This window comes from Bos mutus, chromosome 18, assembly GCF_027580195.1.
Source record: "Bos mutus isolate GX-2022 chromosome 18, NWIPB_WYAK_1.1, whole genome shotgun sequence".
Taxonomy (NCBI): Eukaryota; Metazoa; Chordata; class Mammalia; order Artiodactyla; family Bovidae; genus Bos; species Bos mutus.
In genome coordinates this window covers 58,008,597-58,152,775 of record NC_091634.1, presented here as the reverse complement: position 1 = coordinate 58,152,775, position 144,179 = coordinate 58,008,597, and the positions used below count along the sequence as shown (strand labels likewise).

The window sequence follows — 144,179 nt, the reverse complement described above, 5'->3', positions numbered from 1 at the left end:
ACAATTGCACTCATCTCACATGCTAGTAAAGTAATGCTCAAAATTCTCCAAGCCAGGCTTCAGCAATATGTGAACCGTGAACTTCCTGATATTCAAGCTGGTTTTAGAAAAGGCAGAGGAACCAGAGATCAAATTGCCAACATCTGCTGGATCATAGAAAAAGCAAGAGAGTTCCAGAAAAGCATCCATTGCCAAAGCCTTTGACTGTGTGGATCACAATAAACTGTGGAGAATTCTGAAAGAGATGGGAATACTAGACCACCTGACCTGCCTCTTAAGAAACCTGTATGCAGGTCAGGAAGCAACAGCTAGAACTGGACATGGAACAACAGACTGGTTCCAAATAGGAAAAGGAGTACATCAAGGCTGTATATTGTCACTCTGCTTATTTAACTTATATGCAGAGTACATCATGAGAAATGCTGGGCTGGATGAAGCACAAGCTGGAATCAAGAGTGCCAGGAGAAATATCAGTAACCTCAGATATGCAGATGACACCACCCTTACGGCAGAAAGTGAAGAGGAACTAAAGAGCCTCTTGGTGAAAGTGAAAGAGAAGAGTGAAAAAGTTGGCTTAAAGCCCAACATTCAGAAAACTAAGATCATGGCATCCGGTCCATCACTTCATAGGCTCCAAAATCACTGCATATGGTGACTGCAGCCATGAAATTAAAAGATGCTTGCTCCTTGGAAAGTTATGACCAACCTAGACAGCATGATAAAAAGCAGAGACATTACTTTGCCAACAAAGGTCCATCTAGTCAAGGCTGTGTTTTTCCAGTAATCGCGTATGGATGTGAGAGTTGGACTGTGAAGAAAGCTGAGTGCCGAAGAATTGATGCTTTTGAACTGTGGTGTTGGAGAAGACTCTCAAGAGTCCCTTGGACTGCAAGGAGATCCAACCATTAATTGTTCATTGGAAGGACTGATGTTGAAGCTGAAACTCCAATACTTTGTCTACCTGATGTGAAAAACTGACTCACTGGGAAAGACCCTGATGCTGGGAAAGATTGAAGGCAAGAGGAGAAGGGACGACAGGATGAGATGGTTGGATGGCATCACTGACTCAATTGATATGAGTTTGAGTAAACTCTGAGAGTTGCTGATGGACCGGGAGGCCTGGTGTGCTGCAGTCCATGGGGTCATAAAGAGTCAGACATGACTGAGAGATTGAACTGAACTAGGGTAAATAATAAAGCTTTTCAAGTTATCTCTATCCAAGTGATGTTATACTTCTTTGCATAACAGATGGTTATACTGGAGTTCTACCATTTTAGAGATAAAGCTGAAATTCCAGAGAAGTGATGTGATTTGACTGTGGCTAGAAACCTCAGTTAGGGGCTAAAATAGGAATTCTAGTTTACTGACTTCAGACTCGGTGCAACACTAGGGTGAGTGTTAGTGCATTTTCTTTGGAGAATACCAAGTCACCACAGTTACAAATTATACTCATAAGTACCAATGTGGAAAATGTGGGAATTATTCTTTATTAGGAAAATACATATTTTAAACATCCAATAGAAAAGCCCTAACATTTCCCTTCAGACCACTTGGATAGGTGTCACACAGAACCACTAGGTAAATACTTAGAGATAAAACAAGCCAGCTTTTAGTTGAGACCCTGGAGCAGAATTTCGTTCCCTTTGGCTCTTCACATTAGTCACTCTGGGAGAGTGATTCACATCCCATAAATCACGTTCTGACTGTGACTGGGAGGGTTGTCTGAAATTGTATTTACTCATCTTATTCTCTGTGCCAGGACTGAGGAACATCTGAGACTGTCATCATGATAGGTACCTCTCTCTAGGCCTGGTTATGTAAAAACTGAATTTCTTACATTTATAACATTAGAATTACACAGTTCATCTGTTAATATATTTGATTTGGGAAGATCAGATTTTACGTTCCATTGAGCCTCAAAGGAGCAAAGAAAGAGTCTATTAATAATACAAATGAGGCTTCCCTTGTGGTTCAGATGGTTAAGGATCCACCTACAATGAGGGAGACCTGGGTTCGATCCCTGGGTTGGGAAGATCCCCTGGAGGGGGGCATGGCAACCCACTCCAGTATTCTTGCCAGGAGAATCCTCATGAACAGAGGAGCCAGGCAGGCTATGGTCACAAAGAGTTGGTCATGGCTAAGCAACTAAACAGCACAACAATAATATGAATATGTCAATGTTACTTTTAAACACAAATGTGACATAAACAAGAACCAATATTTACTAAAATTCAAAATAAATTTTTGGATTCCCACAATTATGTCAGCTATGTTTTCCTTAGTATAATTGGATTTATGGGCAGCTTTATTCCAAGTGTTATATACTTAGACAAGATTCAAATGAATTCCTCTTTTGGTATTTATACACCATTATTTTTTGTTACTATTCATGAGCTCTAAATAGCAGATACTTACTTTTTGAAACTAGAAGACAGGTCATAAATATAATCAGTTGTTATAACTAGTTTGACTTCTGCTTTTTCTCTGGTTGAAGAAATAAAGAGTAGAATTCTTAGGCTGAAACAAAGTTTATCAGACTAGGAATTTATGTAGGGGTGTGTGTGTGTGTACATGCATTCATTCATTTTCCAGAACTTGTTTTTTTAAAGAATATCAGTGATGCCAAATGCCTGGATCTCACACATATAAGAATTTATCTATATATTTCTTATATACATATGTCTATATATTTCTTAAAATAAAACTTTTAGACTAAATTTACATAACCAGAAGAATTCTTAGGCTTAGTAAGGCATTTGACAGTCTCCATTCAGCTTCTGCAGAGGTTCACACTGTACTGGGGGGAAGAAAGAGGAATAACCGGGGTCCAGTGGTTTCCCAAGCCCACAACAACAGCTGTGCATGCACAGGCAGATGATCATCACGAACACAGGCCTCTGAGGACAACGTAAAGAAGGGTTTCTGTGCTGGGGGTGTGAGAGCAGAGAGTGGAGAGGTGAACAGTGACAATGCGAGGACTGAAAACCAGAAGGCACTTAGCCTGTTCCAGTCCCTCTTGTACAGCTGTGCCACTTCCAGACCAAATGCAGCTCTTTTCAGGCTTTCCCATATGATTTAATAAAAACAAGTTTCTCAGCATTCTGCAGTGCAGTCATCTATTGGAAGAGATGTTTAGCTGGCAGTTTCACTCTCTCATTTCTTTAAAAGAGACATGTTCTTAGTGCTCCTTTCATCTCAGTTACAGGAAATCACTTTATTTCCTACTCTCTACCACCCTCGACTTGGCGATGGCAGGTTTTTGCCCTGCACATCCACCGCACGTGACCATGATGAGTCCCATCCTGGACACGGCTTGACTTCATTTCCTAAAATGTGCTTGAGACAGGCTGATCACTGGGGTGAATAATAACACAAAAATTCTGTAAAGCTGAATTAAATGGTTTACTCAGGAGAATCAAGATTGTAGGATGAAGTTTTGTAAAGGATTAGTATAAAAAGATTGGGTTTGATTAATGAGATGTTCATTTATTTATTTGGAAATATTTCTGAATGCCCTCCTAGTCCCAGGCACTGTATTATGCTTGGTAAATTGAAAAACAAAAATGACACTGCCCTTGGAATTCAAAATTTTATCTGGGAGGGAATCAGTAAACAAATGGACAAATAAAAATTAAAATTCTGTATCATAATACAATTATATTTGGTATGTGCTATGACAGAGAATAATTTAGTTTGGCTCCTATTTGGAAGTCCCTCAAGACTTAGTATTTAAACCAAGACTCAGTGATGGATATCCCTGGTGGTTCAGTGGTAAAGAATCCACCTGCCCACGCAGGAGGACCAGCTTTGCCCTCTGGGTTGGAAAGATATCCTGGAGAAGGAATTGGCAGCCCACTCCAGTATTCTCACCTGGAAAATCCCATGGATAGAGGAGCCTGGCAGGCTACAGCCGATGGGGTCTCATAGATACGCCCAGTCCACCCTGTGAAAATTTGGTGACGTCATTTTGGAGAAATGAAGTAACATGAGCAGAAGTCTGAAGACGGATAAAATGGAGCATATTTGAGAAAGGGCAAAGGGAGCCAATGTGCTGGGGAGAAGGCAGAACTGAAGTCAGGGAAAATGTACTGAGTTGACCAAACAGTTCACCTGCCTATTGGCTTTTCCATAATGTCTATGGAAAACCCAAATGAACTTTTTGGCCAGTCCAGTAGTTCGGGTTACTTAGGACCTTGTAAATCATATTAAGGTGTTCAGAGTTTAGATAAAAATAGTTCAATATTTTAGTTCCATTTCTTCTGTTAATTAGTATAAATTCTTGAAGAAACATAAATTACTTAAAAATATATGAACTACTTTATACCTACTTTAACCCTGAAAACAAATGATCTGAGATCATCCAATAGAAAAGTATGGGTATTGGGATAGGCTGATGTGCTAAAAGAAATGATAATGACTTTAAAATGACATAGACTAAGGTTAGCTGGTAGAAGCAGATTTAGAACCGAATTCATGTCCAATCTTTAACACGATTCTGTCAAGCATCAATGGACTGAAAAATGAATCCTGGATGTACAGATGTATCATGATAAAATGTGACAAAATGTACCGTATGACAAAGAGGATTCAGGAATGGATAATGTAATGGAGATGGAACAGTTTTCTAGTTTGGATGTCTATACTTCCTAAAGAAGATAGAAATGAGTGGAAACTTAAAATATCGTAAATGCTGTAACCTACTTATGTGTCAATAATGTTAAAATTAAGAGCTGGACCAAAACTCTCTGCCATTATGTGGAGCATCTTCCTTACAACCGTAGTTGGGAAAAGCAGGAAGGGCAGGTCGGTCTTGTGCACAGAGCTGTCATCTAAAGCATTTTTTCTGTAATATTTTGTCTGCCCTACTAACTCAAAATGTATTTTTTCTCTTTTTGAGCTGCCTTTTCATGTCTTCCAGTCCCTCGGTCCCTTCCGGCTTTTGAGTTCTTTCAGTAGGGTGCTGTCTAATAAATCCTTCACACAGTAATTCACCATTTAAAAAATAATTGCTAGAATACCTGCCATGCAAGACATATAGTAAGATACTGCCTTTTCTCTACAAATGATGAAACTGGATCAGTAGAAAGAAGTATTTACATTAGTAACCAAATGCAGGAAAAGAGCTGTAGTTGGTGCTAGAGAAATTAAAAACATCTGAGGAGGGAATTCAGAAGAGAAAGTGACAACATTTAGCTGGGAGGGAGGATGAATACAACTACGAGGGCGGCAGAAGCTGAAATGATACTTTGAAGAGTGGGCGTTACCGCGCAGGTCCGGAAACGGGTCCTGGTGAAGGAGAGGCGCGCATGCGCACTTCCTGAAACCCGTGTGATGCCGCCAACTGATGTTTTGGTCAAAGGCCTGTGTTTCCCAGCTTGATCACTTACTTTGGTTCATCCTATTGGCTTGGCCAAAAGGTTCATTTGAGTTATCCCATAACATCTTATGGAAACTTACTGGCCAATCCAAAACTTAGTACCAAATGACCATTGGTTATTATCGGAAATAAACCCACCTAGTAAGATAAAAGTATATATTCAGATAAGGCTCATTCGTGTTTGTTTTACTGTGGGAGCCAGGTTCCCTGTGATACCCTTGTGTAGTTCACTCCACGTTGCACCAAGGTTGGTCTCCAGGACAAACATGATGCAGAAGAGAGGATGGAAAGCAGCTTCTGAGATGAGGTTATGAGATACTGCTGCTTCTGGTCTGGTTGTTTTCTTGCTCCTCCTTGGGTCGCTCACTCAAGGTAAAGTCAGCTGCTATGTGATGAGTAGCCCTGTGGAGGGGCCTCCTAGTGAGGATCTGAGGCCTCCAGCCAGCAAGAGATGCTGAAACCCCAGGGAAGCTGAGCAGGGAGGGCCTGGTCGCCATCTTGATGGTGACCCCAAGGGAGTTAATACATCTGGTGGCTCAGATGGTAAAGAATCCACCTGCAGTGCAGGAGACCTGGGTTCAATCCCTGGGTTGGGAAGATTCCCCTGGAGAAGGGAATGGGAACCCACACCAGTATTCTTGCCTGGAGAATTCCATGGACAGGAGCCTGGCTGGCTACAGTCCAGGAGGTCCCAAAGAGTTGGAAACGACTGAGCGACTCACACTTTTACTTTGTTTCTTTCCATGGGAGACCCTGAGCCAGAGCCAGCTAAAGTGCTTCTGGATTCTCAACTTCAGGAAATGTTAGTGAATGGTGTTAAGCTATTAGTGAATGGTTTTAATGGCTTCCCTCCTGGCTCAGTCCTTAAAGAATGTGCCTGCAATGCAGAAGACCTGGGTTCCATCCCTGGGTCAGGAAGATCCTCTCAAGAAGTAATCGGGCTTCCCTGGTGACTCAAGTGGTAAAGAATCTTCCTGCAATGCAGGAGACCTGGGTTTGATCCTTGGATTGGGAAGATGCCCTGGAGAAGGGAATGGCTACATATTCCAGCATTCTTGCTGGAGAATTCCATGGACAGAGGAGCCTGGCGGGCTACAGTCCTTGGGGTTGCAAGAGTCGGACACTACTGAGCCAGTTCCACTTTACACTTTAAACTGCTGAGTTTGAAGGTAATTTGGCTAAGCATGACTAGGCAGCTAATACAATTCCCACCACATAGAATAATACCTGATATATATGAAAGATTTTCAATAAAGGAGACTTAATATATTTAATATATAAATAAATGGAGTGTTACTTTTTATACTAGGGACTTTAAAACTTAAACAAATATATAAGCCTTTATTTAGAACTCAAATTAGGGTTTTTTTATGTTTCAGCTAATTTTTAAAATTAATTTTTATTGGTATATGGCTGCATTACAATGTGTATTAGTTTCTACTGTTCAGCAAATTGAATCAGCTATGTGTATTCATATATCTGCTCTTTTTTGGATTTATTTCCCATTTCGGTCACTACAGAGACCTGAGTAGTGTTCTCTGTGCTATAAAGTATGGTCTCCTTTGTTGTCAATTTTATACATATTTTCAATAGTGTATGCATGGCAATCCTGATCTCCCAATTCTTGTCCCCTGTCTGCCTTGATATCCATGTTTATTTTCCATGTCTGTGTCTGTCTTTGCAGATAAGTTCATTTATACCATGTTTTTAGAGTCCGCATTTATATGATCTTTGTTTTTTCTGACTCACATCGCTCTGTATGACAGTCTCTAGGTCCATCCACAGCTCTGCAGATGACCCAATTTCTTTTTATGGCTGAATAATAATCCGTTATATGCATGTACCACATCTTGTTTAGCCATTCCTCTGTTGAGAAATGGTTGCTTCCATGTCTGTGTCCTGGCTAGTGTTAAGTAATGCTGCAGTGAACATTGGGGTGCATGTGTCTTTTTGATTATGGTTTTCTCTGGGTCTATGTCCATTAGTGGGGTTGCTAGGTTATATGGTAGTTCTATTTTTAGTTTTTTAAGGTACCTCTATACTGTTCTTCAAAGTGATTGTGTCAATTTACATTCCTACCAACAGTGTGGAAGGGTTCCCTTTTCTCCAAACCCTGTCTGGCATTCTCTACAAACCCTACTTGTTTGTAGATTTTTTGATGACAGCCATTCTGGCTGGTGTGAGGTGATGCCTTATTATAGTTTTGATCTGAATTTGTCTAATAGTAATGTTGAGCATCTTTTCACGTGTTTGGCCATTGTATGTCTTCTTTGAGAAATGTCTATTAATCTTCCACCCATTTTTTGATTGAATTGTTTTGTTTTGTTTTTTTATTGAACTGCATGAGCTGTTTGTTTATTTGGAGTTTTGTCTGTTGCTTCATTTGCAAATATTTTCTCCATTTCCAAGGGTTGTCTTTTCATCTCGTTTATGGTTTCTTTTGCTGTGCAGAAGCTTTGAAGTTTAATTAGGTCCCATTTGCTTATTTTTGTTTTTATTTTCATTACCTGGGTCAGGAAGATCCCCTGAAGTAGGAAATATTGGCAACCCACTTCAGTATTCTTGCCTGGAAAATTCCATGGAAGAGGAACCTGGCAGGCTACAGTCCATGGGGTTGCAAAGAGTAAGACAAGGCTGAACATGCATGCACAGGCAAAAAGTTCTTGCTGTGATTTATGTCAGAGTGTCTTTTCCTATATTTTTCTCTTAAGTTTTATAGTGTCTGATCTTACATTTAGGTCTTTAATCCATTTTGAGTTTATTTTTGTGTATGGTGTTAGAGCGGAGAAGGCAATGGCACCCCACTCCAGTACTCTTGCCTGGAAAATCCCATGGATGAAGGAGCCTGGAAGGCTGCAGTCCATGGGGTCGCTGAGAGTCGGACATGACTGAGCGACTTCCCTTTCACTTTTCACTTTCATGCATTGGAGGAGGAAATGGCAACCACTCCAGTGTTCTTGTCTGGAGAATCCCAGGGACGGGGGAGCCTGGTGGGCTGCTGTCTCTGGGGTTGCACAGAGTCGGACACGACTGAAATAACTTAGTAGTAGTAGTATGGTGTTAGAGAGTATGTTTTAATTTTATTCTTTTACTTGTATTTGTCCAGTTTTCACAGCACCAATTATTGAAGAGACTGTCTTTTCTCCATTGTTTGTTCTTGCCTCCTTTGTCATAGATGAGGTGACCATAGGTGCTTTGGTTTATCTCTAGGTTTTCTATCCTGTTTCATTGATCTGTATTTCTGTTTTTATGCCAATACTATACTGTCTTGTTTACTGTAGTTTTGTAGTTTAGCCCGAAGTCAAGGAGCCTGATTCCTCCATCCAGCTCCATTTTTCTTTCTGAAGATGGCTTTGACTATTCTGGGTCTTTTGTGTTTCCATACAAATGGTAGAATGTTTTGTTCTAATTCTGTGAAAAGTGCCATTGGTAATTTGATAGGGATTGCATTGACTCTGTAGATTGCCATGGGTAATGTAGTCATTTTCACAATATTGATTCTTCCCATCCAATAATATGATATATCTCTCTGCTTGATTTCTTTCATCAATAGCTTATAGTTTTCTGAGTACAAGTTTTTTCCCTCCTTAGGTACCTTTATTCGTAGGTATTTTATTCTTTTTGTTGCTATGGTAAATGGGATATTTGTGTATCAATTTTGTATCCTGCAGCTTTACTAAATCCATTGATTAGCTACAGTAATTTTCTGGTGGCATCTTTAGGATTTTCTATATATCAAAGGAGGTTTAAATAATTTTAAAATATGAATTTGGCATTATCAGTACACTAGTTACTTACTCAGAAGTAAGTCCCTGACATATCAATGTTGGCTGCAGGTTAAGATTTAATTTTGGCAGTTGGTCCATTTTATATAAAGGCTATGATTTTTGTTTGTTCTATTCTCCAGAAACAAAATTAGGAAAAAAGTACAGGAATGTAGATTTTTTAAAGCAAAATTCCTACATAAACATGTAAAAATAATCAGGAAACTTAATTTTTAAAAAGCTCTCTCTAAAGTTTTATTCATATGCAAAAGCTGCTTGTTATGAGGATATATAGGATTACAGTGGATAAGTATTGATGAACCCTTTAATTTTTTACAAGGTATTATTTTCTTAGACCAGTTCAAGGCTCACAGTGAAGCTGAGGAGAAAATATAGAAATGTTCCCTATAACTCCCACCCTCCCCCTGCAGAGCATCCCCCATAGTCAACATCCCCCACTAGGATGGTCCACTTGATGGTTCATATGATGGTTCATCATATTCATGATGAAATCTATTGACATCATCATTGTTTAAAGCATATAGTTTACATTAGGGTTCATTCTTGGTATTGTACGTTCTATGGATTTGGTCAAATGTATGAAGACATGTGTCCATCATTATGGTAACGTGTAGAGTATTTTCACTGCCTGAGAATCTTCCGTGCTCTGCCTGTTCATTCCTCTCTGGTGCTCAACCCCTGCCCATCATTGATTTTTATACCATCTCCATAAGTTGTGCCTTTTCCAGAATGCCATCTAGTGGGAAACACATAGTAACTAAGTCTTTTCATACCAGCTTCTTTCACTTAGAAATATGCATTTAAGATTCCCCCATGTCAGATAGATATAAAGAATATCACGTTCATTGAACACATCAAATAAAGATGAATATATGTGGGATCTAAAAATAATACAAATGAATCTATATATGAAACAGAAACAGACTCACAGACATGGGAAACAAATTTAAGGTTACCAAAGGGTAGAGGGAGATGAGGAGGGACAAATAAGGACTGTGGGAGTAACAGGTACAAACTACTATACATAAAATAAACAATAAGGATCTACTATATAGCACAGCAGTGCTACAGGACTCAGCAGTGGCTACAGGACTGGAAAAGGTCAGTTTTCATTCCAGTCCCAAAGAAAGGCAATGCCAAAGAATGCTCAAACTACTGCACAATTGCACTCATCTCACACACTAGCAAAGTAATGCTCAAAATTCTGCAAGCCAGGCTTCAGCAATACATGAACCGTGAACTTCCAGATGTTCAAGCTGGTTTTAGAAAAGACAGAGGAACCAGAGATCAAATTGCCAACATCTGCTGGGATCATGGAAAAAGCAAGAGAGTTCCAGAAAAACATCTATTTCTGCTTTATTGACTATGCCAAAGCCTTTGACTGTGTGGATCACAATAAACTGTGGAAAATTCTTCAAGAGATGGGAATACTAGACCACCTGACCTGCCTCTTGAGAAACCTATATGCAGGTCAGGAAGCAACAGTTAGAACTGGACATGGAAAAACAGACTGGTTCCAAATAGGAAATAGAGTACATCAAGGCTGCATATTGTCACCCTGTTTATTTAACTTATATGCAGAGTACATCATGAGAAACCCTGAACTGGAAGAACCACAAGCTGGAATCAAGATTGCCAGGAGAAATATCAATAACCTCAGATATGCAGATGACACCACCCTTATGGCAGAAAGTGAAGAGGAACTAAAGACCCTCTTGATGAAAGTGAAAGAGGAGAGTGAAAAAACTGGCTTAAAGCTCAACATTCAGAAAACGAAGATCATGGTATCTGGTCCCATCACTTCATGTCAAATAGATGGGGAAACAGTGGAAACCGTGTCAGACTATTTTTTTGGGCTCCAAAATCACTGCAGATGGTGACTGCAGCCATGAAATTAAAAGACTCTTACTCCTTGGGAGAAAAGTTGTGACCAACCTAGATGGTATATTCAAAAGCAGAGACATTATAGGTCCGTCTAGTCAAGGCTATGGTTTTTCCTGTGGTCATGTATGGATGTGATTTGGACTGTGAAGAAGGCTGAGTGCCGAAGAATTGATGCTTTTGAACTGTGGTGTTGGAGAAGACTCTTGAGAGTCCCTTGGACTGCAAGGAGATCCAACCAGTCCATCCTAAAGGAGACCAGTCCTGGGTGTTCTTCGGAAGGACTGATGCTGAAGCTGAAACTCCAATACTTTGGCTACCTCATGTGAAGAGTTGACTCACTAGAAAAGACCCTGATGCTGGGAGGGATTGGGGGCAGGAGGAGAAGGGGACGACAGAGGATGAGATGGCTGGATGGCATCACCGACTCAATGAACATGACTTTGGGTAAACTCTGGGAGTTGGTGATGGACAGGGAGGCCTGGCGTGCTGTGATTCATGGGGTCGCAAAGAGTCGGACACGACTGAGTGACTGAACTGAATTTGCATAGCTTGATAGCTCATTTCTTTTTAGTGCTGAATAGTAGTTCATTGCTTATTTATCCACTATTAAAGGATGTCTTAGTTACTTCCAAGTTGATGTGGTTATGGATGAAGTTGTTGTAAACATCCATGTGAAAAGTTTTGAGTGAACATATGTTTTTACTTCCTTCAGGAAAATATCAAGAAGTGTGATTGCTGGATCATGTTTTAAGAGTATGTTTAGTTTTTTATTTAATTTTTATTTTATATTGGAATATAGATGGTTTACAATACTGTATTAATTTTAGGTGTACAGCAAGGTAATTTAGTTATGCATATGCATATATCCATTCTTTCAGTTTCTTTTTTCCCACATAGGTTATTATTGAATACTGAGTAGAATTCTCTATGCTATACAGTAGGTCCTTGTTGGTTATTTACTTTATATATAATAATGTATATATGTAAATTCCAAGCTCCTAATTTGTCCCTCCTTTCCCCTTTGGTAACCTAGTTTGGTTTCTAAGTCTGTGAGTCTATTTCTGTTTTTATAAATAAGTTCATTTGTATCAGGTTTTTTTAGATTCCATATATAAGTGGTGTCATATATGTCTTTCTCTGTATGACTTACTTCACTCAGTATGCCAGTCTTGAGGTTCGTCCATGTTGCTGCAAATGGCATTCTTTCACTCTTATATGGCTGAGTAATATTCTATTGTATATATCTACCACATCTTCTTTATCCATCCCTCTGTAGGTGGATATTTAGGTTGCTTCCACGTCTTGGCTACTGTAAATAGTGCTGCAATGAACACTGGAGTGCCTGTATCTTTTTGAAGTATGGTTTTCTCCAGATAAATGCCCAGGAGTGGGATTAATGGATCATTTGGTAGTTCTGTGCTTTTTGAAGGAGGCTCCATACTGTCCACAGTGGTTGTACCAATTTATATTCCCACCAACAGTATAGGAGGGTTCCCTTTTCTCCGCATCCTCTCCCTCATTTATTGTTAGTAAATTTTTTTTTGTTATCTTTTCCTTTTTTTTTGTTAGTAGACTTTTTGATGTTGACATTCTGACTGGTGTGAAGTGGTATCTCACTGTAGTTTTGATTTGCATTTCTCTAATATTTGGTGATGTTGAGCATCTTTCCACGTGCTTCTTGGCCATCTGTATGTCTTCTCTGGAGAAACGCCTAGGTCTTCCCAGTTTTTGACTGTCTTTTTAGTGTTTTTTTTTTTTTTTTTATTGAGCTGCTTGAGCTCTTTGTATAGTTTGGAGATTAATTCTTTGTCCACTGCTTTGTTTGAAAATATTTTCTTCCATTCTGAGGGTTGTCTTTTCATCGTGTTTATGGTTTCCTTTGCTATGCAAAAGCTTTCAAGTTTAATTAGGTCCCATTTATTTTTGTATTTATTTTCATTACTCTAGGAGGTGTGTTAAAAATGATCTTGCTGTCAAAGAATGTTTTTTTGATTTATGTCAAAGAATGTTTTTCCTGTGTTTTCTTCTTAAGAATTTTATAGTGTCTTTCATCTTACATTTAGGGCTTTAATCCATTTTGAGTTTATTTTCATGTATGGTGTTAGAGAGTGTGTTGTAATTTCATAGGTGCATTGGTTTCTGTCTGGGTTTTTCACCCTGTTCCATTGATCTATATTTCTGCTTTTGTGCCAATATTATACTGTCTTGTTTATGTAGCTTTGTAGTATAGCCTGAAGTTGGTGAGCCTGATTCGCCATTTCCATTTTTCTTTCCCAAGATTGCTTTGGCTATTTGAGATCTTTTGTATTTCTATATGAATTGTAAATTTTTTTGTTCTAATCCTGTGAAAAATGCCATTGGTAAATTGATAAGGATTGCATTGAATCTGTGGGAGAAGGCAGTGGCACCCCACTCCAGTACTCTTGCCTGGAAAATCCCATGGACGGAGAAGCCTGGTGGGCTGCAGTCCATGGGGTCGCTAAGAGTCGGACACGACTGAGCGACTTACACTTTCACTTTTCACTTTCATGCATTGGAGGAGGAAATGGCAACCCACTCCAGTGTTCTTGCCTGGAGAATCCCAGGGACGGGGGAGCCTGGTGGGCTGCCATCTATGGGGTCACACAGAGTCAGACACGACTGAAGCAACTTAGCAGCAGCAGCAGCATTGAATCTGTAGATTGCTTTGGGTTGTATAAGTCATTTTTAGGATACTGATTCCTCCCATCCAAGAACATGGTATATCTTCATCTGTTTGTATCACCTTCGATTTCTTTTGTTAATATTTTATAGTTTTCTGAGTTTAGTTTTTTGCCTCCTTAGATAGGTTTATTTGTAGTATTTTTTTTTTTTTTTTTGCAACGGTAAATGGTCTTTTTTCCTTAATTTCTCTTTGTGATCTTTTGTTTTTCGTGTATAGGAATGTAAGAGATTCTGTGTGTTGACTTTGTATCCTGCAAATTTACCAAATTCTGATTACTTTCTGATGAAAGTAATAAGATTCTAATAGTTTCCTGGTGACATCTTTAGGATTTTCTGTGTATAGTATCATGTCATCTGCAAATAGTGACAGTTTCACTTCTTTTCCAATTAGTATTCCTTTTATTTCTTTTTCTTCCCTGATTGCCATGGCTAGGACTTCCAAAAACTTTGTTGATTAATAGTGATGAGAGTGAATATCCTTATCTTGCTCCTTATATTAGAGAAAATGCTTTCAGTTTTTTTGCCATTGAGAGTGATGTTTGCTCTGGGTTTTTCATATATGGGCTTTATTATATTCAAGTAGGTTCCTCTATGCCCACTTTCTGGAGAGTTCTTTTTTGAAATTGTAAATGGATGTTGAATTTTGTCAAGAGCTTTTTTTGCATTATTGAGATGCTATGGTTTTTATTCTTTAATTAGCTAAAATGATACGTGACATTGACTTTGTAGATATTGAAGAATCCTGGTATCCCTGGGATAAATCCCTCTTGATTATGGTATAATCCTTTTAATGTGTTGTTGGATTCTAGTTGCTAGTATTTTGCTGAGAATTTTTGTGTCTATGTTTATCAGTGATATTAGCCTGTAATTTTTTTTTTTTTTATATCTTTGTCTGGTTTTGGTATCAGGATGATGGTGGCCTCATAGAATGAGTGTGGGGTGTTTCTCCCTATGCAATTTTTTTGGAAGAGTTTGAGAAGGATGGGTGTTAGCTCTTCTTTAAATGTTTGATAGAATTCTCATGTGAAGCCATCTGTTCTTGGATCTTTGTTTGTTGGAAGACTTTTAATTACAGCTTCAATTTGATTAATTGTGATTGGCTTGTTTATATTTTCTAATTCTTCCTGATTCAGTCTTGAAAAGTATCTTTCTGAGAATTTGGCTGTTTCTTTCAGGCTGTCTATTGTCATATATTTGTTTGGAGTAGTCTCTTGTGATCCTTTGTATTTCTGCATTGTCAGCTGTAAATTCTCCTTTTTCATTTCTAATTTTACTTATTTCAGTCATCTCCCTTTTTTTCTTGATTATTCTGTCTAAAGGTTTATCAATTTTATCTTCTCAAAGAACCCACTTTTATTGATCTTTGCTATTTGCTTCATTTCAGTTCCAATGATTTCTGCTCTGATTTTTATGATTTCTTCCCTTCAACTAACTTTGTTTGTTCCTTTATTTAGTAGCTTTAGGTGTGAGGTTAGATTTTTAAAAATCTGTTTTAAATTATTTACCTGGCTGCACTGGGTCTTAGTTTGGCACACAGAGTCTTTGGTCTTCAGTTGTGGCACGCAGGGTCTTTAGTTGCGGTGTGCAGGGTCTTTGTGTGTGTGTGTGTGTTTACAGTTTTTTCCTTTTCAATTTTCTAATCTCATAGCATTGTGGTTGGCAAAGATGCTTGATACGATTTGAATTGTCTTGAATTTTCCAAGGCTCGATTTGTGACCCAAGATGTGATCTATCCTGGAGAATGTTCTGTGTGCACTTGAAGAAAGTGTATTGTGCTGCTTCCAGGTGGCATGTCCTCTAAACACCAATTAAACCTAACTGGCCTATTGTGTCATTTAAAGCTTGTGTTCTCTTCTTTATTTTCTTTCCAGATGGTTTGTCCATTGGTAGAAGTGGGGCGTTAAATTCCCTATTATTGCGTTACTGTTGATTTCCCCTTTCATGGGTAGTGATTACCTTATGCATCAGGTGCATAAATATTTATAATTGTTACATCTTCTTCTTGGACTGATCCCTTGATCATTATATAGTGTCCATCCTTATCTCTTAATAACAGTTTTTTAAGTCTATTTCATCGGATATGAGTATTTGCTGTGCCTGTTTATGTCTATTTCATCTGATATGAGTATTTGCTGTGCCTGTTTATGTTGGCATCTATTTATTTCCTTATTTGGTTGTGCCAAGCCTCAGTTGTGGCATGCAGGGTCTTTAGTTGCAACATGTGGGATCTAGTTCCCTTACCAGAGGTTGAACCCAAGCCCCATATATTGGAGTGTGGAGTCTTAGCCACCAGACCAGCAGGAAAGTCCTGGAAAATATTTTTGAAAACAGATAAACAAAAAGAAAATGAAATAGAAATTGTTTTTTAAGAGGAAGAGTAAAGACAGAAATACGATGACAGGAGAATTTTGAGGTGAAAATAATCAATGAACAAAACATGTTTAGGTCCCTGACTTATGCTCTGATGAGATTACAAAGTGTGATGTGTTGATTAAAGAAGCACATTGCTTCCCCACATACCCCGTAATGACAGAATTGTGGACTGTGGGCAACAGTGCGAACTGCTGGACTCATAGAAAGAACAGCCTTTAACAGTGACAAGGTCACATGTTGGGCTTTGATAGGTTAGTATAATGTGTTAGCCACTCTGTCGTGTCTCTTTGCAACCCCATGGACTGTAGCCCACCAGGATCCTCTGTTCATGGGATTTTCCAGGCAAGGATACTGGAGTGGGTTGCCATTTCTTCTCCAGGGGATCTTCCCAACCCAGGGATTGAACCTGGATCTCCTGCATTGCAGGCAGATTCTTCACCATCTGAGCCACCAGAGAAGCCCAGGCTAGTATAATAATATCATATGTTTTTGACTAGGAGGAAAGTGAGAAAAAAATTCTTCTAGACAGGAAAACTGGATGACCAAGAGTGGGAAAATGAGAACATATATTGGGGCATATTTCAGAAATGTGAAACATTAAAATAAATGCAGTGGTGAAGGCAGAACAGAGGAGGCACTCCCTGTGCCCGCCTGTCTCTCCTCTTGAAAGTCAACAACATGACTCTAGTCTCCTGAAACCGCTGTCACACCAAGCAGGTTCATTTGCTTTAATTGTAGAGACAACTAAATAGCTGAGGTAAGTACACACTTCCTAACTGAGTGAGACCAAATCTGTAAAGTTCTTCTCATCCTTCCAGGACATTGTATTTTAGTGAGCTATATGGTTCATCTGGCTGCTAAATATCCAGGGAGGGTTTATATTTGCACTTATCAAAGTGCTCAGCACAGACCACTTAGCACAGCAAAATCTTAGTAAGTCATGTTAAGAGTCCTGGGGCTGAGGTTGTGGGAGGGGATTTAGGTGGAAATGGCTGAATTGGTGGCTTGTTCTTAGAGGGAGCAGGATGGGCATTTGGAACACGATTGGGAAAGCACAGCACAGGAGTCCCGGTTGTGTGTCTTTTATCGCTTTGTCTCGAGCAGCCGCTGGAAGTGCTCTTGAGCAGTGCTGTGGTCATGAGTGGAACCACTCTTTGAAAAATTCAGCTGAATAGCTCAATAGGAGATTGAAGGAGGAAAAATGTATTGGAATCTAATCTAATAGTTCAGGAGGAATCAGAGGCCTAACCCAGGCAGCAGGAATAGCAAGAAAGAGATGTCAATGAAACATTAGGATGTTTTTCCAGGGGCTCTGAAGAGCTCCTGGGCCATAGTCCTTTATGCCTCAGTGCAGAAAGAACTCAGTGAGAGGCAAAGTGGTAGATAAGAAGTGACTCATTAGAATAGGACACTTGCGAGGCTTACGAGCAAGCCGATAAGAAATGCCACACCCTGAGATCTTACTGGGGCTACACTTTTATAATCAAAGGAAAAGTAGAGAGTCGGGGGAGAACATCTTTGTCTTTCTTGAGTAGATGTCAAGCTTCCATCATGAGCTCCTCCTACAGGTTGAGCAGGGGAGTTTTCTTGTCCCGACATGGTCCAGCGAGGTCCACAGATTATTGTTTTTTTTAATGTGTGCAGTGAGTGTGTCCTAGGGATAAGGAACTTACTGAGCTCACTGGGCAGGATGTGGGTCTTATGCCACCATTGTCTGGGGACATGTCTTGCGCCTCTGTGGCATGGTTTTGTTGCTAAGCAAGCTTGCTTGGTTTTGTGATTAAGCCAACCTACTCTCTTGACTAATCATTAACTTAGAGGGGTTTCCCACATTTTTTCTACTTACAGTTTCCTAGTGGGATTAGCTATTTAATCATCTGCTTTGTCCCTTTCGTCTGTCTCTGTCATGATACTGAGATCTAAAGAACAAGGGGCAGAAGTTCAATTCTAATTCCTTAATGCTCTGAAGTGTGAAAACCCAGTCCTTCCGTTCCTGTGATGGATTAATTTATCTGGCTGTGTCCGGTCTTAGTCGTGGCACAGGGGATCCTTCGTTGTGCACAGACTCTCTAGTTGTGGCACAGGCTCACTAGTTGTACTGAGTTGCTCCTAGGCATGTGGGATCTTAGTTCCCTGGCCAGGGGTCATACCCACGTCCCCTGCATTGCAAAGCAGATTCTTAACCACTGGACCACAAGGAGATCTCGGTTGTTGTGTTCTTTGCTTGGTGACTTCCCAAAGTAATGTCCTATTACTCTCTCTGGATGGAAGCCATGTTGAGTTGGCTGTTGGTGTCCTGCCATTGGCCTGGTGGAGCTTTCCCATCACCTGATCCCTGCCCATCTTAGGGAGAGGGTGGCACACACAGAGGGACATGCTGAAGTTCTGCTTGGACCGCCTGGGCTCAGATCCTTGCCTTCCCACCTGTACCTGCGAGTTCATTGCTGACCCTCCCTGCTCCCCACTGATTCGGATGTTAGCAGGACTGTTGAGTGCAGTGTGGCCTCTGTGGGGATTAAGGGATTTCCATGATGCACAGTATCTGACCCACAGGAAGTATTAATGCTCACTCACTAGTGTGCAAATTTCTCAAGGCACATGATTCCTAAATGGATCATCGCATTTTGTAAACAAACCAAGGGTGTGTGTCCCGCTTGATAGGGTCTGCCCATGTATATCACATTCTTAAATATTAGGCTCACAGTTATTTTTACAAAGGCACCTATTTAAACTTATTTTCTTAAGAACAAAATTGGTATGCATTGCCCCTTTTCAGTGAACAAAATAGAAGATTCATTTTTGAACTGTCTTTTGAATAAAAGGAAAATCGCCACACAAAGGAACTATAAATTTAAGTGATAGAATACACTCTGGAATTTACAATAGACAGCAGGCATGTTCTTGCTCTTTCTGAATGTGTGAAATTTGTATTTAATTGCTTTGTTCTCAATTTTAAAGAGCAAAGAGTTCATAAGTAATGTGCTCAAGTGGCAGTTTGCAAAGGCTCTAAATCCTCCCAACATAGTTCGCATTGCCAAAGATGTAATTCTTCTGAATGTTGATTATTCCCATGAATTTTAAAATGTTTTAAAATACCTTACAGACACTAAACAGATGAAAATGATCTCTGAAATTCCCTTTTTCAGTGAGAAGTCTCCTATCTTTGGCTTCCTATGACACGTGCATCCTTTATCTAGATACATTTCTTTAAAATGTAGGGTTTTATAAAGAAATGTAAAATGTGAAATTACTACATCTTAACTGTAAGTAATCAGTACATTTTCAAAATTTGGGGGTTACACACTATATGTGTGTGTGTATGTTATTATGTATGCATGTGTATACACACTTAAGAGAGTATTTTCTTCCTATCTGGCAGCTATTTCTTCATTGGAAATATCGAGCATTATGTGACAACATGATCTACTTAGCATCTGAAATACTTCTGGATTACAAATTTCACCGACCATTAAAAAATGCTTACATGTGTGTTTAGTACTCTGTTGTCATTCAGGTAAAGATCCAATAAACATACATCACTTTGGGCCCCTTCCTATAACTGAGATCTAGCCTCTGTACCAAACTGAATCTTGGAGATGGTTTTTGGTGAAGTAGAAAAGAAGAGCATTGCTTCTTTGCCTGACACAAGGGGCCATATTGGGGTCAGTCAGTCAGTTCAGTCACTCAGTCGTTTCTGATCCCATTAGACTGCAGCTTGCCAGGCTGCCTGTCCATCACCAGTTCCTGGAGCTTGCTCAAACTCATGTCCATCGAGTTGGTGATGCCATACAACCAGCTCATCCTCTATCGTCCCCTTCTCCTCCTGCCCTCAATCTTTCCCAGCGTCAGGGTCTTTTCAAATGAGTCAGCTCTTCGCATCAGGTGGCCAAAGTATTGGAGTTTCAGCTTCAACATCAGTCCTTCCAATGATATTCAGGACTAATTTCCTTTAGGAAACAGGACTGATTTCCTTTGACTGGTTGGATCTCCTTGCAGTCCAAGGGACTCTCAAGAGTCTTCTCCAACACCATAGTTCAAAAGCATCAATTCTTCAGCTCTCAGCTTTCTTTATAGTCCAACTCTCACATCCATACATGACTACTGGAAAAACCATAGCTTTGACTAGATAGACCTTTGTTGGTAAAGTAATGTCTCTGCTTTTTAACATACTGTCTAGGTTGGTCATAGCTTTTCTTCCAAGGAGCAAGCATCTTTTAATTTCATGGCTGCAGTCACCATCTGCAGTGATTTTGGAGCCCAAGAAAATAAAATCTGTCACTATTTCCATTGTTTCCCCATCTATTTGCCATGAAGTGATGGCACCAGATGTCATGATCTTAGTTTTATAAATGTTGAGCTTTAAGCCAACTTTTTCACTCTTCTCTTTCACTTTCGTCAAGAGGCTCTTTAGTTCTTCTTCACTTTCTGCCATAAGGGTGGTGTCATCTGCATTTCTGAAGTTATTGATATTTTTCCCAGCAATCTTGATTCCAGCTTGTGCTTCATTCAGCCTGGCATTTCTCATGATGTACTCTGCATATAAATTAAATAAGCAGGGTGACAATATACACCCTTGAAGTACTCCTTTCCCAATTTGGAACCAGTCTGTTGTTCCATGTCTGGTTCTAACTGTTTCTTCTTGACCTGCATACAGATTTCTCAGGAAACAGGTCAGATGGTCTGGTATTCCCGTCTCTTTAAGAATTTTCCACAGTTTGTTGTGGTCCACACAGTCAAAGGCTTTGGCATAGTCAACAAAGCAGAAGTAGATGTTTTTGTGGAACTCTCTTGCTTTTTCGATCATCCAGCAGATGTTGGCAATTTGATCTCTGGTTCCTCTGCCTTTCCTAAAACCAGCTTGAGCATCTGGAAGTTCACCAATCACATACTGTTGAAGCCTGGCTTGGAGGATTTTGAGCATTGCTTTGTTAGGATGTGAGATGAGTGCAATTGTGCAGTAGCTTGAACACTCTTTGGCATTGGACTTTCTTTGGGATTGGAATGAAAACTGACCTTTTCCAGTCCTGTGGCCACTGCTGAGTTTTCCAAATTTGCTGGCATATTGAGTGAAGCACTTTCACAGCATCATCTTTTAGGATTTGAAATAGCTTAATTGGAATTCCATCACCTCCACTAGCTTTGTCTGTAGTGATGCTTCTTAAGGCCCACTTGATTTCACATTCCAGGATGTCTGGCTCTAGGTGAGTGATCACACGATCGTGGTCATCTGGGTCATGATCTTTTTTCTATAGTTCTTCTGTGTATTCTTGCCACCTCTTCTTAATATCTTTTGCTTCTGTTAGGTCCATACCATTTCTGTCCTTTATCGAGCCCATCTTCACATGAAATGTTCCCTTGGTATCTCCAATTTTCTTGAAGAGATCTCTAGTCTTTCCCCTTCTTTTGTTTTCCTCTATTTCTTTGCATTGATCGCTGAGGAAGGCTTTCTTATCTCTCCTTGCTATTCTTTGGAACTTTGCTTTCAAATGGGTATATCTTTCCTTTTCTCCTTTGCCTTTTTCTTCTCCTTTTTTCACAGGTATTTGTAAGGCCTCCTCAGACAGCCATCTTGCCTTTTTGCATTTCTTTTTCTTGGGGATGGTCTTGATCACTGCCTCCTGTACAATGTCACAAACCTCCATCCATAGTTCTTCAGGCAGTCTGAGTATCAGATCTAAACCCTTGAATCTATTTGTCACTTCCACTGTAAGGGATTTGATTTAGGTCATACCTGAATGGTCTAGTGTTTTTCCCTACTTTCTTATTGGGGTAACGTCCTCACAACAGTGTGTCCTGCCCTAGAGAGGCTAGTGAGGAGTTTGATAGTAATGCCTGAAGGAGGAGCATGTGATCAGCTCATGGACATTCTTCTGAGTGGTTGGTGGTGAGGCACTGGGAATCAGCATCATCAAACTTCTGGTTCCAACTGGTCTGCTGTGGGCAGCATATAGTTAACTTGTCCCACCTGGTGCGAGTTTTAATATCTGCAAAACAGCTCAAAGATACTGTGATGTCCCTTGAGGGGTAGCCAGTACCCCGCCCAAGGCTGCACTCTTGTTTCTTGACTCTCCTCCTTTGTTTCTGTATTCCCTCTCTTCCTTGATTAGCAACTGTTTGAATCTGACCTTTGGAACTCAGGGAAGGTCAAGGAGGCTGAATCCTTTATCTGCAAATTAGAACCAGGGGACATAGAAAGGATTTGTACCAGGGAGGGCCCTACAGGGCCTGGCTCCATTTCAGTTCCCTTTATTTAACTTCTAGTAAACCTTGGTAGAATGAAAGTATCATATTTAATGCTGATAATTCTAAAGACATGCATGTTTTAATTAAATCAACATACTTAAACTAGCTTTTATTTACTGAATATCATCCTGGATCATGTGAACTTCTGAAACATTTGGGTTAGTTTTATATTTCTGAGCATATACTTGACTTACACAAATACTTTTTTGTCTTTCAGGCAATTAAATTGAGCTACTTACAAATTAATTTTAGTAATACCATCCAGAGGTACAAAAAAAAAATCACACATTTTATAACATACATATAGAAACCAACAGATGAAAACAGATATTTTATAGATTTTGTCTTAAAATTTTAGCCATGAGACAGGTACAGTAATGCAAAATCCACTTGTTTATTTTTTAAAAAGTTGATTCTAAATGGATTCTGGCAAAGAGAATGAGTTAAGGTTATCTGCTCAGGTGGCTAAATCTTTTTACTAGTATGTGTGGGACAGAAACTTTATTTTTCACTTTCTTAATTTCCAAATAGCCTCCTCCCACTTTTTCCTCTTAGAATTACCTTCCTGAAGTTTGCATTTCAGAGATGGCCTAGATCAGAGTGCTTGGAGAAAATTGGTAGAACATTTCTAACTCTAAGGGGCATGGAGTAGTAATACAATTCTTCAAAGAAGGACTTTTCCTCCCTAAGGCCAGAATTTTTACAATATCTACAAGACTTTAGGGAGGACAGAGGAGCCTGGGGTGCTGCTGTCCATGGGTTCACAAAGAGTTGGGCATGACTTAGGGACTGAACAAGCCTTTGAGATGAATAGGGGAGATTGGCAGATTGTGGTGCTAGTGTTAAAGAACCCTCCTGCCAAGGCAGGAGACATAAGAGATGCTGGTTTGATCCCTGAGTCAGGAAGATCCCCCAGAGAAGGGCATGGCAACCCACTCCAGTATTCTTGGTTGGAGAATCCCATGGACAGAGGAGTCTGAAGGGCTACAGTCCATGGGGTCACTAAGAGTTGTTAATGGCTGAAGCAACTTAGCACACATGCACAGACAACCGGACAGATGGGCACTGAATTGCTTTCAGGGCTGCATTTCTTTTACTTTAAAGACTCAGTCTTTAAGACAAGGACAGTTGTTTTTAATTCCTCAAAGAACATGGAGGACTTCAAAAGCTCCCTCTCCTTCCCATTCTAACTACTTCAGGTTGCTTCTTTATATCAAGCAGAAGATCTTCAACTAAAATGGAAATCAAAAGATTGCCATGTTCTAGATTTAAAGTTTTGTCTTTGAAATGCTTTCCCTCCCCCTTCATACAGTTAGCTTAGGAGAGAAAACTTAAAAAATTTTCCTATCAGGCTCTCCTGCCGATTTCCCCAGGATCATGTCTGCAGGCTCCAGAGTGAGTAGAGTTTAAAGTAGAAGATAGCTCTGATATCTTCTAGAATTTGGCAAGGTTTTCCATTAATTTTAATTTTAGTTTCCCCTCTGCCAGCAGTTTACCGGAGGATCCCTTGGTGTTCCATCATCTCTGAGCAGCCCTTTGGAGCTCTCCCATAAGGGTAGATAGGGGCTTGTCTGTAAGGCCGCTAGCTTGGTGGATCTTTTTTAATGGTCTTGTAGTTTCTTCAAAGTGTAAAAGCAATTCAGGGAGAGGATTCATGGACTCTGAATATTCAGGTAAAGGAGACTAGAGGAGTATAATAGGAGTCCTGTAAATCTGAGTCTTTTAAATACCTCTTCTGTCTTCAGTTTTTTATTAGCATTTGCAATGAATCTTTCAATGAAGCTACTTTGGAATATTGAAGGCTTTTGCCTGCCAATTAAAATAGGTATCTTATGCTATTTGTTTGATTTGGGAGCCCTTACCTTTCAAGAGCACTTTTAAAATTGTCAACTTAAAAATATTCACAACCTAAAAGAAAGTTACGACCAACCTAGACAGCATATTGAAAAGCAGAGATATTACTTTGTCAACAAAGGTCCGTCTAGTCAGGGCTATGGTTTTTCCAGTGGTCACGTGTGGATGTGAGAGTTGGACTATAAAGAAAGCTGAGAGCTGAAGAATTGATGCTTTTGAACTCTGGTGTTGGAGAAGACTCTTGAGAGTCCCTTGGACTGCAAGGAGATCCAACCAGTCCATCCTAAAGGAAATCAGTCCTGAATATTCACTGGAAGGACTGATGTTGAAGCTGAAACTCCAATACTTTGGCCACCTGATGTGAAGAGCTGACTCACTTGAAAAGACCCTGACACTGGGAAAGATTGAAGGCAGGAGGAGAAGGGGACTACAGAGGATGAGATAGTTGGATGGCATCACAGATTCAATGGACATGAATTTAGGTGGACTCCAGAAGTTGGTGATGGACAGGGAGGCCTGGCGAGCTGCAGTCCTTGGAATCACAAAGAGTCAGATGTGACTGAGTGACTGAACTGAACTGAACTGAAAGGTTGAGAGTTATGTTTTATATGGTGGGGATTTTTAGAACTTTTTAGGATTTTTAGGACTTTTTAGGATTTTTAGCCTGAAAGTAGCAGGAGTAACCCTGAGAGAATTGCTCTGAGGAGGTGTAGTGGAGGGGAGACAGGTTATATAGAAGTTTACAACAAAGGGCAGGTAGTCTGAACATCAAAAGATTATTGCTAATTAATGGAAACCAGATATCTCAAGTTATGGAATTTAGCACTTTTCTCTATATGGAAAGATGCAAGAGTCTGGGCTCACTGAAGTCATCCCTTTGATAGGCACCTCACCAGCATCCTGTGTTTTCACATCCTGAGTTCCCTCAGGGCTCATCATAGGGAGTGGCTGCAATTTGGTGGCTGCTAGACAGCAGGAACTCTTTCCTCCCTGAGTTCCCTCAGGACTCACTGTAGGAGTGGCTGCAGTCTGGTGGCTGCTAGAGGACAGGAACTCTTTCCTCCCTGAGTTCCCCCAGGGCTCACCAGCTCACCATCTGTGGTGGCTGCAGTCTCTGATGACTCTGACGTCCTCTATTTACTGATAACTCACTGTAGTTCTAGGTTGTTTCAGTAAGATTTTGTCATTGTTATAGATATCTAAGCTTCTAGGGCCACAGTTCTTAGACATAAAAGAAGCAATTGTGCCAGATGAGGCCCTGCTCAATTCTTTGAAACTTGAGGATTCTGTTTCTGTAGGTAAGTTTTAAGTCTCTCCTAAGACAAACTGTTACCCAAGAGGATGTGCCACTGAGCTGGGGATTGTTTTGGTGTTTTACACTGTAGCTCATGGCATGGATGTTTTCATGAGGCAGTAACCAAGTGTCAACCCAACCTATCCCATGACTGACTTACTCTAGCATGGGAGTAAGAGTCTGGTGGCAGGTGCTACAACAGCTTTTACCTGTTCAATCCACACCCACCAATTTTGTGGCTTTGGCTTCCGAGACTTCTACTAACAATCAATGTGTTATTCATGCACCTCTTGTGCCCATGAACAGAAATCAAGAGTAACCAAGGAAATGGAACTGTGGACCCCAGAAGTAGCTGAGGAGATGGCACTGTGGACTGGTCAAGAGAAGCCCTTACGTGCTCACCACCAATAGTTCCCAAAGTGGGACTATGGACTGAACCAGCAGAACCCAACAAATGGGAGCTGTGGACCAGCCAAAGGTGGGGGACTCAGGTTCTGGGCGGAACAGTCTGCTAGCTCAAGATGCCCCACTGAGCCCTGGACTAGGATGGTGACCTAACTCAGCACTAAAGACTGGTGCTGGATTGGAGCCGCCTGTCAGTCTAGACTGACCGGTTAATCCTGGACTGGAAAGCCAGGCCAGCCAGGAGCTCAATACACAGACAGCTGAGCTCAGCTCTAAGAGGAATTTACCCTCAGCCCTTAGAGACAGCAAAAATACAGGAAGCTCAGAAGGCCCACTGATACCAGTGCCTGCATTTCTTGTTGTCCTCAAAGCTATCACAAGTGTCCAGATCCCATCACTGCCACTGAACTGTTAAAAAAAAAAAAAAAAAAATCAGCCGATTACATTTGAAGATTAGCTTTATTCAATGATTCTTGAGTCAGGTAGCATCTGATCTAGCAGACAGAAAGGAACTTCAAGGAGCTATAAAAAATGAAAGACTTTCATGGGCAGAAGGGAGTGGGAACAAGAAAGTTCCACAAGATAAAAATGCTGGTTATCGGAGGGTCACTTTCCTTTGGTTACCTAACTAGTGCCTATCTATCAGGGTGCCCCCTGACAGACTGCTTTAGGAGTCCAATTCTGGGAGAGCCAAAACTGTGGTTAAGTCTCAGTTTGGTGCTGTGGGGCTTAGCACAAACAGCTGTGTTTGAGCTCGTCTTGTTGTCACAATCTTGTGAGTAAAGATCACAATCCAGTTGACTTAATTCTTCCAAGTTCAGTGGTTCAGCTTGTACTTGTTGAGTCTCTGCCACATCCCTGGCCCATTGTGAGTCATTGGGAAAACAACAGAACATGTATTAGTCACAAGTTCTGCTCTCAAGGAACTTACAGACTCACTGGAGGGAGCAAAGACTTATACAGTCAACAGTAGCAAACCCCTGTGGGGCAGAAAGGATTATTTTTCCTCTTCCCTTCTAGGTTCTTGGCTGAGACACCCCTTGAAAAAAAGATCAACAGGAGAGAAAGAAGAAGTTTAATAACACGTATGCCTCCTGTATACATGGGAGATAAACTGAGTAACTCCTGTAAATGGCCCACACCACCATAGCATCTCCAACTAAAGACAAAGAAAGGAGACAAAGATTTTGTCTCTTATGAAAGGATAAGATCTACTCAGTTTTCAGAGCATCTCCTATTGATGATGAAGCTGGGTCTCTGGGTGCTGAATCAAATCTTAGAGTTTTGGGTGAAAGTAGAAAATAATAGCTTTATTGCTTTGCCAAGCAAAGGGCAACACAGCGGGCTTGTGCCCTCAAAAACTGTGTCCCAACCTGCAGGGGGCGATTTGGTGAGGAGTTTTATAGTAATGGTTCAAGGGTGGGGTTGCTGATAAACACCAGGGTGTGTGCAGGGCCTGTACTCCTTTAATCTGGCCTCAAGTGGTTTCCGATGAGCTTCTGTGGTTCTTGAGGTTATCAAACTGTGACTTTCTCTGGAATGAGGAGCAGACAGAAAGCAGATAAACAGTAACTCGTCCTCAAATGGCAGGCTTGGCAGCATCATTTGTCCCACGTTCAGATAGGTTCAGTCGCTCAGTCGTGTCCGACTCTTTGCGGCCCCATGAATCGCAGCACGCCAGGCCTCCCTGTCCATCACCAACTCCCGGAGTTCACCCAGACTCACGTCCATCGAGTCAGTGATGCCATCCAGCCATCTCATCCTCTGTTGTCCCCTTCTCCTCCCACCCCCAATCCCTCCCACCATCAGAGTCTTTTCCAATGGGTCAACTCTTTGCATGAGGTGGCCAAAGTACTGGAGTTTCAGCTTTAGCATCAGTCCTTCCAAAGAAATCCCAGGGCTGATCTCCTTCAGAATGGACTGGTTGGATCTCCTTGCAGTCCAAGGGACTCAAGAGTCTTCTCCAACACCACAGTTCAAAAGCATCAATTCTTCAGTGCTCAGCCTTCTTCACAGTCCAACTCTCACATCCATACATGACCACAGGAAAAACCATAGCCCTGACTAGACAAACCTTTGTTGGCAAGTAATGTCTCTGCTTTTGAATATGCTATCTAGGTTGGTCATAACTTTCCTTCCAAGGAGCAAGCGTCTTTTAATTTCATGGCTGCAGTCACCATCTGCAGTGATTTTGGAGCCCAAAAAAATAAAGCCTGACACTGTTTCCACTGTTTCCCCATCTATTTGCCATGAAGTGATGGGACCAGATGCCATGATCTTCGTTTTCTGAATGTTGAGCTTTAAGCCAACTTTTTCACTCTCCACTTTCACTTTCATCAAGAGGCTTTTTAGTTCCTCTTCACTTTGTGCCATAAGGGTGGTGTCATCTGCATATCTGAGGTTATTGATATTTCTCCCGGCAATCTTGATTCCAGCTTGTGTTTCTCCCAGTCCAGCGTTTCTCATGATGTACTCTGCATAGAAGTTAAATAAGCAGGGTGACAATATACAGCCTTGACGTACTCCTTTTCCTATTTGGAACCAGTCTGTTTTTCCATGTCCAGTTCTAACTGTTGCTTCCTGACCTGCATATAGGTTTCTCAAGAGGCAGGCCACATGTAGGTTGACCTAAATTCATTTGGTGGTTGGAGTGACCCTCTGTGTTAGCTAACAGGATTTATCCAAAGGGAAATCAAGTGACCGTAGGTTGTTTTGGAACAAGGCGCCTGCTGAAGTCAGGCTTTAACCTTCTCACAGAAAACGGGAGCTAGAGGTGCTCTCTTCCTTAATGGTGACATTTCAAAGAGATGGTTCCTAGGTTCTTGAGAAAGACATTCCTGGGTCATAAAGGTGGTAAGAGTCTAATTTAGCTTTCAGTCAGATATATATGCATTGCAAAGAAACAGAGTTAGAATGGACAAGTTTTCTAAAGTAGATGCTGAAAGAAGAGGCAAGTGAAGTCTCTTTTATTCTCAACAGGAAGAACTGAGCCTCTTATTTATTTTTTTATAATGACTTTCATGTTTATTGTCTAGAAGGATTAAGAAATAAAAGCAAATATTAAAAATAGGCTTCTGGAGGCTGGTGCAGCCCAGAGAAAGTGGCTTGTTCCAACACCGCAGGAAGGCCATGTTCTCTTCGAGAAGCCCTTGTGTGTTATTGTCTGAAGCGTTTACCGTGAAAATTTACAGTCCAAACTGAACTACGACGATGACTGGAATTCTGCAAATACGTTTGCTCTGAAATGGTTGGAGCTATGCATTTACTCATATGCTGATGGTATCAACTTAAATTTTTTAAAATTGTCGTCCTTCCTGAGTCATGTGTCTTCTCCAAGGCAGGAAAGGCCTAGGGGAATAATAACTGAATCTATCTCCGCCTTCGAGCTTCATACATTATTGACAGTGCCTCCTGATAGGGAACATCTGGATGAAAGTGGACAATTAGGCATCGAGCTAGATTTGCAGTTACTTCCCTGTAGGTCTGACTTTCCTTTAACGGAGCCCTCCATTGGCAGACATGTGATTGGCTGTTGGCTTGAGCGACACACCCAGCTTCAGGCTCCCAGGTGTGGAGCTGCCGGGTCTCCTTCTATCTGCGCTGTGGGCCACCACGGGCTTAGCTATCTGGGTGACGAGCAAATACCCATCTCTTCTGTTAGAGCCTCTGGTTTTTAATGCATATTTTCCCTTACAACCTTTCATCAATCACTTCATTTTTGTCCACTTTTTCCCCATGTAGGAAAAAGGGAGGGATACATATCAGCATCTATAAACCACTTGCCCACCAAGTTTGAGAACTAGTGTATTACCACAGAAAGAACTTCTGAATCCTTGTTCTTCATGTATGTTTTGTGGTAGAATTAATCATGATAATAATGATAGTGATATTAATAATGATGGCAGCCTTTGAAGGCAGACCATTTCAAGTCCCAACCTGGAATCCTCAAAACTAAAAATGTGACCCAGGAAAAAGTATTTTCCTAATTTCTGATGGCCTCACCTATAAGTTGAGATAGTGGTTTGAATAAAGTTCTTGCAAGGATGAAGTAGTGTCAGTTAACCTCCCTTCCTTATGAAGCAGATCACTATTTCATGCAGGTAGATACGTAGTCTGTGTATTAATGGGAATGATAAGCATTTCTGCATTGCAGCTGTGAATGCTAAACACATTGGTTAGAATGTAATACATTTATTTTTTATGTTTTGGATAGCTCTTTTATTTTTGATTTTTAATTGAAGTATAGTTGATATACAATATTGTGTAAGTTTCAGGTGTACAGCACCTGAATATATATATATATATATTTTTTTTTTTTCAGTTATATTTATATATATTTCGAGTTGTTTTTCCTTATAGGTCAGAGTATAATACTCTTTATTCATGGCTGAGGTCGTGCTTCATCGACACGTGGGACTTATATTACCTGTGATCTGTATGGCCCAGGTGCCCCATTTAATAACATTGAGTCACAGGGTGGGGATGCTGTTCCTTGCTTAGAAGTGTTCAGAAGAGTTAAATACATTAAAAAAAAAAAAAACCTCTTACTTTGGTTTAAAATGCCTAAAATACATCTCTAAAGTGTCTAATGCTCCCTTCTTCTTCAATCAGGCCTTTGAAAGCAACTATACGTTTTTCTAGAACTTAGTATTTGTTTAGTTTCCCCTATTTATTTCTGTACTTTGTTTCTAAGGACCAATAGTGCTAGGTTTTCATTCATGATAGTAATAAAAAAGGTTCTTTTAAAGAACATTTGGGCTTCAAATTATATTTTGAAGTATATTTAAGATGTATATATCAAGGTATATTTAAGTTAAAAAAATGAATTAAAAGAAATATTTAGAATAATTTGAGTGGGTTCTACACTCATTTTTATGAGTTATGACCAATGAAGCCATGCCTGAAAGTCGATATTTTCCATACTTCAGGGATGAGAAACAGAAACCACAGCCTTTAACTTACAATCACAGAAGAAGATGAGTAGATGGGAACTCTGAAAACAGAAGCCAGAATCAACCCCATTGTGGCATAATTGTGAATAATTTATATTCTGGCTGAAAGACCAGGGTCAGAATATAGAAAATTTAGTAGAAGTTCCTATGAAAGAGATCTAGATTGCATAATAATGTTTATTAACCCTTTCAAGCCACACTTTTGCTTCTTGAAATACATTGATACAACTCTGGTGTACAGAAAAAGGAGATCGTGCTTATGCAGGTTTAGCCCTGCTCAGGGCAGTTTCTAAAATTCTGATAAACTCAGCCGGAGATGTTATTAACAAATAACAAAATTAAGCACATCCAAATAAGGAGAAGTATGATAAAGATTTGAAATCTATATCATGAGAGTTGAGACTGGAGATCTTAAGAAAATTTACTCTGATGAACATGGAAATGGAAATCCTCTTTATACTTCTCAACACGTGATACATGAAAAAGGAGCCAGCTAGGCAAATGAGGACTTGATAACAAATCATGTCCAACGGTGATAAAGAACCCACTTGTCAATGCAGGAACTGTAAGAGATGCGGCTTTGATCCCTGGGTTGGGAAGATCCCCTGGAGGAGGGCATGACAAACCACTCCTGGAGTATCCTGGTATTCTTGCCTGGAGAATCCCCATGGACAGAGGAGCCTGGCAGCCTACAATCCATAGGGTTGCACAGAGTCGGACACAACTGAAGTGACTTACCACCACCACACCAATGTCCAGCAGAAGAATCAACATACACCTTGGGTGTGAGAGCTCCATCGCAGAGGTAATGAAACAGGTTAGGCAGCAGCTGATGAGTTTGCAGTCACAGATGTGTGCAGTTGGGGGATGTTAAGGTAAAATGCCTGTTTGGGATATGTTGTGTTGAGGGTGGGGGCTAGAAAGGGAGTTTTTAAGTGAAAAAGAACAGCTATGTTACAAGTTACCAACCAGTATTTTGGATCATCTGTTTTAGTGTATGAAGAAGGTTTCAAATTTACTTTTACACATGTAGAACCCCTTAATTCCCACCCCCAACAGCAACAACAAAATATTCATGTAACATCAAAGCTTCAGAATCATGCCTCTTATACTGGGTCTTCAAAGATCAGTAGAAAAGCTAGGAGCCCCAGCCAGTTTGCAAAGTGAAAGGGCAGAGGTTTGGGAAGGGGTAGGTCAACAAAGATCCATCTAGTCAAGGCTATGGTTTTTCCAGTGGTCATGTATGAATGTGAGAGTTGGACTATAAAGAAAGCTGAGTGCCGAAGAATTGATGCTTTTGAACTGTGGTGTTGGAGAAGACTCTTGAGAGTCCCTTGGACTGCAAGGAGATCCAACCAGTCCATCCTAAAAGAGATCAGTCCTGAATATTCACTGGAAGGACTAATGCTGAAGCTGAAATGGCAATACTTTGGCCACCTGACGTGAAGAACTGACTCATTTGAAAAGACCCTGATGCAGGGAAAGATTGAGGGCAGGAGGAGAAGGGGACGACAGAGGATGAGACGGTTGGATGGCATCACCAATTCAATGGACATGAGTTTGGGTGAACTCTGGGAGTTGGTGATGGACAGGGAGGCCTGGCGAGCTGCGATTCATGGGGTCGCAAAGAGTCGGACACGACTGAGTGACGGAACTGAACTGAGATGGGCCCGGAGTATATTTGGAGGTAGTCCTGGGCCCTCTCAACAGCCAGCTTGCTTTTCCTTTGTGTTTTCACGCCTTCCAAAAGCCGACTTAGAGGCTTGAGATGAAACAGGCCCAGCCCTTGTCCTGATGGCCTCCAGCCTGACTTGAAACATTTGAGAGTTGCAAATTGTGATTTTAACCAGCAGATGGCAGCATCTGCCTAGAGATGCATCATCCCGCGGGGCCCGCCTCACTACACCATGCAAGGCGTTTACGGAACACTAGAGGGCGCTGCGCCCCCACCTCTGGTCAGAGACTGGGCTGGTTCAGAGCATCTCCTGTAGGGAACAGTCTATACCCAAGTCTCTACCTTCCTGTCCTTTCCCCCACTTACACCTGTTCACAAAGAGGGCTCTGTGGCTGTCTGCTCAGGAGTGATTATTACACACACACACACACACACACACACACACACTCACAATTTCCAACAGGACCAGAAAAGAAAAGAAAGAAAGAATGTGAAGTCACTCAGTCGTGTCCGACTCTGCTACTCCATGGACTGTAGCCTAGCACGCTCCTCCGTCCATGGGATTTTCCGGGCAAGAGTACTGTGGTGGGGTGCCATTGCCTTCTCCAGGGGATCTTCCTGACCCAGGGATCAAACCTGGGTCTCCCGCATTGTAAGCTTTACCATCTGAGCCACCAGGGAAGTCCCAATAGGACCAGTGAGCCACCAAATCTGATCGTTCAGAGGAAGCTGGCTTATCTTCTTTTACATTCTGGCAATCACAGGAAGTTCTACATTAAATACCTGTTTCAGTGATAGGATTTATTAGAGTCCAAGGTCAATCAGGGCACCAGATGGGCAGAACTTGCACCCCAGTAGGAAATAACAGCAAATGAGCTCGACTCACAGGTGCTTCCGTGTTGTGAAGGTATATACATCTAAAGCGTCATTTAATACCTACAGTTTAATTCTGTGAGAGAGGTAACTCTATCCCCACTTTAAACCCTGGGCAGCTGGTTCTCAGTTACCTCTTAGTCCTCAGTTGTCTCTTAGTCACTTCTGCATTGTCATAAGCTCCCTAGTGGTGGAAAAGGGATTAAACCCCACATTTATCTGCCGGCAAACACTCCGTTCTTTCTGCAGCCTCTTTCTACAGTTTCCCCCTGCAACACAGGGACGGCAAGAAATATTCAGTTCCCTGAAAGGAATTTAGTATCACTTCATTTGTTTTCCCTTTTCCAAATAGAATGCAGGTGAATTAAACAAAGCCTTCTGCCAAGTGCTAAATAGAAACTTTTCTACCAGAGGCGTGTTCTCGTTCAATGGAATGTAATATAGGATTCTGCTTCGTTTGAATTCACAGGAACGTTGCATAATATGCAATTTTCTGTGATCACAGTAGCATCTGAAAAACCCAGTTACCAAACAAATGTTAAAACGGGGCTAAATGAAAATTGCTCTACTTGTGTCAAATGTTAATCAGTGAAATCAACTGTTTGCTCTCAAGTCAAGGTGAGATGTGAATGAGCCCTCCTCCAACCGTCTTTTTCACACAGGCTGCTGAACGTGGCAGAGCTGCCATGATCTCCACAGTGCATCCACCCAGTAAGTCAGTAGGGCCTAACCTGGCATTAACAACAGAATAAGGGTCTGAGGGACTTCCTGGTGGTCCAGTGATTACGACACCGCACCTCCACTGCAGGGGGCACAGGTTGGATCCTTGGTGGGGGAATTAACATCCTGCACGCCTTGGAGTGGCATAAGGTTCTAAATAATAGATGTGGTAATTCTCTTCTATTCTGCCTTGGTCAGACCACTCCTGGTGGTGCTAAGTTCTTGTTGCAATATTTTGGCAAGAGGGAAAATGTCAAGGGAGGAGAGATGGAGTGGTCAGGTGCTACCCTGGCCGAGACCTTTGCAGGGCTCTCAGCTGTTTCTTAGTCTGTGGGCTGGAGAAAAGATGGTTAAAGAGAGCAGAGAACTCATATTCAAATATGCACACATGCAGGAGAAGGCAATGGTACCCCACTCCAGTACTCTTGCCTGGAAAATCCCATGGATGGAGGACCCTGGTGGGCCGCAGTCCATGGGGTCGCCCAGAGTCGGACACGACTGAAGCGACTTAGCAGCAGCAGCAGCAGGGGATGTTGGGGGCTCGAGCTCTCAGTGATCACAGGTAAGCCTGTAAACAGAAGACAGGCATAGAGGCAGAGCGTGTCCCATTTAAAGAAAAACCTTATCACACAGACCGCTGTCCTGAGTGGAATGTGTGGCCGGGTGAGGGCCTCGGTAAACACTGGTGAGCTGACGAGACACACAAGCAGAAAATCCCACGCTTGGCACGCGCTAAACCGAAGCTGGTGGTGCAGTAGTGGCTGAGACAGGCTCTGTGCTTGCCTCGTTGAGCCTTTAGCTGGGTGGGCAAACAGGCACTGCCACCTTAGGGTGTGAAAGGTACTCAGCAGGATGCCAAGGAGCCCAGCAGAGAAGCACCTGGCCCCATCTCAAGGAAGCTGGAAAGAATCCCCACAGAAGTGTTGTCTAATTTGAGACCTGAATAGTGAATAGGAGTTAGTTGGATAAAGAGAGTGGGAGAGAGAGAAACTTCCTATGGAAATAACCCACCTTCCCCAAAACAAAGTTGCCTATGACTTCCTGTAGGTATGTGAACCTTTCCGAAAAAATATTTTATCTGTTATCTACTGCTGCCTAATAAACTACTGTAAAATGTTGTGTCTTGAAACCATGACTATTTTTTTTTTCTTAACCTTTTAATTTTGTTTTGGGTTTTTGTTGATTAGCAAACAATGTTGTGATAGTTTCGGGTGAACAGCAAAGGGACTCAGCCATATGTACACGTGTGTTCATTCTCCCCCAAAGCCCCCTCCCATCCAGGCTGCCACATAACTGAGCAGAGTCCCCTGGGCTGCACAGTAGGACCTTGTTGGTTCCCCGTTTTAAATATAGCACTGTGTACATGCCCACCCCAAACTCCCTAACTATCCCTTCCCCCATTCTTCCCACCAGCAACCATAAGCTGGTTCTCAAAGTCTCTTTCTGTTTTGTAAGTTCATTGGTATCATTTCTTTTCAGATTCCACATATAAGGCATGTCATACAATGTCTCTCCTTCTCTGTCTGACTTCCTTCCTTCAGTATGGCACTCTCTAGGTCCATCGTGTTGCTGCAAATGACATTATTTCACTCTTTCTAATGTCTAAGTAATATTCCATTGTATGTAGGCACCATATCTTCTTCATCCACTTCTCTGTCGAGGGACACTTAGATTTCTTCCATGTCCTGGCTATTGTAAACAGTGCTGCAACGAATAAAAAAATGCATCTGTTGGGACTGTGTTTTTCTCTGGCTATATGTCCAGGAGTGGGCTTACAGGGTCATATGGTAGCTCTATTTCTAGATTTTAAAGGAACCTCGATACCGTTCTCCATAGTGGCTGTACCAATCTGCATTCCCACCAACAGTGCAGGAGGGTCCCCTTCTCTCTACACCCTTTCCAGCACTTGTTGTTCATGGATTTTTTGGTGATAGCCTTACGTGAGGTGATATCTCACTGTCATTTTGATTTGCACTTCCCTAATAATTAGCAGTGTCTAACATCTTTTCATGTGCCTGCTGGTCACTGGTATGTCTTCTGCCCAGTTTTCAAGTGGGAAGCCTTGAGTGTTTACTCGCTCGTGTTTCTGCAGCCTAGGCTGGGCTCAGCTGGGTGGTTCTTCTCTCGTCTTCTCTGGGGTGCCTCGTGGGGCTTCTGTCGCTTGGTTCAGGTGGGGTGGGGGGGCCAGATGGCAGTTGATGTTAGCATTCTCTGGGCATACTTTGGATCTCCTCAACATCGATTTACAACCTCCAGTAGGAAAGACTGATTTTTTTTTTTTTTTTTTTTTGCTATGGTGAGCTCAGGCCAGTATTTCCAGAGACCAAGAGAGGACATTTCAAGGCATCTTGAGAACTGGGTGGCAGAATTCACATAGCGTCACTTCCACCACATCCTATTGTACAAAGCAAATTTGAGGCTAAAGCATGAGGAACTAGAATCCTACTTTTGATGCGAAGCATTGCAAGATACTGTGGCCATGCTTTCCCACTCACCGCTAACATGCTGGGCAGACCCAAAGTAGAGTGAGTTAAAAGTGAGTCCAGAAAGGTGAAGTTTGAGCTCAGTCTTTAAGGATAAGATTTTATTAAGCAGAGCAGAGGTGAGCAGTGCATGGCAGGGAGAGGCTGGAGCACATGCCTGGACTGTCTGGAGGAATTCACAGGATGGGGTGCCAGAGTCAGGGGGGCCACTGTGGGGAAGGCACCTCAGGAGGGGAGCATCCTCAGGTCTCAGCAATGCCCCACAATGCACTGGGACGCCTGTGGAGTGATCCATCAATATCCATCCTATTTGGAGAAGCATCAGACCGTGAAGGACCTTGCATGATTCAGGTAGGAGCTCAGCAAGGTAACATTTTCACCAGGAGACTTAGACCACAAGTCTTGTTTGGGCTTCGCTAGTGACTCAGTTGGTAAAGAATCTGCCTGCCATGCAGGAGACCCCAGTTCAATTTTCTGGGTCGGGAACATCTCCTGGAGAAGGGATAGGATACCCACTCCAGTATTCATGGGCTTCCCTGGTGGTTCAGAAGGTAAAGGATCTGCCTGCCATGTGGGAGACCTGGGTTCGATCCCTGGGTTGGGAAGATCCCCTGGAGGAGGGCATGGCAACCCACTCCAGTATTCTTGCCTGGAGAATCCCCATGGACAGAGGAACCTGGCGGGCTACAGTCTACGGGGTCGGATGCAAAGTGTTGGACACAGCTGAGCGACTAAGTGTGAAGCAGCCTCAGAATCGTTTCATTCCTATCCATTTGGTCAGAACTGTAATTACTGGTACTAGCTGTGTCTCCTAGTTCAACTGTGTCTTTGACTTCTGTTTCCTTGTCTTGGTCGTGTTATCTCACCTGAAGTAGAGGACAGATGCTGTTTTCTTAGCTGGCTGTAAAAGCTCCATTTGGCTTTCTCGTGGACACTGACTCCGAGGGCCATTGCAAGAGCACAGGGACTTTAGCACGTGAAGAGAGAAGCCATCTACAGCAACACATACCTACTTGCAGTTGTTTCTCCACAGGATCTGCCCCACCCCTCACCATTTTCTTTAATCGGTGGGGAGAAAGCATTGCTGAACCGGCAGTGAGACAGGGAGAACGGAACAGCAATCAACTTTTTTAGCAAAGCCGAGAGAGGTGACTCAGATCACCGAAGGTCATATGATAGCCAGATGATCTAAACCACTGGGGGTGGATTGCAAACAATTCCCTCACATTTTTGGTTGCGCTGTGAGCAGGAACGAAAGCATGGTTTAAAATTAAAGCGCAAGCTCTTTGTTTTGAGTGAATCCTTCCGTCATTTGGAGATGCGCTGGCAGTCAGCTAGCCTTTATGCTCAGAAAGCCTTGTGAAAATCAAGCAGAGACAAGTTCTAGAAGCAATGGCAGGCACAACAAATGTCTTCCGGTTCCTACACATCTGCCTTTGTTCTTTCCAACCCGAAAGGTGCATCTTTTGAAACAGAAACCAAGACTCCAGCCTAAACCAGGACTCCAGACTTTCTTAACAGTTATCAGTTGGAATTTATGTTGTTCGGTCAACCTGCAGGCTGGCAAAAAACTTTTCCTTTGTTTTGCTTTGGGGAGAAACAGAGGCTCTTAGAGGTGGCAGGAATAAAAACTTGATGATTCAAGGCATTTTGTGTTGGATTAGCTAGACTCTATAAAGTGACGTGCCCTGAGCCTCGGGTTGCCTATGTTTTGCTAAGATAGGAAGGATTCCCTCAGGGACAGACAGGCCTGGGGTTAATTATGCTGCAGGGTGAATTCATCCTAAATCTTTTTTTTTTTTTTTTTTTTCTTTCTTTTTAACCAACAAAGACAAATTGCCTCATATGTTTTAAAAGGCCCTAAAAAAATTAGGTGAGTGAATCTAACATCCAGCCAACACATGAACCCCGAGTCAGCACGTGGCAGCCTGCCAGCGAGACTCCTCGGTGTTGGTTTGTGTAGACGGGGGTGAGAAGGGGGCAGTCATCGCTGGGCATACTGCTCACATGAACTTCCATGTCCCCGTATCTGCGCTGCAGTTATGCAGGGGGGCTTGCACGTTACCCTCGTGTGTAAGCCAGGAAACTGTGGGCAACAGAATCACGGATGCAAAAGGGCTTGGGTCTTGGCAGCAATAGAGACTCAGACGTAAATAACAGACCGGTGGACACATGGGGAGGAGAGGGCGGGAAACTGAGAGAAGCTTGGAAACATACGCATTCAGTTCAGTTCAGTTCAGTCGTGTCTGACTCTTTGCGACCCCATGAATCGCAGCATGCCAGGCCTCCCTGTCCATCGCCATCTCCCATACGCATTACCATACGTGAAACAGACGGCCAGCGGGGATTACTGTATGATGCAGAGCGCTCAGCCTGGTGCTCTGTGACTACCTAGAGGGCTGGGAGAGGGTGGGGGGGAGGCTCAGGAGGGAGGGGACACGTGCATCCTTATGACTGATTCATGCTGATGTGTGGCAGAAACCAATACAACACTGTAAAGCAATTATCCTCCAGTTAGAAATAAATAAATAAAAAGAGCTTGGGTCTTGCCAGCCATACAGCTCCCAGCCCCAGTTCTGTTTCCACCAGTCATTTGCTGCAAGCTTGACATTGAACAGAGTTTAAAATCTCTCTGATCCTCAGTCTCCTCATCTTTATAATATAATGGAGACAATAATACTGACCTCCCAGGCTTGTGCCAGCAAAATATCATTCACCTTACACACTCAGACACAACACGTGCAACTCAAAGGTGTTTCCTCTGCCAAATGGTTGATAAGCAGTGGATCCTGGGATCAAATTCTTTGTGTTCAAACTCTAGATCTGCTGTCTACCAAAGGTCATAAATTGAAGAACTGGTTTAACTTTTCTGTGCTATGTTTTTCTATCTGGAAAATGTGGGCGACTCTAACAGCTGTCCCAGTGGTTTGCTGTTGACGCCTAAAGCCCTTAATGGTAGGGAGAGCCTGGAATCAGCACTTAGCTGATGCAGATGATAGTAGCGATCATGGTTCGGATGATCTGTCCAGGGTCACACAGCGTGTAAGGTCCAGAGCTGGGGTCCAATCGCAAGAATTCTAGCTTTAGCTGTAAGGTTTTGCTAATGAGAGACAGGAGCACAGAATTAAGGGCAAAGAAGGGAAACAATTTGAAATCCCACAGGATGAGGTTTCTGTGGTGGTAGAAAAGACTTGAGCAACTTTCAAGAGACAATGGAAGTGTGGGAGGGCTGGGCTAATGCCTTCCTTATGGGCAGAACGGGACCTCTTGGGCTTTGATTAGGGAGGCTCAGAAATGAGGTCATCCTGCAAGACCTATGCCACCTCTGTAGTCTGTGCACAAACTGTGTTGTTGGTCATGGGCTGAGTTGTGGAGCTCTTGGATCTGGGATGTGATCTTCAGCTCAAGGTTGGGAGAGGGGTCTCTGCTACGGTCAGAGGGAAACGGTCTTTGCTTTATTTTTCCTCCCTTTGTCCCTATGACTTCCTTTTGCGGAAGAGTATCTGGGGGTGGTCATTTATAGCTGTGGTGAGAAAGCGTCTTACCCTGTATCACTCAGTCACTCACTCACTCTCTGTGCTACTTCATGTGTTACTCGCTCAGTCGTGTCCGCCTCTTTGCGACCTTGTGGACTGTAGCCTGCCAGGCTCCTCTGTCCATGGAATTCTCCCGGTAAAGATGCTGGAGTGGGTTGCCATTTCCTTCTCCAGGGGATCTTCCCAACCCAGGGACTGAACTCCAGTCGCTTGCATTGGAAGCAGATTCTTTGCTGTTTGAGCCACCAGGGAGCCCTCTGCCTGAAGTCAAATGGCCAATAGAGTAGGTTTCAATGTCGTTACCTGTAAAATTTGTATTAACAGTACTTTAAGATCATGTTCAAGACCATCCACATAAGATAATGTAGATAAAACATTTAGCTCTTATTGATTAGCCATTGACTTTCTACTAATTTTTTAAAATATATATATATTTTTTGCTGTGGATCATTTTAAAAGTCTTCATTGAATTGGCTACAAAATTGCTTCTGTTTTGTGTTTTGGTTTTTTGGCCACAAGGCACGTGGGAGCTTAGCTCCTCAACCAGGGGCCTGCACCTCCGGCTTTGGAAGGTAAAGTCTTAGCCACTAGACCACCAGGGAAGTTCCAGCTTACTACTCAGTGAAACCCTGTTAAAATGCATTACGGATACAGCAGCAAGAACAGATTTGGTCTCTCTGGTTATCGTCTGAAGGTTCAGGTTTGAGTCCTGACTATTGTTGCTGCTGTTCAGTCGCTAAGTTGTGTCTGACTCTTTGTGGCCAAGGACTGCGGCACACCAGGCCTCCCTGTCCTTCACTGTCTCCCAGAGTTTACTCAAATTCATATCCACTGAGTCAGTGATGCCATCCAACCATCTCATCCTCTGTTGTCCCGTTCACCTCCCGCCCTCAATCTTTCTCAGCATCAGGGTCCTTTCCAATGAGCTGGCTCTTGGCATCAGGTGGCCAAAGTATTAGAGTTTCAGCTTCAGCATGAGTCCTTCCAATGAATATTCAGGACTGATTTCCTTCAAGATTGACTGGTTGGATCTCCTTGCAGTCCAAGAGACTCTCAAGAGTCTTCTCTGGCACCACAGTTTGAAAGCCTCAGTGCTCAGCCTTCTTTACGGTCCAACTCTCACATCCGTACATGACTACTGGAAAAACCATAGCTTTGGCTAGGTGGACCTTTGTCAGCAAAGTGATGTCTCTGCTTTTTAATACACTGTCGAGGTTTGTCATAGCTTTTCTTCCAAGGAGCAAGCGCCTTTTAATTTCATGTCTGCAGTTACTGTCCTCATCGATTTTGAAGCCCAAGAAATAAAGTCTGTCACTATTTCCATCTTTCCCCATCTATTTGCTATGAAGTGATGGGACAAGATGCCACGATCTTAGTTTTTTGAATGTTGAGTTTTAAGCCAGCTTTTTCACTCTCTTCTTTTACCTTCATCAAGAGGCTCTTTAGTTCCTCTTTGCTTTCTGCCATTAGAGCTGTATCATCCGCCTCTCTGAGGTTATTGATACTTCTCTCGGCAATCTTGATCCCAGCTTGTGATTCTGACTAGTGTGACCTGTTCCAAGTCACTTTTCTTTTCTGTTTTTTTTTTCTCATCTGTAAAATTACGATATTGGAAAAGGTCAACATTGAAAGGTTATTTTCTAAGAAACATTAGTCTCATGAGATTGTCCTTAGAATGAACAGGGGTTTGGTGGACATATAAGATTGAGGAGGTTTATTCTAAAACTTTTTGTTTTGTATTGGGATGTAGCTGATTAACACTGTTTTGATAGTTTCAGGTGAACGGTGCAGGGACTCAGCCATTCATATACATGTATCTCTCCTCTAGCATTTGGGGGAGTCTGTACCCCAAATGAAACCATCAGTACACACTGCCAGAGTAAAGCCCTTGCAGCGAAGGAGTCCTGTAATAAAGAATCCTGTCGGACTGGAAGCAAACTAAGGTTCCTCCGAGCCACGTGATCACAGGACCCCTCTATATAAAAGCAGATCACTTTCCTGTGGATTATTTTGGGACCTACTGAACTGGGTAGTCTCCTAAGAGCCTTATCAACTTTGACCATCTTTTCCCTCTACCAGCATCACCTACATCTGGTGTTTGTTTCTTGAATTTCAGCATCAGGGACAAGGGGGATGCTCTCCTTGTTGCTAGAGGTCTCATCTGTCAATCCCAGACCGTGTGGCGTGGATGACTGACAGGTCTATATTCACACAGAGCTGCACAGGTAAAGCACACACCCATCAGTGCGTGTACAAAGATGATGAAAATACGAGAGACCTAAAAATGTGTTTCACAGCGTTCTATTGCTGCCAGCACTGTTTGGTTTTTATTTTAAAAAATTCTTTGCACTGTTCCTGGGGCAGCCTTTTCTTTTGAATTGTATCTAGTTTTCTCACCCACATGGAAGGAAAAGCTTGGACCTGGGAGTCTTTCACTGCTTTCTGAATGGCTGAGACCAGACCAGTGATGGTCTGGAAACCGGAAGGCTCAGATTCCAATTCTACCATCCCATGAACTGGACCTGGCTTTGGAGCAAGTCACCTGTCCAGTCAAAGCTGGCAGCTCTCTGTTTACAAGACGGAGGGAGCTGAGCTTGACTGGTCCATGTGTTCTTGCATGAGATGGGGTTTCTTCTAGAGAAATGTCATCTGAAGGCAACTTTTGGGTCCAGTTTGTCCCATCTGATCCTGTGTGGGTTGCATAACCTCCCTGCACCAATTAGGAATAGCAGGGAATAGGAGCGGCTCAAGTCCCTCTGGCCCTGTTATTTATTTTTTATTTTAGAGTTTTTATTGAAGAATAGTTGATCCACAATGTTGTGTTAGTTTCAGGCGTACAGCAAGGTGAATCAGTTAAAAGATACCTGCTGTGTGCTCTGTCACCTCAGTCGTGTCTGACTCTTTGTGATCCTGTGGACTGTAGCCCGTCAGGCTCCTCTGTCCATGGGATTTTTCTGGCAAGAATACTGGAGTGGGTTGTCACGCCCTTCTCCAGGGGATATTCCCAACCCAGGGATGGAACCTGTGTCTCCTGCACTGCAAGTAGATTCTTTACCGCTGAGCCACCAGGGATGCCCATACAGATATATATCCACTTTTTAAAAGATTTTTTTCCCCAATGTAGGTCATTCCTCCAGCTCTTTGAAAAGGGGCTTCACTTCACCCACCTTGTGTCGATGCCAGCATGATGTCATCTTCATTCTTGGGGAAAATGTCCTTTCTATTAGGACAGCCTGTGTCCACTAGATCAATGGCCCAGATGGTAGTAGGGCTTTGGGGGTTCTTCTGCTTTTTTATATTGTAACAAAAGAAATCCTAATGCAAACCCTAATTTAAGTTATGGGAAGGATTTTGTTTAATCCACAAAAGCAATGAGAACCAGACCGGGGCCTGCAAGGAGGGCCAGACACAAAGGCTTAGGTTAAGGCAGGGGGATCAGCTTCAGTTCTGAGGTTAAAGATTGCTCTCTCTTTTGTGGCTTGGGCAGGCTCTTGACATCACTTAGGCATAGCGGACGTGGGGGTAACTGAATCCTGTGAATGTGCACGCTGGCTTCTGTTTCACCTAAACTGTGCTTTCAAACAGTGGGCTCAAATTCCCTGCACTACAGCACAGAGCTCCTCTCCCCAGAAAAGGCCTGAAGTGTTGATTCTGAGGTTGATTGGTTGACACACTGGAAGAGACCCTGATGCTGGGGAAGACAGAAGGCAGGAGGAGAAGGGGGCAACAGACAGTGAGATGGCTGGATGGCATCACCGACTCCATGGACATGAATCTGAGCAAACCTCGGGAGATGGTGGCAGATGGGGGAGCCTGGCGTGCTGCAGTCCATGGGGTCGCAAGGAGTCGGACACGACTGAGCCACTGGATGACAGCAACAACTGTGTCCCTCTCTCTGCTCCACTGGCAATCAGCTAACTAAGCCCTCGTTGGGGCTTGTCTGGATCACTGCAGTAACTTCCGGTGGTGGTGGGGTCTTCATGCATTTGCTGGTGGAGGAGCATCAAAGATCTGGGCTGCCTCTGGGTGGTTGGTGACTTCACCACCCAGGGACCATGGACCAGACACTTAACCCCTCCTGGCCCTGCTCACCGTCCTTTCCTGGGCAGCGGGTACAGAACCCCTGCCGAGAGCCCCCATGGGTGGGACAGCTCTGCTGGGGCCTCCTCCTCCCCTCACCTGCTCTATAATATCTGCAGAGCCTTGTGACTCTGTCTCACTCCGCCTTGCTCTCTGGCATCTTGGAGACGTGGCAAGAGCCTCCCTCTCTTCTGACAACATCCTTCCTCTCTTGCTTCCTGAAATGTACTCTTTCTTCCAGGCTCAAATCAGGTATTTTCACCCTAGTAGTTTTTCTTGATGTTCCAGGCTAGATTTCCCTCCTCTGTGTCCCCCTTGGACACCCCGGATTTACATCTCTCATAGCACTTAGGAAACCCCAAGTTTCCACCCCCAAGATGCCCATAGACCTGAGATTTTTCTACAGTCATTTCCAGGATTCATTCTCCTTAGGATGGTTAATGTTAGTCTATGACATGGCAACCCACTCCAGGATGCTTGCCTGGAAAATTCCATGGACAGGGGAGCCTGGCTGGCTACAATCCATGGGGTCGCAAAGAGCTGGGCACGACTGAACTCTCACACATGCATATTATAGTTGGTGAATGGACAGGGTGAAGAATGCATCTTGTTTTTTAAATTTGATTATATTTAACACCAAAAACATTTTGTATTGGGGTAGAGCTGATGAACAATGTTGTGAGAGCTGCAGGGGAACAGTGAAGGGACTCAGCTGTAAAATAAGAATACGTCTTGTTTTTATACACCAGTGGTAGAGAAGTTCTTTCTAGTGAGTGAAGGAAAAAGTCTTGGTCTCTCATGAGCCAGGATAATTTACATATTCTACTTCATTTCACCTCTTCATTCTGATGATGTCTATGGTAACGATGTGATCTTTTGGTTTTATTATTGTTGGAGTATAGTTGCTTTACAATCTTGTGTTAGGTTCTGCTGTACAGCAAGTGAGCCAGCGACATGTGCACACACATCCCTTCCCCAGCAGCCCTCCGACGAGCACCGAGCTCGGCCCCCCGTGCTGCACTGCAGGCTCCGCCAGCGATCCATTTCACACATGCTGGTGCCGACAGGTCAAACCTGACCTCCCAACTGTGTAATCTGAAAGAGGGGAAAATGGAGTCGCAGAGAGCTTAACTGATGCTGTCAGTTGGATCCTTTGGGAAGGAGACACTGAGAGGGAATTAGCAGTGCAAGTGCTTTTGTGTGTGTGTTTGTTTATGTGTATGGTCTGGGGGGTGGTGCAGAGGCTTTGACAAAGCATGGCCCGATTCACCAGCAACCGATTCACAGCAACGATTGCCCGTTAGGGATGTCCCAGGTTGAGCAGAAACGATCCTCCCTCTGCCTCCCCGCTGTGCTCAGAGGCTGATGTGAGAAATGAGGGTCATCCCACTGAACGTTCTCTCCCATCTGTGCTCCCAGCCATGTTGAACCCAGATGTCCGAACAAAGCCACAATTTGAAACTGGGTCATTCTGACTTTAAAGTCCATTTTTTTTTTTTTTACTACACTATACTTCTGAAATTTAAGGGGCCTCTTAAATATTCTGAAACAAAGTTTCAAAAATCTATTGGTTGACCAACATCTGCACAATACCAGCAACAAACACGACACTCGAGTTTAAGCGCCCATGTAAAAGAGCAGGGTGACCTGCTTTCTCACAGTCTTGCTCCCACTGCTTTGTTTCTTCTGTCTTGAAACTGTGTCTTGGCAGGACCTACAGGGATCATATAATACACTGAATGGTTAAAAGTTATTAAAACTCCAGATGACTGAACTTACTGATTAAGCAACTGTATGGACATCCAAAGCACTTAGCAGGCCTGTCTTGGTGGCCAAGTGTTGTAACCCTGGGCGGGGAAGCAGGGGACTGAACAAGAGCTGGGATGCTTCAAGTCCTGATTATCCATGACCGCATCTTCATCACAGGCATCCCGGGACTGCGGCCTTCCCGCTGCCTCTTTGCAGGCCCACAAGGGCCATCAGAGTGAGAGGCACGCGAACTGTTACAGCCTGAGCTCTCGGGAGCACTCAGAAAACCACACATCGATTCAAAGCCTCATCTTTCAATCCAGTGCTTCAAAACAACTGCAGTGAGATGTGGACTTAGAGTGAAATGGGTTCTGCTTTCCCTCAGAGGGTTCTATGGCTCAGTCTGGGGAAGTCAGGTCTAGAAAGGGTAGGCGTGGCCAAGTCTCCATCACTCTGCTTCTCAGACCCCAACCTAGAGTTACTGAGTCCCTCTGGGGTCAGAGGCCATTATTTTTATTACTCATCTGTTTCAGCTCATCTCAAGCTTCGCAGGTGGCCTTAGTGGTAAAGAACCTGCCTGCCAATGCAGGAGACATAAGAGATGTGGGTTCGATCCCTGGGTCAGGAAGATCCCCTGGAAGAGAGCATGGCACCCACTCCAGAATTCTTGCCTGGAGAATCCCCAGGGACAGTGGAGCCTGGCAGGCTACAGTCGCAAAGAGTCAGACATGGCTGAAGCGACTTAGCATGCACACACGCAAGAGAAGGAGCAGGCTGATGGCAGGTCCTAGAGTCTTGAACACCATCCAAGTCTACATTGATCTTAAGAGTTCTAGTCCCCAGGTCACCAGCTGTTCAGTGGGAGAGACAAGCCTAAATCCCAGCCCAGTAGTCCACTAGAACTGGACTCTTCAAATAGGCGGTCAGAGCTCTTCAAAACATGTTGGCAGCTGACTCAACTGGTGGTGAGCTTCCCATCACTGGAGGTAATAAAACAGATACAAGGAGGTTATCAACAAAGTAGGCTATAGATAAGAGTTGTGAGGAGGGAAGGAGGTGGGAATCTGTAAGTTTGCTTGCAACTCCTCTGGAAGTCGAACTCTCATAAAGGTAGACACAGACAATCCAGTAGGAAAAATCATCGCAATAATGCAAGACTAATATCATATCTGTTATCACATTTCTTCAGTTCATGCTCGGGTGCCTAAGCATTTATTTTTTTTCTTTTCTTTTTATCATCTTTGGCTACACTGCACAGCATGTGAGATCTTAGTTCCTTAAGCAGGGATGGAACCCACGTGCCCTGCATTAGAAGTGCAGTCTTTTTTAAAAAAAATGTATTGGGGTGTAGTTGATTTACAGTGTTGTAATAGTTTTCCTGGTGGCCCAGTTGGTGAAGAATCCGCCTGCAATGTGGGAGACCTGGGTTCAATCCCTGGGTTGGGAAGATCCCCTGGAGCAGGGCATGGCAACCCACTCCAGTATTCTTGCCCGGAGAACCCCATGGACAGAGGAGTCTGGCGGGCTGCAGTCCATGGGGTCGTAAAGAGTCGGACACGACTGAGCAAGCAAACAGAATGGTTTCAGGTGTACAGAAAAGTGATTCCGTTATGCACACACATATACCCACTCTTCTTAAGATTCTTTTCCCATTACAGAGTATAGAGTAGAGTTCTCTCTGCTATACAGTAGACACTTATTTATTTACTTATGGCTGTGCTGGGTCTTCATTGCTACACAAACTTTCCTCCAGTTGCGGTGCACGGGCTTCTCATTGCGGTGGCTCTCATGCTGTGGAACACAGGCTTAGTTGCCCGAGACATGTGAGATCTTCCCAGAGCAGGGGTCGAACTGGTGTCCCTTGCCTTGCAAGGGTGACTCTTAACCACTGGGCCGCCAGGGAAGTCCCTAGGCATTTACTTTCTAACTCACAAATCCAGTTGCATCACTTCATTGCTAAAATCAACAACAGTCCCCTCTTAAATTTCCCTGTGCTCCACCCCGACTATAAAATCTTTCCAATCAGATCATCCCTTCACGTTTGGACTCCATCCCTCACCATTTTCCGTCTTATCTTAGAGCATGACATAAACTTGGATGCCACCTAAATGAACTATCTATTACAGTGAAGCAAATTACACCCAAATAAAGCGACTCTCAGCAATAAACACGTATTATCTCATAGGAATTCAGAAGTGGTCAGCAGTGCGGTTCTGGTTTGAGATCTCTCATGAGGTTGTGGGAAAGAGGTCAGGCCGTCTCAGTAATCTGAAGGCTGGGCTGGGGAATCAGCCTCCCAGATGGCTCACTCACATGGTTTGGGTTATTAACAGGAAGCCTCAGGCTCTTCATATCTTCATGGGGTCTTCTCTACAGGCTGCTTGAGCATCCTTACAACATGGGTACAGACTTCCCTCAGAGTGGGATCTCCAGGAGGGACCAAGACAGACGAGACCATAGTTCACATGGTCTTGGAAATAGGGCTTCCCTGGTGGCTCAGCAGCAAAGAACCTGCCTGCTGCTTCAGGAGATGGAGGTTTGAACCCGGGGTTGGGAAGATCCCCTGGAGAAGGAAATGGCAACCCACTCCAGTATTCTTGCCTGGAGAACCCCATGGACAGAGGAATCTGGCAATTTAGTCCATGGGGTTGCAAAAGAGTTGGATGTGACTTAGCCATTAAACAACAATAACAACAAGCCTTGGAAACACGCATCATTTTGGCAATAACTTATAGGCTACACAGGTTGCGTTTTTTCGATGGAGCGGAAACTATAGAAAAGCAGGGCACTGAGGGCTTTCCTGGAGGCGGCCACCGCGCCCACAGCGCTGATTCGCTGGTCCTCTCAGCTTACTTCCTTTGCCTCTTCTCCACCTATTTCTCTTCCAGCCATCCTTCTGGAAAGATCTCAGCTCTCATCACCTTCGTGGACTCTCTTCTGAATCCATTAAACAAAACCCCCAATTTTTCTTTTCTGTTTTCCCTTAACTGCTGTGTTACCTCTTCTAAAAAGATGCAATTTACTGTAAAGTATTGTTTTCTCTCTCCACCAAGAGATATATAAAAGACAGAACCAAAAGGTATGTAAAAGAAAGGACCATTTCCTATCTAGTGTTTCTAATATTGAGTTACATTTTGGCAAGTAATGGATATTTATGGAATATGTCAATGAATTAGTAGTGTTTCCTTCATCTTATCATCTCTAACTTACTTTTGGGGGACAAAATTAATACTAATGAAGGAAAGTACAAAATAGCACCTAATACACAGTAAAAGGCACCAAGCATAATTTTTAAAATGTAAACCCTAAACCTAAGTGAAAGTGAGAGTCGCTCCGTCGTGTCCAACTCTGCGACCCCATGGACTACATAGTCCTTGGAATTCTCCAAACCAGAATGCTGGAGTGGGTAGCCCTTCCCTTCTCCAGGGGATCTTCCCAACCCAGGGATTGAACCCAGGTCTCCCACATTGCAGGCAGATTCTTTACCAGCTGAGCCCCAAGGGAAGCCCAAACCTAAGTGTAGTTTTAATAGGAAACAACTTTCTATAGGGAGAAGTTGAGGTAAAATGAAAACTAACTGTTACAGCAGGAAAAAGCCCTTTAAGTTATAGTGTCCAAGTTTGTCCTTTTGCGTATGGGAAAAGTTGAGGCCAGATTTTTCATGGCAGGAACTAGAGAAGAGGGTTAACTAACCTCGATAAAAAGAGAATTAGATCACTTGAGTAGATTTTTATTCCTTCATTCTTTTCATATCCAAAAATCTCTAATTTCATCCCCATAAGTTATACTTAAAGAAGAGAAACATAGAGTGAATTAAACTGAGTGAGTCAAAAGGGACAAGTAAAACAGATATGAACTCCAAAGCATTAAGAGAAGACTCAAGGGTTTGGTACTCACCTTAGGTAGAGAAAAGCTCTTAAAAAAAAGAGAGGAAAAAAAGCTTGGAGTTGTCCTCATTTGCCTCTCCTTTGAGCCCCAGTGTTCTCTGTTCTCAATGCAAAATCCTAACTTCCAGAGTGGGGTGGTTTTTCTCTGGAAAAAGAAAAATAAATGCAATGGCAGAGGCTTGCTAACTAAGTACTGAAGATCCATATTCAACAGTAAAACTGACTTTTTGAAGTAGGGCATCAAGGGAATTGGAAAGAGGATAGAGAGAGAACACTAACTTTTCAAATTCAATCCTAAATTTAAGCTGTATTTCCCCCCCTCATTTATGTCCCTGTCTCATTCCTCTGTGATTTTCACTATCCAAGAGTGGTTTCAATAGTTCTCATTGTCAAAAGAATTTTGCCAATATCGATGTGAGTTTTCAGATGTTCCTGAGTGAGAAGGGAAGTAGGTGTTTGTGGAGCTAGCGAACTCCAGTACTCTTGCCTGGCAAATTCCATGGATGGAGGAGCCTGGTGGGTTGCAGTCCATGGGGTCGCTAGGAGTCGGACACGACTGAGTGACTTCACTTTCACTTTTCACTTTCCTGCACTGGAGAAGGAAATGGCAACCCACTTCAGTGTTCTTGCCTGGAGAATCCCAGGGACGGGGGAGCCTGGTGGGCTGCCGTCTATGGGGTTGCACAGAGTTGGACATGACTGAAGCGACTTGGCAGCAGCAGCAGCAGCAGCAAACTCTAGTGCCCTGTGATATCAAATGTACAAATGGTGTGCAGGCAGGGTGTTTGCTGCTGGCTTCCTAGCAACAGTGACATACCTCTGAAGAGGCTTTGACATTGTTTTCCAGCAAGCTCCCTGAGGACCTCTTTCTCCCATCCTGTGTCCCGTGTCACCACAGCGACTAATACTCAGCTCAGATGTTTCCAATCTTTGCTTGCTGAACCCACCCGGGGCAGGTAAATAAATTTCTTCACCAGTTGCACTTTCAGGCCATTTACACAATAGGCTGAAGTCATTCTTAGATTTTCAGTGAGAATGGAAACCATCGTAAAATTAGGGAAGATTCAAGGGCTTGGAAGAGCCCTTAAATGACCCATCTACAGTGTTGTCGGAATTGCATCAATGGTTCCAAGTCCCACCAAATATAAAAATAACCTGGGGAACTTGCAGCTCTATCCCAAATCAGTGGAATCAGAATCTCTGGAGGTGAGGCATGGGCATAACCTTTTTTACATTCTCTCCACCTTACTGCAATGTACATCCAGGGTGGGGAATCATAAGAGCTAATGATATCCTGGGTTCCAGAGGGTATGAAAATAAGTTCATGGAGAGAATTAATGCAGAGTAAAACCTAAACCCTAGATTCTCTGGCTTCCAATGTGGTCTTCCTTTCAATGCACTATTGTAATATACTTAGTAATTAATGCATTTATTAATGTCTGTTTAATTCAGGGCATTGAGACAGTAAATATTAAGAACTCTTTCTTAAAGCAGTGAAACTCAGGGCTTCAGAATCCTCAGTCACTAGAATATTGGATTCCATTATTTATAGTTGAGAATTGGGCTGAATTTATTATTTTTTCAGAGGCAGCAGAGCACTTAGGAAGCATGTTGGACTGCAAGTCGGGTAAACCAGTTTCTAGTGTTGGTCTTGCTATTCTCTGGTTTTTCGGTGACAGTTGCTCCATGTGTAGATGTGCTTTTGATGTTTTTGTGTGGGGAGGTGGACTCTGTGTCCAACAACTTTGCCACCTTGATCTCTTTTCACAGGTCAAATTTGTTGTGTCTCTCTACTGTCAACAAACTATCTGAAAAAGAAATTAAAAAAAAAATTCTATTCACAATACTGTCAAAAGCAATGAAATACTTCAGTCAGTTCAGTTCAATCACTCAGTCATGTCTGACTCTTTACAACCCCATGGACTACAGCATGCCAGGCCTCCCTGTCCATCACCAACTCCCGGAGCTTATCCACACTCATGTGCATTGAGTTGGTGATGCCATCCAACCATCTCATCCTCTGTCGTCCCCTTCGCCTCCTGCCTTCAATCTTTCTGAGCATCAGGGTCTTTTCTAATGAGTTAGTTCTTTACATCAGGTGGCCAAAGTATCGGAGTTTCAGCTTCAATATCAGTCCTTCCAATGAACACCCAGGACTGATTTCCTTTAGGATGGACTGGTTGGATCTCCTTGCAGTCCAAGGGACTCTCAAGAGTCTTCTCCAATACCGCAGTTCAAAAGAATTAATTCTTCTGTGTTCAGCTTTCTTTATAGTCCAACTCTCACATCCATACATGACTACTGGAAAAACCATAGCTTTGACTAGATAGACCTTTTTTGGCAAAGCAATGTCTCTGCTTTTTAATATGCTGTCTAGGTTGGTCATAACTTTTCTTCCAAGGAGCAAGGGTCTTTTGATTTCATTGCTGCAGTCACCATCTGCAGTGATTTTGGAGCCCCCTAAAATGAAGTCTGTCACTGTTTCCACTGTTTCCCCATCTATTTGCTATGAAGTGATGGGACCAGATGCCATGATCTTAGTTTTCTGAATGCTGAGTTTTAAGCCAACTTTTTCACTCTCCTCTTTCAGCTTCATCAAGAGGCTCTTTAGTTCACTTTCTGCCATAAGGGTGGTGTCATCTGCATATCTGAGATTATTGATATTTCTCCTGGCAATCTTGATTCCAGCTTGTGCTTCATCCAGTCCAGCATTTCTCATGATGTACTCTGCATATAAGTTAAATAAGCAGGGTGACAATATACAGCCTTGACATATTTCTTTCACAATTTGGAACCAGTCTGTTGTTTCGTGTCCAGTTCTAACTGTTGCTTTTTGACCTGCATACAGTGATCAAGACCATCCACAAGGAAAAGAAATGCAAAAAGGCAAAATGGTTGTCTGAGGAGGTCTTACAAATAGCTGTGAAAAGAAGAGAAGCGACAGGCAAAGGAGAAAAGGAAAGATATACCCATTTGAAGGCAGAGTTCCAAAGACTAGCAGGAAGAGATAAGAAAGGCTTCCTCAGCGATCAGTGCAAAGAAAGAGGAAAACAATAGAATGGGAAATACTAGAGATCTCTTCAAGAAAATTAGAGATACCAAGGGAACTTTTCATGCAAAGATGGGCTCAGTAAAGGACAGAAATGGTATGGACCTAACAGAAGCAGAAGATATTAAGAAGAGGTAGCGAGAATACATGGAAGAACTATACAAAAAAAGATCTTCATAGCCCAGATAATCATGATGGTGTGATCACCATCCTAGAGCCAGACATCCTGGAATGTGAAGTCAAGTGGGCCTTAGAAAGCATCACTACGAACAAAGCTAGTGGAGGTGAATAAAATACTTAGGAATAAATTAAACCAAGGATGTAAAAGACCTGTGTATTGAAAACTGTAAGACATTGATCAAAGAAATTGCAGATACAAATAGAAAGATATCCCATGTTCATGGATTAGAAGAATTAATATTGTTAAACATGTTTATTCTACACAGAGTAATCTATGGATTCATTGCAATCCCTATCCAAACTCCAATGGCATGTTTTCCCCTACAGAAATAGAAAAAAAATTTAATATTCATATGGAACCAAAACCCCCCAAAGAGTCAAACCAATCGAGGAAAAAAGCACAAAGCTGGAGTCATCAGTTTCTGACTTAAGTGTATCACAAACTACAGTCATCTCAATTGGTTCAAGTTTGTTGCTTCTTCCTTTTGCCTTCTCAGATTTGCTTCTTAGCCCCTCTAGTAAATTGCTTTTCATTTTGGTTAATGGACTATTAAAATTCCAGAATTTGATTCTTTTTTGGTAATTTCTATATCTTTATTGACAGTCTCTATTTGGAAATTGTTCTCTTAACCATCAGTCTTATGGTTTTCTTTAGTTCTTTCGGCATAATCTTCTTTGATTTTTAAAAACACTTAAAATAGCTAATTTACAGCTTTTGCTTACTAAAGTGAATATCTGCATTTCTTCACAGAAAGGAAAGGAAAGGAAGAGAAAAGAAACTTACGCCTTGGCTATTGGCTTCTTCGTGCTTATCTCTCCATGACACTGTGCCTGTGTGTGTTTACTCTCAAGATTGTCAGGCAACTGATTTTCCTATTTCATCCAAAATTTGTCTGATTGAGAGTTAGTCTTGAGGAGACAGATCATCATCTTATAAGTGGAAACCATAGGGCAATTTTAAAACAAGTGTTACTGGCTTGTTTGTTTTTTTTAAACAACACTCCTCTCTTTTCTTCCCATGTGGCACCAGTGGTAAAGAACCCACCTGCCAGTGCTCGAGACATGAGAGGCAGGTTCGATCCCTGGGTTGGGAAGACCCCCTGGTGGAGGGCATGGCAACCCACTCCAGTGTCCTTGACTGCAGAATCCCATGGACAGAGGAGCCTGGCGGGCTACAGTCCATAGGGTTGCAAGGAGTCAGACACGACTGAAGCGATTTAGCACACACACACCTCTCTTTCCTAAGTGGAAAGATTTTTATTACCTGACACAGACTTGTATTCTAAACCCAAGTAATATCATGTTTTGCTCTGTGACCTTAAGAGAATTATTTACCTTTATCAAACCTCAATTTCCTCATCCTTAAAAGGGAGGAAGTGATAATAAGGGATTTGCTGTGAGAATTAAAGGAGAGAATGCAGATATAGAGCCTGGGACAATATCTGGCACATGGTTGGGGCTTGGTAATTATCAACCCACTTTTCTCTGTGCAGCAGTAAAGGCTTTGGAAGGGAACTGAGCTGGTTGGTGATGATTATCTGGCTACTGCATTTGAAGGCTGTAAAACCAACATCTGAGTTGATAAGATTAACTTGATCACTGCTAAATCTCCCTGCCACTTGGTACCAGGGAAACTGAGAAGCCTAACTCCTGAACACCATCTTCCAAAAAGCAGGTTTTCACAGGGTAACTCTGAGAGACGCTTTGTGCTGGGAAACAATACCCGGAGTGTGCCTTCCAGACAGAGAGTACAGTAAAGGAACACATTAATCTGCCCCCAAATCCTATTTCATGTCTTCCGGACCTTGCACAGGGGAGATGGGTGGAAACAATTGATCCATTGAGGATCGCAGGCTCACCTCCAACTCAGCTCTCTACCTGGGTTAGTGGATTTGGATGGGGAACAAGTGCTTTGGCCTCAGCCAAAGGTGGTTTCCTGCTCCTTGGCTAAGGCTGGCAGTTCAGTGACGAGATCTCGTTAGCAAGGCTGCCGCTGGAAAAGATGTTAGCAGTGCCCACCCGGTCAGGATTTAATTAATAATCACACAGGAACTGACTTCCTCCCACTCTGGGAGAAGGAGGAGTTGGGCAGCCGGCCATCCGCAGGCTGCCAGCTCTCAGCATTTGAGGGCCTCAGCTGTGCACTTGTGCCAGGAGGCAGGCAGCTGAGGGTCAAACGACCCTGGGCCTCACGAAATCTCAGTTATGAATAAACGTGGTTCTCAGGTTGTTTCCTGGAGAGCTTCAAAAACCATAAACCTGCCTTTTACCCTTCAAATCTCCTTTGCTCTGGCAAGAAGCATCTGTTGCCTTCTTTATACTGATTCTGTCTTCTTTTTCTTTTTTTAAGTTTTACTGAAATATAGTTGATTTATAATGTGTTAATTTCTGCAGTACAGCAAAGTGATTCAGATATATACATATATATTCTTTTTCTAAATGTTCCTTTCCATAATGGTTTATCACAGAATACTGAGTATAGTTCCCTGTGCTATACAGTTGCTGTTCAGCCGCTAAGTCATGTCCGATTCTTTGTGACCCCACGGACTGTGTAGTCAGCGTGGCTCCTCTGTCCATGGGGTCTTCCTGGCAAGGATACTGTGTGGGTTACCATGTCTTCTTTTTCTTGATTGTCATTTGTTTAGGTACCAATTTGTTGAGTATTAGGGTCCAGGCACTCCCATTTGTATTGTGGGAGTATTGAGGGCACAATGCTTAACTGAGCATTCAAACAATTCTAGTTGCTATAGTTACTCCTGATTAGGTCAGTCACCAATAAATGAATGACATGTGGGTTGAGAGTCTGTGCGGGGTTGAATTGGGGAGGAAATTTCCAGTGGTTTTCTGTACTTGCAGGCAAGGTGGGTGCAGACTGTGAGAGCATGACCTTAAAAGCAAGAATGCAGGTGCTGGCTTTGGGAACAAAATCCCACCACAGACTGGTGTGGGAAGAAGCGACTCAGGATTTCAAGCACGTGGCTAGAACAGCATGTCGTCTCTGCTGCAGCTCTATGCCTCTTTTGCTGAGCACTCATCCTGGTTGTAATTTTTTGGGTTGGTCTGTGGGATGTCTTGGTTAATAGCTGTCCTTATCCATGAATATAAACCCAAAGAGAGCAGAACACTGTTTCTCTTCAACCTTGCAGGATCCAGCGCATGTGGTGCCAACTTTCACTGAATACATGATTCAATGCCTATTCCTAGATATGGAAATGGAAGCACAAAAGAAATCAAGTGATGTTGCCTGTAAGCAGATGGGTACTCAGAGGGAATTTAAGATTTGAATCTGAGGTGTGTGTGAATGCAAATTCTTTGTTCTTAATCAACATAAGGGTGTCCTTGTGAATATAATGCTTCTGTACAAAATGTCTGTGAGCCTTGGCTCTTAAGAAAACCTAGAAGAGTTAATAATAATTATCTTACATTGTTGTTTTAAGATTCAGATAACTACAGAAATTGAGATTAATATATGGAAAATACCGAGCACGCCCCTTGCACGTAGCAGCTGTGTGTTAATATTCATTACCATCATCATCATCGCCGCTTCATCATTGCCTCTCCCTGCTGTTCCCACTTGATCATCTTATTACATTGTTGTTTTTGGTTTTCCAAGTAGGTCCTAGGAAAATTTTATGAAAATAAGCAAAACATTTACTTTTCATCAATCACTCTTAATACATTATGGACCAGAGACGTATTACAGCTATAGGCATTAACTTCTGCAAAAATCCTCCAGTCAGTAATATGTTAAAACATTTTAAAATATCTGTTTCATGGAAAGCACATGATATGAAAGAATACTGTGTCCAAAATACCTTCCCTGGGGTATACCTCTTTTTCTCTTTTAATGTGTGGGACAGAAGGGAGTAACATTAAATTCTTTTTTTTTCTTCCTTCCACTCTCTCCAACTCCAGCCTTATCATAATTTCGGGGGGAATGGCTGGAAGTGTCAGATGTAGCCACGCCTGCCAGACTCTTAGAGAGTTGACTGAATGAGTGAGGCAAAATGCCATGCGCAGCCTCCATCTCCCTGTTTCTACAACTAGATTTCATAACTTAAAAAAAATATATGTATTTATTTGGTGGTGCCAGGTCTTAGCTGCTGCATGTGGGATCTAGTTCCCTGACCAGGGGTTGAAAACCGGGCCCTGCATTGGGAGCATGGAGTCTCAGCCAGGGGACCACCAGGGAGCCCCAGATTTCAGAACTTCACCAATGCTTCCCACCCTACTCTTGCCCAGCAGAAACAGACTAGCTCCTGATAGGCCCTTATCCTTGAGTGACATCCCACCAAAAACAGAAGGGCTGACTTCCAGTCTGCTTAATTTCCTCACACAATCCAAGCAGGGACAGGGGGGTTTAACTATGGTTACTTCAGTTCTTTGTTTATCAACAGGTCAAACACTCTTTCAGCATATTCGTCCATTTTAAACATATTGATTCATGATATTTCTTGGCTGCAAACATGCTTACTATCTGTGTTCTAAATATTGATACTGTGAATGTTTCTCCTTTTGGAAAGAGCGTAGGGAATCCATTTAGAAAATGTTTAAAATAAACATTAACATTGAGCTTATCCTTTTCATCTCAGTCATCAAGGTAAACAATCACAAAAAATTTAGAAACAATCTGATTTAGTTCTCTTTTTCTGGCTCCACAGAGTTCTCAGTCATAGATTATTTCAATCCTATAGTAAAAGTCCTATTGAATTTTCTGAATCCCTAAAAAAAAAAAAAAAAAACCCTAGACTACAAGGGTGAAGAGGCAAGAGACTATGTCTGTCATGTTCCCCCATATATCATCCACTCAAGAAATGGTAGGTAAAGACAATACCACACTAAACAAGACAGAAAAACCCCCTACCCTCATGGACCTTCCATTCTAATTGTGAGTTCAGTACCAAGGACAGTGGCTGAAGATTCCCGTTCTCTGGTTGAGTGAAACAGCAGACGTGTGAATGAAGTTGCCCCTTGTGTACACAACATTTGTTTGGGGCACTCTTGAACCAGGGAAATGGGGGTGTGAACAGTACAGGAACAGTTAGTGCTACATAGCAAAGTTCCTAGGTGATCACAGGTGTGATCAAAGACAGTCCTCAATTCAAGCATATCATTATTCAAAGAGATTTTTTATATCTCAACAAAGAGGTATAATCTACACGCCATAAAACTCCACCCATTTAAAGTGTTCTATATAAGGTATTTTAGTGTATTTATAATACAAGGTTTTGTCACATTCAACACCTTTCCTAATTTATGACTCAAAGCAAAGTCCCTGAAGATAGCAGCCTTTGGAAAGGAAAGCGGTCAGATATTTTAAAGAACTGGCTCTTTCATGAGGTCACCTTTGCCCTGTGTGGAGAAAGCATGACAACATTTTTCTGCTGCTTATGGTCCCAGAGTATTTCTTTTGAGGAAGGGGAACTTAATATCATATGAACTTGGCAGTGTTTCTTATTAGGCTTCTATTTGAAACACTACTCATTAGAATTACTTCTTCCCAGGTGGCACTAGTGGTAAAGAACCCACCTGCCAATGCAGGCAACATTAGAAACGCGGGTTCCATCCCTGGGTTGGGAAGATCCCCTGAGGAGGGCATGGCAACCCACTCCAGTATTCTTGCCTGGAGAATCCCCTGGACAGAGGAGCCTGGCAGGCTACAGTCCACGGGGTCGCAAAGCGTCAGACACGACTGAGTCACTGAGCACAGCACAGCACTCATTAAAATTCTCTGATGTCTCCAGAGTACTTGTTGATAAAAGCATTTGCTTACCAAGTGAAAAATCAAATATAATACAGTTAAGAGAATACTTGCCTGAAAATGATCATATCTGACTGTACACTTGGACTTACCATTAACTCTGGGTAATTTTAGGAAAGGCCCAGGACTATTTGGGTCTCAGTTTCTACATTTGTAAGGGAGAGAGAATGAAACGATAACTACCTTCTCTTCCAGGTCATAACTTTTATACATTTATTTGAAAGCAGAGTATTCTGCTTAATTAAAATTGGGTGATTTTATTATTTTAGGACCCCCTTCACATCCACATGATCCTGATTTGCATTATGTGATATTGGCAACAATACAGGGAAAACAAGCATTTTCAAAGGTTGAGTGGGGTGAATGTAAAAGTGAAGACGTTTTTAAAACAATCTTAGGACTCTATGACTTTGGACTATCGCCAGATTGCTTCATGAATGAACATCTCATATTTTTTAAGAATCAGTCCCTTTGGGTAAAGAACAGGATCTGTTTCCATTCTCAGCCCTTGAAATGCAGTAAATGCTCAATAAATGCTTGTTGAAGAATGAATATATTTTAGATAGCAAAAATGCAGGAAATAATGTTAGTTTAGGCAGAGCGAACTATATAAGAGGGTCATATGATTATATGTTAGAAACTTAGTGAGACCACAAATGCTAACTCCCACGACAGTGTGAAAAGTTTGCCTCCTCACCAGACTTCTCTGCTTGTAATAAAAACTCTGCACCGTGTGGGCATCATAACAAAGGGATTTACTGAATACAATTATTCTTTTACTGCTTTAAAAAATGCCAATATATAAATAGACATTCATTTTTAATATCTGGAACCAATCTTAAAAACCCTTAATTTAATAAAATTAGACATTGAACCAGAGAAATCAGAGGCCCAGAACAGCACAAACCGTGGAATTAACCTGTTTATTCTCTAGCATAGCCCCAAAGCATCTTCTGGCGGGTCTTCCCTATATTACAAAAGATATTTCTTTTGTCTTCTGTTGGACAAAGCTTAAGCTTCTCCTATTTTCACTCAGTCGAGTCAGCCAGTGGATTTCTGGCAAACTGTCAGGAAGTGACAGTTGGCCTAATTCATAAAAATGATTGATTTACCTTCTGGCACCTAATGACCGGGCAGGAAACCGGAGGAAAGGCTTCCTTCTGCCTTGACTCTGACTCTCAGGAGTACCACTGTCTCCACTGTGGGTTTCTTCACTCACACACAAGAAGCCCGGGGAGTGATTCCCAGAAGACACTTTCCGTTGGGGATTCAATGACTTCTGTCTTTTAGGCACCCTCCCACCCATTTTTAAGAAAATAGATGGCAGTACCCTAGCTCTTGCATAAGGGTGCTTGGCTGAGAGAAATGGCTGATTTCCCTCAATCCTGAGGTTCTATTGCCCTCTGAACCCCTCTGTAGACTACTGACATGCTCGGGAGCGGGAAGAGAGAGGAGGTGAGCATGGACCTTGTCCCTTCCTATAAATCCTTTTCTTTCTTTCTTCCTTTTTCTCTCTGTGCTGGGTCTTAGTCGAGGCATATGAACTTTTACTTGTGGCATGCTAACTCTGAGTTGTGGGCTTTCCTGGTGGCTCCGATGGTAAAGATTCTGCCTGCAATGCAGAAGATCTGGGTTCGATCCCTGGGAAGATCCCCTGAAGAAGGGAACAGCTACCCACTCCAGTATTCTGGCCTGGAGAATTGCATGGACAGAAGAGCCTGGTGGGCTACAATCCACGAGGTCACAGAGTAGGACACGACTGAGTGACTCACACACACACACACAACACATGTCAGATCTAGTTCCCCGACCAGGGATCGAACCCATGGCCCCTGGATTGGGAGTGCCGAGTCTTAGCTACTGCACCATTAGGGAAGTCCCCCAAGATATCTTTGCTTGACCCAGCACTTACCAACACAAGAGTTTCCCAGTTGAAACATACACTCTGAGAATACACCAGAGCCCTTCATTCTCAGCTGACTGTGGGCCACACACTGCAGAGTTGCATTGGAGGGCGTGGTGCCCAGGGGCCTCCTTTGCCTGCACAGGGCAGACGGACCCAGGGCACCTCTTTATTTGCCCTAGACTTAAACTAGCTCTTCCTTGAAGAAACATGAATGCCTTTAAAAACATAAATGCCCAGGTCTTACCCCAAGCTTACTTAAGTTTCTGGAATGAGGCTGGGAAGTTTCTGTGTAAAACACATCCTTAGGTGATGGTAACATAGCTAGTTATTTAGAAATCCTTGTCCTGAGACTTATTTCTAGACACAACTTGACTTTCAAAGGAAGTGGGGTAGGGGAGAATGGACCCTCTTTCCAAGAAATAGGAGACACTAGGCCCCGTGGTATATGAAATGGAAGTCTGCAAGAATGGGAGACTTCCTAGACCTTCTGCCAAGGGCTGGCGGTGGGGGCTGCTCCATCCTTCCTCTGCTCCAGCCACATGAAAGGAGAGGAGGGGTCAGAGACAGAAACGTGTCTGGGCCTTGTCTCCACCGGAGCAGCTCCTGGCCCTGGTTTATCTTCAAAGGCCATCTCCCCCAGGGCTCTGATCAGTAACAGAGAAAGGCCACTCTTTGTGCTGGATACCACACTTAGCAAGTCTGCTGGCGGAGAGGATGGAGGAGTCAGAGCACCAGGTGTTTATTTAGACCATTCTGAGCCAGGGTTTGGGCGCTGCGGTGCTAACACTTGGTAATGCCAGCTGATGTCCTAACCTGTTTGGGGCATAGGGAGCCGAAATTGGGAGGCCAAGGTGATAGAAGAAAAGAGAGCTAAAAAGAATCTGGGCTTCTGGGGAGAAATGACCTACAGGATTTCCTTTTCCTAGACCTTGATGCCTCTTTCTCATCCCAGTTAGCATGCTGGGAACAATTCTTGAACATCATTCATTTGTTCCACCAGTCAACAATTGTATAAATTACTAATTATGAACTCAACCGTCCCTTATGAAACAGAGATTAGGAAAACAAATAGTTTGCAAGTATCTCATCATAATGTTCAAAGAGGATGCTGGTTTTGTGCATGGGTAAGGCCTTTACTATGACCAGTGCAAGGCCTTTACTATGACCAGTGCGTTCTCTTGGCAAAACTCTATTAGTCTTTGCCCTGCTTCATTCCGTATTCTGAGGCCAAATTTGCCTGTTACTCCAGGTGTTTCTTGGCTTCCTATTTTTGCATTCCAGTCCCCTATAATGAAAAGGACATCTTTTTTGGGTGTTAGTTCTAAAAGGTCTTGTAGGTCTTCATAGAACCGTTCAACTTAATTCACCCATTCCACTCCATTTTAGTTCGCTGATTCCTAGAATGTCAATGTTCCCTCTTGCCATCTCCTGTTTGACCACTTCCAATTTGCCTTGATTCATGGACCTGACATTCCAGGTTCCTATGCAATATTGCTCTTTACAGCATCGGACCTTGCTTCTATCACCAGTCACATCCACAACTGGGTATTGTTTTTGCTTTAGCTCCATCCCTTCATTCTTTCTGGAGTTATTTCTCCACTGATCTCCAGTAGCATATTGGGCACCTACTGACCTTGGGAGTTCCTCTTTCAGTATCCTATCATTTTGCCTATTCATACTGTTCATGGGGTTCTCAAGGCAATAATACTGAAGTGGTTTGCCATTCCCTTCTCCAGTGGACCACATTCTGTCAGACCTCTCCACCACTGCAGATGGTGACTGCAGCCATGAAATTAAAAGACGCTTACTCCTTGAAACAAAAGTTATGAAGAACCTAGATAGCACATTCAAAAGCACAGACATCACCTTGCCAATAAAGGTCAGTCTAGTCAAGGCTATGGTTTTTCCAGTGGTCACGTATGGATGTGAGCGTTGGACTGTGAAGAAAGCTGAGCGCCGAAGAATTGATGCTTTTGAACTGTGGTGTTGGAGAAGGAGAGTCCCTTGAGAGTCCCTTGGACTGCAAGGAGATCTAACCAGTCCATTCTGAAGGATATGAGCCCTGGGATTTCTTTGGAGGGAATGATGCTAAAGCTGAAACTCCAGTACTTTGGCCACCTCATTGGAAAAGACTCTGATGCTGGGAGGGATTGGGGGCAGGAGGAGAAGGGGATGACAGAGGATGAGATGGCTGGATGGCATCACTGACTCGATGGACGTGAGTCTGAGTGAACTCTGGGAATTGGTGAGGGACAGGGAGGCCTGGCATGCTGCGATTCATGGGGTCGCAAAGAGTTGGATGCGACTGAACTGAACTGAACTGAACTGAAGGCCTTTACTGTTGCTTTGCAGAAACTAACAAATAACTGGATACATTTAGAAAAATGCATTCTGGATATTGCTCCTGATGGTCTCTCTGTGCACAAAAACTTGTTGAACAATTCTAAATGTCTAACTATCACCATCAGTTCAGTTCAGTTCAGTCGCTTAGTCATGTCCGACTCTTTGCAACCCCATGAATCGCAGCACGCCAGGCCTCCCTGTTCATCACCAACCCCCGAAGTTCACTCAAACTCATGTCCATTGAGTCGGTGATGCCATCCAACCATCTCATCCTCTGTAGTCCCCTTCTCCTCCTGCCCCCAATCCCTCCCAGCATCAGAGTCTTTTCCAATGAGTCAACTCTTTGCATGAGGTGGCTAAAGTATTGGAGTTTCAGCTTTAGCATCAGTCCTTCCAATGAACAACAAGGAGTGATCTCCTTTAGAATGGACTGGTTGGATTTCCTTGCAGTCCAAGGGACTCTAAAGAGTCTTCTCCAACACCACAGTTCAAAAGCATCAATTCTTTGGCGCTCAGCTTTCTTCACAGTCCAACTCGCACATCCATACATGACCACTGGAAAAACCATAGCCTTGACTATCACCATAGGTACAATCAAATGGGTATAATTTGCCTTTTCTATGTACAAATATGAATTGGTATTCAAGGCCAAAATCATCAGAATTTTATCTTAAGCCTACTGATACTAAACTGAATATTCCAGAGGGACTAGGTGCAGTTCACTTACTGAGAAATGTTTCTTAGGTATGAATTCTGTGCAGCAGTTATAGTGACTGTATTTTATTTTTAATTAAAATTAAATGTGAATACTATTCAATGGGCTTTTATTTGCCTTCTATTTATGGGAAATAATATGGATTTTCCATTTACAAGAATTATAAAAAGTTACTTTTTAAACCGTATTTTCTTTAGTTCACATCATTTTAAGTTAAATAGATACAGTTAAATAAAAAAAATTAGCAGAGGTATTTTGGGTTTCCAGGGAAATTCAGGATTATAGTAAATGGATGACAGTAGTTCATGAATCAATTTATTCTTGGTCCCTTCTGGAGGAGTAAGGTACAGCCACCCAGGTTGTACTGGTGACGTCACTTCAGATGTTCCGAGCCTCAGCATCAGTGGTGACCACGCAGGAATTGAGGACTTAAGATCTTCGGGAAAGGTAAGGTGAAACAGATGAAACATGGAATCTGCATACAGATTTTTATAGGTTCTAAAATAAACCCATGTGGGACATAAGTAAGTGGCCTCTCCTACATCGCATTAGCATTCATGGGTTCTGTGCTGTTAATTCTATAAACTGTCTCCTGCATGATACACGCTGCTGTAAGATCAGCCTTCCCATGGCTGACATACAGAATCCACGCTGAGACCACTGTTCCTCTCTCTCTCCATTCTAACAGACTTCACGTTGCAGGCTCCCATACTCAGGTCCTGTTGCCCAGGAGATACTACCGTCCCACAGAGAAACGGTTATTAGAGAACAGCAGTCATCTCTGTGTGTCCTTTATTGAGAAGGCAGGCTAAGACGGAGTGTGTTGCCTCCATCCTCAACTCCCCACCTCGGGTCATCCCCGCTCTGCCCAGAATTCTTCTGCTCAGAATTGCTGGATCATTTTTTGTCACACCCTCTTCACGTGTGTCTCAGGGGCCATAATAGAATTCTAAGGCTCAAATGGCCTTCTCTGTCTTTTTAAAAAGGACACCATCCTGTGGTTGTTCCTGACTCCTTCTACTCCTGATGTGGGCATTAAATGAGATAACATGATTGCTTTTATTAATAATATGACCAAAAGGTAGAAGGTAGGAAGGTATACCTTTTTTGCCATCTATTCTACTTTTCATTATTAACAATAATTTTTATGTTTGCAAAATAGTGACCATTCACTTTAAAATCCTCTTAAATATATTTTTAAAATATGCATGCATTATACATATATATATAAAATCTCAGATATGCAGAAAAAAATAGTTTATTCAGGTCATTTGGACTTACTTTGCTGAGAGAGTTTTTTATTTCCCTCTGGTCTGAAGATGTGAAATTTAGAAAACTTGAATAACTTGCTTTTTAATTTATTACTTAGGTTTTTTTTCCCTTTCCTTGCTCCTTTCCCTCCCCCTTTCTTTCTGCAAAGATTTTCAAGTAGGGGAAAAAAAAAAAGATAGAAAACCCACTACATTTATGGTTTATCTAACTTGGATGATTTCCATAAATAAATGATTACATGACTAGTAAGAGTAGAAAAAAAATAATTTAGTATTTGCATGAGATGGTAAACGTCATGTGTTTCATCCCAGTATTTAATGGTTTCTAATTTCCTCAAGCACAAACAAACAAGAAAAATGATTAATGTCTTTCCTCCAACCTTTTCTCAGCTTTTCAAGAAATTACTGAGATTCTTAATCAACATTTATACACTTAGATCACCTTGGTAATGACCAGCTTCTTGCTAACTTATTCAAGAACTTAACAAGTTTCAAAGGCAAAGAAACAGAACACTTTATTATAAAACTTATAAAATAATTAAATATTACACATATATTTTGACTTTTCTCTATAACCCATGTTTATTTATTCAACACTTTTCCTCAGAATTAATTCACTTCCTCAAAGAAGCAAGTGAGAACACATAAGAATAGGCTATTAATAAATTAATTTTCCATAAAATAATAAAAATGATAATTATATAAAGAAACAAGTTGAAATTTTTTTCAGAGGGTAAGAGGGTAGTGATATGGAGGCCTATATTTATCTTTATGATAAAATGGCCACTATTCTAGGCCAAGTCCAGGAGACAGAATATTCTAATCATTATTTCTCTGAGATTTGAGAATGTATGATTTTAATTAGAATGGAATAAAGGACGCTCTAAATTTAACAAACCACTGTCTGGTTGGTTATGCTGAGCGGGCAAATCCCTGTTTGAATTGGGACTTTTAAAAGCAGTAAAATTGGGTTACATTCATCAAAGACATTGAGGAACAGAGTAGAATTATATAAATATGCCCTTTATAACCACATCTCAAAAAACTACAGAAGGACACCGTCTTGTAAGTTACTTTGGTTTTGGCAAAATGATGTGGTGTTTTTCCCATGGAGAACAGTTGTAAGCTCACTAGTGCCTACCAACAGCTGGCTTCTGAAGACTGAAAATATCATCTGAAAGATTACGAAACACTCGTTTGTTGAAGTGTCCTGGCATATTACAATTTATTAATATTCACATAGTGAGAAGATGGATGGATTTCTCAATTGCCACTGTGACTTTCCCCTTGTTAACCAAATCCTAGGGCAAATTTAAATATGTCAGTTGCTAAGGAAAAACCCACAAGTGGCCTCTAATCTTCCAAGCATCTCTGATAATACGCGGGGAGCATCATGAGTGACGTTTTCCTGTCCTTCCAAACAGGACTGTTTTGCTCTTTGTCTCCTCTTAGGTTTCTACCAGAAATGCACGTGCTGATTCCCCAAGAGCAGACCTGAGGCTCGCGAGGACTTGTTCGGCTAGCACCAAAAATGACGAGGTTGACAGAGTGTGTAGGGCAACAAGGTTTTGTGGTTATTTTTTTTTCTTTTCTTTTTTTTTTTTTCCAGAGTGTGAAGTCCAATTAAGTAGAAATCTTAACTTGTCCACGTTGCCCTGTTTTCAGAATATTCCTCAGAATACTTTTCAAGTTGTGAATTTTAGTCTTGGAGACTCTCTATATAAGCAGAATATACTTTAAACGAAATAAGAAACACCACCACACACACATACACACACACACACACACACACACACACAGAGAAACAGGACATGAAGCTTGCTAGTCCAGCAGCAAGCACCATCATGAGCACCACTCGGCGTTTGTACAACTCCAGGTCCAGGGCATCCACAGTTCCGGTCAAACTCTGAGCTCTGAGCAACAGTTAGGCAGCGTGTTCCCCACATCGGATTACTCCAAGTCTCAGCCCGTGACTTGAAGTCCGAAAGGACATTTCCAAAACCCACCTTCTGAGGTTCCCTGGGGTGGGGTCTGTCCCCAAAGTTCACAAGCATCTCCCTTGGTCAAAATTCAAACCTGTTCTCTCTCATGGCAAGCCAATCACCTCCTTCCTGTAACAGTGCAAAGCAAAGCCGGTCTGTTTTTGTTCTATGCTTCTGTGAGTCCGATTTGTCATTGCTTCCCATTTTCAAGTGCTTCTGAGTACCATGTGTGTTAGGGAAATGAACAAGCAGGCTATTCTAGAGAGCAACCCCTCCAACACGGCGGTCGGCTCACACGGTCTGCAGGGTTCAGCTTTCGATGGGAAGGGGGCAGGTCTCTCCGGAGGCTGCGAGGTAAGACCCTGGCCCTGCCAGGAGGGAGGGCGTCCAGATCAGCTCTTTCTGCTGCATGACTTGCAGCACTCCTTGCCATAGAATTTGTGGTTGCAGACGCCGTGCTGAGGAACAAGACGACACCAGCCGAAAAAGTCTACACAGGATGGATCCTCTACGGTGAGAAGAGACGTTCAGCACATTAGGACAGGTTCTCAGCCTTTTCCTTAAGGTGAGGGCCTACGGACAGAGACTTGGGGTCAACTTGCCTATGGCCCCCTGGGGTTCTTACATGAGACATGAGGACTTTGTGGGGGGAAAAGCAGGATGAAGGCACCCAGAGGCACTCTGAAAGTGAAAGTGTTATTCGCTCAGCAGGATCTGACTCTTTGCGAGCCCGTGGACTGTAGCCTGCCGGTCTCCTAAGGCTCTGTAACCACTAACAAAATATAAACACGTTAGGGTTACTGGCTTGCAAGTGGATGTTTAAAAAAAAAAAGTCATCTCCAGCCTGAGCTTAATGTCTGATCCCCCTAAATAAGCTGGAGACTACTGTTGTGCCTCCAAGGCATGTCCTCTAAAAACAACATCCCCGAGGATGTTGTTAAAACACTGGTTCTGTTTCAGAAGGCCTGGGGTGAGGATCCAGATGTTTTTTTTATTTCTAACAAACACCCTAGGGTTTCTGCCACTACTCCAGGCTCACTACTTTGGGGAGCAACGAACCTCATATACTGGGGGCTCGAAACCTAGATTGAAGGCCCAACTGTGACATTCTGTGCAGGTTTAAATCAAATCTCATGGCCAATTTGTGAAGACATGAACTGAAGCCAGCACAGTCTTTTTCAACTTCCTTCCTTGTGTAGGATAACAGGTGTGATTATCTACTGGAAGCAGAACAGGGGCATCAGAGGCTTTGACCCCAAAGGCCCTCAGGAGTCATAGAACACACGTGGAGGTGTACATCCATTTTTCCTTCTGTAAGCATAAATGTGTGTTTTAGGAGTTAGGGCTCAGTCCTTTGACTGGATTTGCAAGGAATTTTTTTTAACTTTAGAACTATTTAGGGTCTACCCCTATACGTGAGTAAATGCTGTCATTCAGAGCTGGAATTTCCTCCTCTATGCAAGTCTTAAAGTCACCCTCAAGTCCCCGCAAACTGCACACCACCCACGGGTATCCAGTCACACCCCTCCTGAATCCACCATCACCACTCGCCTCTGAGCCCCGGGACATGGCTCACAAGGCTCTTTTTTTTTCTGTTGCTTTGCCTGTTGCCCTCAATTTGTATCTGGTCTTCCTATGAACTGCTGACAGCTCCTTCCTTAAGCCTTGGTTCTTCCGCCTAAAGCTCCCTTTCACGCAGACACTTCACTCCTCCCACCCCCAAAAGGATTAGCCTCGTAATCCTTTTGAAACGGGTGCACATCCCTGGCACATCCCTGCCCCTAACCCTCCCCCTGGATCCCGTTCACCTGGAGTCAGAGGTACAGTCTCTACAGTGACTCACAGGATCTGGTCCCCAGGACGGCAGAGCCACCTCATCCTTTCATTTCCCTGAAGCCTCTGCTCAGAGCTGCCCGCTTGGTTCTGCCTTCTCTGACCTCCCTATGAGAACAGCACACCCCGTGGCCCCCAGGAAGGACCACCTCTCCCAGCTTTGTTTCCCTACGTCCGATTTACTGGCATTTATCACATCACGTGTGTTTACCTATGGCCGCCTCCTCTCCAGAGCGCGGCAGCCTTGAGCAGACATCTGACTTTCTCTCACTGCTCTGCTCCCAACACCTGCCACAGCGCGGCTGCTCAAGAAGCACTTGTTGAAAAAAATAAATTCCCTCCACCTGACGGCCAGAACAACCAGTTCAAGCCATACTGACTCTCCGCTTGGGTAGCAGGATGAGATGGAGTTGTTCTTTTCTTTCCTACTAGTAAGTCCTGGTTATATCCTGAAGGTGGAGTCTAGAGGATTAGCTGACAGGTGGGTAAAGAGTGTGAGAGAAAAAGGAGAATCAAGAATGACTACGGGATTTTGACCTGGGCATCTAGAAGAATGGGGTCATGTTTACTGAGATGGGGGCGGGGTGGAGGCAGGCCCCAGGAGACTAGTTTAGGATATATCAACAGAGATACAAGCGTGACATGAGAGGAAGACTTTGCCTGTGTCTATATGTATATAATCTTCAAGTTCAGTTATTTTTTAATACAGTGTCTTATACCCCAGTGCATCAGCATATACCCTAATCAATCAGAATGTACATGTGGATCAGCTTCTATTTAGACTGGAGAGATGACCCTGTTGATGCAGTGGAAATACTGGAGGACAAAAAGCACTATCACCACTTGCCCCTCCTGAGATAAGCATGGAATTGCAACATAGCTTCTGCTGGAAGCTAGATACAAGTCAGGAGTCAGACGTGAGGTGTCTCACGACGCTGTCAAAGTATTGCATGGGGTTATAGTTGTAATAATGATTACTAATAGCTGATTACTGACTGTAATAGAGGATGAGGTGGTTGGATGGCATCACCGACTCAATGGACATGAGTCTGAGTAAACTCCGGGAGTTGGTGATGGACAGAGAGGCTGGTGTGCTGCAGTCCGTGGGGTCGCAAAGAGTCGGACACAACTGAGCGATTGAACTGAACTGAATAGCTGATTATTTGCACCTCTGTTATGAGTCTGGTATTTTGTTTACACTATTAAGGACAACCCCAGAGCGAGCTTCACATCCTACATGCAAACAATTGGCAAGTATCATTGGCTGGATCTCAAACACATCCAGCGACTCCCACCGCCATTACCCTTGTGGGACCTCGTCCCCTCACTGGACGTGGGACCTGCCTCCTGCAGAGAGGAGACAAGTCCTCGTTCTGTTCTAGGCCCCCTCCTCAGTGTAACTTCCAGGGATCCTCCTGTGCGATGGGGATGGGGATGGGAGAACTGGGAGGAATCCCCACCTGAGGAAAACTAGAGGCCCCGTATTTGGCCAGGAAGAAACGCCTGGGCTGTGTCCTGCGTGTCTGTCTTCTCATTTTACTCCTCTTGATACAAGGAGACCTGCCTCAGGCAGGAGGCCTGAGACAAGGCCCTCTCTTGGAAAGCCTTCCCGAGTCTCCCTCGCATCATCCCTGGCACCAGCTAGAGCTCACCACCATCGGGGACTGCCCTGGATGTATGTGCCTTGCACAACTCTCAGGAGGGCTCCTCTAATGTCGACTGTGATGTGAATGGCACCCCCGAGAGTTTGGGCAGGAGCTGCATAACTGAATATAGCAGGTGTTGGACAAATACTCCAGACAGGAGGAAAACCGACTTGTGCGAGGCGGGGTCCTTTACCTCTCTTGGCAGGAGCTGGACAGAAGTTGGTGTTACAGGCCCGCAGCACTGGAGGCTTCTGCCGCAGCAGACAGCTCGAGGAAGGCCGGCCCTGCTGGACGCAGTGGACGGAGCGCGTCTGCACCCCTCCGCCACAGCTAACGGTGCACTGCAGGAGAGGGAGGAAGCGGTCAGGAACGGGCCCTTCCCCATGCCACTCACAGCAGGGAAAGAAACCTCCGTGCCTCGTGACATTGCCAAGGCGCCTGTCGATGAAACAGGGACTGTCCAGAGCTGGGCACATGAATCCACTCTCCTAACACGTTTCGGGAGCCGTTTGATCTGATTAGAAGGCTCTGAAGCAAATGCCATCTGCTTCCCCCAAGACTCTGTGTCTCCCAGTCAAGTAACTCAGGCAGAAGAGAGGTTCCAGGCATACAGAAGCTGCCACAGGAATGCAGAAGCGAATACAGACGCTTCCAGCCAGTTCATCACAGTATTTAAAGAATTCCAGGCAACCTCTGCAGACACCATAGTGGAGGGGATGGTTCAGAACTTGGACAGCCAAAGAAATATAACGCTCGGAGACAGCTTAGGAATTATGTCCTCCCCGCCCAGCCAAATTCTGAGATAGCGTGGTGGATATTGTGTTTTGAATTCAATTATCTCACTGTCCAACTGAAGGTAAAAAAAAAAGACTAAAAAGGACTGACCAGTAATTTTTTTTCCAGGCATACACACAAATATATTTCCTAACAAAAGAACAAATAAGAAAATATTATCAGAGAAAAGATAGCCCTTTAAATTAATGTTTACATGTATTTTGCTTTAAAAGAAGTTCGCTACCAGTTCATTATCCTTATTATTTTTTCCTATTTTATTGTGGACAGGTGAGGATGTCCACTTGGGACAAGCATCACTATGCAGATGGCTTTTGAGAGGGAAAAATATGTTGTGGTAAAAAGAGTATGAATTTTGGAATTATCCCTAAATTCAAAGATAGCTGTATCCCCGTTACCAAATCATCTCAGTCAAGATGGCTAACTATTTTTGTGAAGAACAAGACAGTAACTATTTTAATTTGTTAATTGAGGTATAGTTGATGTACAATATTATGTTAGTCTCCGGTATACAACAGAGTGATTCAAAATTTGTATAGATAATATTCCATCTATGGTTATTATAAAATATTGGTTAATCCCGTGCCTTTGTAGATTATATATACACACATACACAGATACACACATATACATATCATATATAATAGTGTGTACCCCTTAATGCCACTCCCCCTCCAGTAATCACTGGTTTGTTCGCTACATTTTTTCTATTCCACATAAGTGATAAACGGTATTTGATTTTCTCTGACTAATTTCACTAGGCATAAAACCCTCCTGGTCGATTGATGTTGTTGCAGATGACAAAATTTCATTCTTTCTTCTGGTTGCGTTCTTAATCCACTCATCTGCTGATGGGCACTTAGTCTGCTTCCATATCTTGGTCATCGTAAACAATGCTACTATGAACGCTGGGGTGCGTGTGTCTTTTTTAATTAGTGCTTCCGTTTTCTCTGGATACATACGACATAGGAGTTGAACTGCTGGGTCATAAGGCAGTTCTAGTTTTGTGAGGAACGTCCATACAGTTTTCCCCAGAGTACCAGTTCACACTCTCACCAGCAGTACACAGAGGCTGGCTTTCCCCCACATCCTCACCAACATGTGCCATGTTCTTTGCGACGATAACCACACTGAGCAGTGTCCGGCGATGTTTCCCTGTGGGTGTGATTTCTCTGATGATTAGCAAGGCTGAGCATCTTTTTGTGTGCTTTTTGGCCATCTGCATCTCATTGGGAAAAATGTTTATTCAATTCTTCTGCCCACCTCCCTTTTGACTGGGTTGTTTTGTTTTTTTGACACCGAGTTGTTTATATGTTTTGGATATTATCCCCTTATTTTTCACAAACATTTGCAAATATGTTCTCCCAGTCAGTAGGTTGTCATTTCATTTTGTCCATAGATTTCTTTGCTGTGAACAAGCCTTTAAGTTTAGTTAGACACCCTTTATTTAGTTTTGCTCTAGTTTCTCTTGCCAGAGGAGGCAGATCCAAAGAAAATATTGCTCCACTTTATATCCACAGATGTTCTGTTTTCTTCTAGGAGTTTTATAGTTTCTGGTCTGACAGCTCAGTCTTTAATCCATTTCGAGTTTACACCGTATATGGTGTGAGAAAATGCACTCATTTCTTTCCTTTACGGGCTGTGGTCGTTTCCCCAGTGCCACTAACTGCCGATACTATTTTCTCCACTGTCTACAACGGCCTCCTCTGTTGTGGATTAATCACCCCTAAGTGCATGGGTTTAATTGCGGTAGGGTCAGGGTCGGGGAGATGCCGCCTCCTGAAGCACTCAGCCAGGTCCTGGAGTGAGTGCCAGCCCGGGGTAGGCAAGGCCGGGTCCTGGGGTCTGGCGGCAGAGCCCAGAGAAGGTGGCCGGCCCTGGAGGTGGTGGCCAGGGAGCTGTTTTCTGACACAGCTGCTGCGGGGTCCAGCATGTCTCAGAGCTTGTGCAGGGCTGGATCCCTGGGCGGCAGGAAGCCAAGGTGCCTCCAAGCTGGTGCGGGCCGCGGTTGTCCTGAGGCTGGGGTCCGTCTGCTGGTGGGCAGGCTGTGTCCCACCGCGGAAGGCTGGGGTCCCTCTGCTGGCGGGAGAGGCTGGGTCTGCAGCTACAGCCGCTCACTGGGAGGCTGGGCTTGGCCTGGGGACTCCAGGCTAACAAGCTGGAGCGGGGATTACAGAATGGTGCTTGTGGCAGGACAGGCCCCCAGAGGGTCTGATGCCACTGTCTCTGCCCCAGGGTGTGTTCCAGCTGACATCTTCTCCGGAAGACTGCAGGATCGGCGGTAGGTCTGCACCTTTCTCAGCGTTGCTTTGCCCGAGACCTCAAAGCACATCCTGTAAGAGCGGTGTGTCTGTTTCCCACAGCACTCTGGGACGCCTGAACGTGAGCTCCACTGGCCTGCAAGCCCAAACCTTCTGAGGGCTCATCTTCCTCGTGCAGACCCCTGCTCTGCAACTGTGATTTTTCTCTGAAATGTGCCCTGCGGCTTTGTCTCTCCCACCCATCTCATCGTGGTTCCTTCTTATATCTTTAGTTGTAGAAACTCTTTTCTGGTGAATGTGTTAGTCACTACTCAGTCATGTCTGACTCTTTGCAACCCCACAGACTGTAGCCCGCCAGGCTCCTCTGTCCATGGGATTCTCCAGGCAAGAGTACTGGAGTAGGTTGCCATGCCCTCCCCCAGGGGACTTGTGTCTCCTGCATGGCAGGCAGATTCTTTACCATCTGAGCCACCAGGGTAGGTTCTGGTCTTGGCCTCAATTGCTGTTCTGTAAATAGCCATTATTTCGGCATGCCCGCAAACCCCTACTCTGCCATGTGGGCAACTCTCGTCTCACAGCACTAAGTATTTTATGCTTTATGGGCCATACGACCTTTGTTGTAGTCACTCACCTCTGCACCAAAGCAGCCATGGACCACACACACAAATGAGGACGGCTGTTGTCTAATGAAAGTTTATCCACAAAAACGGGCCGCAGTAGGCGGGGGGTGGGGGGGGTAGATTTGCCATTGGTAATCATTTGCTTATATCTGATCTAAATAATTCTGCACGAATCAATTTCCAAGTCTGTTAAATGAGTAAAATAATGGTAGAAAATTTTTAAAGAAATCCAATTTCATGGTGAGGCTGGCAGCACCTCTCAAGCCAGAGTTGTTTTTTCTGAAGAGCTATGTAACACCTGTTAGCTATAACAATGCAAGGGCCAACCAAACCATAGCTTTGGATTCCTGAGGACACGTTGTTCTCTCAGACTCAGCATCCCAAACCAGTCCCAGCTCATAAGCATCAAACCAACGCATCTAAAGTTTCTTCCAAGTCTTCTGAGGAAAAGGACACCTGTAACATCTGAATTTAGAAGTTGTGTGTCCTTGGCTGATCAACTGCCTAACTCTGAGCTTTACCAGCCTCATCCACAAAACAGGGACAATAATACCCACAAATAAGACCACTTTCCCAATGTCTCAGCTGGTAAAGAATCCACCTGCAGTGCATGAGATACAAGACACGTGTGTTCCATCCCTGGGTCAAAAAGATCCCCTGGAGGAGGAAATGGCAAACACACTCCAGTATTCTTGCCCGAAAAACCCCTTGAACAGAGGAGCCTGGTGGGCTACAGTTCATGGGGTCACAAAGCACACCTGAGTGACTAAGCTCACAACATCACCTCCAGGATGAAGGGAGGAGATAGACAGGTGTACAGGATGTAACACAGTGCATAGAAATGGCTGGACAAATGCTAGCCATCATTGATATTACTCAGAAACACGAGAACCGAGTCAGTCAAGACTCATGAGCAGACTAAAACACAGAAGACTCTAGTGGTGGTTTTAATAGCAGCAACAACTATGAACATTAGCAATACCTTGGGACTAACTGCTTTGTATTACTTATTCATTGAAACAAAACAGAAAAGAAAAAACCTAACTCTGCACAATATTATCATCTCTGTTTTATAGATGTGAAAATGGAGGCTCACCGATGCTGGAACCTGCCCAGGGACTCAGGTCGTTCGGACAGGTCCCTAACAGCAGTTGTAAATGGAATCTTGCTTAACTTTAACCCCCCTCAGTCTCTGTGTGCTCACCTGTTGCCATGGCGATGAATACCACCCAGCGGCCAGACTGTACACTGGATGGGCGGGACACGCCCCCCGGCTGCAGGTTTCCTCCAAGTCCACGTTTGGTTTCTTAATATTGCGGCACCGTCGCTCGGGGAGAGTTATCAGCTTGCCTTGGAAGGCCTTCTCGCTGCATTTCATCTCCCTCTTCCTCACTCCCAGACCACAGCTCACGGAACACTGTGGGGCAAGAAAGGAGGCGTCAGGGTGCGGGCTCCACCATCCACGTGTAATCAGAGGGATGGGGCTAGGGCAGGTCAGCCACAGCCCACCAGGCTCCTGAAGGCAGGGCCTCAAGTCCCGCAGGCTACAGAAGCCAGAGGACTGGAGTTACTTTCCCAAGGGCACAGCATGGCTCAGCACCACAAAATAAAGGCAGGCGCTGCCATGACATGGCACACAAGGTGAGCGAGACAGAGCCCGAGAGAAAGACGAGACCAGCAGAGGATGAGGTCAGGGTCACTGTGTCGTGGCCGGATGTCCAGGGCAGGAGGCAGGGCGCAGGGACTGGGCTTACAGGCAGTTCAGGGGAAGAACCACAGGTAACAAGCAACTGTCCTTCATCTTTACCTGCCTCTCTCTTCAGCTGGGATATACACTGAGGCTGTGTTATGGCAGGAAAAAAACAAAAAGAGGATGGAGGCTGATGAAATAAGTCTGAGAAAACCTGTTTTTTTTTTTTTTAATGTGACTGACTGCTATTTTATTTAAATATTTCCTTACTTCCACTATACAAATTTTCTTTTTCAAAAACTTTAAATTTTGTATTGGGGTACAGCTGATAAGCAACGTTGTGATAGTTTCAGGTAAATAGCAAAGGGACTCAGCCATATAAACACATGTATCCATATGTATACATGTATCCCAAACTCCCCTCCCACCCAGGCTGCCACGTAACACCGAGCAGAGTTCCCTGTGCTCTACAGTAGGTTCTTGTTGGTCATCGGTTCTCAATACAGCAGTGTGTACAGGTCGGTCCCCAACCCCCTAACTATCACTTCTCCCTAGGCATCCATAAGCTCCTTCTCTAAGTCTGTGAGTCTGTTTCGTAAGTTCATTTGTCTTTAGATTCCACATAGAAGGGATGTCACAGGATATTCTTCTCTGACTTACTCAGGACTACAGTCTCTAGGTTCATCCATGTGGCTGCAAATGGCATTAGAGAAAACCCGTTTTTAAGTATTTTAAACAGTATAATGGGATACTGTACAGGGCCTTGATGAACTGCATAAAGCAGTAAGAAATGACATCAGCATAACCATCATCAATCATGAAGGCTAGGGATCAGATCAAAACGGCAGAGAGGCAGGACGTGGTGCTCCCCTTCTCCCCCGAGACGTCAAAACTAGAGTTATGTGGAGAACGAGTCTCACGGAGCATCTAGCAAACACTGGCAGAAGACCTCAGACCTCAGAAAGGGTAAGAAAATCTGCACAAAACCAGGTGGGACAAAAGGGGGGGAAAAAAGAGGAATTGGGCCAGGACCTGCGCCTGTGGAGGGCGCTGTGAAAGGGGAAAGCTTTCTGTACCCCAGGACGCCCCCCACCGGCAGGGAGGTCAACCAGGACCCAGGGGAGCTCTGAAGGGGGCCCAGCAAGCAGGGTGTAGAGGGCAGAGCGTAGAGAGACCTCCGGGTGCTGCCGGCCTCAGACGCTCCCCCGCAGGGCTGGGCAGGCGCTGAGGCTCGGCTCCCGAGGGCAGACCCGGGGGAGGACCGGGGCTGGTGATGGGCAGCCGGTAAGGGGACCGCAGCCAAGGGAGAATGGAAGAAGTGTGGCTCACCACCACCTTACACCAGAGAGGCGAGGCACCACCGGGGGCAAGCGCGGAAGGGGGCGGGCTGCCGTCGGAGACTCCTTCTCCGCCCCTGTGTTCTCAGGCCCCAAAGTCCTAGGATCCTCTACCCCGCAAGGCTACCATTTCAAGTGGAAGGAGATAAAGAATTTCTCAGACAAGCAAAAGCTAAAAGGATACTGCAATACTAACCTTCTCATAAAGGAAATTCTGAAAGGTCGTCTCTAAACAGAAAAGCAGCAAGAAGATACAGGAAGAAAGAAATCACAAACGGAAAGTAAATCCACCTAAATTAGCCAGTACGCAGATCAAAAGGAAAAACTATCTGTGAGAGCAGCGACACATGCACGAGCAACAAAGGACACACAAGAAAATGGAAACAAAGGGACATCAAAATCATAACATGTGGGGAAGGAGAGGAAGAAGATGATTTTTTTTTTTTTGGAATGTGTTGGAGCCTATATGACTACCTGTCTAAAGCAAGCAGATATAGGGAGGGGTTAACATACTTGAAAAACAGGGCAACCACAAATCAAAACCATAGAATAATTCACAGAAACCAAAAAGAACACAAGCATAAACTAAAAGGAAATCATTAAACCACCAGAAGGAAAGGAAAGGAACAAAGAAAGGATAAAGCAGATGTGGTCCATCTATATAATGGAATACCACCCAGCCATAAACAAGAATGAAATCATGCCATTGGGGGCAACATGGATGAACACAGAGATCACCCTACTAAGTGAAGTCAGTCAGAAAGACAGAAGCAACCACCATACAACATCATTCATGTGTGCAATCTAAAATGTGGCACAAAAGAATATCTACAAAGCAGAAACGGACTCACAGACACAGACCTGTGGTTGCAAAAGGAAGGGGGGAGGAAGAGGGATGCACTGAGCGTTTGGGGTTCACAGATGCAACCTATTACATTTCGAATGGATAAACAAGGGCCTACGGTATACAGCACAGAAAACTAGACCAAATTCCTGGGATAAACATAATGGAGAAGAACACAGAAAAGAGTGTGTGTACGCGTTTATAGCTGAGTCACTTTGCTGTACAGCAGAACTTAGCACAACACTGTAAACCAACTGTACTTCAATAAGAATAAATAAAGAAGGATAACACTGAGCTTCGCACTTGCAGCAGCGCTGTGAGGGAGCTGCAAGCGTGTGCTCCACTGTGCAGACGAGGAAAGGGAGATTTAACTCGAGGTCGGATCTGTAGTCATCACTGAAGGCTGCCTGTGAGTGGGCTGCCTCTGACTCAAGCCCAGGCCTTTAGCCATTTGGTTATAACGTCTCTTAAAGAAACTGAGAGAGGAGGGGAGAGATGGGCGCCCTGCTCTGCACTTAGCCACACAGAAGGGAAGGGCACTGATGGGAGAAACCAAAGCTGCTGGGACAGCAGCCCCTCCTCCCTGGACCCCCGCCCCCAGGCCCCACCAGTGACCTTTTCCTTCCTTGGCCACTGTCTTGCTCACTAGGCTGTGGACTCCGTAAGAGCAGAGACCTCGCCTTAGGGGTTACTGATGTGTACTTCTGGTTTGATCTCTGCTCAGGTTTCCTCTGCCTGAGAGCTCAAATGAGTGTCCCAAGCTGGGAGTCTAGGAAGCATCTTCAAGACTTCCTTCTCCCAGCCCAACAGATGCCTGAAGGTGCCTGCAGGCCTCTTTAAGAACTCTCAGAAAAGACAAACACTGTATATTAATGCATATATACGGAATAGAAAGGTGGTAATGACCATCCTACGTGCAGGGCAGCAAAGGAGACACAGACGTAAAGAACAGACTTCTGGACTCGGTGGGAGGAGGAGAGGGTGGATGATTTGAGAGAACAGCACTGAAACATGAATATTACCATATGTAAAAGATAACCAGTGCAAGTTTGACGGATGACGCAGGGCACCCAAAGCTGGTGCCGTGACAACCTGGAGGGGTCGGGTGGGCAGGGAGGCGGAAAGGGGTTTCAGGATGGAAGTGACACATGTAACCGATGGCAGATTCATATTGATATATGGCAAAAACCATCACAATACTGTAATTATCCTCCAAAGAAGGAAAGAAAGAAAGCACTCTCCAGACCCTCCTTCCTCCATCCCTGAAACATTTCATCTTTCGTTTGCATCCTTGCAATATCCATGCCGGCGCCTTTTCCCGGCTCTGGGCTTGGGATCCTCTCTCTCTGAAATGAAACCCTGATTGTTCCACTGCTTTATTTAAACTTTTAATTAGCTCCCCCAACGTTAACAGGATATATTTCTAGTCTGCCACCCCACACGATCACGATCTGTGCTTGATGAAGCTTCCACCTTCTACCCATCCCCATTCATTCCTCCTGTGTCATACTCCTCAGCTCTGCCCATATAGGGCGCACCCTCTGTCTGAACAGCCCCGACTCCATCTTTGCCGGATTCCTGCTCATCCCTCAGGCTCAGTATCCCTGGGAAATCTCTTCTGCCAAGCTTAAGCTCTCCGAGGCAATCACAGACCCCATCACAGCACTCCACTCGCCTTACCTGTATTTTTATACACAGGCTTTCTGCAGTTTGGTACCTCCACCGTCCATGCATCGCCTCATCACTGAGATGGGTGTTTTACAATCGGGATTTCACGGAGAAATCAGTGGGGAAGGATGAACAGTAAGTAGCTACCTGGTGTATATGTGCAAGCCTCCAGATGCTGGTGGATGAGCTGAGCATTTCAGAAACCCCCAGGAGTGCATCTGACCTCCTACCTCACTCCACGAAGAGATGAGCCACTGGAGCCGGCTGTTCTTGGGACAGCGTCCGAGCACGCAGCCCTCCTGCGAGTCTGGTCTCGGGGCGCCAGCGCATGCGCTCTCGGGCACGGCCTCTGCCACGGCAGCGCGTCTACACGTGACTTCACGCTTCCGCACTCCTCGCCCACAGGTCTTCGAACACTCGAGATTAAAAAGGAAAAAGCCATTAAATGCCAGTCTCTAGTGGCCGTGTTGCAGGTGAATGCTTGGAAAAGCATTGATGCAGGGTTTACAAAGCTATTTTTAAGCACCAGGACCAAATGCCCAGTAAAATTCCTTGTAGTCAGCAGGAGAAATCTTTCCTCAATCCAGAGACTCTGAGTCCAGGTTAGATCTCCTTCAACAATCTGAACACTCAGGGGCTGCTGTGTTGTCCCAGGTCTGAACACATGTTTTAGTCTTCATGGAGAAGAAGAGAGGGTTTCTGTGCAGAGCACACATAACAACCTGGAAAATGGTGCAAGGCCTATAACACAGTTTGTTGCTGTCACTGTGTCTCTCTCTGGCACAAAGCAGAGTCAGTTTGGGCATTTGGCTAAAGAGGATTTTCAGTGATTTGGAGAAGGGGAATCATAGAAGTATAATACGTCTGACAGCAACGGCCACAGACTATGGCACTCATAAAAATGGGTTGGGGGTGTCCAACTCTTGCCCTTCTGTCTGTCTTGTCCTCTGCTATCTCTAGGCTGGGCACTGTGCTCACTCTCAGGGAAAATTAAGTCAACACTCATCAAATGTTTGGGAATAACTTTGCATGGCCAGCTAATGCTCTTCTATTCCTACCATCTTGACCTTCATAAGACCTGTGAAATAAGGAAGGCAGCAAATTATTCCCTGGTTTTCAGATTTGTGGTTCAAAAGTCTTCTAAGTGATCCCAACAGCTTTTGAACCACAGCTCTGAAAGCCAGGACAGAAATTATCTCATGGGGTGGTTAGAGGGTCATGTGATATAGGCTCTGGTATATACTTATGTGTAGCATCACGCAGAAGGCATTAAATGACTGTTTGTGGTTGCCTAAGTCTGATAATATCAGTGTCCTGTCTCCATCTCCCTTACAAATACGAAGGATGAGACTTCCCACTGGTCCTCTTGCTATTACCCCATTTTTAAAGGGGAAGCGTCTGAGGGTCACATGATGAGTCAGCCACCTGTCAAGTTGCGGAGATGAGCAAATATGTCTGACGTCAGACCATGGCTCTGCACCACGGAACATCATTCATTCATGGTGCTGACATCTAGGTGGTTAATTCTTATTCAATAGAATTCTTATTTATATTTGTGACTTTCTTTTTCCAGAATGGTAAAAATTTTCATCTGCTTCTGAAATGGGTTTCCAGGGCCATGGTCTCTAATGGCAGGTGGGTCCTTTACCACTAGCGCTGCCTATCCAGCTGCATGACCATCACCAAAAAGGCTAAAAATCACAAAAGATGCTAATTAAAATGCCCATTCACATGACTGTGTGATTCCCATGAAGGTATAAACAGCTGAGATCCTCTGGGGGGAAGCAGAGACACCACCTGTATTTTCGCCTCCCTCCTTTTTCCCGGAGAACGGGACTCACGACTCCAGTAATTCCCACTTACCTGAGACCAGGGCCCAGGGCTCCATTCCGGAGGGCAGGCATGGCTGTTGCAGGCTTGAACCTGAGTGGGTGTGCTCACCGGGCAGAGAGAGTGCAGGACCGCCTCCTCCTTCTGGAAGGGCTTCTTCTGGACGCACTGCACCTTCCGGCTCTGCTGGCCTCCCGCACACGACCTGCTGCAGGCGCTCCACTCGCCCGGCTTCCAGCTTTCAGGGAGAGATGGGATTACTTCCGGGGAAGCTAAGACTCTGCATCATCAATGCCAAAGCAGTTACTGTGAAAGATTAGCCACCTGCTGGAAGCCTTTGCTCCACTGCAGAACCAACAACCAATAACTGATTCTTCTTCTATAGATTTGCAAGCCTACACAGTCTGTTACCCCATAGTTCTGGGGAAAAATACATTCCTGCCATCTACAGGTGAAGAAATGTGTGCTGTTTGGAATTCTGAGCGATTCAGTCTAATTTACTGGGATCTTAAACCCTGTGCCAGAGACTCTCCCAGGCTTTAGGGTTGGAAAAAATGAATGAAGCCAGGCTCTTCCCATTAAGTTGCCTGTGGAAGTGGTGGCTGTGTGAACACATCAAAGCAATACTCTCTGATCATTTCTATAATAGAAGTTAATACAAAGTAAATTAATGAGACTGTTGACACAAGATCAGTGAAGAAGGGAGAGGTGTGTGTGTGTGCGTTCACACATGCAAAAGAGAGACACATTGAGAGAGGGTCTCACGAAGAATGTTTCTAAATAGGCCGTTCCCCCAACCTCTTTTTCTGATTAGCCTTAAACTCTACGGTTGCATTGGAGGAATAACCTCAAATTCCTTATTTCAAGATTTTGAGCTCACTTTTTTCACAGCTGTTGTATCTGAGACTTGGTGTACACTAAAGAGTAATCATCTGAAACCGTGAATCCTTTTCAACAACCACCTTGGATTAATTGAAATTGTCTGATTCGAAGGCCTAGCATTAAAAAGATCTACCAGATAAGATGGTGACACATTTCAAAGCAGCAGAGTCCAAAAACTGTTCACAAATGTTCCAAGTTTTATTTGAAAACATAAAACATCATGAAGACCAAATATGTTTTTGATATACCTCTGTGTTACTGCATTTGCCTAGTCCTGCGATTTTTGCTCTGGCTCCCCAACCCCCAAGCCCGAGTTGTGAGGTTAAACACCTTTCTGTTGGTCTAGAGAACTTGGAAAATCCCAAGGACGGCAGAGCCTTGTGGGCTGACGTCTATGGGGTTGCACAGAGTAGGACACGACTGAAGCGACTTAGCAGCAGCAGCAGCAGAGAACTTGCCTGGAGAAGGCAGTGGCACCCCACTCCAGTACTCTCGCCTGGAAAATCCCATGGACAGAGGAGCCTGGTGGGCTGCAGTCCATGGGGCCACTAAGAGTCAGACATGACTAAGCGACTTCACTTTCACTTTTCCTTTCACACATTGGAGAAGGAAATGGCAACCCACTCCAGTGTTCTTGTCTGGAGAATCCCAGGGACAGGGGAGCCTGGTGGGCTGCCATCTATGGGGTCGCACAGAGTCGGACACAACTGAAGTGACTTAGCAGCAGCAGCAGCAGAGAACTTGCCATACAAGTTCTAGGATTACAGGTATTCTAAAACATTGCATAATCCATGTTATCTAATTCAGTGAAAGAAAGATGATAGCAAATGGTTCCTTATATTTGTACAACACTTTATCTTCCAGTAAGAGGCAAAGAAAAGATATCTATGATCATGAAAGTATGGGTTTTAACATTTGCCCATACGGGTGGCATTTTTGTCTGCCAGATTCAAGTTTCTTTTCTTACACGGCAAATATGATGAATTTGGAAAAGTACTAGAAAGAGCATAACATACTTTTTTTGTGACACGCTTGGTTCTCCACACGTGGGCCCCAGGCTCACTCTCCATTTCAGGATCTTAGTTTCCCCAACCAGGGATCAAACTGTGATGCCTCCTGCCATGGAAGCATGGAGTCCTGACGGCTGGACCACCAGGGGAGCCCCCTTACTGCTTTTCTCATGTGTCGTTCTTACAGCATGTGTCTCACGGCATCTCAGTTATTTGTTTGCACATCCACCTCTTCCCTTAGATGGTGGGTTCACTGATGGCAGCAACTACTAATTACTCATGTCCATCTTCCAGTCCTGAACTGAGGACCTGGCATGCTCTCAGGGCATAGCACATGGTTGTTACAGGGAAAATAATGGGCTTAGATCAGATGAACGCCTCTGTCCTTAGAATTCTAATGGTCTAAGGCCTGATACCTAGTATATCCCTGCTGAAGAACAGTCCCTAAAAGATTCCATTACTCGACAGGAAATACTGTGATAAGAAGAGGTGGCAAAAAGGGAAACAGCGAAAGAGCCCGTCCACTCCACCACTCCAGCTCTGTAGTCATTGCAGGGGAAGCTTTGCTTTCAAATAGCCAGAGAACCTTGTCACTGCCCAGAATACTGTTTCTGTTAATACATGGGGTCATCAGGAAAGTTCTAGGAGGTAAGCATTACCGATGCTGTCTCCCTCTTCATGGATGTACATATGAACGGGGTCCCTGTCTTTCCTTGGGCTTCCCTTGTGGCTCAGCTGATAAAGAATCTGCCTGCAATGTGGGAGACCTGGGTTCGATCCCTGGGTTGGGAAGATCCCCTGGAGAAGGGAATAGCTACCCACTCCAGTATCCTGGCCTGGAGAATTCCATGGACTGTGTAGTCCATGGGGTTGGTCAACAATGGTGGAAAGGAGGCTTTAAATAAGAAGACAGCAGCTTGCCATTCAAGTGTTTTGACAATCCCTACATGTATATAAACATATACAAACCCATCTAAAGGACAGATTATTCCACAAGGGTCGATAACACTGGTTATTAGGGCCACTGGATATGTTTAGAGCCAGACATTTCTTGGCAAGAGAGATAAATCCACAGAAGCCCCTCAAATTTCTTTCTTCTTTTTGTGTTCAGGATAGAGCTAGTTCCAAATTCTAAGAGAAAACCCAAGTTGACAGTTGGGTGTAGGGGATCGGTGGGTAGCTGAAGCCCCAAACAATTATGACATACACTCTTGACAAGGAAAAATAGATTACACAATATAACTTCATCACCACAAAGCAAACACTGCTTATTAAGATGATCAGGGAGATCAGGGAGTGCAGCTCTGCTTCTGAAGAAACTCTGTCAACTCTATATAAATACATTTGGCAGAAGGTAACTCAAACCAGAAGAGACTCCATTTGCCTTGGGAACATTACTTAAAATTAGTGTTCAAACAATAGCGTGGCTAAAATCAATCCCGCTGCAAACCCACTGAGATCCCCACAGAGTGTCCTCATCAAAAACGGGGTTACTACTCAGGCTGCAGTCCTGCCTTTTGACTTTATGTCTTGCTACTGTGTAATTTGCATGTGAGGTTTCATGGGTTGCACAGTAATACGATTTTTAAATTCTTGGATGACTCTATAAAAGTTGAGTGCACAACCGCAGGGAAATTTAGGTTTCTGTGTTATTTAAATATCTGTTTGATTTAGTTCAGAGAAGAGGGGTCTCTAAAGGTTAAAAAAAGATGCCTTTATGCCTTTTTTTTTTTAACCCCAGGATTACACTGGCATAGACAGGGTCTGAACATCTAAAGTAAATTTGTGTTTTTCAAGTTACATATTTTAATGCCAAATACCATCTCTTTCTTCTATTGACTTTTTAGAGGGTGAGGGTTATACTTTCTATCTTTGAATCACTTTTGATCAGAGGCATTGACAGTGGCTTCAATCATCTCATATCAACAATAAAGTACCCAAGTACAAGTGCAACCAGAGAGACAGTCCCAGATGACTTACTAGGCAGGGCAGGAGAAAGCATTGCACATTTTGGGTTCAGTTGCTGGCCTGGCTCTTGCATTGCAGAACGAGGAATTGACTTGAGTGTTCTGATCTCGTAAGCAAACGGCCTTGACACTTATGTAACCTAATAAGACATCAAAAGTTACCAAGTGAAAACTACAGATAACCAATGCCATTTAGTTTCCAAGTTTAGCTTCCCATGTACCAGGGTTCTGATATTTTACTGAAGACAGAATCCAAATAGTGTGTGAAAACACTTTAAAAACATCTACAATACATGTGAATCCCACTTCTATCTCCACCTCTCCTGAGATAACTGCTTCCATAGTTTAATATTTTTAACATGCAGCTTCTTGGTATTCGAGACCACCATGGATTCTAGAATCATACAGTGATAAAAACGACCTTTTGAAAACAGGGCTGCTGTAAAGGGAAATGTCTCACAAGCTTTAATTTACATTGCACATATCTAATGAAAAAATGGTCTTCAAAGAACAGTCACGGGTGAATTAATTGTGGAAACTCTAAGATTCTGTGTTTTCATGAGGCAACTTTTATTTCCATAAGACTGTGGAGCATATATAAACGGAAACTTGCACTCACCAACCATGTATTCAAATCTGTTCACACAACTCTGTTTTTTGTTTCTGTCTGTTAACCCTACTGCCTGGCTTTCAATGTTCATTTTCGGACCTCTCATCGGAGATGTACAGAATAACTGTATTTGACAGCTCCCTGTATAGGAAGCCTGCCTCCTCTTTTAATTGTTTTTATTCACATGGACTTTTCCTTAAAATGGAATCTGAGCATCAATGAAAAGTCACCCCTGCTAGAATGATTAGGTTGAAGTGGGTTTATATTCAGGGAAAGGAAAGTGAAGTCGCTCATCGTGTCCAACTCTTTGCAACGCTATGGACTGTAACCTACCAGGCTCCTCTGTCCAAGGGATTTTCCAGGCAAGAGCACTGGAGTGGGTTGCCATTTCCTTCTCCAGTATGTTCAGGAGGAACTGATCAAAACATCAGGACTCTCTACAGTTAAGAGTTTGCTTCTGGAGAATGTATTCATTTGGACTCCTCTTATGCCTCAGACCCACCATGGTCTGTGAGTCACAGGAAGGGGATGCTAATTCAAGGCAAGGCAGAACCCCACAGTGCATCTGCCCAACATCATCCCTTTGATTGTCTTTATTCCCTGTAAGTGGAAAATGGACTCTCTCTCCTTTCCAAGAAAGTCTGCATTCCCTGGATACCAAAAAATTACTGAAAATGATCTTAAAGACCATTCAATGTATGAACAACCGATTACACTCAAACACTACATGAAAAAGAGCATAAAGATATGGCTATAGCATGGTTTCTGTTCCTTATAAAAAGATCAAATGATATGTGTGGCATGTGTCTGAGTATGTTAAAACACATGCATTTTTTATGTTTGCTTGAGGAAAAGAATAGAATGATACAGACCAAAGTATTAACATTGGCTACTGCTGATTAAAGGATTATGGGAGATTATTTTCTTCTTTATAGCATATTGCTTTTAAAATGTGTATTAATAACAGTATATAATAATTAAAATATTAATCATGTATATTAAACATATTTATATAATATGCATATGAGATATATATTTATATTAAAATTATTCTATCTTTTTTAAAAAAGAAGTAATCCTCCTACTTTGTTAACTAGCACGGGCAGCCAAAGCCCAGGCCTCAGAGACATAAGAATTTCTTCATTTTCTCTATTTCTGCTGTCTCTGGTCCCAAGATGCCCCATTTCGCCCAGTGGAAAGGACACAGTAGGAAGCCCTGCTGTCACCAGGCACTCTGAGCATGAGGAAGTGAGAGACCAACCTTCACGCTTTGGTTTCATGTCATGGACATATTTACGGACTTTCAGCCTTCTTCCCAAAGTGGCAAGTGCAACAAAGACTGACTTACCAACAAATATGTGATATTCTTAGGTCTAAATAAAATGCCTCCCTTCTACTCACTGAGGGGATGGCTGTGACTCTTCCTTCCTTACAAGGGTTATTTCTCAGATTGAATCCACTTGCCTGCAGAGATTCTGCTGACATCACCCCTGGGGGGATAGACTACCCCTCCTTCACGTGTTAGCTCACAGCCTTAAGCCCGTCTGGCGTGTGTTTTCACTGTCTATCGCTTACCTTCTCTAACTCCCCCTGGAAAGTTAACAACAGAAAAGCCAGGACAGAAAGAAAGAAAACTCTAGGCAGACATATCAACCCATCAATCCTCATATTTATAATAAAGGGACACGTGTTTATATTTTTCCCCCCTGGAAGTTTCAGATGCATCACTTTCGAGTCCTGGTTGTAGTTGACTTGAGATTTGCTTGAGCTGGTTCCTTTCTATTAATACATAGGAAAATCCCCAAAGAGTACAAATAATATTTGATTTTTTCCCTCTAAATAGTGACAGTTCTCATAAAGATAGTTCTTTTGTTGCTTATTTCAACCAGACAATTGAAAGAGGTCTGGAGTGGGAGAACCTGTTTTAAGAAAAGACATGGAAGACAGAATTGGGAAACCTACCTCCCCCACAGGAGACGGAGCAATCTGTCTGCACTGTGCTCCAGGCGTAGCTGTGTCTTTTTGAGGCTGGCAGAGTTCCATTCGTGACCTTGGGAAGTGCATACTTCCAAGCTATTCCTGGGTTTTTGCCTTGCATGAGAATCTGGACAGTATAAGATACAAATCAGAGATCAAGACGCAGGTCAGATCCTGGAATTCCAGAAACCTCACTGAACATTTTAAAGCTATTTATACAACATTTTGGAATCAAGAGTGCTGGGAGAAATATCAATAATGTCAGATATGCCGATGACACCACCCTTAGGGCAGAAAGTGAAGAAGAACTAAAGAGCCTCTTCATGAAAGTGAAAGAGGAGAGTGAAAAAGTTGGCTTAAAACTCAACATTCAGAAAACCAAGATCATGACATCTTGTCCCATCACTTCATGGCAAATAGATGGGGAAACAATGGAAACAGTGAGAGACTTTATTTTCTTGGGCTCCAAAATCACTGCAGATGGTGACTAACAGCCATGAAATGAAAAGATGCTTGTTCCTTGGAAGAAAAGTTATGACCAACCTAGACAGCATATTAAAAAGCAGAGACATTACTTTGCCAACAAAGGTCTGTCTAGTCAAAGCCATGGTTTTTCCAGTAGTCATGTATGGATGTGAGAGTTGGACAATAAAGAAAGCTGAATGCCGAATAATTGATGGTTTTGAACTGTGGTGTTGGAGAAGACTCTTGAGAGTCTCTTGGACTGTAAGGAGATCCAACCAGTCCATCCTATGGGAAATCAGTCCTGAATAGTCATTGGAAGGACTGATGCTGAAGCTGAATCTCCAATGATTTGACCACCTGATGCAAAGAACTGACTCCCTGGAAAAGACCCTGATGCTGGGAATGATTGAAGGTGGGAGGAGAAGGGGACGACAGAGGATGAGATGGTTGGATGGCATCACCGCCTCAATGGACATGAGTTTGAGTAAGCTCCGGGAGTTGGTGGTGGACAGGGAGGCCTGGAGTGCTGCAGTCCATGGGGTCACAGAGTTGGACACGACTGAGAGACTGAACTGAATGACATTTTGATCCCAGAGCTGGTTCATGTCATTGTTCCCAAGTACATTTTATGTTGACTGGAAGTCTGCCCATGACACTTTAAATGTGTAGCTCCAGACAGTCAAAGCTGTGATGTGGAAAGCTAGTAGGGGACAAGGACATTTGCTATAAGCCCATGACCCTCAATTCTGGGTAAAACCAATTAAGAAAGCAAGAAAATAGATCTTTACATTATGTTGAAGGGAGGCCAAACTATAAAGTGTTAACCCTCACATTAAACTTGAAAGCCTAGCATGGTTCTCACACACACTGGTGCCCCACAAATAATGAAAGTGTTTTTCATTCAGTCACGTCTGACTCTTTGCGACCCCATGGACTGTAAGCCCACCAGGCTCCTTTGTCCATGGGGTTTTCCAGGCAAGAATACTAGAGTGTGTAACCAACCCTTTCTCCAGGGTATCTTCCCGGCCCAGGGATCAAACCTGGGTTTCCTGCACTGCAGCTAGATTATCATCTGAGCCACCAGGGGTTGAAACTCAATCTACATATATAAGTTTTTAGGATTGATTCTGGCCCACAACTTATAACCTGTCTCCAGGATGCCAGCAGGTGTTAGGCACAAAAGAAGCACACATAAAACCTAAGAATAAACACCCCACTTAGAATCACCTATCACTAACTCCAGAATCCAAGCAGATGGCCAATAGGACTTCCAAAGAGAATTTGCCCAAGAGTCTATGTCTGTTAACTGTACTGGGATGAGCAGATAAGACAAAAAGAAACATGATCAGAAGTAGGGGTTGGTACTGGAATGGATTTGACCTCAAAGGGGCAAGGACCCTGGATAAATCTGACCCTAACAGGTGTGGCCACTAAAAGAGCCATCATTTATAGGCACTTTGTGGATGTCAGACACTCTGTTGGGCTTTTGCACTGCATTATCTTAAAAGAGTCCTCTAACAACTCTGCTGCTGCTGCTAAGTCACTTCAGTCGTGTCCAACTCTGTGTGACCCCATAGACGGCAGCCCACCAGGCTCCCCCGTCCCTGGGATTCTCCAGGCAAGAACACTGGAGAGGGTTGCCATTTCCTTCTCCAGTGCATGACTCTTAGCGACCCCATAGACTCCTCTATCCATGGGATTTTCCAGGCAAGAGTACTAGAATGGGGTGCCATTGCCTTCTCCAACTCTAGAATGTAGCTAATTTTTCACAGAAAAAAAAAAAAAACCTGAGAGGAAAGAAGTTGTGCAAGATCACACAGGTGACTGGTAAATGAGTTTAAAATAGAACTTAGACACTCCAACAAACTGTGCCTAAAGAATGCAAGATATCATCTTGTTTTGTATTTACTTTTCATTGAAGTATAGTTGAGTTACAATGTTGTATTCATTTCAGATGTACAGAAAAGTGATTTAGCCATACACACACAATACACACACACATATATATATCTATAACTCTCTCTGTCTATATATATATATATATATATTCTTTTTCAGATTCTTTTCCATTATAGGTTATTATAAGATAATGCAGTTTCTGGTGCCATAAGTAGGTCCTTGTTGTTTATTTTATATATAGTAGTGTGTATGTATTAATCCCAAACTCCCAACTTATCCCTCCCCCCTTTCCCCTTTGGTAACCATAAATTTGTTCTCTGTGTCTGGAGATCACTTTCTTTTTGGTGTGGGCAAACACATTATTGGCCTCCTTTGCTGATCCTCTCTTTTCCTAACTATGTCTCTTTTTTCCTTCAAATTCAAAGCATGGGTAAAAATAGCTGGTTCTCTCCATCCCATGAGTCTTGCGGAAAATCTGTTACCACCAGAGCTGGGCATTCATGCCCCCAAAGCAAAGCAGATTTCCAGTTAAAAATAGGAACCCCTGGCTCTATCTCTGTCTGGTGGGACCCCACCTCAATTAAAGCTGGGTGGGTGGCCACAGTTCAAGGACCTCCATCGTGCCAGACCACTCCTTGGGCTGCTACGAAATGGCTTCCACTCTACTATCAGCTTAAATGTCTCCAGAAGTATCATGGCTTACTCTGAAGATTCCATGGTGTAGTCATCCTTTGTCAGCTAACAAAACAAAATCTTGGTGCCTCCCAGAAAAAAACCAAACTGTTAACAGACGGGTCTTTGTTTCCCTCACCCCCATCCAAAGCAGAAACCAAACAAAACACAACAGGCAGAACCATTAAAATTGACAAATGCCAAATTCTCATTAGTCACCAAGGAAAACCTTCTCAGAATCAAGGTCTTAGGAGGATGCCAGCAGGTGTTAGGCATAAAAGAAGCACACATAAAACCTTAGAATAAATACCCCACTTAGAATCACCTATTACTAACACCAGAAGCCAATACAGTGGAGTTGCGTCACACACGCATCTCAGACAGACATTTCAAGTCCAGGTGCTCTGGGTAAAGAAATCCGCTCACTTATCTCCGCTTTCTAGGACCACCAATTCCCTGCTGCATTCAAACTGGTTCCTGGCTTCCACTCCCATAGGGAAAAGGATCCCCAATAGAAATGCAAAGAAAATGAAAAATAACAAATGTATTACTATTACAGTTTTACAGCCAATGGCCTATAGGACATACAGTTTATATTTGTTGGTGGGATGTGTTAATGCATTCATTGAATGCACAAGTGAATATGACTCTCAACTTTAAAAAAAAAAATCAGGGACTTCCCTGGTGGTCCAGTGGTTAAGAATCTGCCTTGCAATACAAGGAACACAGGTTCGATTCCTGGTTGGGGAACTAAAATCCCGCATGCCTTGGAGCAACTTGGTCCTGGCTCTACAGCTACTAAAGCCCACACATCACAACTAGAGTCCATGTGCCGCATGAAAGGTCCCGGGTGCCACAGCCAAGACCCGAGACAGCCAAAAAAACCCAAATCCAGTGGCTCACAGCATCATTATAATGTCTCTGCATCTGGAAGGTTGGGCTTCCCAGGCGTAGTGGTGAAGAATCTGCCTGCCAAGCAGGAGACTCAGGTTCCATCTCTTATTTGGGAAGATCCTCCCCTAGAAAAGGAAATGGCAATCCACTCCATCCCATGGACAGAAGAGCCTGGCGGGCTACAGTCCATAGGGTTGCAAAGTGTCAGACATGACCGAGCGACTAAACAACAATAATCTGGAAGGTCACAGGAGAACTGTGTGTGTAATCATGTAGGCTAAAAGACAATATTTGTATAAACCTGCAGAAAGCTGACTGTAGAATTTATTTTAACATCAGCTCATAAGGGCTTCTTAAAGAAAGTAATTATTTAAACAAATAAATGCCAAGATTAAATACATAAAAGATGAGTATTTGCCAATCACATTATTTGCTTCTCAACGATAGTTAAAGCATTCTCTGCCCTTTTCTTTATCCTGTATGAGGATCAAAGTAACCAAGAATGAAATACACAGCAGCCATCTTATCTTTTACCGTCTTATGCCTGTACTAGCCAATCCTTTAGAAACAGACTGTCTGGCTAAAACAATCTCTGTGAGTCTGTCCTTCACCCCATTCTAAAAAAAGACTAGACTTTGTTTTTAAAAAGTCAATTCCACCCTCAGGAATGGCTACATAATTTGTGTGTGTGTATGGTGGGGGACGTGTGCCCAGGGCAAAATGGAAATGAAAGGCCCCTTGTTTAAAAAAGTGATTAAGGATTTCAAGTTGGTGACAACAGAGCATTAAACCAATCACAGGGCACTTCTGAGCCCAAGGTCCCAGTGACTTCGGAGTCCACATCCACGAAGCCACCTCAGCCCGACCTTAAGGCTGAGGTTTTCTCACCTGCATCAATTTAAGACACAATTAAAAAGGTTCCAAGTTCTAAATGGCCCCATGGTCTAATGCCGGCTTTGACCACTCTTCTCAGATGGAGAATGAATTTGGCAGGTCTGTCTACACCTGAGTGACCACGACCATTGCCTTGACCGCAGACAGCCTGTCCCACCCAAAGCTCTGCAGCAAGGGGACCTCAAGACGACGTGCAATAACCACACAGCCCAGATTCTAGGCGCCTCTGAAACAACAAGTCATCTGGAATTGCTCATCCGCGTCACTGACATCTATTTTAAAATATTTTCAGCAGTCCTGTCAAGCGCCGTCAGTAACTTTCTTCAGCAGTACTGGAGAACACGGAGACCCCCCAGGTCCTGCAGACGCCACTCCCCAGCACCACCGCCCCCACAACTGGCGGCCTCACAGCACACCATCCCAACGTGGCCCAGAGAACTGTGTGGCCCGGCTGTGAAGTGCACACATTCGGAAAGATCGCCAGCAATTCAGTCTACTTAACTGGACTCAGGCCACAGAATTTTTCAGCCAACTGGCATTGAGTCTCTTAATTTACAGCTGGCAAGCAACCTCCTTAAATGCTTCCAGGTCCACAGTAGAACTGTTTAATGTCTACCTTGAACACACAAACCACCTGACTTCAGACACAACACTCCGGCAGCTCTGACCACGGGGTGCGGAGTGATAAAATTTACAGCTTAAGCTGGAAAACCACAGACGGGGCTGGACTCGACCAGTTCCCCTCCAAAGGAGGGCATGCAGGTTCTGCTTGGGGTGCATACAGGTTAAAATAAAGGACACACTGAGTAATCTCGGGTAAATGGCTTGCTTTCACTCCCACTTTTAATTTTTAACATGCAAACTATAAAATGCTGTCAACCAGCTTCATCTCTGTTTCATCATTGAAGGCCTATGTTTTTCTTTTAAAGAAGTTGTCCTAATCCTATGAAATTAAAAGATGCTTGCTCCTTGGAAGAAAACCTGTGACAAACCTAGACAGCATATTAAAAAGCAGAGACATCACTTTGCTGACAAAGGTCCGTCTAGTCAAAGCTATGGTTTTTCCAGTAGTCATGTACGGATGTGAGAGTTGGACCATAAAGAAGGCTGAGTGCCAAAGAATTGATGCTTTCAAACCATGGTGCTGGAGAAGACTCTTGAGAGTCCCTTGGACTACAAGGAGATCCAACCAGTCAATTCTAAAGGAGATCAGTCCTGAATATTCATTGGAAGGACTGATGCTGAAGCTGAAGCTCCATTACTTTGGCCAGCTGATGGAAAGAGCCGACTCACTGGAAAAGACCCCGACGCTGGGAAAGATCGAGGGCAGGAGGAGAAGGGGATGACAGAGGATGAGATGGTTGGATGGCATCACCAACTTGATGGACATGAGTTTGAGAAAACTCCAGGAGATAGTGAAACTCCTGGTGTGCTACAGTCCATGGGGTCGCAAAGAGTCGGACATGACTTAGTGACTGAACAACAAACCCTCCCGTGGAAACTAAAGAGTTATAATTAGGTTCTAAAGACCAGCTTTTTATTTAGTGCAGGCTTGGAAGCTTATTTCTCATCTTCAATAATGTAATAATGCACCTGATAGCTTTAAAAAATAATAATAGCCATACTATGGTGTTTATGCCAGGTAAAGCATTGTACAGCATTATCTCTTTTACAGTTAATAATGACACCATGAGGAAGGCACAGTGCTATTAATACCCTAGTCTTGTAGATGAACACAGCTAGTAAGTAGAAACTGGAAAAGGCAATGGCAACCCACTCCAGTACTCTTGCCTGGAAAATCCCATGGATGGAGGAGCCTGGTAGGCTGCAGTCCATGGGGTCGCTAGAGGTTGGACGCGACTGAAGCGACTTAGCAGCAGCAGCAGCAAGTAGCAACACGGGGAACTCAAGTTTCTGATACTGCATGACTCGCAAACTTGACCTCTTAACTCTCAAGACACTGCACCTCCAGCTCTGAAATGTCATGTCTAGGATTCTAATTTAAAATTCTCAAGACTGAAGGAACACTGAAAAGATATTGTCACTGGGATCCAATAACATGCTCTAACATATACATTTCGCTATCGGGTTCCAACCTGAAAATGTCCCTTCTTGAACATGCTGCTGCTGCTGCTGCTAAGTCACTTCAGTTGTGTCCGACTCTGTACGACCCCATGACGGCAGCCCATCAGGCTCCCCCGTCCCTGGGATTCTCCAGGCAAGAACATTGGAGTGGGTTGCCATTTCCTTCTCCAGTGCATGAAAGTGAAAAGTGAAAGTGAAGTCGCTCTGTCGTGTCTGACTCTTAGCGACCCCATGGACTGCAGCCTACCAGGCTCCTCTTGATTTAAGGATTTGTGATTTTTAATATCCTCAATCCATTTCCCCCTTCATTTACAGAAATGTTTGTTTTAAATACCATTTTAACAGCTGAAATTCAACCCACTTTACAGATGGACCCCTTCTGATAAAGGATGGATTTTACAGTACGTTACACGTTGACTAAGTCAGAGGAGGAATCATTTTTGTGTTGTGAGTTCAATGATTCTGTATGATCCTGTGATTTTCTGGGAAGCCTCGTGATGTGAAAAATCAGCCAGTTGTCCCCAGCTTCTTGTTTGCTTCAAAGCCCGAAGAACATGAGCAGGTATCATCTCTGGGATTAGGTGTGAGTGAGTCGGATTTGACAGGACGCAGCACCACAAAGACCCCGACTGGGGCCTTGGAAGTCCATCTACGAGGCGGCTTCAAAGGTGTGGGCTGACACATTGAACCGAGACTACAATTCTAATTCAACTCATCCACATTCCTAGGAGTTTAGGGGAGAGAAAGAGCGCGCTCCAACCTGTCACAGAAGTATTTGCCGCGAATTAACTGGAGGCCCACACTTCAAACAGCGAACGGCAACCTGGGGAGAAGTGATGCGGCATCTCGGGAGCACATCTGACTCGTCCTCCAGAGCCTGGGGTTCCCCGTCATCTGGTCTCAATTAGTCCTCCACTGCTTCTTGGCCTCTTTCGTGAGCCGTGTCTTCACTCTGTCCCCGCTCCTTGGCTAATCTCTCTCCCCGACACTGATTCTATCCCGAGGCACATCTTTGCTCATCTCGGCCCCTGCCCCGTGGGGGAAGGGGTGCAGACAGCAGGGTCATGAGGAAGGAGCTTTATGAGAAGGGGACTGACCATGACGCTCCCACACCGTCAACTCGGTGATCAATGAGTCCGTCCACCTGGTCTCCCCCCCAACCCACCCATCATCGCCTCTGGCCAAAGAGTGGAGGAAGTTGTTTATGATAGTAATTTTCTTGAGATGTCTTTTTCTGCCTTGAATCTGGCCTGTGGCTAACCTATTTCTCACTTGCTGTCGTTACAAGCGCTGCTGTAGGGGTCAGCGGCACTCTCCCTTGGTACATGATTAATTGGGAATGGGCTTTCAAAGAGTTAAACACTCCCTTCTGGCCTCTTAACAGAGAGGGGAATAAAAAACCTTTAACGTGAAGGAGAGCTGTTATTTTTAAGACTTTTTTTTCCTCAAAAAAAAGGAATGCTGTAAAAACACAGATGATCATATTTCAGTCTTAGACTAGCAACCTGTGTTATCATGTCAGCCTAAATCACTGTTTATCAGACGGGGATGAAGTTACTTTATAATGAAACACTCATGATGAATTTCCTCACCTACCCTCCAACTTCACGACAGTTTGATGGAGAATGTGACTCATTCGTTGTTGTGTGTGCTTGTGTGTGACTGCGTGTGAGAGAGAAGCAGAGCCAGAGAAACAGAATAAAGGAGAGGAAGAAGAGAAGGGAGAGGCAGCTGGGAGGGGAGAGAGGGGGCAGAGGAGACGCAGGGGCAGGGTTGGGGGAGACAGCCAGCATGCAACAGCTAACGAAACAGCTGATCTTCAGTCGCTTCTACAGAGCGTTATCATCTCTAAGTAGACAGCTTCATTAATCATGAAAACAAAGAGAATGTATGTTTTAATTCTCATTGCCAAGGCCCTTTAAAATTATATACTAAATGGGCCTTTTGCATTGTACTTAAACAAAGGACAAAATTACTGACTTTATGTTACCTATATCTCAGTCTCGAAGTGGAAAAACATTAAGTTTTCAGCCATACTCCAAATGCCCAGCACATATATATATATACATAAAATATATACATATACACACATATATATATAATATAAGCATACATACATATACACAGATATATACACACACACACACACATGCTGCTGCTGCTGCTAAGTCACTTCAGTCGTGTCTGACTCTGTGCGACCCCATAGACGGCAGCCCACCAGGCTCCCCCGTCCCTGGGTTTCTCCAGGCAAGAACACTGGAGTGGGTTGCCATTTCCTTCTCCAATGCATGAAAGTGAAAACTGAAAGTGAAGTCGCTCAGTCGTCTCCGACTCTTAGTGACCCCATGGACTGCAGCCTACCAGGCTCCTCCATCCATGGGATTTTCTGGGCAAGAGTACTGGAGTGGGGTGCCATGGCCTTCTTCAATATATATATATAATATATACATACATACATATACACACACATATACATACAAATATATAAAATTTGTGTACATATGTATATATGGGCTTCCCTAGTGGCTCAGATGGTAAAGAATCTGCCTGCAATGCAGGAGATCTGGGTTCAATCCCTGAGTCAAGAATATCCCCTGGAGAAGGGGATGGCAATCCACTCCACTATTCTTGCCTAGAGAATCCCATGGACAGAAGACCCTGGTGGGCTACAGTCTGAGGGGTTGCAAAGAGTCAGACATGACTGAGCAACTAACATTTTCACTTTTCACATATATATGTATACACACACACACACACACACACTCTTCAGATTAAATGATTATTTTTCAACAAAGGGAGGAGTAAATTTCAACTCTGACCTTCGGTTTTCACATTTCTACCATGTCAGAAATGGTAAGGACCTAATAGAAGCAGAAGATATTAACAAGATGTGGCAAGAATACACAGAAGAACTATACAAAAAAGATCTTCACGACCCAGATAATCACAATGGTGTGATCACTCACCTAGAGCCAGACATCCTGGAATGTGAAGTCAAGTGGGCCTTAGGAAGCATCACTACGAACAAAGCTAGTGGAGGTGATGGAATTCCAGTTGAGCTAGCTCAAATCCTAAAAGATGATGCTGTGAAAGTGCTGCACTCAATATGCCAGCAAATTTGGAAAACTCAGCTGTGGCCACAGGACTGGAAAAGGTCTAATCCCAAAGAAAGGCAATGCCAAAGAATGCTCAAACTACCGCACAATTGCACTCATCTCACATGCTAGCAAAGTAATGCTCAAAATTCTCCAAGCCAGGCTTCAACAGTATGTGAACAGAGAACTCCAGATGTTCAGGCTGGATTTAGAAAAGGCAGAGGAACTTTTGCCAACATCTGTTGGATCATCAAAAAAGCAAGAGACTGTGTGGATCACAACAAATTGTGGAAAATTCTTAAAGAGATGGGAATAGCAGACCATCTGACGTGCCTGCTCAGAATACTCCTTTCTCAGATTACTCCTGAGAAATCTGTATGTAGGTCAGGAAGCAACAGTTAGAACTGGACATGAACAACACACTGGTTTCAAATTGAGAAAGGAGTACATCAAGGCTGTATATTGTCACCATTTATTTAACTTATATGTACAGTACATGATGAGAAATGCTGGGCTGGATGAAGCACAAGCTGGAATCAAGATTGCCAGGAGAAATATCAATAACCTCAGATATGCAAATGACACCACCCTTATGGCAGAAGGCAAAACAGCCTCTTCATGAAAGTGAAATAGGAGAGTGAAAAAGTTGGCTTAAAACTCAACATTCAGAAAACTAGGATCATGGCATCTGGTCCTATCACTTCATGGTAAATAGATGGGGAAACAGTGGAAACAGTGACAGACTTTATTTTTGGGGGCTCCAAAATCACTGTAGATGGTGACTGCAGCCATGAAATTAAAAGATGCTTGCTCCTTGGAAGAAAAGTTATGACCAACCTAGACAGCATATTAGAAAGCAGAAACATTACTTTGCCAACAAAGTCCGTCTAGTCAAAGCTATGGTTTTCCCAGTAGTCATGTGGATGTGAGAGTTGGACTATAAAGAAAGCTGAGTGCTGAAGGGTTGATGCTTTTGAACTGTGGTGTTGGAGAAGACTCTTGAGAGTCCCTTGGACTGCAAGGAGATCCAACCAGTCCATGCTAAAGGAAATCAGTCCTGAATATTCATTGGAAGGACTCATGCTGAAACTGAAACTCCAATACTTTGGCCACCTGATGTGAAGAACTGACTCACTGTAAAAAACCCTGATGCTGGAAAAGATTGAAGGTGGGAGAAGAAGGGGACGACAGAGGATGAGATGGTTGGATGGCGTCACCGACTCAATGGACATGAGTTTGAGTAAACTCTGGGAGTTTATGAAGGACAGGGAGGCCTGGTGTGCTGCAGTCCATGGGGTCGCAAAAAGTGGGACATGACTGAGCGACTGAACTGAACCACTTCAAAATTTCATTCCTTATACAAGACACACACACACACAGAATTTAGCTATGTGGGGTGCACAAGCAACAAAGATCCAGTTTTCCTTGTGTTCTCAAACCCAGTCAAAAAATATGGTAGGTCCATATATAATATACTGAAAACTACTGAAATATAAGCTGAGTTTTCTATCTTTGAGATGACTAATGAGTGCACTGGTTCAATAAGAAATTCCTTAGACTCTCTGCCAGACTCATGCTGTGGGGGATAAGCCGACACACAGAAAGACGTGGAAATTATCTAGTTTATAATAGCTGTGTCTGTAGTGATCTCAGAAGGTGTGCAGTTGCCAAATCAATATTGATTTCTTTCTGATCTGGGGTGTGCATGTGTATGAGCTGTCTTCCCCTGGCTGAGGCAGAAATAGGATACAGGATCATGAAAATGAACTCCGTTTCTCCAAGTCATTTACATGTAATACATGTATATTTGTACTTTGAAATAAAAATTTGATTGATGGACTTAAATAATGCCTAAAATATTTAAGAACTCAATCATATAAATCCTTAATTTCCCTTAGGAATCTCCTCTTGGCCACCGAGGAAATCAAGAAGGCCAGCACAGCCTAAACTGACATCCACCTGTTGCAAATGGTGGACCCTGTGGGATCCGGGTTCCAAGGAGAATGAAGATTCTTTCCAAGAGACCATCTGAAAACGGGGCAGGCACGTGATTCAATGAGAAAAGTGAAAGTCTGTTTTCCATTTAAACTGAGCTTCCCTATGAAAGCATTCCATAAAGTTCTGACATATAAAGATAACCAGAAGCAGAGGACACTTCTATTTGATGTCAGGCCATGCACTTATTTCTTGGGGTTCACTCTTTCCCAGGACTATATTATCCTGCTGTGTACCAGGTAACACCCAGAAATAAGTGAAAAGATCTGGTTAATCCCCTACCCTGAACGGACAAGTTGCTGTTTCCCCAGATCAAGGTGAGTCAACTGTGAGCTAACTGGTCAGCAAGTTCTTATGTGTAAATTATTCACTTTGGGAAAGGCAAGCCTTTTAGAAAGCAGACTGATTCCTCAAATGCAACTGAGGGGATCAAATTTCAATACTTTGAATGCCTTTCACTGTACTTACCTTTTAACGGTACAGTTCTAAGACTAGTCCTAAAAGATGAGGAAATCCAGTGGTTTTAAAATGTGTACTGCAGAAGCATTTCAGAGAACTTCAGATTATGATGGTGGTTTGGGACAGAAATAGGGAAGAGAGGCTGGCCTTGTCACTCTTGACTTGGGTCAGAGAAAGTCACTTGTCACTTGATTTATTTGTTGTCTCCATGGATGGTTTTTCAACTTGGAAAGAAGATTCTACTCTTTAAATGAATGAATGAATGTTCTCATCAGATGTCATTCATTCACTATTTTTTTTTTTTTTTTTGAGTGCCTATGATGTTCTAGATACTATGCTGACTATGGAAGCTACAACGATCTCTCAGCAATAGAGGGTTTCAGGTGCTTAGAAGTGCTTCAGGATAATGCTACAGGACACAGCAGAGGATATGAGTTTAGCCTGGGGAAGTTATTCCCCAAATTATCGTAAACGATCATCAGACAGTTTAAGTGCCTCATGCAGAGTGTCACAGTAGTGTTAGAGGGACCTGTATCACCAACAGTTTAAAGAGGTGCTTCCTGTTCAAACTCATGTTGCTTCAAAAAGAATGGGATCCACATACCAAAACTCACTCCACATTCCTTAAAGACCTGCAACTATAATGATTTGGTGACATGTTCCATTCAGTTCAGTCGCTCAGTCGTGTCCAACTCTGCGACCCCATGGACTGCAGCATGCCAGGCCTCCCTGTCCATGACCAACTCCCAGAGTTTACTCAAAGTCATGTCCATTGAGTCGGTGATGTCATCCAACCATCTCATCCTCTGTCGTCCCCTTCTCCTCCTGCCTTCAATCTTTCCCAGCATCAGGGTCTTTTCCAATGAGTCAGCTCTTTGCATCATGTGGCCAAAGTACTGGAGTTTCAGCTACAGCATCAGTCCTTCCAATGAATATTCAGGACTGATTTCCTTTAGGATGGACTGGTTGGATCTCCTTGCAGTCCAAGGGACTCTCAAGAGGCTTTGTCAACACCACAGTTCAAAAGCATCAATTCTTCAGCACTCAGCTTTCTTTATGGTCCAACTCTTACATCCACACATGACTACTGGAAAAACCATAGCTTTGACTAGACATGATTTATGTCTTAACCATTTATGTATCTCCAGTGTCTATATAGGGCTGGGCAGTAAGTAGGCACTCAACAGAAAGTTTAGTTGTTTTTTTTTGTTTGTTTTTAAGTCAGACATTGAGAGGAAATAAACAGAGGAATATTGCTTTGAAGGTAGCTACCTAAATCAATACATGTCAAGGTAGTTGAAGACAGGAGTTAGCTAAGATATTGGGAGGATCTGGCTAACATAAATGAATGAGCTATAAAGAGGGACCTTATCCTTACACTGTCATCTTGTTTTTTGGCAAACGCACCCTTCTGCTGAATTTTACACTAAGAGCTTAGTGAACATGCAGTCATTTTAAGAGGCCAAGAGAGAAAGCGCTTTCTTTCACAGACATGTACTTTCTGTGGGTAGAACAGCATTTTCCATTTTGTTAGGTTCCCACACTTCGATTTCAGCATCCCATGGGATTGTAAAACACATTCAACATTTCATATTGGAGTGAACATATTTTTGGCTCCAGAAGTATTCATTTTGATTCAATTCGTAGTTGCATGGAAAGGCATATGAACTTTAACTTCCTTTCTTTAAAGGAGATGGCCGTGGATGGATGACTTGGATACTGATACATAGTCTAGTTTTAGAAAATGTAATTTATTGCTTATTGTGATTTTTCAGTTTTTAGAATCACTGTGTTCTATCAATTTTGGGAAGGCATGAGCATGTGATAAAAACTGACCTGAAATTTGACCATATTCTTCTGAGAGCAATAATGTACAATTTAAATATTAAAGTCATTAACCCAAATTCTTTTAAAAGATAAAATAGATATAATACTAGGTTACTGAGTTGGGTTTTTAAAAATAGTTGCTAGTTTTGAATGAAACCATGCCTCCTTTAAAAAATACAAGCAAAGCATGACCAATTAATCATACAAGTTTCTCTGTGGATTATTTTCAGACAAGCCACATTCCAAGGACATCAACTGGATCTTTCATTGAATCTATGAGCAGAATGTGTACATAAAGCTGTTGCAAAAACAATAGCTAAGCAAATGTGACCTTATTGCATTGTGGTGAAACTACAATTTTGTATTAATAGAGATCTGTAGTTTTAATTGCATTTATATAGTAATGAAATTTTAGAAAACCATACATACCCAGTTGAGTCTGGGAAAAGCTTTATGTTTTTATAATTGTATTAGATCTACCCAATTTTTCCCCTTACATTTTGATTTCTGCCCACACCCAAGGATCTGTCTGTATTTGTGAGGACAATCCAGCTGTTTTTGTTGGTTTGTTTTTTAGCCATGCCCTGAGGCTTCTAGGATCTCAGTTCCCCAACCAGGGATTGAATGTAGGCTCTCAGCAGTGAGAACATGGAATTCTAACCCCTGGATGACCTGGAATTCTATGTATTTGCAAGGAGATAGATGATGTACCTGACTGATTTTGTAGAACTCCATCACCAATGAAGACCATTCTTTTCATTTCTCAAAAATAGCCAGTAATCATTAGGAAAATGTTTAGACCCGGTGAACAGTCCAAAGATTTAGTTTTAATCAGAATTAAATAACATAGATAAATGAGATAAGAAGGGATGCTTAAATTAAGCAAAGCACAAATAAAAATTCTCAGCTTGAGGCTGGCATAGTGTTCAGTGACAATGTGTCCATTATCTGTTTAATTTGATCAAGACAGACAATGACAGGGGACACTCAGGTTCTAAAGATGAAAGTCAGAAGGAGCTCTGTGATTCTGCTTTGCACTTTCCATCACGTCTTGTCTCATTCTTTGTTGTGGTTTTCCTGAAGATAACTTATGTTTAACAGCAAACCTTAAATTACAGACAGAACTGTGAAAACCTACCGGAAGGGCTTTGTAATTATGAAGAAAATTGGACAGAGAAACAACAACAAAAAATGGTTGCTTGTCATTAAGCAGGAAAACACGTGTTTCTCATGAGGAATCATCTGGACTCGGTTCCGGTCGCCGGTGGCAGAAGCTGTGAGAGGTACCCATCTTCTGATTCAGTAATTTTCTAGCCACAGAACTTGGTTTGTGTACATTTGCTTAGAGATGGATCAAAGGCCTCATGGTAAAACTTAGGAGGAAGCCATGTTTCTCGAAAACTGATTCCCTGCAAGCTAAATATATCTTTAAAGAAAATATACCTTTTCTAAAGAAAAGACATTTGCTGCTCAGATGCTTGATAGAAAAGAAAACAAACATATCCATCTAAAAAATTAGGACTGAAAAACAAGTCTCAAATTCTTTAACCAGAAAGTTCAATTCCTATGCCTTCCATGTAATTACAGGCTGATTTCAGGGGCTGGATTCATTGTTGAGCTCCAAACTACCCTAAGATAAAACCAGTTTGATTTGGGGTTCCTAATTTCATCTTCTGAAATAAAAGAGCTGAAAGCTCTATGTCAAAAACACCAAAAAACCCTATCAAAAAATGGAGAGATCTAAAGCGACGTTTCTCCATAGAAAACATACAGATCATCAAAAGCACAAGAAAAAATGCTCAACATTTAATCATCAGAGAAATGCAAACCAAAAGTACAATGAGGTATCACATGATGCCAGTCAGAAAGGCCGTCATCAAAAAAATCTACAAAAAATAAATGCTGGAGAGTGTGTGGAGGAATGAGACTGCCCCTACACTGTTGGTGGGCATGGAAATTGGTACAACCACTGTGGAGAACAGCACGGACTTCACTTTAAACACTACAAACAGAGCTACCATCTGACGCAGCAGTCCCACTCCTGGGCATTTATCTGGAGAAAACCATTACTTCAAAAAGACACACGCACCCCAGCCTTCTCTGCAGCACTACTTACAATAGCCAAGGCACGAAACAATCTCAATGTCCACTGACAGAGGAATGGTACATATAAACAATGGAATATTAGTCATAAAAAAAATGAAATAATGCCACTCGCAGCAACAGCAACATGGGTTGACCAAGAGATGATCATGTAAGTGAGGTAGGTCAGGCTGAGAAAGGCAAATATCGTATGATATCACTTTTATGTGGAACCTTTAAAAAACGATGTGAGTGAACTTATTTACATAACAGGAATAGATTTACAGATTTAGAGAATGAACTTACAGTCATCAGGGGGGAATGTGGTGGGGAAGGTTGGTCTGTATGTTTGGGAGTTTGGGATTAACATGTACATACTGCTATATTTAAAATATTCATAGATAACCAATAAGGACCTACTGTGTAGCACAGGGGCTTCCCTGATAGCTCAGCTGGTAAAGAATCTGCCTGCATTGCAGGAGATCCCAGTTTGATTCCTGGGTCGGGAGGATCCCCTGGAGAAGGGATGGGCTACCCACTTCAGTATTCTTGGGCTTCCCTTGTGGCTCAGCTGGTAAAGAAAATTATAGCACAGGGAACTCCACTCAATACTCTGTAATAACCTAAATGGGAACAGAATCCAAAAAAAACAACGATAGATACATGTATATGTATAACTGAATCGCTTTGCTGTACACCTCAAATTAACACATTGATAATCAACTATACTCCAATATAAAGTAAAGAAATTAAAAATGTATCACATAGCAAAAGCAATAAAAATAAGATAAAATAGGTCCTTCCGGGGGGTGGGGGGGGGGAGTTACATGTAGTCATACTTTTAAACTCTTTTTTAAATTCATCTTTCTTAGTAAATGTTTGATTAGTACCTTAAATAATAATAGTAATAGTTGAATTAGACTTGTTTCTTTGATTTGAAAAGAGCAGAGCAATATGACTAGCCTGAGAGCAGATATCATACTCATAGATGGAAAAGATTTGGACTCCAATTCAACTCTGCTTTTCTCCTAGCTACGTGAGCTAGGCAAATCTTTAACATTTCTTCATCACACTTCATTGCTTATTTTTCTGGCAAGTCAGTGAGGCAGGGTTTCTGTCCCAGTTTTGCAAGTGAGAGATTGAAGCTGAATGTGACTAACGGGAGTGCTTGGTTACCTAAGTCCTCGGTACGCGGTGGCCACAGGGACTTCTAACGCCTGAGACATACCACATGCCTCTGAAAGCACACGATTGGCCCCATTTTATAAACTGGAGGAAGCAAACCCTGAGATGTGATGCGGACCAAAGACAAAGTCTCCGTGACAATTCTGTTACAGCGTCATTCGCAGATACGGTGGCTGTTTTCACTCTCCTCGTCGTTATCCATTTATTTTTTTCTCTTCTCACCTCTAAAGAAAACGGCAGCCAAAAAAGTGAGTTGGCTTGCTCTATAAAACTGTCTTGCTGCTGCTAAGTCGCTTCAGTTGTGTCCAACTGTGTGTGACCCCATAGATGGCAGCCCACCAGGCTCCTCTGTCCACAGGGTTCTCCAGGCAAGAACACTGGAGTGGGTTGCCATTTCCTTCTCCAAAACTGTCTAGCCATCAAGCAAGTGTTCTTTCCACTACGTCGCTCTGCCTCCAAGGCTGGCAGATTCCTGTAATGAATAACTATGAACAGACTATCCAAACGGCAGAGGCAGACAAACCGGAATCATGTAAAAAATGATCCCTGGGATCCCTCAGCAAACTGAACAGCCAGGTGGGCTGGTGGAAGGCTGGCATCTAAATGTGAAAGTTGGCACATTCTCCCGGGGACCCACTGGATCCCTCTTTCCCCCAGATGAAGGGGCTGTCTTTGCCCTTTGAGCTTTAGCCTGTTAGGACACAGGTATGAACTAGTGGCTCTTTAAGCTAGCTTAAATGGGGGTTCGTCACTAGACACGCAGCAAGAGGCAGTGAGAGCCGAATAAAGAGAAGGGGCTTACTTCAAAGACCAGCGTCTCATTGATGGGGCCCGGGGCAGACAGGCATTCGGGGCGGTTGAAGGCACGCTGGTACTCAAACACGGTCCCCGCAAAGGCAAACTCCCCTGGCCAGTCGACGCTCCAGCCCCCTGTGAGGTAATACTTGTGACTGAGGCTTCGGACCGCGAGGTAGCTGGAGGATACCTGCAGCTCCTGGACCTCGACGCTGCGGGCGCCCGCCGGGATGGTGACCACCGGGTAATACTCTAAGTGGAGAGAGCAGAACATTTTTGTCACCCATGTCAGACACGGGGACCCCGTCAGAGAGCCGCAGCGGCCCTCCTTACAGAGCGGGGCTCATTTCTACTCTTACGCAGTGAAAACACTCAGTTATTCCATTTTTCAAGTGGTAGGAACACCCGAGAGAGAAAATGATGTACTTTCCCCAAGTACATGCATGTGGACAGAAAACACGCTTCTCTTTTCCTTCATGGCTTTTCCCAAAAGCCATGAAACTCAAAGATGCTTTTTATTTTTAATCAATCTGGAAAAAAACTTGGAGCCACCTAGTCTCAACTGTGGTGTGCAGAAGACAGGGCTCAAAGCTCAATTCTACTCAAGACGGTGAGATAACTGCTTCAAGTACGCGTCTTATGTTTTAAGTGTGGACCATCTAAGTTCCATAATACAGGGACTTCCCTGTGGTCCAGTGGCTAACACTCTGCACTCCCAACGCAGGGGGCCCAAGTTTGATCCCTGGTCAGGGAACTAGATCTCACATGCCACAACTGAGACTGGTACAACCAAATAAATAAATACATATATTTTTAAAAAGTTCCACAATACGTTCTTTAACAAATACAGGTGGCACAGCATATTGAAATTGCTCAGCAGAAAGGCGTTTGTTGAACACACCTCTGGATGTTTGTGTTGCTAAAACTACTCATCCTCCTCTGCTCTTGCATAAGTAACAGTACGTGAACCAACAACTTCCAGATGTTCAAGACGGATTTAGAAAAGGCAGAGGAACCAGAGATCAAATTGCCAACATCCAATGGATCATAGAGAAAGCAAGAGAATTCCAGAAAAACATCTGCTTCATTGACTATGCTAAAGCCTCTGACTGTGTGGATCACAACAAACTGTGGAAAATTCTTAGAGAGATGGGAATAGCAGACCACCTGACCTGCCTCCTGAGAAATCTGTATGCAGGTCAAGAAACAACAGTTACAACTGGGCATGGAACCATGGACTGGTTCAAAATTGGGAAAGGAGTACATCAAGGCTGTATATTGTTACCCTGCTTATTTAACTTATATGCAGAGTACATAATGTGGAATGCTGGGCTGGATGAAGCACAAGCTGGAATCAAGACTGCCGGGAGAAATATCAATAACCTCAGATATGCAGATGACACCACCCTTATGGCAGAAAGTGAAGAGGAACTAAAGAGCTTCTTAATGAAGGTGAAAGAGGAGAGTGAAAAAGCTGGCTTAAAACTCAATATTCAAAAAACAAAGATCATGGCATCCGGTCCCATCACTTCATGGCAAATAGATGGGAAAAAATGGAAACAGTGACAGACTTTATTTTCTTGGGTTCCAAAATCACTGCAGATGGTGACTGAAGACATGAAATTAAAAGACACTTGCTTCTTGGAAGAAAAGTTATGGCCAACCTAGACAGCATATTAAAAAGCAGAGACATTGCCAACAAAGGTCCATCTAGTCAAAGCTATAGTTTTTCCAGTGGTCATGTATGGATGTGAGAGTTGGACTATAAAGAAAGCTGAGTGCGAAAGAATTGATTCTTTTAAACTGTGGTGTTGAAGAAGACTCTTGAGAGTCCCTTGGACTGCAAGGAGATCCAGCCAGTCCATCCTAAAGGAGATCAGTCCTGGGTGTTCATTGGAAGAACTGATGCTGAAGCTGAAGCTCCAATACTTTGGCCACCTGATGTGAAGAACTGACTCATTAGAAAAGACCCTGATGCTGGGAAAGATCGAAGGCCGGAGGAGAAGGGGACAACAGAGGATGAGATGGTTGGATGGCATCATTTACTCAATGGATATGAGTTTGAGCAATCTCCAGGAGATGGTGAAGGACAGGGAAGATCGGCGTGCTGCAGTCCATGGTGTCAAGAGTCGGACACGTCTGAGTGACTGAGCAATAACGAAGCATCAAAAGCCATCATCTTCCATGCCTCATATGAGCTAGTGAAAAGCTGGATCGAATTTAGCAAGTCTCAGATTCATTTGGCAGCAAAGGACATGTCCCACCACTCACAGCACCGAATCTGCAGCATTTCTTACCATTTGCTTTGTGCTGGTTGAGGTACAGGCCTTTGTAAAACTTGCAAGTTGAGTTATCACCTTTGCAAACACCACAGGCATCTGAAACTGCTTTAGAGCCAAGTTCATGATCACATCCCACTGGCTGTGACCAAAAAAAAAAGAGTGAGAAAATCAAACATTTGAGAAGCCACTGGCTTAGAATAACCAAAAGGTATACATGGTTTTCTGTATTTACTGAATATTAGGAAGGTGGTGCAGCTTTAGGATTAAAAGCAGAGTCTCAAGTTTGACTAGGGATTTAAATCCTTCCTCTGCTATTACTGGACATATGATTAGGGAAGTCACAAAACTTCTCTAAGGCTTACAGCCTTCATCTGTAAAACTGTGAAAAGCCACTACTGCTGTTAATGGGAGGGGAATTTATTCAGGCCAGTTCTACCAGTGAAACATAAAAATGCTGGGACCCCCCCCCACCCTGACACCAACCCAAGGACACTCACACTCCCTTAAAAGATCACGGAGCTCACAGTCAAACTGAAAAGAGAAAGTAGATACCGGAAGAAAAAGAAAAACTAACCCACAATAAACAGAAATGCTATTTCCAAGCACATTTACGAGGTTCTAAGCGTGTACTGCATGTACTTACTGAACACGCAAGAAAAGTCTCCCACTACTGTTATCTCCATTCTTATTTAATTTTTACAACTTTCATGTAAAGTAGGATACACCAGCACCTCCGTATGTGGAAAGGGAGTGAAAGAGAAACTCAAATCACAGGACAGGGGTCATGAAAGGGGTCAAGAAAGTGAGCAGGGACTTGGAGATAAAAACTCACGTCCAGCTTGAAAATGTTACCCTTTTCCCTTCACCAGCTGCTCTTATCCAGACATAAGAATCTCCTGCAACACTTCTCCTGCTATGCATTTAATAGGAGGCAGCACAAGCATGACCACATGTTCCAAAGCAGAAATGTTCTCTTACTTCACAGATCCCATCAATGCAAACGTCGTTCTTGTTTGGGGAACAAGGAGTCCCGTCTTTCACCTTGCTGGACATGGCGAAAAAGAATTCAAAGTTCTCAGCCTTGCAGTACAGTTTACATCGGTCTTCCTCTAGAAGCAAAGAGATCAAACAAGGTCACGGTCAAGAGGAAATCCTAGGACAATGACGTGATTACTGAAAAGATGAGTTAAATTTATTTAGAAAGCTACTATGGTCAAGGTGGAAAGTGTTACAGTTTTCCATGTCGGTGTGTGCACGCATGGATGCCTGAGAGCAGATGTGTGTGGCTTTTAAAAACATGAACTCCTTTTAGTAATCCATATAATACTTTAACATTAATACATGAGAACTTTATTTTCCTAATCCTAAGAGCCACAATACAAGTGATTGGTGGCTTGTGTCCCTACCCTCCTTGGATAGTAAATATTTAAGACTTCACAGACCCTGAGGTCAGCTATTAATAGCATGTAAATGAAAGAGCATTGCTGTGTCACAATAAAACAATATTTAAAAAGACGGGTCAGGGACTTCCCTGGCGGTCCAGTGGTTGAGACTTTGCCTTCCAGTGCAGGGGGTATGGGTTGCTTCCCTGGTCGGGGAGCTAAGATCACATGTGCCTTGGAGCCAAAAACATCAAGTCATAAAGCAGAAACAGTATTGTAACAAACTCAGTAAAGACTTCAAAAGTGGTCCACTTAAAAAAAAAAATGCTTTAAAAAAGGGTCACAATTGGCCCATAGGTCATAATTTTCTGATTGCGATTTAGGACAGGCACAATGATTTTAGATATTTATTCAGTCTCTTAAGAGGAAACGTTTTAGGCACTTTGGAAAAAAGGCATATGGCCAATAATGTTTACAAAACATATAGAAGAGAGTCAAATCGTGAAAAGGCAGAGGAAGTAAACAAACTCAGCATTAAGACTAAAGCAATGTTAGGTCTCAGAAGTTTTTGGTATCACAGGCAAAAATAAAGTATTATCTTTATAGAGCTCTTGTTATCAGAAAGGCATTTTCGTGCCAATTTCTCCCATAGAAAGAGCCCTTTCCGGCCAGGAATTCCACATGACGCTGTTCACATGAGACTTGATGTGGGCGATGTTGTGTGAAATCCTTGACAACAGTCTTACAACAAACGTGTGAGCAGTTCGCAACTGGACACATTTCCCAAACCACTCCATAAAAGACAGGGTCAAAGACAGGAGCGAAGGGAAGTTACTATGGCCCAAATGTGCAGCCATAGGGATGGATTCCATTTTTTTTCTCACCTAGGAATTTTTTCTAATAGCATTTTTATTTCACGAGTCCTCCTCAGTGCATGTGAGATTAGGGAGCTAGAAAACATAGATACCCTCTCTTTTCTCCATCATTGCCAAGAATTAACAAGTTATAGAAAGTTCAGTGTTTCCACACAGGTTCCTGAGAAAGTTTAGGAACTAGTCTATTAGAAACACAGAAATTGGGGTGGGGGATAAATTAAGATAAATTAATAAATTAAACTTGGGATTAACAGATATGCACTGATACATATAAAATAAACAGCAAGGTCCTACTGTATAGCATAGACAGCTATACTCAATATCTTGCTATAACCTGTAAGGGGAAACAATCTGAAGAAGAATATATACATATATATAACTGAATCATTTTCCTGTACACTTAAAACTAACAGACATTGCAAATCAACTATACTTCAATTTAAAAAAAGGAATACAGAAGAAAAAGCTAATCAGTGTAAGACAAGGACTGTCCAGATTTATGAAAAGTCTTTCCCTGATTCTTCCCAAGCAGCATGAATGTCACAGACCTTCAAATCATGGTCTGTCTTCTATGATATTAAGTAAGTATTAAAGAGAGAAGAGGAAAGGATGCGAAAGCCTTAACTTTTGTGTCTCCTGCGGTAGGATGTGAGACCCTATGCATGGGGTCTCTGTTTTATTCAATGTCCTCGCCTCTGCACAGAGCAGAGAGTCTCCCAGGAGGGGGTCCTCAGTCAGTATCTGTTGAATGAATGAATGAAATGGCAAGTTCCCTACCTAGTAAAGCTGCAATAATATTAGTGACAGAAATTTGAAACCAGAAAATATTTTGTAACATTTGCTGACGTTGAGCAAAGCTGTAGTATCACCTGATTTGTACAAGCTATTTAATACTAATTATAATGAGGTCTGATTACATCAGTTCTTTTTGGTTATTGATAATATAGGTTCATTTTGAGCTTTTGTACAGAAGCAGCCCTCTGTCTTATTTCCAATGAATTATCATTAAATCTGGTCTCTTCCCATTCTGCATATGTCTGACTGGGATTCACATTTATCCTTTTCCAAGGGAGGGTAGATGAGTTTTGATACAGCAAGTGAATGGAAAAAAATTGATAGGAAACAGAATGGTCTCAGCTTATTTTGCACAGAATTATTCTGTAACAGAAAGTACATTAAATCTGGTACTATACACATGGTAACTAAATTTTGATGTTGAGCCAAAATCAAAACAAATCAATGTAAAAGTTCAAATACAAGCTATTACTTTGCTATAGTCCCAAGAATTTAATATAGAGATATTTCTTATTCATGATGTGTGCATGTGCGTGAGTGTGCATACACTCTGAAAATAGGTCTTCCCATGTCTGTTATCATCTACCATGTCAGTTACTGAGAATGGTGTCTCCATGGGGCAGATATGGTTTCATGAGTTTTTGGTCTGGACAGTTCATACCAATTGCAATTAACATCCCTGGGAGACTTAATCGCTGAAATGTCAAAAGTAAGTTTAGAAACATAAGTACATTCCAAACACATGACCTTTTCAACTTATACATGTGGGAGGCAAGGGATGTCTTGTGAAAAAAAAAAATGGGAAAATAAACAAACCCACAGAACTGAATGAAAACCTGGGCCAGGACGGGCCCGGGGAATGAAAGGTAAACACTGAAACTCTTTTATACAGGCAGCAATTTTTTCTGTGCTGTTCATTCACATTACTGTTCACATGGAGATATATTTGTTTGAGGTTCATAGAGACCAAATTACCTTCCACTTTCATATAGGGTTTCCACTGGTAGAACCATCCACGGAAAGGCTTGCTGTTATACTCTGCACACTGCTGGGCTCGGAAATCCAAGCTGTTTTTATCACAAGGGTTAATATTGCACAGCTGATAAACACGGCTAGAGCCAGGACAGAACTTGCCGCCATACTGAGGCCTGACAAGAAAATTACAGCTCTTTAAATACCAGCAAGCAAAGGGCTCACTATTAGTCACAGGCAATATTATAGGGAGGGGCCGTCATTATGGTCATGGTCACAGTGTATGGCAGTGGGAACAGTCTATTACAACAGTGGAAATATGTAGCCCACAACCCTTCTTGTACCCATGGCAGACATAACTAATCAACCAACGATTTTTCTTTTTCTCTGATTTCTTTTCTCTGCATGGCCCTAGGGTAGATACAACCACTGTTCATCAATTGCCATGTTAGGTGAAATGTATTTGCCACCTCTGAATCCAATCTGTACATTCTGGCGACTTCCATAAAGACTGACGGAGGCATATTCTTGACACTCATCCTATTACCTCGTGTGTTAGGGAAATCTGCAAACACACCTAAATGTTCGTGTTCAGTGTGTGACACACGCAAACACACATGCCCCATTTGTTGGCACCAAAGCTCTTCCAGTGCAGATCCAGCCTCCTCCCCAGCTTGGCTCCCATCTCTGACCCCTCTCCTCTCCCTACAGTTTGCAGAGCACCTCCTGGGATGTAGAGATCACTGAGCTCCTTTGTAGAAGGTCACCAAAGCCCTTCCAGTGCAGATCCAGCCTCCTCCCAGCTTGGCTCCCATCTCTGACCCCTCTCCTCCCCCTATGGTTTGCAGAGCACCTCCTGGGATGTAGAAGGTCCATTAGGACACTGAGCGTATGACTTGCCATATCTTCCAGTCTAGGGTTGTCAGACTCATAAGTGCTTTATTCCTAGGATTCTAAACTCGGGGGTGGGGGAACATGCCCTTGTTTGTATCTGCGTAATTCCTTTTTAACATTGCAGGTGGCCTGCTCCTTTCCTGCCAAGCACAATGGGAAATGGGTTTCCAGAGTAAGGAATCCCGATCTTGCTAGGTAGACTGCAAAAACCAGAAAGCAAAATAAAAAAGGAGTGTCAACCCCACTGAAAAAAGTTACCAATAATGTCTTCTCCAGCATACTCCAGGCACAAAGAAATTACCTCTTTTCATTTCCATGAAATGGATTAAAAACCATCTATAGATCATCTCTTACAAAAGCTCAATGCAAACATGTAACACAGAAGAAGGATCCAAGTTAATAAATATATGTGATTAAAATTCCTTGTCTCTTTAGGAAGCACAGGAATGCTATAAAACACCTCTGGATTTGCTTCAGCACATTTGATCAAATCCTCCTATGCGAAAATGGATTCAACAGAACGGGGAAGTGTCACATCGCCAGAATGAGATTTTTAAGCTATCTCAAAACACTCTGGAACAGCTACTAAAGCATTTACCAGTTATTGTGCTAGATCGAATCCCCCAAGAATTCTTAAACATTATCCATAAAAGCATTTAGAAAAATCTTAAAGTGCCACATGAGAGCCTTCCTCTATGCCTGGTCATCTTTACAAGTCGTGCATAATTAAAATTGTCTCAGCGTAAGCCTTTCTAGTCTGAGATTTTACAAATAAGCTTCATTTAGACTATTCAAATTCAACAAAGTGAAAGAGGACCACCTGTGAATTCTTCAATTCAGAAAGTGGAAAAGACCTCATAACTCATACAGGGACTTCCTGGTGGTCCAGGGGTTAAGAATCTGCCTGCCAATGCAGGGGTGTGGGTTGGATCCCCGGTCAGGGAACGAAGATCCCACATGCGTGGGGCAACCAAGCCCATGTACCACAACTACCGAGCCTGCGTGCCACAGCTAAGATCTCGCGTGCCGCAACTAAGGCCCAGGGTAGTCAAATAAAAAACCAGCAAAAAACCTCACATAGCCATCCCCTCAGTGTACAGATGAAGTGAAAGATGGCCGACAGCGCTTCTCAGATGTGCTGAATGGAGGTCACATGGCTAGAAAGAGCCAGAGCAGAGCTCCACCTCATGCCTTTGGGCTCCCCAGGATGCGGTCCTGCTCAGCTGTGCCTGCACGGAACTGCGGTCAGCAGGCGGGGCCGGGCACAGGAAGACAAAGAGGGAGACGGGGACGCCCAGCGCTTCGGGGGCGGGCTGCGGGCAGCGGAGCAGATCTGAAGGGAAGCACACTCTGCTCCTTGCCAGCTTTTCTGCAGGCAATTTCAGCCAGCCTCCCGATGTGTCGAGTGAGGACGGCTGTGATGATTACCTGAGAGACCGCCGGAAGAGCTTTGGGCAGAGGACCAATCAATTGTAACTATTTTAAAGTGCTTTCTACTTTTAATGACTGGCAAGAATTTGGACTTTGCCATCAAATCTTCAAATACGTTTTTTCCCTGCAACTTGGAACATGAGTATTAGGATAAATTAACAGAAAATTCTACCATGATGTCCCTTGGTACAATGAGTTCTGTATGATTAAAAACAAAAAACCCCCAAATATCTAGGTGCATGATTTTGTCTTTATATGAGACTACTATGAAATATATCCATATTTGCTTCTGCATAATTTAGTCAGTCCTGACTACAAATGGTTATATTGTTGGTTGATCATTATATTTTGCAATGGCTGAGCATTACAAGCAGTTGGGAAGCTGTTTTTAAGAAGTATTTATATATGTAACTCTCCCTCCATATATACACGTACACACATATATATTTATATAACATATATTTACATATGTGTATATATATACACATATACAGAGAAGGCAATGGCACCCCATTCCAGTACTCTTTTGCCTGGAAAATCCCATGGACGGAGGAGCCTGGTAGGCTGCAGTCCATGGGGTCGCTAAGAGTCAGACAGGACTGAGCAACTTCACTTTCACTTTTTACTTTCATGCATTGGAGAAGGAAATGGCAACCCACTCCAGTGTTCTTGCCTGGAGAATCCCAGGGACAGGGAAGCCTGGTGGGCTGCCGTCTATGGGGTCGCACAGAGTCGGACACGACGGAAGCGACTTAGCAGCAGCAGCATATGTATATTTATATACAATCAATCACACATGTGTAAATATACACAGACACAGATACACACACACATACATATAAATATTCCTGGACTTCTTCAAAGGCTTTCTCAATAAAAATACACGATGAGGAATATGAAGAAATCAGTGTTTTTTAAAAGCACAGTTGGTGATTCTGATAATCAGCTGAGTCTGGAATTTACTGGTTGGAAAATGGGCCAGAGATATGATTCAATGATTCTTCTGTTAGTCTTTCTCAAATGGATTCATAGTTTAGGAGCGTTCAAGAATGTTCTAGAGAGTTCTAGAATGCCATCCCTGGTAGCTCAGCTGGTTAAGAATCTGCCTGCAATGGAGGAGACCCAGGTTTGATTCCTGGGTCAGGAAGATCCCCTGGAGGAGAGATAGGCTACTCATTTCAGTATTCATGGGCTTCCCTGGTGGCTCAGATGGTAAAGAATACACCTGCAATGTGGGATACCTGGGTTGGATCCCTGGGTTGGAGAGATACCCTGGAAGAGGGCATGGCAAGCCCACTCCAGTATTCTGGCCTGGAGAATCCCATGGACAGAGGAGCCTGGGGGGCTACAGTCCATGGGGTGCAGTCAGACACAACTGAGCGACTAAGTACACACAGAATGCTTTAGCAAGTTTACTTATCAGGATTTGAATTGTTCCATTTGAATTTTCATTATTCATTTTCTTGAACAGAGTGTATAGGAATTTCACTAGGCTCTTTTCCAGGGAACCAGAAAAAAATGTTCCCAGTAAGGATGAAGACAGTGGGATCTTGGTTCGACTCCCCCACATCCAGCCTGGTGACCTGAACAAGGGCTGCCACTCTGAAAGGGAGCCTCCGTCTCCTCTTGCTACCCATTTGCAAAATCATCAGATGAAACAACAGGTTTCAGCTCATGCATCTGTTCCACCCTGATTGACAGCAAATGCCTGGAAAAGTCTTTTGAGAAAGTTCCCGAGGCAGAGTAGAGATCAGCAAAACACAGGGGCTTTGGTGAATGGGTCTGTCACAGACATGGGGCAAAGACGAAGGGCCACATGTGCTGGGTCTGGCCATTCCAGGACCAGATAACCTTTCAGTCCTTTTGAAGCTGAAAAGTTTGATAAATCCATGAATCAACTAGAAATAATTCATTTTTTTATGAAACAAAATATGCTCTGGGAAAACCATCATTATGTGAAATAAAAAGCTCACATTGCTTTTCACATGAAGAAATGAAAGTACTCAAGCTGAGTGATCTGAACAGACCAAATGTTTCAACTGAATCAAGAAAGAAATCAGTAACCTGAAAGAGGAAAAAACCAGCCTTAGGACGACAACATGAACTAAGAATGGAGAACTGATTCAATTGTTTCCAAACAGCCAATCATTTACTTGCTTTATTTGTGACTTTGTGCATAATTAACCAAAATCCTGATTAGCCTCAATCTTGTTTGAGATGATAAAATTGCACCAAACTGAACCACTCGAATGATTAATTCTTGTATTAGGTGTTTCTAAAATTACAGTATGCTATTTCCAAGAACAATTTCTTGTTATAATAAGAGCTCTCAATCCCACAGATATGAGAGAGGCTTTAATTTAAATCTCAGGGGCGTCATTCATGCACTTCACCAGCAGAGCTATTGAATTAGGTAATCTCTTTCGTTCTTGGGAAAATATCGAGATTGTAAAATGTTGCGATGTATGAAAACCAGATCCACGAAATACGCTGCAAAAATGAAAAGTAATAGAATGATTCTAAAAATTCTATCCAAGACACGGGCTATACTCAGTGTATGTGGAGGGTGGTTTTAATGATCTGGTCTAAACTGTAAATGCATCACAAGTCTTCCTTTCATTATAGTGAGTTACTGGGTCTGATTAGAGCAGAATGACTTAACAAGGGAATGACTGTGCCCCCTCAGGATGCTGGGCCACGTCTGGAGATATTTTCATTGCCATGACTTGGAAGTTGAGTAGGGAGGGGGAGTCGTCTTACTGGCATGGAGTGGGTAGAGCTCAGAACTATTACTAAACACCTTGCCACGTACAGGACAAACCTTCACAACAGAAAAATTTTCAACCTAAACGTTAAGAGTGCCGAAGCTTAGAGATCCTACATCAGCCTCTGAGATATTCCAAATGCCACCTAACAAACCCTGGTCAAAGAATCTCCAAACCCTCCCTTATATTAGGGAACAAACTGGCCTCTTGATCCAGCTCAGATGCTGACTCAGGTGACTATTTGTCTTTTCAAAATTTCCTTTTGCTGTAGTTTCATTATTTATTTACATTCTCAACCTACTAAACATCAGTGCTTACAATGTGCCAGGCACTTTATAAATACCAGCACTTATAAACACCAGCTCATATGAGGTAGATCCTGTCATTATCTCATTTTTTACAAATGAGGGACGTAGGGCAGGGCAGGGAGAGTCAGTTGTCCAAGGCCACCCAGCTAGGCAGGGGCGGAGTAGGAGGCAAACTCAGGTACTGGGCCTAAGAGCCTCTGTTCTCAACATCCATACCAAGTCATGCTGGAAAATTAAATCCACTGTTTTCCAAGGTCCCATCACTTTCTTCTCACTCCATCGCCTTCTCTCATGTCTGATTTCATCAGGAAGCCCTCTCCCCACTGCTTCTGAGGGCTGACCCTCTGTTACCCGTATTCCTGGTGAGTTTAGGACATGTGTGTGTTTGTGCCTAATCATGTCCAACTCTTTGTGACCCCATGGACTGTAGCCCACCAGGTTCCTCTGTCCATAGGATTCTCAAGGCAAGAATACTGGAGTGGGTTGCCATTTCCTCCTCCAGGGGATCTTCCCAACCCAGGGATCGAACCCAGGTTTCTTATATCTCCTGCATTGGCAGGTAGGTTCTTTACCATAGTGCCATCTGGGAAGCCCACAGGTTTAGGATGAAGATAATTAAAAACCACGTGGACCTCCGAACTTTCGCTGAATGTCCCCTGGATGCTCCCCAGTGTGCCAGAAACTCTACAGACACAATTTCCAATCTCCTCAAACCATCTGAAGTGGGTGTTCTCATCTCCATCTTATATGTTAACCCAACCTCCAAGTTCAAGCAACCTTCCCAGAGCGACGCCATTAATACGTGGTGGACCCAGAATCTGGAGTCACATCTTTCTGTTTCCAAGTCCTGAGCTCTCTTGACATCACGCCACCCATCAGGAAACATATATCTCACACGCTGCATGGGGGAATTAGGGCCGAGGAAAGTAACATGACACCACCTTCTCTGCACAGAGACAGACAGCTCAGAATCTCAAGGCCACCAGATCAGAGGGTGCCCATGAGCCAGTTTCACCCCAGAGGTATTTGATGAGTCCTCCCAGCCTTTTATTTTTCTAAAGAAAATTGAATGTGTGGTCGATATTTTACAAATTAGGAAATTTCACAACATTTTTTTCAGATTTCTGGTTTCTCTTTAAAAATCAGGCATATCTGTCAACACGTGCTGATGTACATTCCTGCAGGGCAAAAATCCACATGCTTTCTCCAGGTCATCAGTTTCTCACACACACACGCATGCACTCACACACCGTCCACCAGCCAAGCTTCTATGTTCTACAGTATCCCAGGCACGCAGCTCTAATTTAGATGCCGAAAGTAATCCACCCCATTACTGGAATCTGTGATCAGCAGTCAGAGAATAAACTCCTTTGCTGTTTTCAGGTTTCTGCCCAGCTCACCTCCCCCAGCGCACTTGTTGCTGTTTAGTAGATAAGCTGTGTCCGACTCTTTTGCGACCCCGTGGACTATAGCCCCCAGGTGGCTCAGTGGGTAAAGAATCCGCCTACAATGCAGGAGACACAAGAGCCATGGGTTTGATCCCTGGGTTGGGATGATCCCCTGGAATAGGAAATGGCAAGCCACTCCAGTATTCTTGCCTGGAGAATCCCATGGACAGGGAAGCCTGGCAGGCTGCAGTCCATGGGGCTGCAAAGAGTTGGACACAACTGAGCGACTAAGCAGCAGGGACTGTAGCCCAGCAGGCTCCTCTGTCCATGGGATTCTCCAGGCAGGAATACTGGAGTGGGTTGCCACTTCTTCCTCTAGGGGATCTCCCCAACCCAGGGATCGAACTTGAGTCTCCTGCAGGGGCAGGTGGGTTCTTTACCACTGAGCCACCAGGGAAGTGCACACAGTGTTTATATACAAACAGTAAAACCCTCGTTGATTGCTATTAACCAGACAGAAGAAAACCACCCTTAAAAACAGGCATAAGCAAGATAAACAAATAGGCAAGATGGAGCAGGCTGAAAGTTCGCGTCTTACAAACACGGACTTTCTGTCGGAGCCTTACTTGGGGTTGTTGCAATGTCTCTCCTGATACCTGACACCTCCGCCACACGTTCGGGAACACTCTGACCACTTCGACCAGGCGGACCACTGGCCGTGGATGGGCCGGGGCCCCAGGTCCCCCAGCTTGACACACTGGCCTTGCCGACACCACTGTGAAAACAATGTGTGACATTCAGAGACCAGCTGGGAAAGTGGGCAGAAGTTAGACACCTGCGGGACAACGGGAAAAACCCGTCTGGCAGCAAACAGGAGGCTGCAGATGCTCTCAAGGCATTGCTAGCCACACCTGCCGGTACCCCGTGTTCAGCGCGTGCATTCTGAACGGCTGACATCTACGGGAAAGGGCATCTGTCACCAGGGGGCTGAGTAGGGCAGGCTTTGTGAGCCATCCGGGTGACGTGTGCAGATAAGGGTCCACCCAAGAGCCCAGGGAGGCAGCGCAGATGTGCCCACGGAGCCTGCCATGACATTTGCAAACAATGGGGTGCAGAGAACCCCAGGCTCATGCCTTCCAAGGGAATCCGTTTTTCAGACAGGAACACAGAATTTATCATGATGATTATCACATGAGATAGACAGGTATAATTATGCATACATTTTTATTTCAAACCATCCCCATAAGAGCATTTCTGATGAAACCGAGTAGCTTTCAGGCCACGCAAACTGTGCCTCTAGGTAACCCTTTGCCCCCGTCTGTATGAAAGGTCCGGCTGATGACTTTGGGCAGAGTGTCCCTTCCAAACTAGCTCTGGGTCTCTCCTGGGCTGGTGATCTGCTCAAGTTCAAGAGCTGTTTTCTGTGCAGATCTTTCCATCTGTATTCTCCTTTGTCCTTCAGTCCAGTTATGCGGGTTCCCTCTGTCCCTTGGGGCCCCCAAGGAGTGGTTTTCTTCCCCCTGTGGTGCTTTTATTATGAGCAAGTTCTGCATGACTTAGCATGACTGCACACTTGCCTAAAAGCCGCTGCAATGAGATCCAAAGAGTTGGGGTTTGGATCATGCCAGGTTCTACCGAGGAGTGGGGGTTCAGTTACAGAATTAAGGGGAGGGGGTTTTCACTTTCAAATCTCCACTTTTCCCCTGTGACACCCTTGGCTTCGTGGCTGTTTGCTGTTTGCAAGGCTTGGTTGCGAGTGTATTGGGACGAGGTCAAAAGAGGACTTCCTCTCAATTCCTTGCCATGTGCTTATGAGCTCCCCCAGTTCTCTTTCCCCAGATTCCTTGCCACTTCAGAGTTTACACGAAATCATACCGCATGCCTCAGAACTTTGAAGGGGGGATGATGGGTCATTTGAGGATTTTGTCAACCATAAGCATGAATCTGAACCTTCCCCACCAGGAATATGATTTTCCTGGGCTAAGCTCAGTGGTTGTGACAAAGTAACAACAGCCAACAACAATAACAGAAGCAGCTACAGTTTATGAAGTTGCTTATAGGTCCACAAGGATGCCACAGAAGGGTGGGGGAAACTTGATACAGTAACTAATACAACTCTCACAAAGCATGAAGCAGTGAATAACTGAGTGAGAGAAATTTAGCAAAGAAATACTAACTTGCTCAAACTACCCAACTAGCAACACAATTAGCAGAGACTGGGATTAAACTCAGTCGCCTAAGCTCCAATGGCAGAAAGTAAAGAGGAACTAAAGAGCCTCTTGATGAGTGTGAAGGAAGTAAGTGAAAAAGCTGGTTTAAAACTCAACATTCAAAAAACTAAGATCATGGCATCCAGTCCCATCACTTCATGGCAAATAAATACATGGGGAAAAAGTGGAAGCAGTGACAGATTTTATTTTCTTGGGCTCCAAAATCACTGCAGACAGTGACTACAGCCATGAAATTAAAAGACCATTTGCTCCTTGGAAGGAGTTATGACAAACCTAGACAGCATATTAAAAAGCTGAGACATCACTCTGCTGACAAAGGCCCATACAGTGAAAGCTATGGTTTTTCCAGTAGTCATGTACTGATGTGAGAGTTGGACCATTAAGAAGGCTGAGTGCCAAAGAATTGATGCTTTTGAATTGTGGTGCTCGAAGAGTCCCTTGGACAGCAAGGAGCTCAAACCAGCCAATCCTAAAGGAAATAAACTCTGAATATTCACCGGAAGGACTGATGCTGAAGCTCCAATACTTTGGTCACTTGATGGAAAAAGCCTGCTCAATGGAAAAGACCCTGATGCAGGGAAAGATTGAAGACAGGAAGAGAAGGGGATGACAGAGGATGAGATGGTTGGATGGCATCACCGACTCAATGGACATGAGTTTGACCAAGCTCTGGGAGATGGTGAAGGTCAGGGAGGCCTGGTGTGCTGCAGTCCATGTGGTCACAAAGAGTTGAACACAACTTAGTAACTGAACAACAACTATTAGAACATTTAGGTATTTCTAATCTAAGAGAATTTACTATAAGGGACAGAATGCCTCTATCGGGCATGTCAGAAGCTCACTGATGGCCCTGGGAGGGGAGTCTCAGATGTGCTGTATGGAGGGGCAGTCCTTTCTTTGTTACTGAAGGAAATACCTGCTTCCTGAGACTTGTCTATACTGAATTAAGTTTAAAAAGCAAACAGTCGAGGGACTCCCCCAGCGGTCCAGTGGTTAAGAATCCGCCTTGCAACGCAGGGGGGCATGGGTTCAATCCTTGACTGGGGAACTAAGATCCCACATGCTGTGGAGCAACTAAGCCCATGTGTTGCAACTGCAGAGTCTGAGCACCACCACTAGAGAGTCCGTGTGCTGCGATGAAGAGCCCACACGGCCCAGAGGTGGTTCTGTGGGCCACAGCGAAGAGCTGACATAGCCAAATAAATATAAATTGTTAAAACAGCAAACAGACAATGAAACCCTCCAGCTCACTGAAAGAGAAACACTTAAGCCCAAGCCTCCATCTAAAAACGGAAAACAAAGGCAGAAGGAAAAAACCCTTCTTAAAAAAAATGGAGCCAACTCGGCTATATTAGCTATGAGTTTGAGAAGAGCTGCTAAAGAATAGCTAGTTAATTGAAAGCGAAGTCAGAAAATAGATGCAGCCAAAGCATTCCGTTCTGAGGTCACGGTACACGTAGTTTGGGTCCACTGCGTTATTAAGTCTCTAGAACTAAAAACTAGCAAGTATGCAGTTTACCATACTTAAGCCACAAACGGTCCCTTCCGCGGCAGGCATGAACTTGGTCTCACACCTGTGGCCCACTCGGTGGCACCAAAGGGATTTGCAAATGTCCTGAAAGGAAAGAAGGAGCTGGTAAGTGTGATGATACAATAAAAATGAAAATATCCAAAGCTGTTGTACACCACATTCTGTTTTGGGGTGGCTGAAATGGGATGTTATCTGGAAAGGAGAGGCAAGTGAAGTTAGCGGTGGCAAAGTAACTAGTAAAACGTCCTAGCAAACGTAGAAGCAGGAAATTTCCACATTATCTGTATATCCGTATGTGTTTAGTAATGACTAGGAGGTAACGATAGTTAACTTAGACACTTTTAACTAAGAGATTCAGCATAGCACCATCACCACCACTATTATCATCAAAGTAGAATAGATCAAGACTGGATTAATGCAACTCTGATTCAAAGCCTTGTTCTGCATTTCCCAGGTTGCATGACCTATGGACAAGCTATAGAAGCCCTTTAAATGGCGGTTTCCTCATCTATGAATAAGTGATAAAATCAGCACTTGCCTCAGAAGGGTTATTCCCAAGGATGAAAGTGTAATGACCATTGCCTTCTTGACCTTTATAACTTTCAAGCATCTGGACAACTTCATTCTTATACCAGACCGATGAAATAAATTAACTCTCAAGCTAATTTATTTGCTTGAGAAGGAAATGGCAGAAGATGGGAGAAGGACATGGCAACCCACTCCAGTATTCTTGGCTGGGAAATCCCATGGACCGAGGAGACTGGCGGGCTACAGTTCATGGGGTCGCAGAGTCGGACACAACTGAGTGACTAAATAACAACAAGCTGGATTGTACTCGGCAGAATGATGCCCTCTCCCCATGCAAACAACCACATCCGAGCTCTAGGAACCTGTGACTGTCCTAGGTGATAACAGCAAAGGAGAATTAAAGTTGCAAATAAAATTGATGGTGTTGATCCATTGCCTTTGAGATGGAGACGGTCTTAGATTTTCCAGATGGACCCCAGGTAATCACATGGGTCCTTAAACAGAGAAGAGGGTGCCAGAAGAGAACCAGAGAGATGGCACTGTGGGGAGGACTCAGGGAGGTGTTGCTGGCTTTTGAAGAGGGAGGAGGAGGCCATGAATCAAGGGATACAAGCAGCTTTGGGAGGCTGGAGAAGGCAAGAAAATGCCAGCTCTTCTAGAGTTTCCAGAAGGAGCACAACCTCACCAACTCTTGACTGTAGACCAGTGTGATGCATTTCAGAAGTCTACCTCCAGAACTGCAAGAAAATACATTTGAGCTGTTTTAACTCAATCAGTTCATGGAAACTGATTCCAGCAGCCACAGGTAATGAATACTGTCATTAACATCATTTAGTGGTGGACACTAGTCCTTTACATTGGGATCCCCAGGCCCCAGGGCATGGACCAGTACAGGCCTGTTAGGAACTGGGATGCACAGCAGGAGGTGAGCTGCAGGTGAGTGAGCGAAGCCTCATCTGTGTTTACAGCTGCTCCCATCGTGCTCATTACGGCTTGATCTCTGCCTCCCGTCAGGTCATTGGTGACATTAGATTCTCACAGGAGCACAATAAGTGCAATGTGCTTGAATTATCCTGAAACCACTCCCTTGCCATTGCCACTGCTCTGCTCCATGGAAAGATTGTCTTCCAAGAAACGAGTCCCTGGTGGCGTGAAAGACTGGGGGCCATTGCCTTATATCACCTCATTTAGATGAGGGAACTGAGCAAGATGCTGGCACTCTCAAGCTGTCAAGTCACCAAGCTGGTAAGTGCCAAAGGGGCCGGATTCCAGAGTCTGGGTCCTTGACCACAGCACTGGATCTGCTTTCATTACCAACGGTTGTCAAAAAGCTCTCAACTTCTCTACCCCTTGACTGTCTATTTATAAAGTAAAGTGACTGAACCAGATTCCTTCCAGTTCAAAAGGTAAACTTGCTTTTCAGAATGACATCATAAATGGAAGGTCAAAATCACGAATCATCAGTCATTCTGTTTCATTTGCCACATTCTAGTGACCAAGGTCCATTTTGGGGAAAATTAACAATGAGGGAGAAGACAACAAACAACATGATTTTTATGGTCACTTGTTGGAGCCCTGAAAATTCAATGAACCAGGCACCCAATTCTCCAAGCATTCCAGTTAACAGAGATTCCATGGCTAGAAACACATGGCAAGAACATACTTAGAAATCTTTGACAACAAAAGTGTCCCATTAGACAGAAAACATAGGGAAACAGGAGGTGCAGGCAGTGAGTCTTGTCTTGTGGGTTGTATAGTGTGTCTCTTAAAAAGAGAAGGGAAGGACCTCTTGATCCCTGGGTCGAGAAGATCTCCTGGAGGAGGGCATGGCAAACCATTCCAGTACTCTTGCCTGAAGAATCCCATGGACAGAGGAGCCTGGCGGGCTACAGTCTGTGGGGTCACAAAGAGTCGGACACGACTGAAGTGATTTAGCACGCTTGCACAAAGTATTTCCAAATCTCAACACAGCTCATAAGACACTACATGGAAACGTTTCCCATGGAAATGGACCTGTCACTGACATTAGTAGAAAGCGTGAGGCAGCCTTCCAACTAGACGAATGAAGTTTACCATCTCCGTGCATTCCCATCTGGGTCACCCTGAATCCAAGAGGGACCAGTTAAGGTGGAAAAAACCCGTCTCTATCAAAACGAAACAGAGGGATGGGAGGTCACCATGGAAACAAAGCTGCAGCGAGAAAGGCTTTCAGAATTAAACTGCTTTCTCTCTTACAGCCCAGGTCAAGCCATAACACACACCCAGAGCCAATGTGGCAGCCACCAAAATGGCCCCAGAGTGGACCAAAGCAACGGAGGCCCCAATCCGTGGCCAACGCCAAGCCACAGGGCCAAGGAAAAGGGGCAGCTGGAGGAGACCAGGAAAATCAAGCAAAACACAGAAACACAGGGATTCCAGAGTGAAATACGACTGGCTGTGCAAACATGTTATTTCTTTTGTGGTGGAGCACAGAAGTCAAGTGTAATTATAGCCAATGACGTGTTCTGACGACCCCAGAGCCTTCAGAGCAAGCTTTCTTTCAAAAGAAACAGAAATCAGAGTTTGCACTTTTTTCTTTCTTGTTCTTACCTCTTTTTATTTTTTCAGCCTATTCATCTAACTTTTCCTTATCTATAATTCCTTAGTCTTAAGTCATAATTTAAGGGAAAAAGAAAATAAGCATGGAGACCCCAAAGGCCTTGTGTTGCCTGGATGTGATTTTTAAGGAGTCTCAGCGCTGTCCATTGTTCCATCTGGTCCCTGGGTGCCCACCTTCTCCTACTGTTTCTAATGATTGGATGCCCCTTTAAGGGAAGTATGAGATGCACAAAGGTTAAAGGTCTCTGCCAATCCAACTTTATCAAGCATCTCAAATTTAATACAACCAAAACACAATTCCCCAGCTGTCCCCCCAAATCTGTTCCATGTTCCACAGCTCACTTATGACACCCCATCCTATCAGCTGCACAAGCCCCAAGCCCCAGAGTCATCTTTGGCTCCTCAAGAGAAGCTACTCCTGCTTCCTTGAGGAATGATGAGAAAGAGATAGAGGCAAAATTGTCCATGTTCTGAAAACGGGAGTGCTAACAATATGTGGGCTCTGATCAGATGTCCTTGGTGGCCCAGGGGTTAAGACTTCGCGCTCCCAATAAAGAGGACACAGGTTCGATCCCTGTTCAGGGAACGAAGATCCCACATGCTATGTGGAACAGCCACAAGAAATATGTGGCCTTTGATTATCATTGTAAATCCAATAAGCAGTTACTGAGTATCTGTTAATACGTCAGGTATATGCCAGGCATTGCAGACACTCTATCTACTGAGGCAAGAGACATACACAGACAGTTAAAATATTAGTATCACAAGTCTGTGAAGGTGGCATAAAGGGTGAAAACAGAGCTCAGGGAAAGTGGAGTTTAAGTTTCCTTGGGGGAAAAACGGAGGTAATATTTGAGCTGAATCTTTAACAATAGTAATAATGAAAAAGAGAAATACTTGTCCTCATGGCCACGCAGCATTTCAGGATGGAAAGCACACAAAGACCTGTGGCCACAGAACCAGGAAATGCCTGAAAAACTTACAAGCTCATCAACACAGCTGGACTCTAAGTCCCTGCGAGAGTTGCTAGAAGTTGAAATGTGATGTAGTAAATTTAGCAGATTACAAAGTAGCTGTGATTTAGATACTAGAAAGTTTCTCTTTATTCCTCCCAATGTCAAATTCTTTTTAAAATAATTTTTACTGGGGTATAACTTCATGGTATATACCACTTCATGGCAAGTAGATGGGGAAACAATGGAAACAGTGACAAATTTTATTTTCTTGGGTCCCCAAATCACTGCAGATGGTGACTGCAGCCATGAAATTAAAAGATGCTTGCTCCTTGGAAGAAAAGCTATGACAAACCCAGACCAGCATATTAAAAAGCAGAGACATTACTTTGCCAACAAAGGTCTGCCTAGTCAAATCTATGGTTTTTCCAGTAGTCATGTATGGATGTGAGAGTTGGACTATAAAGAAAGCTGAGTGCTGAAGAATTGATGCTTTTGAACTGTGGTGTTGGAGAAGACTCTTGAGAGTCCCTTGGACTGCAAGGAGATCAACCCAGTCAATCCTAAGGGAAGTAAATCCTGAATATTCATTAGAAGGACTGATGCTGAAGCTGAAGCTCCAGTACTTTGGCCACCTGATGCGAAGAGCTAACTCACCAGGAAAGACCCTGATGGTAGGAAAGACTGAAAGCAGGAGGAAAAGGGGACGACAGAGGATGAGATGGTTAGATGGCATCACCAACTCAATGGACATGAGTTTGAGCAAACTCCAGGAGATGGTGAAGGACAGGGATGCCTGGCGTGCTGCAGTTCACGAGGTCACAAAGAGTCGGACAGGACTGAGTGACTGAACAACAACAACAAAATAACAGACATATGGGATTCCCAGGTAGAGCTAGTGATAAGGAATCTGCCTGCCATTGCAGGAGACACAAGAGACGTGGTATTTGATCCCTGGCTTGAGAAGATCCCCTGGAGAAGGCAATGGCACCCCACTCCAGTACTCTTGCCTGGAAAATTCCATGGATGGAGGAGCCTGGTAGGCTGCAGTCCATGGGGTCGTGAAGAGTCGGACACGACTGAGTGACTTCACTTTGACTTTTCACTTTCATGCATTGGAGAAGGAAATGGCAACCCACTCCAGTGTTCTTGCCTAGAGAATCCCAGGGATGGGGAAGCCTGGTGGGCCGCCATCTCTGGGGTCGCACAGAGTCGGACACGACTGAAGCGACTGAGCAGCAGTAGCAGCAATAAAAGTAGTTTCTAAGGACTGAGTGTGAATGCTGAAGTTTAGGAAACACTGGTATTACCTAACAAGGAGGAAGCACCCATGCTCATCAGTATGGGTGAGGAGATTTGTTTAACCTCTGAAGTTGGGTGGCTTTGGGCAAATGGAATTCTCTGAGCCCCAGTTAAAAAGCAGGTGATGATTCTCCCTTCAAAAGGCTTTTGTGAAGGTTGAGAAACAGTGAAATATGTCTCTAAGCAGAATGCCGTGTGTGGAGCAGAGGCTTGCTTAGCAGTTACTACAGGGTGATGGGCGGTGGTGGTGCTGCAATGGTGGGAATGGTGGTAGAGAAAAGGAAGAGACAGGAGAGAGGAGGAGAGGGAAGAGACACAGAGATGGGAAGAGCAGCTGCCAATCTCCATAATTTCCAGGTCTCCAGACACTCAGGATTCCCATATTTCTCTTTGGATACCAGGAAGCAACCAGCTTAAAAATGATTCTACTTTTTAGTGATGTTGAGATGATCAGTGGCATGGTTGCTGACCAATTAGAAGGATGTTTCTCCCATTTCTACCTCCTGGACTTTTGCTTTTTCCCATGTATCTTTTTCATAAAAAGATACGTCTTCCTTTTTTTAATTTTAAATTTATATTGGTGTATAGTTGATTAACACCCTGATTCAATTCCTGGGTCAGGAAGGGCCCCTGGAGAAGGGATAGACGACCCACTCTAGTATTCTTGGGCTTCCCTGGTGGCTCAGCTGGTAAAGAATCCGCCTGCAACATGGGAGACCTGGGTTCGATCTCTGGGTTGGGAAGATCCCCTGGAGAAGGGAACGGCTACCCACTCCAGTATTCTGGCCTGGAGAACTGCATGGACAGAGGTGCATCCCATTGACTGTATCATCCATGGGGACGCAGAGTTGGACATGACCGAGCAACTTTCACTTTCGCAGTTGACTAACAATGTTGTGTTAGTTTCAGGTGTGCAGCAAAGATGAATGGATAAAGAAGATGTGGTATATGGATACACAATGGAATATTACTTAGCCATAAAAAAGAATGAAACAGTGCCATTTGCAACAACACAGACCGACCTAGAGATGATCATGTACTGTGCTGTGCTTAGCCACTAAGTCATGTCTGGCTCTTTGTGGTCCCATGGACCGTAGCCTACCAGGCTCCTCTGTCCGTGGGGATTCTCCAGGCAAGAATACTAGAGTGGATTGCCATTTCCTACGCCAGGGGATCTTTCCAACCCAGGGATCGAATCGTGTCTCTTGGGTCTCCTGCATTTGGTAGGCAGATTCTTTAACACTGTACCACCTGGGAAGTTTATCATACTAAGTGAAGTAAGTCAGAGAAAGACAAATATCATATCATATCACTTATATGCAGAATCTAAAAAAAATGATACAAACTTATTTACAAAACAGGTAAGTGTTCCTTGAAAGAAAGACTTCACACAAAAATCTTGTTAAAATTACTCAAGAGAGACTTTGAATTTTTACATACCAAAAGAAGTTAGCTGCCAAAGATTGTGTTCATATTACTGTAAAAGGTACATGTATGCATTTTGAAGGGGTGATGGTCTTATATGAATTACATTAAAGGTGAGGGTAGGATGATTTAAGAGAATAACACTGAAACATGTACATTACCATACATAAAATAGATGACCAGAGCAAGTTCTGTGCGTGAAGTAAGGCAGCCAAAGCTGGTCCTCTGGGACAACCCAGAGGGATAGGGTAGGGAGGGAGGTGGGAGGAGGGGTTCAGGATGGGGGGACACATGTATACCTGTGGCTGATTCACGATGATGTATGGTAAAAACCATCACAATACTGTAAAGTAATTATCCTCCAATTAAATTAATTAATTAAAAAAAAGAGTATGAAACACAATGAAATGAACAAAAACAGTTACGAGCATTAGGTGAAAGCCATTGTATCTAGATTTACTACTTGTGATAAAATCGTTGTCTACAGAGGAGGAATTTGGTATTTAAACCAGGCACGGTCTACGGGGGATAAGTCTGGATAATTCATCGACAGTAAAATTGCCACTTAATTATCACGCCAAACAAATGACATTTTAGAGGTAACCCAGACTCTAACCCTTGGCCTTAGCAAACCAAATGTTTATACTTCTGTTAGACTCTTAATGTAGGTTTGGAATCACAAGAAACATACCTTCACAAGACCAAGGCCGCATAACTTGGCTTTGGCCCCAAACTGCCACTTGCACTGCGTGTCGGCGTCGTACATCTGTCCTGGCAGTTTGTCTGGGTATTTATACTGTCCTGTTTGCTTGGGCTCATCCACCAGACACCCAGCCTGAGGTGTGCTGCAATAACACATCCTTATTAGTTCCCATGTTTATCTGTGATCTCGCCACACAGAACACTACACCTCTGAATGCATTCACGCAAAGGAAAATGTAACATGGCAAAGCAATAGGCACGTGCTTAAAATTAAGAGTGAGTCCTGTCCTGTCTAAGAAAACGAAATTTACAGGACCACAAAGTGTTTACGTGGGACTGGAAGTTACAGTTATCTGACTGGTTAAGCTTGGCCTGTGAGGAGATGGGGAACGTCAACTTTCCCCAACGGTCTCATTCAACAATATTCAACAAATTTTTACTGCGTGCCTGCTCTGTGGTGAGTACTAAAGTCATAAAATAAACTAGAGACAATTACTTGTCTCCACAAAGTTGAAAGTCATGCTGTGTGTGTGTTTGTTTTAAACAGATAATGGGGTGTGGTCAAAGATGTATTTTACCTCCAGTAATCTCTATGAGCAACAAATGAATAAGGTTTTTGAAAGAAATCAGGAGAAAGGATACAATGGGAACAAAGCAGAACAATCTCCCCGAAGTATACTGAACTGGGATGTGTTGGAAAAAAGCACAGTCCAAATGGGGTGGATTTTCATGCACCTTATCTCCACTTACTTAAATTAATTAAACTAGGGTATCAGTGAGAGATAAAACAGCATGGTGGTTACACATGACTTTGGAGTCAGACAGATGGGGGTCTAGTCAACCAAGCCAATACAACCAACTCCTGTGTATCTGATTACTAACAGAATCTGACTTCTGTAAGAGTTGTTCACAGATCAAGCAAGACAAAGTAACACGCTCAACAGAGCACAGGAAGCATTCAAAGTTAGCTTTTCTTGTCCTTATTGTCATCATCAGCCAAAAGAATTTAACTATATCATATTCAACTTATAGTAAGAAATTCAATTTATACTAAGTTGACCTTGATTTATCATATTTATTGATTTTATTCTCACATGAGATAGGAAAGGTAACTTTAGGCCCCAGACCGTAAATTGAAAATTAGTAAGAATTTCTCCTATGTGACAAAGTCACATAGCAAAAGCATTGTTAATATTTCACTGTCCTTTGGGGCATCATTTGGTTTGACATCCTTCCACTGAATCATCCTTGCCTGTGTGTATGGCTAATTCTGTAAACATCTGCAAATAATATGCAATGGTACAGGTTAAAGAAAAAGTATTAAGAGTATTAATTCCCAAAGAAACTTGGTTAGTTTCCCTAATACCTGGTCAAGAGGAGATGCCTTTAGAACCTGAGTGTTCTTGTGCATCAACATAGATTAACAAGATACATCTGCACACATGTAAAAAATGAGATACATGCATACATGTCTAATGCCTCTAGTGTTGCATAATGTCCAAATGGTTAAATATGTATTATATTTAATAAAATCAAAGGAAACTTCAAATAGTGTCAAGCTGGTGCTCATTATTTAATACAAATCAAACAGTGCTACCTTCCTACATTTTACTAATGTAATAAATCTAGGAGTTCTGAGTTACTGAAGGAATTTTACATAGCTATCATGCCCTTTGGATGTCTTTTGGACACCAAGTTAGCTCCTGGCCATTTCAAACAAAATAGTCAATCGCCACAATGCTCCATTCATTGTAAAACAAACACTCTATTTTAGTACTTTTAATACTCTTATGACCGAGTTGATTGACTAGATTAAAATAATCAGTCACAATAGAAAGATAATATACCCAGCAACCTCTGGATGTCTTAGAGGAGACAGTTCTAAGCACAGCTTTTGGAGTCATAACAGATCTAAGTGTGTCTTTTGTCCTCAACTGACCAGCTGTAGAACCTTCAGTAACACTATTAACCACCCGAAGACTCAATTTCCTCAACTCTAAAATGAGGATAATAACAGGATTGACGTGAGGACTGACTGAGGCATTACGTGGAGAACGTGTAACACGGTATTAGGCCTTCCGTGTATTTTTTTCAGCCACAGTCATGACAATATCATCATCATCATCAACCCTCCAAGTATTTGTTTTCAGTCTACTGAGCACCATTCACAGTCACTCCTCCAAACCTGGGAATGCCCTTGGCCCCGGTTTGTCTTCTTACCTAAGGAATTTCTTGAGGTACTGCCGGCTGCATGAAGACCATGAAAACACACCATTGTTTCCGGTCAGCGTGGGTGACATGATATTGCCTTCCGTTTTCCTGCAGGGGTTGCCTTCTCCATCATGAACCATGCCGAAACTAAAACAGAAAGCAAACAGAAAGGCTTCTGTGAACCCATTTTCCAAACTATAAGCAGAGGATGAAAAAGATGTACTGAGAATCAGGGAACCCAAGGGAGGGACAGAGTTACTGAATTGTAAGAAAAGAGAAGTGAAGTGAAGTGAAGTTGCTCAGTCGTGTCCGACTCTTTGCAACCCCATGGACTGTAGCCTACCAGGCTCCTCTGTCCATGGGATTTTCCAGGCAATAGTACTGGAGTGGATTGCCATTTCCTTCTCCAAAGAAAAGAGAGCTGGACCATAAAGAAGACTGAGCGCTGAAGAAGTGATGCTTTTAAACTGTGGTGCTGGAGAAGACTCTTGAGAGTCCCTTGGACTGCAAGGAGATCCAACCAGTCCATCTTAAAGGAAATCAACCCTGAATATTCATTGGAAGGACTGATGCTGAAGCTGAAGCTCCAATACTTTTGGCTACCTGAAGCGAAGAGCCTCCTCTTTGGAAAAGACCTTGATGCTGGGAAAGATTGAAGGTGCGAGGAGAAGGAGCTGACAGAGGATGAGATGGTTGGATGGCATCACCGACTCAATGGACATGGGTTTGAGTAAACTCCAGGAGGTTAGTGAGGGACAGGGAAGCCTGATGTGCTGCAGTCCATGGGGTTGCAAAGAGTTGGATATGACTGAACAACAACAACGATTCTGTTGTGACTCTCGTCTACAAACCAGCCACTTACCCATTATTCCTCTCAATTTATCAGGTTAGTAATGGCAGGATGGCTGTATACTGTGAGCTGATCAGTGAGGGACCCGGGGATTAAAAAAATTTTTTTTTAATTAATTTTTACTGGTTGCTTCACAATACTGTGTTAGTATTTACTGTATAGCAAACTGAACCAGCTATATGTATACACATGTCCCCTCTTTTTCAGATTTCCTTCCTTTTAGGTCACCATAGAGCACGGAGTAGAGGTCCCCTAGTTATCTGTTTTATCCACAGTGGTGTGTAAACATCAATTCAGTCTCCCAGTTCATCCCACTGCCTCTTCCCCCTTGGTGTCCATACATTTGTTCTCTACATCACCTATGTCTATTTCGGCTTTGTGAAAAATAAGATCTATGCTACTTTTCTAGATTCAACATACACGTGTGAATACACGGTATTAGAGGTGATGGATCCACACATAGTTATTTATTAACCTCAACATACACTCAGGGAAAGCATTTTCCCAAGCTCCACTCTGCCCAGTTCAGTTCTTCTTTGTACCTAACCAAGAAGCTAAGGGGTTTGTTTGGGAGACAGTCTTTCTAAATATATTTGTGAAAGTCCAAAGCAGAGGGAAATTTATGTATAAAGCATCAAAGGAAAGAGTAAGAGTCACAGAAATGGGAATAAGGTGGGGAGAGAGCAAAGCCATTCCTCTAAGAGGAAAAGGTCATTAAACCAGCACCTTAGTGTAGTTTTCCGGATATAAGAAATCCAATTGAATTGGATTTTGAACTTAAATTTTTTTAATTTTCTAACTTTGATTTGACAGCCTATCAGAAGATAATATGCATTTTCTTTGGTACATGTCAAAAGTTTTATCAAAATCTTATGACTTGTTTCCTTCATAATTTAACTATTAGGCCATGTTACTTACAGTCTGAACAACAACAGCAAAGTCCACTTACACACACAATGGAATACTAAGGAGTTATCACATGTTGTTCACAAGAGCCTTGACAATGACTGGCCTCTGTTTGGGCCCTTCTTTCAGTCAAGTGTGATCTTCCCTGGTAGCTCAGCAGATAAAGAATCTGCCTGCATTGCAGGAGACCCTGGTTTGAATCCTGGATTGGGAAGATCCCTGGAGAAGAGATAGGCTACTCACTCCAGTATTCATGGGCTTTCCTGGTGGCTCAGATGGTAAAGAATCCGCCTGCAATGTGGGAGACCTGGGTCTGGAAGATCCCAAGGAGAAGGGAACGGCTACCCACTCCAGTATTCTGGCCTGGAGAACTGCATGGACAGAGGAGCCTGATGGGCTACAGTCCAAGGGGTCTCAAAGAGTCAGACACGACTGAACAACTTCCACAAATGAAACAAACAGTCGAGTACTATCGTAAACCTTATATAAGATGTGTCATATTTATTCCACCCAGATCGATAATAATCATTAGAGCAAAGCCAATGAACCACCCAGCTGGCTTTCATATAAAGCGGTGCATCGAGGGGTCACTTACTTGTGGCCTGACTCGTGAGCGATGGTGAAGGCCAGGCCAAGCCCTGTGTCCTCATTGATGGTACAGCTTCGGTACTTGCTGCACATCCCACTGATGGGGGCGAACCCTGTTGAGACAGCAATTTCAAGCCCAAAGGAAACATTCCTGATCATTTCCGATGCCCAAATGCTGTGCACACTTTTAGTTTAAAAGATGATTGTACATATATGAAACGGGTCGCCAGTGCAGGTTCGATGCACGATACGGGATGCTTGGGGCTGGTGCACTGGGACGACCCAGAGGGATGGTATGGGGAAGGAGGAGGGAGGAGGGTTCAGGATGGGGAACACATGTATACCTGTGGCAGATTCATTTTGATATATGGCAAAACCAATACAATATTGTAAAGTTAAATAAAATAAAATAAAATAAAAAGAGGAAAAAAAAAAGATGATTGTATTTTTTTTTTTTTTTTTGCAGAAAAACACTAAAGGTATATGTCTCTCTGTCCCCTCTAAATAGATAAGAGTAGAACTTAACACTTTCTTTTTAAAGATACTTTCAGCTGAGTCCTTCAAAGTTCAAATAACTTTTTTAAAAAAGCACGCTTACTTAGGGGCACAGTTGAGTGCCACAGAGACTAGGCAGGCTCTTTTCAGCTATCCAGCTCTGCACTCAAGATGCTTAGGGAATAACCTACAACTTGCATAGTTAAACAATAATTGATCTCATGCCTGCAGGATCATCACAAAGTTTAATAAAGAAAAACACAACAGGAATAAAGCAAAGGGGCCCCCATTCCACACTGAGTTCAATTAAACAGAACAATATTCAGAGAGGGTACAATGAGGCTACTCCACAATTTAAAGATTGTTTCCTTAATAAGAATCCCAAGAGCCAGTCACCCAACAGAAAGTTTCCAGCCTGTGTTTTTAGCTGACATGGGTGTGCATGAAGCATGTGTTCATATCATACCTAGAGTGTCACATGGTTCATTTTTCCAGGAACAGATATCGAATCCCGTGAGTAAGATAGCATGGTCATGCCTCTTGCCATTCTTTCCAGCGAGGGCAGACTGCCACTGACAGAAACTATTCAGAGACTGGTCCGCATGATGGTTGATCAGTAATCCTCCCTACGGGAAACCCGCACAAACCAAAGTGTGAATGTGTGACAGACGTGAGAATGTTGCGTCACTCCATTTGTACAGGCAAACACAGAAGCATCACGTTTCTGGGGGAAGGGTCAACAGGGGAAAACACTTGAGCTAAGGTTGGACATAACTGGTGTTTAAAACTGTTGCAGGTAAATGTTCACAATATCGGAAGTAACCGCAGAGCACTGGTAGTGTGCTTTGTGGCCAGTTGTATTTCTATAACAAATACACTGGCGTCAGTTAGAAACACCTTTGTCCATCTCACACTGGTACCATCTTTATAGAACTGTTACTACTTTTACAATATAATTATTACTTAGTGGGGTAAAGTTCAGTGGATCCTTCAGTTGAGCATGAGGACAGAACTGATCATGGCTTGCCTACTCCTATGTCCAAATTTCCAGGAAAGGGCTCAGCACATCATAGCTACAGTCCCTCAATCAATAAACTGAAAGCTTGCTGAATGGATGAAGAAACAAACAATTACAATATTCTAAAGGGTAAGCAAGGATCTACTTTTAAAATAATTTTTTAATCAAATTTTTCCTAAGAACTATTAACTTGGGTCAAGTTGAGAGTTTTTAGACAAAACCCTTAATCATCAGTGAATTAGGATGCTGCTGACTTTGAGTCCTTGGGGACAGTATAAGCGGTAAATTAGAAGTACCTCCCAAACAACATACACCTTTTCTTCTTTTCTAAAATTCTAAGAATAATTTGATACCTTGTTAACCTCAGGAGCACTAGAGACCTGGCAATTATATTCATTTTTGCCTCATCTCTGACTCTCTGCTTTGTCCATTCATTACAGATGAAGAGGAAAAGCCTTAGGGGACTTAAAAAATAGTCAGATTGGTAATGCCCACCTCAGAAAATACAGTTGTAACATCAAAACACCACAAAGCAGGAGGTGCTGTACAAGTTAACCCTTGATGATATGTTCTGCTTGCATCTCCCTGTAACTAAGCCAAGGCCAGTTAAATATCCCTTGTTTATTTTCTGTAGGTAAGGTGGTGCTGGGAGACAGTAAGCTTTTTACCAGAATTTTCGGATGACTTATTTTCAGTATATTTTCAAAATAGCCTTTTGTAATTACCCAGAATCTCCAACTTGCCAAATCCAGCTAACATTTAAATCTCCTACCAAATGTACTTTCCTTGTGAAGCCTGCATAATATTTTATAATATCTATCTTCTACTTTTTGTATTCATTTTACATTTTTGTAGTCATGTTACAGATGCACTTTTAATCATATTTTATATCACTGTATATCTACACATATATTGTATGTTTAGATATAAATTATCATTTTGTGAGGTTTTAGTATTTAAATAGACAACCCTATTGGATTGTACTTTCCTTGAGGGTAATTAGAAATTTTCAAAGTTGAATTTTTAATGACAGTTCCATGGGGTGGCAACACAGCAGGTGTTCGCTAAGTGTATCCTGAATGGCAGAATGAATGAAGAAAAAAGAAACGCAGTGTGGCACCTACCGGTTCTTGTTCCAGAAGAATGAGGCTAACCACGACAATGTTTATATCACTTCCAATGGTCCCATCTTTAAAGAGGCTGGAAACCTGTTGAAACAAATTGAAATCAGAGAAAAAAAAAAAAAAAAAAATTTTAATTTCCAAAACTGCAAGGGAATATGAGCAAGTATGCATTGATTTGACCAAATATATTTATGTAGGAAGGCAATTTCCTTCCAACTTAATTTCTTTCAATACAATCACGTGGCTGCATCTGCTATTTAACTCACACACGGGAACTCCACGACTCTGAGCTGTCTCAGGGAGGCAGAGGGCTGGGGTCCTGACTGTCTCCGTACCATGTTCATGACCGTGAGAATGTACGTGGTGACATTGGCCTTGCCATGCTTCTCCACCATCTTCTTGTCTGCTACCACAAGGGTTTCCACGTTGAGGCCCTTCTGTGACTTGCCAGCTGACCTTCTGGGCCGTCCCGAGCTCCCATATTCATCAAACCTGAGATAGGTGTCCTCTGTGGGAGGCTTAGGGGCATCTACAGGGAACAGAAGAGCATTTGGAAGGGCCGTCAGCAGAGCTCAGCGAGGAGACAGACAGACATCTCATCAAGGGGAGGAGGGAGACCACGCAACAAGCACTTCACTCATCTCCTGACAGATGATGTCACTGCACCTGTTCTGGGACTTTGGACCTAATCTGTGGTCAAGAGAGACTCTTTCAGTAGAAGGTGCAATGGATGGACAGACAAATGGATTGAGTAACTCAAAAGTGCTCTCCAAAGAGTCAAAGAAAAGAAGCTACAATTCTAGCTGGAAGAGTGGGTCAAGAAAAATCAGTATTGTGGGAAGAATCTTTAAAAACATAAAATGCTCATTTTATTTTATTGCTTAGAAACTGCAGACACAGACATTTTCCTTTGCTTCTGAATTCATTATCACACTTTGTATTGCTGCTGTTCTTGTTCAGTCGCTAAGTCATGTCTGACTCTTGGCAACTCCATAGGTTACAGCAGGCCAGGCTTCCCTGTCCTTCACTATCTCCCAGAATTTGCTCAATGTCATGCCCATTGAGTTGGTGATGCTATCCAACCATCTCATCTCTGCTGCCCCCTTCTCCTTTTTTTCTATATACAGGCTGTATATTATTTTCTAACTAAAGTTTACAAATATGTATCCTGTAGAATGCTGCCCACATTCTTGTTTCATCAACACCAACTTTAATATAGTACAAAATAAGTGGTCAATAGGACTCTTTGACCCAATATTAATTTAGTTGCTGTGGAAACAGAATAGTCAGAAGTGATATTTAAAATTCTATTAAATGCTTTGTAATAGATAAGGTGCTGGCATGGATATTGGCCAGTGTCTGAGCAGAGACCTCAAAGTACCTGTTAGATTAGGCACCATCCCTTTAGTTAATGGACAGTGACAGATTCAAGGGTTGCTGGGAAGGAAAAACGCATTTGGAAAGCTCAGGACTGTATGTACTACAGATCCATTTAATACTATAACAACTGGTACAGTCATTATAGTGAAGTCATTACTCCACAGAGAAAAATGAAATGATCAAATCATTTAGAGCTCAATTTAAAACCTCAATTGGCCATTTTGATAAATGACTCTGAGTTTCAGTTTCCTTATCCATGAAATGAGGATCATATCTAATCATAAAGCTGCTTTAAAGATTAGCTTTTATATTTCATATCAAGTATGTGTCATGGCCACTATGAATATCATCACTATCCTTAATACCACTAGTATTACAAATTCACGCCAAATAGATGTTCCTTAAAAAGGATATTTCAGTAATACCAAATCCCCGAAACCAATTCAAGTGCTAGACACTGTCTTTCACGACTGCTAGTGATCACCCACTTCTTCTGCTCCTGGGTACCACCCAGCCGCCCTGCCCAACTACGCAGTCACACGCTGCTCACGGCTCCGGAGACTGTGAAATGCAGCTGGTGCCACGGAAGGAATGGGATTTTTAATTTTGTTTCATTTTTATTAATTTTATTTTATATTTAAAAGACAGTATTTGATTCAGCTATTTAAAAAACTTTATATAGGGAACAATTTGACTGTGTAAGTCTACTTCTCACCTTTAAGTTTTATAAAATCTAGATACAGATTAAGCATTTCTGGTGAGAATTTACTGTCTGATTTGGAATTGTTCTCTAAGTGTAAAATAAATGGATTTCTAAAATTTAATATGAAAAAATAATATAAAATACATCATTTAAATTGGTACTTCATTGGTTATATTGATGACATACTGAGATGATATTTTGTATATACTGGGTTAAATAAAATATATCATTCATGCTAATTTACCTATTTAGGCATTTTTTAATGTGGCTACTAGAAAATTTAAAATTACATATGGGGCTGATGTTATATTTCTGTCGGACACTGCTGGTATGGAAAATGCAGTGTGCCCAGGTCACAAGCCAAGTCCAAGGCTTCTTATGTTCCATCACCACCTCCAATCAGGTGCCAGTGTTCTCATTAACTGGGAAGTCTGTTGAATTAGTTGCTCAGTCATGCCTGACTCTCTGCAACCCCATGGACTGTAGCCCACCAGGCTCCTCTGTCCATGGAATTCTCCAGGCAAGAATCCTGGAGTGGGCTGCCAATCCCTTCTCCAGGGGATCTTCCCGACCCAGGGATTGAACCTGTGTGTCTTGCATTGCAGGCAGATTCTTCACCATCTGAGCCACCAGGGAAGATTCAAATCTTCAAAAGGAATACCTAACCATACCTGGGAATTCACCTCTGATCTCTCTCATCATTTGGAAGACTAGGTCCTTTTCTCATACAGAAAAGATACAGAAACTAAAATAATATTGGGACATACAATTAAAAAGATATTAAAAGAGGGAAAAAAATCTTTCCAGTTTAACTGAAAAAAAAAAAAGGATCCCCTAGTTTTTGTCTGACAGGGGTGATTTCTGGCTCATCTCCAAGATTAACTTCAGTGGGGGCTGAGCATAGCCCAGTTTTAACCTGCAAAGTCAGCACACCCAGTGATGCTTGGGAAAACCCGTCGAGGGCCCAGAGAGGAAGAAAACAAGAAAAGGTTTCCTTACATACATTTCTTGCGTCGTCCACAAAAATGCTGCTTTTGCAACCTTCCATGATGCTGTTCTCTCTCTGGACTCCAAGAGGTGTGGGGAGTGTGACTTGGGGGGTGACCCGCGGGGTTCCGGCCGGAGCTCGGGTAGCCGTGGCAACGCCGTATCTTCTCCTCCGCAGTCCTTTTGTACAGCACGTGAGGATGGTGGCCTGCGGGGGAGCTGTAGTTGTGTTCCTGGGCCAGGAGTTGAGGTAATGGCGAGATGAGGAATTCATTTTTTTGTGTCCTTATGAGGCCTGACTAAAAAGCCAAACACAAAGGAAACGTTAGGGATTCCTTGCATCCCTGTTTTGCGTGTGTAGATTTTCAGCAACTTCCTGTGTGCAGGCACCGCCCTAAGTACTGGGCACGGGCAGTATCATTTTATCTGCACCATGAGCAGCTGCCACTGTTATTACCCCCGTTTCACAGGTGTGAAAACTGAGGCTAAGACAGTAAGTAGGAAAGCTAGTATTGGTACCTAGAATTCTCTACTTAGTGGGGCAGTGCTGTTAACTTCTATTCTAGGCATCTAATCTCGATGTTTGGGACTGAAGGGCTGAGTCATGTGACATTCTGGGATTCTCCATACTTAGGACAGGGCAGATACCATAGTCAACACTGGACATGGTGGTGTATTTAAAAACAGCCCCACCCTCCAAGAGCTTATGGTATAGACAGTAAAAACAAAGACATTCCATCTTGACTTCATAAGTGCTCAATAAAAGAACTACCAAGGATGGGAGAGAGAGGAGTGAGTAAATCTTGGTTATCTTCAAGTGAGGGTCTGGAGAATCCAAAGGGTTACACCAACATGAACAGACAGATGAGCTCAATCAGGAAGAAAGAGGAGACCGGGACAAGCCCATCCAATCACAATGTCACTTTCAAGTTCACGGCACAATATGTTTTTGTACCTGAAATTTCAGACACAATACACCCCTGCCTTCCCCCCACATGCATTGTACTCTCTCTTCTCTGCATTTGTTCAGGATTTCCCTGATCCCCAGGCACTCCTGCGAAAAGTGTGGTCTATGGACCAGCAGCCTCAGCCTCACCAGCACGCTGGTTAGAAATGTGGACTCGCAGGTCTCTCCCCAGACCTGCTGACTCAGAATGTATGTAGATCCCTGGGTGATTTGTCTGCCCATTGACACTTGAGAAGCACTGATACGGGCCAGCAGGGCTTCCCAGGTGGCACTAGCTGTAAAGAACCCGCCTGCCGATGCAGGAGACATAAGAGACGTGGGTTTGATCCCTGGGTGAGGAAGATCCCCTGGAGGAGGGCATGGCAACCCACTCCAGTACTCTTGCCTGGAGAATACCATGGACAGAGGAGCCTGGCAGGCTGCAGTCATGGGGTCGCAAAGAGTCAGACACGACTGAAGCGACTTAGCACGTATGCACACACGCATAACACAGGCCAGGAGCTCTTAAACTCTGTTGAATGTAGGAATGCCTGCAGATCTTAAATATGTGCACACACACACATACAGGGTCACTCACTCCCAGGCGGAATTCCATCCTATCCAAGAGTGACTCTCTTGTGATTCATGCGTCAGAATTTTTTCAACTGCCTCAATGGTTATCCCAACGTACAAATGAGTTTATGACCTAGGTCCTACCTTCCTCAGGTGCAAAACAGAGAGAAATTTTCCTCCCCAGACACCTAATAAGGAGAGATAAAGTAACCACTGCAGAAACCCTTTACACACTTTCAGTCCCAGTTTAGATGACTGACGATGACGCGTGATTGAATCAACCCACATTCACTGAGCGCCAGCGAGGTGCTACGCTCTTGGGTAAGGGCTAACACACACCTGGGCAGGAAACACACACGCACACACACACAGGGCATGCGGCCTACTGGGGAGCCAGACGTGAATAGTCAAGAATGTAAGGGGGTGAGGCCAGGTTACCAAGGGAACAGAGAGAGGTGTGGGGGCATCACCAGGGGTGTCCCTAGGCCTAACTGTAACCCTCTGTTAGGATTCAACTTCTCCCTCCTAAAAGGAGCCCCGGGATGTATGTGTGATCCTGATTTTCCTTTCGGTGTAGGAGTCTGCTGCCTTCCTAAAGACTGTCTCGTGGGGACTTCCCTGATGGTCCAGTGGCTAAGAGTCTGTACTTCCACTGCAGGGGGCACAGGCTCGATCCCCAGTCGGAGACTAAGATCCCACCTGCCATGCAGTGCTGCCAAAAAAAGAAAAAAAATCCTCAAACAAAACGAAACAAAAAGCCCCACCAACAAACAAAGAAAGACTGCCTTGTGGTCTGTAGTGCCAGCATGACGCTTGCCTTTGTTCAGCAGATACACACTGAGTATCTAACTCATAGCCCAGATTCAGGCCTTGGCACAAAGAGAAGCAGAAAGTCAGGAGACAGTCCACATTCGTGCTCTCGTGGAGATGATGGGACAAGTAATCGGCAACAAAAATTTGAGGAGGTAAAATCTCACAACCCCAGAAATCTTGCCCATCTGCTGTACCTTCACTCAGGCTGGATCTCAGCGTAGTTCGCCCTCTCTGCCCAGCCCAGTGCCAAGCTGCAGCCATGCTCATCCCTCGTTTGGGCACTCTACCACGTCTTCCAAATCCCCCTCGTCTTCTCCACTACAATCCCCCAACACCGGCCAGCATCCTCGGCCAAGAGCATCAGCTCACACGTGCTGACATCCCTCTCAGACCTGATTCCCTTTCCCCGGGTCACAGACCCCTCCATCATCTGCCCCCGCTGGAGCCTGGCAGCTGGGTCTGCCCTCCTCTCCTTCCTACCGTTCTGAACAGGACACTTCTGTGGCTTCTTGAATCAACAAATCCTTCACCTGAAGGGGTGAAAGCAGCATTTGCCACCCCAAATGCACCTCCTGGGCATGAGGATTAGCCTGAGCTGGTTAAACAGCAGGCACCAGAGGAGCTCTGGGCAGCCAGCAGATGGGAGCCTTTTCTGAGAGCATTTCCCCTCAAAGGGAAATCTCCATGTGTCAGGCCAGGGGTGGGGGCTCCCTGTTCTACCAGCAAGGAGAGGTTGAGTGCAACTCCAGAAACTTTTATCTACTGAGAAGGTTCCACTTTAAATGTGTGTGACAACCGTACCCTTACTTACTGGGCTTTGCCTGACAGG

General features: G+C 43.4%; 1 protein-coding gene and 1 long non-coding RNA gene across 2 annotated transcripts in view; one reads left to right on the top strand and one right to left on the bottom strand.

Annotated features, from left to right (window-relative positions):
• The window catches only part of LOC106701324 (uncharacterized), a 14,867-nt gene extending 13,685 nt beyond the window's left edge, over positions 1 to 1,182 (top strand). The window contains exon 3 of the long non-coding RNA XR_001351793.2: positions 1 to 1,182. This exon is cut by the window's left edge and continues 5,516 nt beyond it. This is a non-coding gene — a long non-coding RNA (uncharacterized lncRNA).
• Positions 1,183 to 65,759: 64,577 nt separating this feature from the next.
• On the bottom strand, positions 65,760 to 141,292 carry ADAMTS18 (ADAM metallopeptidase with thrombospondin type 1 motif 18). The gene is made up of 20 exons (XM_070386886.1): positions 141,031 to 141,292; positions 138,284 to 138,477; positions 137,949 to 138,032; positions 136,273 to 136,432; positions 135,319 to 135,424; positions 132,977 to 133,114; positions 130,746 to 130,899; positions 123,237 to 123,332; positions 120,113 to 120,261; positions 112,704 to 112,876; positions 109,655 to 109,785; positions 108,692 to 108,815; positions 106,402 to 106,646; positions 88,033 to 88,174; positions 85,474 to 85,600; positions 81,635 to 81,839; positions 80,002 to 80,187; positions 75,437 to 75,649; positions 70,753 to 70,900; positions 65,760 to 67,588 (listed from the first exon to the last, which is right to left on the bottom strand). The coding sequence occupies exons 1-20, from the start codon at positions 141,290 to 141,292 to the stop codon at positions 67,473 to 67,475; spliced, it is 3,153 nt and encodes a 1,050-aa protein (XP_070242987.1). The 3' UTR covers positions 65,760 to 67,472.
• Positions 141,293 to 144,179: the final 2,887 nt, after the last annotated feature.

Excerpts from the sequence above, each read along its gene's own strand:
- ADAMTS18 (XM_070386886.1), bottom strand. The coding sequence starts at position 141,292 with ATGAATTCCTCATCTCGCCATTACCTCAACTCCTGGCCCAGGAACACA. Across the intron at positions 135,425-136,272 it reads TGAACCATGTGACACTCTAG|GGTTCGCCCCCATCAGTGGG; the intron begins GTATGATATGAA and ends CTGTCTCAACAG. Across the intron at positions 120,262-123,236 it reads CCGTTTGTGGCTTAAGTATG|TGGTGTCGGCAAGGCCAGTG; the intron begins GTAAACTGCATA and ends TTGTTTTCACAG.